Here is a 144,179-nt window from a genome sequence, read left to right on the forward strand (position 1 = left end):
GAAAAATATGGCTGCTGCGTCACAACCACCTTCCAGATCTTGCACAAACGTCTTTTGTGGCTAACCCTAACCCAGAACAATACAGAAAAGGAAACTCTGGGAAACATATGTCCAGCTAGTTAAGTTTGAGACAATATAAAGCTACTCCTTGTCAACTTGGCATTCATATATACCTCTTTTAACAACACTTAACTTTCAAAAAAGGCAATAGCAAAATTATGCTTTCTGTTATTATGATGCAATTATTCTTCATTCAACCAAAAACAAGATTGTCTTCCCTCATACTAAAGATACAGTTTATTTATCCGTTTTGGGGTGATGTTCTTCCTCTTGTAGCTGAGTCACACTGTCTTAATGATATCCTGTAGCTTAATTACTGAGATACAATGAGATATAAGTTTAATATATGTTAGCACATTTTATGCTAATATGCATAGGAAAATGGGAAAGAGGAGTAAAAAATGGTGAATATATAAATATATGCATATCAAAACAAAAAATAAATTTTCATAACTGCTATAGTCTTAGTTTATATTCCATTTGGTCACTTGATTGTAGCTGGTATTTGTCACCACTTTTTCCATCACCCATTCCATAATCTTTTTGCACATAGCAAGCACCTCCACTCACTGTTATACTTAGCTTTCTATAAAACAAGCTCCTTATTCAGTAGCAATGCTATGTAGAATTCCACAAAGTTTTATGAAGAATTCTGCAAGTCAGGGTACCTGGGTGGCTTAGTCGGTTAAGCATCTGACTCTTGATCTCAACTCAGGTCTTGATCTCAGGGTTGTGAATTCAAGCCCTGCATTGCACTCCAGGAGTAGAAGGAAATAATGTCTACCTCTAGGGAAACAGACAAGCAGATGAATTTCCTAGAAGCTTCCATCACTGAACCCATGTGTAGAGAAGAAAAAGCAGTAACAGGTCATAGACCTGTACATTAAAGGAAAGGCAGGCTTTACTAGGAAAAAAGAAAGTTGATATTTATTGAGCTTATTATATGTTAGGTGCTGCAGTATACATTTAGATTCATTATCTAATTTATACATTAGGAAACCCTTTGAGGTAGGTTTAATCATTCCCAATTTTTAATTTTTGTTAAAAATATTTACTTTTTAGGGATAATGGACATACATGTTCTCATTTTGTATATTTTAGAAATAAGAAATAACTTTCCTACCTTTAAAATCATCTCTAACTTTTATTGTCAGCCAGGGTGTAGCATCTTTCAGGGCTCCTACAGAGCAAGGGTTGGGTATATGGAGAAGCAATTGGTTCCAGAAGAGGGTGGCTGGATATCTCAGCAATGGTGAAATTACACTGGTTTCCACTGGAACCCAAAAGGAACTGGAAAGGAAGATGCCAAACTCAGGTACAAATTTGCCCCAGGATCAATAGATGAAATCATCCACTAATCAGTTAACAGTGCTGCATGCATTAGCAAATCTCTTATACAAGAGTGTTCTGGAAGGAATAAGGGGCTACAGGGAAAGATGAGATATTGTTCCTTAAATACTCAAAACATATTTCCATATCAAGATATTTGCTGTTTGCCTTTGTCCTCTCCACCTGCAGTACTGTCCCCTCCAAATATCTGCATGGTGTACCTCTGAACTTCCTCCACATCTTTATTCAAAAGTCACTACTTTGTGAATCTTTTATCTCTCTTTCTATTTTTCTACCTTGAGAATCAGGTTCTAGTGTACTCCATGTATCAGGAACAAAAGCAGTTCTTTGCTGAAGCACTGCCACCTGGTGTTTTGCTAAAATATTTTGTGACACTTGGCTTCTTCTCTCCAGTGATGACAGACAAGTTAAATTGTGGTGAAGACTAGTTCCAGTAGGAGCTACCTTTGCTAAACCAAAATCAGTAAACTTCCCATGACAGTAATCATGCAAGAGAAGATTGAGGAGAATGGACTGATTTTTAATCTTTTGCAAAACGATAAATATAATAGGTGGTTTGCTTTGGGCTGGAGAGTAATAGGAGATCATGGAAATAAAGCTTGGCACTGTTGCACAAGCTGGGAAATTTTTTTTCTGTTAAGTGAAATTGTGTTTACTGCTCTGTCCTTTACTGTAGTATAGAAATATCCTAAGAAGCAGGGGCAAGAGTCAATGATGGGAAAGAATAATAATTGTATTGTAGGGAGCAATGCTTGGTTTATTCTTTTCATGTTATAACATGCCACCCAATCTCCCAATATGATACCCTAATGCACTGACTTCCATTAATGGTAAGAAACATGATAGACCATGGATACTTAGGATAATACATGAAATATGCCATGTAAAGTACAAAACACATCTCAGAAAATATTGAGCTTTATCTTGTCAATAAACACCACTGCAATTTCAAATTGTGTCTCCCAAGCCCTCAATATTTTATACATTACATGCATCTGGCTGACTGCCTATGATAGGAAGGTTATTATACTAGGTGATTTGCATGTGTGCTCTCATTTAATTCTTATTGGAAACATGTCAGGGTTGGTTGCATAATCCTTTTGGGAGGCAGTATAGCAGCAGTCTTGAGACTGTAAACTTGGGTTAGATTTCTAAATCTACCATTCATTAGTTAAGATCTCAGGCAAATTACTTAATAATTTAATGCTTCAGTTTCCTCATGCCTACAGCATGGGTACTGATGAGAAGTAAATGAGATGATGCATGCCAAAGCTCAGCCCAGTGCCCAATAGAAAGACACTGTGTACTTACAGAAAAGAAAGTTGAGTATAAGAGAATTTAAATACCTTGCCTGGTGTACCCAGCTAAGTGACAGAGTGGAGCTTTCCCTCCATATTCTATTTAGAGTAGATGTGTTTCCTTATCCCAAAAGTAACTCTCTATTTCAATATGGTATTATATTGTCTTTATAGTGCTTATCACTATTTAAAACTATCTTATTTTTTAAAGCTTATTTATTTAGGCCTTTTCTATTCTCTTCACTACTGCATCTTCCCTGCCTGAAAAATGCTTAGCTCAGAGGAGGTACAATTGATATACATTTATTGAATGACTGTGCAAAAGATGAAATTACAGTTGAGCTTGAACAAGGTGAATGTTGGGGATGCGGAGTCCCACACAATTGAAAATCCATGATTTTAAATTTTGACTCATCAAATAACTGCTAACAACCTGTTGTTGACCAGAAGCCTTACTGATGGGGTGCCTAGGTGGCTCAATCAGTTAAGCATCTGCCTCCAGCTCAAGTCATGATCCTAAGATCCAGGGATCCAGCCCTGCATAGGGCTCCCTACTCAGCAGGAAAAGAAAAGAAAATGTTATCATGGAAAAAATACATTTACAATACTATACTGTATTTATCAAAACCATAGGTTTATGTTGCCTATTTACGAACTAAGCTGTCAGCACCTACATCAATATTGTCTTATATGATACAAAACACTGTAGATGCTATACATATTATGACATTAGATATCAAAAGTGAAATGATAATGTGAAAAAATCATATTTATTTATAGGTATAACAATTCATGCATTGATAATGAAGAAGCAGGAATACAATTGCTTTATGGTAGCCTATGATATGACTGCTTTGCAATCATAGTGTGTAGCCTTTGTGTATAGTCACAGTGTAGTGATTATGACTCAAAATCATTAGTGTATAGCTTAGCCTCTGCACTGATGAACTAATCATAAAATTTTGGCATACAGTATTACAGTCATATTGATAATACTGTATTGGAAATATGGTTACATTTTTAAAAAACCATTTACCTCACACACAGTTCCTTCAGTAAAGAGAGAGAGGTACACATTACAGTAAAGTAATTCTTTGAAAGAAAAGTGATAAAACAGTAAGAAAACTAGAGTATTATTAATTTTATATTAGATATCACATATACCTAAGGATTGGCTGTGAATGATTCCAAGTGCAGTAAATGATTATATGTGTAAGTTTTAGTCAATTTTAACTTTTATAATACATTGGTGTATATTTTATGGTAATGATAAAGTAGATGATAAATAAAATTAAAAAACAAATGGTTAAATAGACTACTAGTATCTATATATTTTATGTATTAATGACATATCTCAATTTTTCTTAATTTTTCTCATATTTTAGGCTATTCAGTTAATCTGCAAGTTTCCCAAATTGTCACAAATCCCCTCACAATTTTCCAATATATTTATTGAAAAATAAATATACACGAGTGGCCCTAGACCATTTGAACCTGTGTTATTCAAGGATCCACTGTATGTCTCAAGTCCTTGCAATTCCAAAACTAATGTAAAGGATTGAGCTGGACTAACCTCTGTGTTATTTATCTAGAATTGTCAAGATTTCTACCCTGCAAGTCATTTAAGGCATGATTTAATTTATGCAAGGTATCCAGTGGCCAATTGGCTTGGCCTCTGTTTCAGGCAAAGTCAGTAGCTATAGATTGCAGATTCCGCCCTCCTAGATATAGGAATACTTCTATCAGAGGTATGCCTTTCTTGTTAAGGACACTGTCTCTCCAACATGTGAGTGAACTTATCAGTGGATCAGTATTTTCATCAGACATAGATTTTATAGCAAGTGAGCTGAGTGGTGAGGCCAGATGCTGACTATCACTGAGACTTCTGAAAGCTATGATCCGAAGAAAAAAGAGCTTGACTTAGAATGGCTTTTGTTTGTTTCGCAGTCCACTCCTAGCCCCAGCCCTTACACTTCTGAATAAGGAGACGTTTTCAGGATTTCCTTCATTAACCACAACTGTATCTCTTTTCTTAGAAAGGAAATCTATAAGTTAGCCGTCGAGATGTCTTTGCAGCCTATTCCATTTTTCAGAATATGGTTTGAGTATGTAGAAGGCACTCTCCCTTTGTATTAGCCACTAACCCATGCTGTTTCCTTTTCTTATTCTAGCTGTTCATTGGAAAGGGTTTGAAGTCAACTTATATCACCAATTTCCCAGAAGTAGATGTATATTCTGTGTACATTCTGAATAATCTTAATTAATGCTATCTTGTACTATTGAACTTTTCCTGCACATACCATATTTCTCCAACTACTTTTTGGACTCACAAAGAACAGAGAATGTTGCTTTTGTAATTTTTGGAGCTTGGAGGGAAATTCTAGACACAAAAATCACCGGTTAAGCAATTATATGTATGTTACCTCAAACTAAAATTATACCTGGACAATGACATAGGCAAGATAAACCATAATTATTATTTACTCTTTAAAACAGCTTTATTGAAGTATAATTTACATTTCGTAAAATTCATCCATTTTGAAATAACAGTTCAATGACTTTTAGTAAATTGACTTATGAAACTATTACAATAGTCCATTTTTAAACATTTTATCACCCCAACAAGACCCTTCATGTCCTACATTGAATCCCTATTTCTGCCCCTGGACCCAGTCAACCACTGATCTACTTTATTTCTCTCTAGGTTCCTTTCTGAACATTAGATACAATTGGAGTGATTCAATATATTAGCTCTGGTGTCTGGTTTCTTTTCCTTAGCACATTTTTAAAGATTCATCTATGTTGAAGCATATAGTAGTAATTCCTTTTCAATGCTGAATAGCTTTCCAATGATGAATATGTCATATTTTATTTCTCCATTTACCAGTTGATGGACATTTGGATTGTTCCTGTGTTTTTGGCTATTAGGAAAAATAATCGCAACAGAGATTCCCATTATATTCTTAGAACATCCTCTAACATTTAAAACATTTACAGGGGAGGGTACCTGGGTGGCTCAGTAGATTAAGCATCCGCCTCTGGCTCAGGTCATGATCTCAGGATCCTGGGATCGAGCCCTGCGTGGGGCTCCTTGCTCAGTAGGGAGTCTGCTTCTCCCTCTCCCTCGCCCTTGCTCATGCTCTCTCTCTATCTCTATGTCTCTCTCTCAAGTGAATAAATGAAATCTTTGAAAAAAATAAAACACTTACAGGGCATCACAAATGTAGGTGGCATGACAGATTCCAAATATCATAGATTCCAGAGCCAGATGGATATATACGTTTATTCTTATTATACCACTTACTAGATGTTTGACCTTGAGTTAGTTATTTAATCTCTGAACTTTAGTTTCCTTGTTTGTACATTGGGAATAATAATATCTCTTGCATGACTTTTGTATTAGAATACTGTAATAAAGCAAAAAGGTGGTTTAGCACATAGTATGGATGCACATTCATAATTGGGGGTGATTGGCAAGTTCTAAACATTTTTTTAATTCATAGAAAGACTTCTAACCAAAGTGCTTTTCCTACCCCAGATTGCCATGCCACCTGCAACTCTGCAGCTGAATAATGGCAGTCCATGATGAAGTAGCTGGCTTCAGAAAGATCGTCAATTCTCTTTCTGTTACCAACACACGGGGAATTTCCTCAATGTTTGTGAAGCTGGCCTCAAGAAAACAGTGTTTGAACCACAGGAAACTGAATCTAGGGCAGAGTTGGTTGGTGTGTTTCAGGACATTTATGTGAACTTGTCTCTGATTGGTTGGCAACCAGATGCAGAATTCTGTTTTCTGAAGCAGAATATTTCACAGATCAATGCTGCAGAGCATTCCTAGGCTGAGATCCTTGGGCAGGATAAATGGAGAAAAGTTCCTTGGCAGCCTTACTGCTAATCCTGTGGCTTCACCTTGGCCGTAAGTCCTTGGGTGCCAAAGACATTCTGAACAGTCGTGGGTGGTAACGGAGAAGAGGGAAGATGCGGTCAGGCACCTCTGGGTTTTTTGGGGGAATGTATGAAGAAAATGGAGACTGTAGAGAGGCCAATTTCTATGTCTGACCCTATCTTTCTCAACAGGAGGGGGCAGCGTATTGAATGTGGAACAGAATCCTCCATGGCTTCATGTTCAGGAAGGAGAGAATACCAATTTCACCTGCCATTTTCCTTCCAGCAATTTCTATTCTTTACAGTGGTACAGACAGGAACCTGCAAAAAGTCTCAAATTCCTATTTACAATTGCTCTAAATGGGGATGAAAAGGAAGAAGGACGAGTAAGAGCCACTCTTAATACTCGGGAAGGCTATAGCTCCCTGTACATCAAAAGATCCCAGCCTGAAGATGCAGCTGTATACCTCTGTGCCTCCACACAGTGCTCTTCAGGCACCGGCAGCCCATAGCCAAACCCGTGGCTGGTGGTGCTCTGTTACCAGTGTTGACAGAAGCCATATGTGGGGCACCACGATGATGCAGTTGGTTAAGCGTTTGATTCTTGGTTTCAGCTCAAGTGGTGATCTCCTGGTCATGAGATCAAACCCCAGGTCTGGCTCTGTGAGCAGAGTCTGCTTGAGATTCTCTCTCCCTCTCTATTTGCTCTCTCAAATAAGTAACAGATCTTTTTTAAAAGAGCCCTATGTAGGTGGAAATGGCAAATTCACTGAATTACAGTGTTTTCAATAATCAGGGGAAAGTGCACATATAGATACACTTGATCTTAACCAAAAGGCCGAGAAGCGATGAAAGTACATATAAGATAAACAAGCCTTCTAGTCCCCGTAGCTCCCTCAACTAACTGAACTGATACTAAGAACCACCAACCTCAGCTCCCACTAATATATCAGCCATATCACTGAGTCAGAACCCTTGCCTCCTCTTTTGGCATAACCAATTCCAAATGAACTAGATGGTTATTCTATCTTACCAAAAATAATCTGGTTAACCTACGGTAATATTTACTCCTCAATGCTGCTACATCCTAAGAACTAGTCATTCTATCATATCTCTTCACATGCATGAATGGAGCATGTGAATATGCCCTCTCCTCACCCCTGGCATGGAGATCTGCTTGTTTGATACCAGAACAGTCAATGCTGCCTCCTTTAACCTACTGGGAATTTTGATTTTGGTTCAGTTCAACTTTGAACTTTGAACTTTTTGGTTCAGTTCATGTAGGGAGCTACATGAACATCTGGATTTCATTTCTTCTCATATGTGACTATTTGCAATTTTTTGGCCATTTGAATTTTTAAAAATTTATTTATTTCTAAGTTAAGCCCCAACTCAGGGCTTGAACTCATGGTCCTGAAATCAAGACCTGAGGTAAGATCAAGAGTTCATTGCTTAACCCACTGAGACACCCAGGCGCCTCTGGCCATTTGCATATTTAAAAATCACTTGTAAGGGGATCCCTGGGTGGCATAGTGGTTTGGCGCCTGCGTTTGGCCCAGGGCGCGATCCTGGAGACCCGGGATCGAATCCCACATCGGGCTCCCGGTGCATGGAGCCTGCTTCTCCCTCTGTCTGTGTCTCTGCCTCTCTCTCTCTCTCTGTGTGTGACTATCATAAATAAATAAAAATTAAAAAAATAAAATAAAAAAATAAAAATCACTTGTAAGATCTGAAAGGAGTACTGACAAGGGAAATTCACTAGGACACTTGGTCTATCCTCCAGCTTATATTGTGATTGTCATAAGTACCTGTGATTGTCATCATACGTACCTGAACTCTATGATGATCTAAGTTTCTTCAATTGTAATTTCTAGGCATATAAGGTGGGTAGAGTATCTGGTGCTGTGCTTATTTAATAGGTCTCCAAACAACCCACCAGTTTAATACTTCTTTGGTACTCTAGATGCCTCTAATTCTGGAACCTTTCTGGGTTTTGTTAACACAAATTAACTTGTTTCTGGGCCTCTTCATCTAATAGCTTGTCAGCTTTCTCCTGCCTATCCAGCCCCAGTCCAGCTTCTTAAATTATGCTGCTATTGCTCTCTCTTTCTTTTTGTAGCTTTTTTTTTGAAATCTCATTACAGTCATTACCACATATATAAAAAAAATACTACATATTTCAAAAACTATCTTGGAGTGCATACAAATCCCTCATATAGTACCCTTATTTAAGAGACATACATATGGAAAGATTGTTTTTCTAAATATCATTTACAAGGTAGCAATAAATAGCTGTATGTTTTATCTGGTGGCTTGTGGCTTTCAAAATTACCAATGTGGAACTTCCATGCCAGCTTAACATTTAGTCTCAGAACTGCCACAATGTCCCTTCTGCAGCTTTGTGTTTGCTAAAGTGAGTCATGGAGCTTCCCCAGATTCACTGTGAAAGAGGAGAATGAAATTCAGGAAGCACAGACATTGGGGGCATCTTGCTAAAGAGATAACAGAATAAAAACATTCTTTTCTCTTTTTGTATATATATTTTTTATCGGAGTTCGATATGTCAATATATAGTGTTATGTTCAGTGCTCATCCAATCAAGTGCCCCCCTCAGGGCCTGTCACCCAGTCACCCCAACCCCCCCGCCCACCTCCTTTGTTCTTGCCCAGAGTTAGGAGTCTCTCATGTTCTGTCATCCTCACTGATCTTTCCCACTCATTTTCTCTCCTTTACCCTTTATTCCCTTTAACTATTTTTTATATTCCCCTAATAAATGAGACCATATAATGTTTGTCCTTCTCCGATTGACTTTTTTCACTCAGCATAATACCCTCCAGTTCCATCCACGTCGAAGCAAATGGTGGGTATTTGTCGTTTCTAATGGCTGAGGAATATTCCATTGTATACATAAACCACATCTTCTTGATCCATTCATCTTTCGATGGACACCGAGGCTCCTTCCACAGTTTGGCTATTGTGGACATTGCTGCTATAAACATTGGGTCCCAGCGTTTCACTGCATCTGTATCTTTGGGGTAAGTCCCCAGCAGTGCAATTGCTGGGTCGTAGGGTAGCTCTATTTTTAACTCTTTGAGGAACCTCCACACAGTTTTCCAGAGTGGCTGCACCAGTTCACATTCCCACCAACAGTGCAAGAGGGTTCCCCTTTCTCCACATCCTCTCCAACATTTGTTCCTTGTCTTGTTAATTTTCCCTATTCTCACTGGTGTGAGGTGGTATCTCATTGTGGTTTTGATTTGTATTTCCCTGATGGCAAGTGATGCGGAGCATTTTCTCATGTGCATGTTGGCCATGTCTATGCCTTCCTCTGTGAGATTTCTGTTCATGTCTTTTGCCCATTTCATGATTGGATTGTTTGTTTCTTTGCTGTTGAGTTTAATAAGCTCTTTATGGATCTTGGATACTAGCCCTTTATCTGATATGGCATTTGCAAATATCCTCTCCCATTGGATAGGATAGGTTGTCTTTTAGTTTTGTTGACTGTTTCTTTTCCTGTGCAGAAGCTTTTTATCTTTATGAAGTCCCAATAATTCATTTTTGCTTTTTTTTTTTTTTTTGCCTTCATGGATGTATCTTGCAAGGAGTTGCTGTGGCCAAGTTCAAAAAAGGTGTTGCCTGTGTTCTCCTCTAGGATTTTGATGGACTCTTGGCTCACATTTAGATCTTTCATCCATTTTGAGTTTATCTTTGTGTATGATGTAAAAGAATGGTCCACTTTCATTCTTCTGCACGTGGCTGTCCAAGTTTCCCAGCACCATTGACTGAAGAGACTGTCCTTTTTCCAGTGGATAGTCTTTCCTGCTTTGTTGAATATTAGTTGACCATACAGTTGAGGGTCCATTTCTGGGTTCTCCATTCTGTTCCATTGATCTATGTGTCTGTTTTTGTGCCAGCACCACACTGTCTTGATGACCACAGCTTTGTAGTACAACCTGAATCCAGCATTGTGATGTCCCCGGCTCTGGTTTCCTTTTTCAATATTCTCCTGGCTATTTGGGGTCTTTTCTGATTCCACACAAATCTTAAGATGATTTGTTCCAACTCCGTGAAGAAAGTCCATGGTATTTTGATAGGGATTGCATCAAATGGGTAAATTGTCCTGTGTAGCATTGACATTTTTACAATATTAATTCTTCCAATCCATGAGCATGGAATATTTTTCCATCTCTTTGTGTCTTCCTCAATTGCTTTCAAAAATGTTCTGTATTTTTTAGGGTATATCAGATCCTTTACCTCTTTGGCTAAGTTTATTCCTAGGCATCTTATGCTTTTGGGTGCAATTGTAAATGGCATCCAATTGTAAACTCCTCAATTTCTCTTTCTTCAGTCTCACTGTTAGTGTATAGAAATGCCACTGACTTCTGGGCATTGATTGCCACATTGCCAAATTGCTGTATTAGTTCTAGCCATCTTGGGGTGGAGTCTTTTGGGTTTTCTCTGTACAGTATCATGTCATCTGGGAAGAGGGAGTGTTTGACTTCTTCTTTGCCAATTGGAATGCCTTTTATTTCTTTTTGTTGCCTGATTGCTGAGGCTAGGACTTCTAGTACTATGTTGAATAGCAGTGGTGAGAGTGGACATCCCTGTCTTGTTCCTGATCTTAGGGGAAAGGCTCCCAGTGCTTCCCCATTGAGAATGATATTTGCTGTGGGCTTTTTGTAGATGGCTTTTAAGATGCTGAGGAATGTTCCCTCTCTCCCTACAACCTGAAGAGTTTTGATCAGGAATGGATGCTGTATTTTGTCAAATGCTGTCTCTGCATCTATTGAGAGGATCCTATGGTTCTTGTTTTTTCTCTTGTTGATATAAGCTATCACGTTGATTGCTGTATGAGTGTGAACCAGCCTTGCATCCCAGGGATAAATCCCACTTGGTCCTGGTGAATAATCTTCTTAATGTATGTTGGATCCTATTGGCTAGTATCTTGTTGAGATTTTTGCATCTGTGTTGATCAGGGATTTTGGTCTATAATTCTCCTTTTTGTTGTGGTCTTTGTCTGGAATAAACATATTCCTTATGACAGATTGGTGCCAGAGTGCTAATGAGGCACAACAGATATCCAACAATTCTCAAGGTCATGTCAATTTGACCTCTCAAGTGGCACTCATAGCCATTTCTTAACGTCTGTACTCCTGCTACTGTCCTAACTCAAGCACTCAACACCTCTCATTTGTATGATTGCTACTGTCTCTTAATCATCTGCTGCCTCTAGTCTCAACTCCCTTGATTCTAACTTCTACACAGCCACTACCATTATTATAAAATATATATTTGATCAGATCACTTCTTGCTAATCTTTAGGTAATGAGGAACCATTAGAAGTTATAAAAATCAATTCTATATTAAAAGATATGGGAAATATCAGAAAGGGAGACAGAACGTAGTAAAGACTGCTAACTCTGGGAAACGAACTAGGGGTGGTAGAAGGGGAGGAGGGCGGGGGGTGGGAATGAATGGGTGACGGGCACTGGGGGTTATTCTGTATGTTAGTAAATTGAACACCAATAAAAAATAAATTTTAAAAAAAGAATAAGTTCAAGAAAATGAATAAAACATGAAGAATTTTCATAAACAAAAAAAAAATAAAAGATATGAGACCATTTACAGTTTTCACTTAAATTATCTTTTTTAAATTTATTTTTAAAAAGATTTTATTTATTTGAGAGAAAGAGAGGGAAAGGGAGAAAGGGAGAGAGCATGAGCCTGTGGTTGGGGAGCGTTCATGACCTGGGCTCATGACCTGAGGCAAAGGCAGACGCTTAATCATCTGAGCCACCCAGGCACCTCCCCTACCCCCCCGCTAGTTATCTTCTAATTTCACCTTCCATCCTTTTTAACTATGTACTCCAGTTGCATATCAGTCATTTAAAAATTCTAACCATTTATGCACACACTGAACTCTTTCTTAAATCTGTGTCTTGCAGATACTGTCCTCTTTGCCCAGAATATACTTTCCCCATTGTCAAATGCACAGAAGTCTACTCATCCAACATGTCCCAGTTCAGACAACATTATAGGTTTCTTATATGAAATCTCATAGGATAATACATAACATTTTAGTATAAATATTCTTAAATCTGTCCTCCTTTACAATTGTTTTTATGAGAATGTTTGTTACTTTGAGCTACATTATATTTATATTCACTGTGAGCATTTCCTACCAGCAATACAGAGATTCCTTCTATTCCTTAAGCCAATGCATGGTCAGGTCCTTCTGTCTTCACTTGGCAAATTTCTATATCATGCCATAGGACATAAATTACAGAGAGAGATATCTTAATTCATGGAAACTGTGAATGCGACCTTATCTGAGCCTTTGCAAAGAGCCTTTGCAAATATAATTAAGAATAGCAATATAAGATCATCCTGGATTATCCAGGTGGGTCATAAATCATAAACGACAAGTGTCCTTTTAAGAGACACACAGATAAGGCCTTGTGTTGCATTCTTGCTGGAAGTAGAGTTTGACATGATGCAACCACAAGCCAAGGAATACCTGGAGACACCAGAAGCTGGAAGAGGCAGGGAAGGATTCAGAGGGTGCACTGTCCTGCTGACACCTTGATTTCATACTTCTGGCTTCCAGCACTGTTAGAAAATAAGTTTTTGTTATTTTAAGCCACCACATTTGTGGTAGTTTGTTATGGGAGACCTAGGAAAGGAATACAGTTTCTCCCCAAAGTAACATTTCTACATAGCTACAACCAACCCTTGATTGTTTACCTTCGTGGCAGGGTACATTTAGATTGGTCTTTGGAATATTTTGAGTTCAAACTTTCACATGTTATATATGCAAGCACACACATTTATTACCATTTAACAAATATTTCAGTATCCACTCTTTGCCAGGTATTAGAATAGTTTATGGAAACATGATGATAAACAAAGACAAATATTGGTTAAGTGACTACTACGTGTCAGGGACTTTACTCCTGATACATCAGTGAACAAAACAGCAAAATTCCTTATTTTCATAGACCCCACCTTCTGGAGGAGCACTGTCCAACAGAACTTCTGACATGGTAGAAATCTTCTATACCTGTGCTGTCCACTAGCCATTTGCTCTATGTGGCTATTGAGCACTTGAAATGGGGCTCACATAACTAAGAAACTAAGTTTTAAATTTATTTAATTTTAATTACTTTAAGTGGGCTCCTGTGACTAGTATCTCCCATATAGGACAGCACAATTGTTGAGGACAGTACAGTACATACCCTCAATGTATACAAGGCAGGTCAGACAATGAACCCTCATTATAAGACAGGGCAGTAAGTGCTGTGGTAAGTGAGATTAAAAATCTGTGGAACCATATGGAGCTATTCCACCCAAGTGTTTTGTTTTAAGGTAGCCTTTTTAGAGAAATTCATGTCTGATGTATAACACCTTGTTTTAAAAATACATTGATTTTTTTTTTAAATCCCTGATATGTGGGAAAGTAACACAGTGGGAAATAGAGATGACCTCTAAATTGGATAAATAACAACCAGGGTAACCTGTATGATGGCAGAAAATTAGATACTTTTTATGTTCTACTTTGAGATCATGAGTGATCTAACAATAAATTATGAATCTTTTCCACATTTATTAAAATATCTGTGACCTTATGTGTTCCATTAGCACATACACAGACCCATGCTATGTAATTCTGGATGAAACTGGAAATGACAAAAGGACCTTTTGATTTCCTTTTGGAACCCTAGTTTTAAATCACAGAATCCATTTTTAAAAGATGAAGTATTCCTCCCTAAATAACATCAGCATCAGTAAACTCTTTTTTCCCCAAGCCTTGACAAATATATGTACCATTTGAGGGGTGATGGGCACTGAGGGGAGCACTTGATGGGATGAGCACTGAGTGTTATACTATATGGTGACAAATCAAACTCCAATAAAAATATACAAAAAATTTGAATAGAAATTTGAATTTGAATTAGAAAACAGTATATAAGGAATTGGTTATAAAATCAGCAAATTTTGAGTTCGGCCACAAAGAAGCAGCATCTGTAAACATAAACCCTCTTCCCACAGTGGCTGAGAAAAAGTGTGATTGGCTGTCTAAAATTGCAGTTACTTCTTTTCCCTTCCTTTCCAAGACATAGAGGTAGACTACATTTCTTCGGGTCTGGAATACATTTATACAAGGGGAACGCATTTAGGAGCACTGAGATTCAGCCACTCTTTCTGAAGAGGAAGAAGAAAGAGATGTTACTTACAGTACCACTGTTGATCTTGTGGATGCAAGTATCACGTGAGTTTGAGATTTCCCTCATTGCTTCCAGAGAATCCAACACAGTGGAATATTATCTGCAGGCATCTTCAAGAATGAGGTTTTCTGATTGAGAACAAAAAGGGGGGGGCGCTTAAAAGGAAGAAGGATAGAAGGACTTGGGGAGGGAGACATGGAGAGGAGAAAATTAGACAAGAATGAGAGGCCATTACAGGTCAGAGAATAGAGATCTAATCAGATTTTCTCTGGTGCTTCCCTTTTTTTTTTTAACAGAAATAAATGGACAAGAGATAAAGCAAAATCCTCAATTCCTGCTTTTACAAGAAGTAGAGGATTTCACCATTTATTGCAATTCCTCAAGTACTTTAAATGGCTTACAGTGGTATAAGCAGAGGCCTGGAGATGGTCCTGTTCTGATCAAATTATTTAAGGGTGGAGAAGTGAAGCAGAAAAGACGGACAGCTCAGCTTGGAGAGACTAGAAAGGACAGTTCCCTGCACAAGGCGGCCTCCCAGACTGCAGATGCAGGAACCTATTTCTGCGCAGGGAGCACAGTGCTCTCAGAGCACCTGTGACTTGTCCCCAAACTTTTGCTATAGAGTTCCAGGAGCAGCTCCTCTTTATCTCTCCTTACAGCAGGAGTCAGAGAAAGCTGAAGTCACAGTGTCTGTGAAAAATTAAGTGTTAAATAATAATAATAAAAATCTCCAGGCTCAAATGGCTTAATTGGAGAATTCTATTAAAAATTTGAAGAATTAGCATGAATTTTATAGGTTTTTTCCCAGAAAATAGAAAGTAATTCCTTACTCATTTTAAGAAGCTAGTGTTTCTCCAATACCAAAATCAGATAAAGACTTTATAGAAAAGAAAAGTGCAGAAAATTTCCCTCATGAATATAGGCACAACATTTCTTAACAAAATATTAGCAAGTAGAATTTATTAATATATAAAAAGAATAGTACCAAATGCAAATGGATTTTTTTCAGGGATGCAAGTCTGTTTCAGTGCTTGGAAATTAATTGATGGAATCCACCACATTAACCGGCTAAAAAAGAAAATCACATAATCTCTGCAGAAAATTTTTTTGTCATAATTCAACACTCATCCACTGTAAAAATTCTGAGAAACATAGGAGTAATGGGGAACTTCCACAACAGCTAATAGAATGCTTACCAGTAAAATACTATATATTTTCACCCTAAGATCAGGAAAAAGGCAAGGATTTTCACCCTTGTCAGTTTCATTCACTAATACTAGATGGTCCAGCCAGTGCAATAAAGCAAGTACAGGTAAAGACAATAATATAGATCAGAAAAGATAAAATTTCCACTCTTTGTAGGTAACATGATTGTCTATGTAGAAAATTCCAATGTATATACAAAAAAATCCTAAAACTATTCAGTAGGTTCAACAAATTAATGGGATACAGGATAAACATAAAGAAATCAAAGGAATTTCTATATACTAGCAGTAACATGTGGGCACATAATTAAAAATATAATAGCATTTACGATGTTTCAAAAGGACCCCAAACCCCTAGGTGTAAACCTAACAAAACAAATATCAAAATTTTGTACTGAAAACTCCAAAACACTGATGAAGGAAATCAAAGAAGACCAATTTAGACAGATCCTGTGTTTGTAAATTAGAAGACTCAACATGGTAGATAATGTCAATTCTCCCCAAAATGATATATACATTTTATATAGTTCCTGTTGAAATCCATGCAGGGTTTTTTATAAACATATGCAAGACTATTCTTATAAATGTATATGAGAAGGTAGGATACTAGAATAGCTAGAACAATCTTGAGAAAAGAAGAATAAAGTGGGAGCAATTAGTCTACGTGGCTTCAAGCTGTAGCTACAATAATCAAGATGTGTTATTGGTGCAAAGACAAATGTTAAAACTAGAGAACCCATAAACAGACCCACACAAATATACCCAACTGAATTTTTTTCTTTTACAAAAGTGCCAAAGAAAGTCAATGGAGGAAAGATAAACTTTTCAATCCACGAAGCAAGTGGATTGAAAGAAAAAAGCAATAAAAATGAAACTTGATTTAAGACTCACACTTCATAAAAACAAAGTTAATAAAATCAACTAAAGTGCATCACAAATTTAAAGAGTTGAATTTTAAAACTTAGAAAAAATATGACAAAATTTTCGATACGAAAGTGTGAGCCAAGAGTTCTTAGATTTTACACCAAAAACACAGTCCATACAAGTTTTAAAAGAGAGAGAGAGAGGAAGATTTTTTGCCCTGCAGAAGACCCTTTTAAAAGGATAAAAAGACAAGAAGCTCCAGACTGAGAAAAACGATTTGCAAATCATATATCCCTCAAAAGACTAGTATCTAGAATATATAGAATTCTCAAAGCTAAACAGTATATAAAGCTAATAATCCAATCAGAACGTGGACACAGAAATATTTTACTAAAAAAAATATACAGATGACAAAAAAGCACAAAAAAATATATTCAACATTTTTAGCCATTAAAGAAATGCAAAGTGAAGTCACAAGGAGATACCACTACATACCTATCAGAATGCCTAAAATAAAATTCGCAACAACTGTCTTTCCAGAAACAAAAGTTCTTGTCATTCTTTTAAATTATTTTGCCATATTCGTGGGTGTACAGTGATATGGCATTGTGGATTTAACTTATAGAATGTTGATGAGTAATGATGTTGAGCACATATTCCTCAGCTTGTTGGACATTTGGATTATTTCTTTTGATAAATGTCATTTTATATCATTTGCCATGTTTCTTGGGTTGTGGGTTATTTATTTTATTTCTACTATTTAAAAATTTGTAGGTAAAAAAAATAAAAAAATAAAAATTTGTAGGTGAGTTTATGTTTACTGTATTCAAGTTCTTTATCAGATAAATCTAGCACAAATATTTTAGCTTAGTCTGTAACTTGCTTTTTAATTCTCTTATTGGTGTATTTGGGGAACATAAAGCATAATTTTTAAGAAGTGGAATTTTATTATTTATTCTTTTACGCTTAGTTTTTTTTGTGTACTTTCAAAGAAATCTCTACCCACTCCCAACATTATAAAGGAATTCTGTTTTCTTTAAGAAACTTTATAGTTTCACCTAACACATTTAGATCTCTTATTCACTTAGAATTAACTTTCTTTTATTGGTGTAAGGGATAGGTCAGGAGACTTTTAAAAAACACAAGTAGGCAATTGTTTCAGCACTTATCCTACATAGACCATCCTTTCCTCCATTGAATTATATAGTACTAGCTTAAAAATAAAACTATCAGTTATTTTACCAGCAAAAAATGGGTTTATTCAGAAATAGCAGAGAATTACAATTTGGGACAATCAAACTATGGGAAAAACCATAGGCAAGTCTGCAAAACAAATGAAAGGAATTCTCTTTTATAGAGAAAAGTGGGAAGTTGGGACGGTTGTTATTTAAAAAAAAAAAAAGGCTTTTGAAGGAAATGGGAGTTTGAAGTATAACAGTTCTCATTGGCTGAGATATGACTATGTCCCATTGCCTAGGCTGTTCCTGGGCAAGGAGGAAAGTTTTTCTTCTGCCAGGATAGTAAATAGTATCTAGGTGAAACTGACTACAAGAAGTTGGGTATCTACTGCCAATCTTCCTAACTCTATTTTGGTGAGGTTACCTTAATTAATTTTCACAACAGGCATCCTTGGAGAAAATCAATTGACAGTGTATGTGTATGGGGCTATTTTTAGACATGATTCTGTTTTTTGGCCTCTTTATTTTATCCTCATACCAATTGACCTTTCTGTCTTAATTACTAAGGTTTCATATAAGTTTTGAAATCTTGGAAATGCAAGTCAAATTTCTCTCTCTCTTTTTTTTCAAAGCTTATTCTAGATCTTCTATGTAAGTTTTGGAATTAGCTTCTCAACTTTCACCACAAAAGATTGCGGGTTATTTGATTGGGACTGTGTTGAAATTATGAATAAATGTGGAGCATTTGACATCTTAAAATAGAGTCTTCAGATTTGTATGGTATCCTCTTCACTTAGGTAGTTTCTCTCTAATTCTCTTTATTATAATGGGTTGTAGTTTTAATTCAAGAGGATTTGCAAAACTTCATTAAATTCATTCCCAGGTAATTGATAAATACTATTTTAACTTTATTTTCTAACACTTGTAGCTGGAATCCAGAAATAAGGTTGACTTTTGTGTTTAGTGGCTTTCTTTAATTCAACTCCTAGTTCTAGTTCTTATGGTTTGTTGATAGATTCTTTTGTATATTCTACATACACAAATGTGTCATCTATGAGTAAAAGTGTTTTTTCTGCTCCCTTTCCAAACTTAGTATATTTTATCTCCTTCTCCTGACTTGATGCCAGGATCTCCAGCTTGATAGTAAATAGAAGTGTGATAGTGTACCTCTTTATCTTGTTCCTGATAAAAGGGAATAATATTGACTTTGGGCATTTTCATAGATACCCTTTATCAAAATCAGGAATGTCTCTTTTATTTTTTTAATTTATTTTTTATTGGTGTTCAATTTACCAACATACAGAATAACCCCCAGTGCCCGTCACCCAATCACTCCCACCCCCCGCCCTCCTCCCCTTCTACCACCCCTAGTTCGTTTCCCAGAGTTAGCAGTCTTTACGTTCTGTCTCCCTTTCTGATATTTCCCACACATTTCTTCTCCCTTCCCTTATATTCCCTTTCACTATTATTTATATTCCCCAAATGAATGAGAACATATAATGTTTGTCCTTCTCTGACTGACTTACTTCACTCAGCAAAATACCCTCCAGTTCCATCCACGTTGAAGCAAATGGTGGGTATTTGTCATTAGGAATGTCTCTTTTAATTCTGGACTGTTGAGGGTACTCGGTATGCAAAGTTGTTAGTTAGCATTTATCAAGCTCTACTGCTTTTCTGAAAGTAAATGAAGTACAGTATTTAACAAGCTGTACATTTATGATATAGTTACACTTTCTTGTGTGTTTTTTATACTCCAATAAGAACTTTAAAATGATACAAGGGCTTCACATTAAATATAAGGTGATATGCAAACTAAAATTAACATTTCAGGTGTTTTCATTCTAGTTTTCTTTTTTGTGCCTGAATATTTGAGTAAGAACACATTTGTTAACCAAACATAACTTCAACTACAGGTAAGCTGTGGCCTTCTATTAAAAGTCCAGAGATCAGAAATGTAACAATGGTCTCTTTCCTCTATCTGAAATGCAAGCATGGGACTTTTGATTCGTGATATGTAGTACCAAGGAACCTAGTTGTTGATATTTTGGATTAGTTAGAAAAAGTAGAAAAGCCTATTGAATAGGAAAGGACAATAAATCTCACAGAATACTTAGATCTTATTGATCAGAACAGAGTATGTGGCAACCTCAAGCTGCAAAGGTCTGGCAAAGATATGTTTTTATCTAAGAATATTGTTAACTCAAAGAACATCAAGGTTCTGTTAGTAAGGATGAAGAAGTAAATTTACTACTTGTGGAGGACAAGCAAAACCTGCCATAACCTTAAAGGACCTCCATGGCATTGTGGCATATTATGTGTGAATACAATTTATCAGCCAACATCTTTGCCATAATTAATGGTACCCTAGAATCTAGTACATGGCTCCAGTTTGTTATGATAGTGTGTAAGGGAGTTGAGCCAGTCTTTGGATTTGACGGGATATTGAAATGGAAGAGGGAGAAATGTGTTGATTGATGGTGTCTATAAGAGAGCTTTGGAATTATTGCCTTTAGACTTCACGTTAAATAGGAAGCAAGAGAAGATAAGAGAGGAATGGTGTTCAGAAAGGAGGAGAGTCAGACACTTAACAACAGGAATAGATAGGGAAAAAAAGATTCTTAGTTAACCAGAATAGACATCCCAAAGTCTCCTCACACATTACAGCTGCTATTGCAGAGATCTAAGCAATTATCTATAGGCAATGAGTGCAGTGATAGCAGAACCTCAGGGATTGTGCTCCAACTATGCCCTCTGCCACATGGGTTTTAAAGGTGAAATAGACATCCTTTCCTCTAGTACTTTTATCTAGAAGTAGAAGCAGATGCAGATTTTGGAATGGGATGAAACGCAATGTATGAGAGCTGATTCATCTAGATAGCCAGAATTTACTGATTTTTTGGTATCAGTCAAGAGACTTAAGTGCCAGCTAATCTTATTGTGGCCCCAATTCTCTGTATGAGGACCTTGCATGAGCATTTTCAGTCCTCCCTGTGACTGACTTCTTCCAGGGAGGAGTGACTCCCCAAAGAATTTGACACTGTTTTATTTTCTAAGCTGACCTAACTGCCTCTTACCTTCCCATAAAAATATTTCCACTGTGGCCGCTAAATCCCCATTCTGGCACCAACAGTCATCTAGTAGCCCCTGTAAAAAGTACTTCCACATGCCTTAACCAAACATGACTCTCTTGTGGTTGCTCCTTATTCTCTCTCATCTAAAATACCTCAGATTTAGAGAGAACCACATTCTCTTTACTACAATCCACAAAACCCAGACCATTGTCTCTGCACCTTTCACCCCTACATTTCCCACTTCTTTTTGCACTAGCATCTTTATCAGTGCTAGATACTCTTCCTTATATATTGAAGGCTAGAACACAGTTAGGAGGATTCCAGTGTATTCTAAAATAGCACATGACTTAAGTGTCCACACAGACCATTTGGAGAGAAACCCTGAACTCATTAATGGTAAAGACTGTTAATTAAAATTCCCTTTAGGGGGATCTCTGGGTGGCTCAGTGTTTTAGCACCTGCCTTCTGCCCAGGGCATGATCCTGGAGTCCTGGGATTGAGTTCTGGGATCGAGTCCCACATCCGGCTCCCTGCATGGAGCCTGCCTCTCCCTCTGCCTGTGTCTCTGTCTCTCTCTCTCTGTGTCTCTCATGAATGAGTAAATAAAATCTTTAAAAAAATAGAATCCTCTTTAGCTAGTAATTCCTTTGGCCACAATCCAGAAATAGCCCATGATAATTCTCCAGTTAGATACTGCTCCATTGGTGAAATCTTATATCCAATCTAAAACTTCACATGATTAGATTCAGCCACATACACTGGCTTGTTCTTTGACTATATATAACCATTTAGTTCTTGGATCCCTTTCATCTTATTTCTCAAAGTTTTTTTTTTTAGAAAGAAAGTGTGAGTGGGACAGTGATGTCCCACACTGATCTTATGACCCTGAGATCAGAAATCAAGAGTCATCCTGATTAAATCCTAATAGTTCATTTTTGCTTTTGTTTCCCTTGCCTTCATAGATGTATCTTGCAAGAAGTTGCTGTGGCCAAGTTCAAAAAGGGTGTTGCCTGTGTTCTCCTCTAGGATTTTGATGGATTCTTGTCTCACATTTAGATCTTTCATCCACTTTGAGTTTATCTTTGTGTATGGTGTAAGAGAATGGTCTAGCTTCATTCTTCTGCACATGGCTGTCTAATTTTCCCAGCACCATTTATTAAATAGACTGTCTTTTTTCCAGTGGATATTCTTTCCTGCTTTGTTGAATATTAGTTGATCATAGAGTTGAGGGTCCGTTTCTGGGTTCTCGATTCTGTTCCATTGATCTGTGAGTCTGTTTTTGTGTCAGTACCACACTGCCTTGATGACCACAGCTTTGTAGTACAACTTGAGATCCAGCATTGTGATGCCCCCGGCTCTGGTTTTCTTTTTCAATATTCCCCCTGGCTATTCAGGGTCCTTTCTGGTTCCACACAAATCCTAATATTATATGTTCCAACTCCGTGAAGAAAGTCCATGGTATTTTGATAGGTATTGCATTGAACGTGTAAATTGCCCTGGGTAACATAGACAGGATTATGAGGGAAAGGAGGGGAAATGAATGGGAGAAATTAGAGAGGGTGACAAAACATGAGAGACTCCTAACTCTGGGAAATGAACAAAGGGTAGTGGAAAGGGAGATGGGTGGGGGGATGGGGTAACTGGGTGACAGGCACTGAGGAAGGCACTTGATGGGATAAGCATTGGGTGCCATATTATGTATACAATGGAATATTACTCAGCTATTAGAAATGACAAATACCCACCATTTGCTTCAACGTGGATGGAACTGGAGGGTATTATGCTGAGTGAAGTAAGTCAGTCGGAGAAGGACAAACATTATATGTTCTCATTCATTTGGGGAATATAAATAATAGTGAAAGGGAAAATAAGGGAAGGGAGAAGAAATGTGTGGGAAATATCAGAAAGGGAGACAGAACGTAAAGACTGCTAACTCTGGGAAACGAACTAGGGGTGGTAGAAGGGGAGGAGGGCGGGGGGTGGGAGTGAATGGGTGACGGGCACTGGGTGTTATTCTGTATGTTAGTAAATTGAACACCAATAAAAAAAAAATAAAAAAAATTAAAAAAAAGCAAGGAAAAAAAATACTATATGTTGGCAAATCGAACTTCAATAAAAAATAAATAAAAATAAATAAATAAATAAATAAATAGAAATCAAGAGTCAGACACTTAACTGACTGAGCTCCTGAAGTATCCTCTATTTTTTATCTTCTTATCTATAACACCTGAATTCCATGGCCGTACTTCAATCAACCTTTAGTCATTAACCCAATTATTGCCTCAATTCTGTGTTCTATCAGTGCCCTTATTAATTTCTAATTAGAGATCAATATCTGCCCTCTTATAATATATACTTTGTCTGATAAGCAGAGTTCAAGACAACCACACAAGTGTACAGACTAGTGTCATCAAAACATGCTGTCATCTTTAATATTAACGAGGCCCCCAGTGTTGCCAGGAAAGTATTCTTTTTCTCTATAATCATCACCCACTGTTATTTCCTATAGTGACTATTTCAAAATTTCTCACAATCCCTAGACTTTTTAACCCAGAACTTCCTCCATTAACTTTCTTGGGAGGCACTTCATTCGGTGTATAAGACCGATCAAGATGCCATTAGAAGTTAATAGATGTTTCAACTTTCTACCTTCATACTCTAAAAAATTGCTGAAATCTAAACCAATCTTGTCCTCCTTTATTCCCATAAAACTAGAAATAACTCTTTCCCCTCTTACCAAAACTTGGTTCTTCTACCTATGGTCCATATTCCACCTTATCTGTCTCCTCAGATTTTTAACCCATTGCCTTTAGTTCCTTTCCAAAAGTATGTAAATATATCCTAATCTTTAAAAGCCCAGTTATCACTTCAACATCTTCCTCTGGTTAACGCCATGTCTCTTTTCTATCCATCAGAGTTCAGTCTCTGGCAAGACAGTCCTATATTCAAATCTCCTATGTCCTTGTCTTATCTCCATGCCTCATCCCACTGCAGTTTAGCTTCTGCTGAAAAGGGTCAAAATATGATCATTGCGCTGTTAAAAATCAGTGGACACTTTTCATTCATCACCTTATTCATAGACATTTCTTCAGCATTGCTCTGTTGGACATTCCTTTGTTCTTGAAACTCCTTTTCCCTTCTCTTTCTAGACACCAGTCATTTCTGATTTTCCACTTATCTCTCTGGGCTACCCTTTAATGTTTCCTTGGTACTATTTCCCATTGCTCATCTCTTCAGTGTTTGGGTTCCTTGGGAGATTTCCCTTAGTTTCTATTCTTCTCTGGGTTTTTCTCTGAGTGCTTGTCTTGGTGAAATTATATCTACCCTTAAAGAGTAATTCCATATCACAGGTAATATGGTGGATGAGTAGCTGGGCTTGGAGTATAATGGATTAGATTCAAATTCTTATGTTGTCCTTGGACAAATTATTTAACTTCATAAGGATTTGATTTCCCTTCACTAAATGAGATAATGTCTGCTCTTCAGTACTATAGTAGTAAACTGTCAGTGTTTAATAACATGGATTCCCGAATCCTGCTAATGGGACAAATTCCCATTGTCACTAACTAACTTCCTTCCACATTTCAGTTTCCTCATTTATAAAATGAGGATGGCAATACTATTTACTTCATATGATTAAATAATAGTGCTTAACTCATAAGATTAAAACAACCTCTTGATAATCAGAATCTTGAAAACACTCTCATCAGATTATAATGCTAAGAAATTCAAGCCTAGATAGGAGCAGGAAAAAGAAGAGGCACCAAAACTTTGACTCCATTTGTTTCTATATTTGACCCACAGAGGGCAATGTTATGTAAGCTGGAAAAGCCTCTTCTATTAAAATTTCTACCTCACTCCTGTGAGCTCCTAACGTACAGCTCACTGAGGTGCACATTCAGAGTAGGCTCAACACCAGGAGCAGTCATTATCAAGGAAGCATCTTTTACTAATGGCCTCTAGAACTTGCCTTTATTTTTTTAAGATTTTAATTTTTATTTGAGAGAGAATGTGCAAAAAAGCATAAGCAAGAAAGAGGGACAGAGGGAGAGGGAAAAGCAGCCCCCCCTCCACTGATCAAGTCCCAAAAATGGGGCTCAATCCTAGGACCCTGAGATCATGACCTGAGGCAAAAGTAGACACCTAACCAACTGACCCACCCAGATGCTCCAGCTAGAACTTGCCTTTAAATGGGGGGATTTGCGGAATCTCAGATTTTTCCAGTTTACAAGGACTCAGCGCAGTCTAGCACACTCTTTCTTAGTCCTCAGGGGAGATTTTCCAGAGCATAGCTGTCAGCTTCCTCACTGCCTAGCTATGTTCTCAATGACAATTCTGCTATTAGGAATGCTCTTCACAATGAGCAGTAAGTAACAAGTATTTTATGTTCCTGCCTCCATATCAGAAATGTTGTTCTGATTGTAATCTGAATGGAGACACTGTCTCATTTTAAGTAGGTCTGTCCTGTTCTCACTGACTCAGCTTCAATGTTTCAGGAGGAAGCAGAGCCCAGCCAGTGATTCAACTTGATTCCCCATATGTTGGTCTCTGAAGAAGCCCTTCTGGAGCTGAGATGCAACTGTTCCTTTAGGGCAACTCCTCCTCTTATCTGGTACATGCAGTACTCCAACCAAGGCCTCCAGCTCTGCTGAAGTACATATCAGGGGGACACCCTGTTAAAGGAATCAAAGATTTTGAGGCTGAATTTACAAAGAATGAAACCTCCTTCCACCCGAGGAAATCCCCAAACCTTTGGAGCAACGTCTTGACCCTCTAGAAGTCAGTAACCCCGAGTAGAAGGAGAGTATCCATACAAGTCTCTCTGTTTCTAGGACTTGTCTATGTGACCCAGTTGTTAAAGAAGAAACACATTGAAATTGCTACTCATCTTCAGGAGCCTAGCACTCTCTGGAGCTCTCTTCCTCCATCCCACTCATTCCTATCAAATTAGAGAGGTTTCTAAACACAAATTGGACTGTGTCCTTGAGTCTCTGAAAACTGCAGTGTCTCAGGAAATTTGTGTGCAGCTCTCCCCACAGTCCTGGGCACTGTGTCACTCACAGCACAGAAGTATTTGGGTACATTGCTCCAAAGGGCTGGGGAAGAAAAAGAAACTGGCCAAGAGAGAAGAGCAGGTCTCCAGGTCCCAGAATAGTGGGGGTCAGGTCATTGCTTCTTGATAATTCTCTTAGAATTGCTAAACCCAGAATGGGAAGGTTATTTGGTGATTTTAGGAAGAGTTCTCAGCCTTATAAGAGATTTTTGGGTCTCCATAAACCTGAAAGCAGAAGCCATCTATTTGGAATACCCCACTTAACAGAAACAGCTTACTGTACATTGGGTAATATTTTTAATATTTATGAATCCTCCCAAGAGGGTCATGTTTGTGTTTCTACTCAGAGAGCTTACTGACACCATTTATAGTTTGGGTGAATAATTATTGGCAAAGAGTGGAGCTTGTCTCTGATTATCTTCATAACCACACACACAATTCTATTTCTTGAAGTGTAAGATCTCAACAGCTCTACACCTAAAGCATCTTAGGTTTGAATACTTGGCCATCATTAGAAATGATGAATACCCACCATTTGCTTCAACGTGATAGAACTGGAGAGTATTATGCTGAGTGAGGTAAGTCAATGAGAGAAGGACAAACATTATATAGTCTCATTCATTTGGGGAATATAAAAAATAGTGAAAGGGAATAAAGGGGAAAGGAGAGAAAATGAGTGGGGAATATCAGAGAGGGTGACAGAACATGAGAGACTCCTAACTCTGGGAAACAAACAAGGGGTAGTGGAAGGGGAGGTGGGTGGGGGGATGGGGTGACTGGGTGATGGACACTTGACGGGATGAGCACTGGGTGTTATACTATATGTTGGCAAATTGAACTCCAATAAAAAAAATACCAAAAAAAATATGAATACTTGGCCAGGACAAATGGAGAAGACCCTGAGGTCTGCAGCTAGGATCTTGTGGCTTTGCCTTAGATGTGGGTACTGAAGCTGTCACTTTCCCAACAGCCAAAGGGATGCAACATTGTCATGCTCACTTGGGATTACCCAGGGTTCCCTGCAAGAAAGGTATTAAAAAAGATGTAAATTCTATAGTGAGATTAAACATACACATCTTCTGCTGCCTTGCCAAGCAACAGGGAGCCAAGTTCTTGAACTCTGCATGTCAAAGCTGGGAGAAAGGTTGAAGGTGGCTATTTCTGTTTCTTTGTATACTTTCACAGGTATAAACAGAATCCCAGGAAGGACTGCCATCCCCCAGGAAGGAATGAAGAAGAAACTATGAGCTACCCTTACTAATCAGGAGATTCAGAGCTTCCTGAACATTTCAGTCTCCCAGACTCTGTTTTGTGTTCTCTGGCCACCTGCAGCCTGTCCCCAATCCTGCTGATGGAGTTATGACACCCAGTGTGGAGGCAGCAAACTTGTCTTCAACAAGTGTTTTTGAAAAAGCAACTCCAATAAATCAAATATTATGAATAGTCTGAAAAACTGTGTCAAAATGCAAATATATAGATTTGATAATACAGCTATGCCTTAATATTGGATTTGTCAACTTCTCTTCCTCTGCATTAGCCATGTCAGTAACTTGGTCTATTCTCTCATGTATTTTTTTTTTCTTGAATCCACCACGTTACTTCAATGCACATTTATTCTCCACAATGTACACAATGATTTAGGGCGGTTACTCTACCACTTTTTCATCAGAGTTGTTCAAAAGTTGATCATGTATGGCCCTTGTTAAACCGCAGACTACAATTCAGTAGGACCTGTGAATCTGCATTTCTAACAAGCTCCCAGGTAATGCTGCTGGTCTGCCGACCCCTCATGGCAAGATTTACACTATCTGAGAGGTAGTATTCTAAGATAGTCAGGTTTGTGCATTCTTCAGCTGCACTGCCTAGATTTGAAGCCTGATTGCTATATGATCTTATGGAGCTTAACCTTTTCTACCTCAATATGCTCCTCAGTAAAAATAAGAATATTAGCTACCTCCCAGTGTTGTCAGTGGGATTAAATCAGTTGATTTGTATGAAGTGTTTAGAGGAGTTGATGGCACTACTAGTTTTATATATGGTTTATCAAGCTTACCAAATCAAAAGCACTTATGTTTTGACCCACCTGGATACTTTGTATACCAGTTGACTAAAAATGGAAAAGATTGGGGCATCGAGGTGGCTCAGTCGGTTAAGTGTCTGCCTTCGGCTTGGGTCATGATTTCAGCATCCTGGGATTGAGCCCTCTTCGGGCTCCTTACTCAGCAGAGAGCTTGCTTCTCTTGCTCCCTCTGCCCCTTTGCACTGTGTATGCTTTCTCTCTCTTTCAAATAAATAAATAAAGTCTTATTTTTTAAGGGAAAAGGTAACTAATTGAGTCTTATGTACCTGTCTTATCTCTTCACATAACCCTTGTCACAGGCAAGACACAAAGTCTGGACGTTTTCACTTAAGATTGTGGTTAATGATGGTAACATGGGTAAGGACTCAGCTGGACGTTTTGTTACATCCTGTTGAGAAGAAATATGAGGAGTGGAAATGAGCTTCAGGGAATCATCTAAATAGGTTGATTGAAACACAGTCTGATTCATGTACATAATCTCAGCATATCCTCAAGACATACACATGGCATTAGTAATGTAAGCCTTATTCTACTGAATAGGAAACAATTACATGACTGGGTGAGGTAAATTGTTGTTATCTCACTGGTAAATGGCAGTGGTGCAGTATACATCTAAATGCCTGACTCCAACATCAAATCATTTAGTTAGAATTTATCCCTATTCCACCAAAAGATTTTGTATTAAATGTTTTTATATTCAATGTTCTATTTGTTCTGATGAGTTCTAAGATCCCTTGAGGAATTTTGTGGCACTGAAAAGACCACAGAATTGGCACCATGAATTCTGTTTCCCTCTAGCATCCCTCACTGGCACTAGTGGCTATCCAGGGGAGGACCATCCCTAGGTGCCAAAGGCTGTCACTTCTACACGCCTTTAGGGACTCAGCGTTGTGTAACTCAGTGTTGGTAGTTCTTTTTCAGTTCTGAGAAATGGGGGAAATACCCGGGGGTCAACAGTTGACTCTGTTCCTCTCCGGCTCCAGAGGGCTATTCTATTTCTCTTGCTTCTTGCTTAGCACCCTGTCTGAGTGTAAAGGTAAGTGGGCAAGCTCCCCACAAGTGAATCTTTGTTTGGCTGCCTCTTTAAACCTTGAATAAAATCTCTCTCAATGGCCCAATTTTTTGGCATAGTTATTACATCTCCTATGTTTGCCTGTCATGCTATGATAGATCTTTTCTTATATATTACTTTTAAAAATTGTTTTTGACAAGAATGCCTTTGGATATGAGAACTTGGAAGGCAGAGACTGTTTTATTACATTTTATATCCCCAAACCTAGTACAGTGCCAAAAACTCTTTGTATTGCATGAATAATGAGTTGGAAACCAAGATCCTGGAGAAATGTCTTGCTCATTTAACTGGGAATGAAGTAGTGTTTTGTTTTGTTTTTTTCAAATCTGTATTCTTTCTTGCTTACTGGCCTACATCCCTTGATCCATAACAGAACCAATTTACTTGCTTTGAGATTCGCAGACCACTGGCCCTGAGGAATGAAGGACCAGAACTTTCCCAGGCCACAGAGGGCAGCAAGTCTGTTTATTTTTTTGGGGGGGGGGGGTATTTTTATTTTTTATTTTTTTTAGATTTATTTTTTATTGGTGTTCAATCTACTAACATACAGACTAACCCCCAGTGCCCATCACCCATTCACTCCCACCCCCCGCCCTCCTCCCCTTCTACCACCCCTAGTTCCTTTCCCAGAGTTAGTAGTCTTCACGTTCTGTCTCCCTTTCTGATATTTCCCACACATTTCTTCTCCCTTCCCTTATATTCCCTTTCACTATTATTTATATTCCCCAAATGAATGAGAACATATAATGTTTGTCCTTCTCCGACTGACTTACTTCACTCAGCATAATACCCTCCAGTTCCATCCACGTTGAAGCAAATGGTGGGTATTTGTCATTTCTAATAGCTGAGTAATATTCCATTGTATACATAAACCACATCTTCTTTATCCATTCATCTTTCGTTGGACACCGAGGCTCCTTCCACAGTTTGGCTATCGTGGCCATTGCTGCTATACACATCGGGGTGCAGGTGTCCCGGCGTTTCATTGCATTTGTATCTTTGGGGTAAATCCCCAACAGTGCAATTGCTGGGTCGTAGGGCAGGTATATTTTTAACTCTTTGAGGAACCTCCACAGAGTTGTCCAAAGTGGCTGCACCAATTCACATTCCCACCAACAGTGCAAGAGGGTTCCCCTTTCTCCACATCCTCTCCAACATTTGTTGTTTCCTGCCTTGTTAATTTGCCCCATTCTCACTGGTGTGAGGTGGTATCTCATTGTGGTTTTGATTTGTATTTCCCTGATGGCAAGTGATGCAGAGCATTTTCTCATATGCATGTTGCCCATGTCTATGTCTTCCTCTGTGAGATTTCTGTTTAAAGCTGGCTCTGCTTTCTGATTAGCCTGGCAATTTTTTTAGCAAAATGTTTTTCCTTTTTTTAGATTACACAAATGATTTTTCTGACCTCCCTTTGTGTATCTGTGGAACTTGCCCTCCTTTGCAGAAAGAACAGAGTACTCCTGCACATCACAAAATAAGAACCTGATACCCTTGCACAACCCTCAGCACCAAGATAACCTTTACTGCTGCATCAAGTCTGCAGGTGATCAAGAAATGTAGCATACCACTGCACTCCCTTTACTGAGTAACCTAAACCCTTTCCTTTAGGCCAGGTAGAAATCTCAGAGTTGGCTTTTGGACAAATGTCAGCCTTCTCCCCAGGTCGTGGGCCTCCTGAATAAAGTTCATATTCCTTTCCAATCAAAACACATCTCTTGAGTATTGGCTTTTTGAATAATGGGCAGCAGAACTTGAGGTTTGGTAACTACACTGAGAAAGATCATTGTGTTGTTTGAACATAACTAGCTTTTTCTTTTTAATGGATGATTACAAGCAGATCTCTATAATGGGCACACAAACAAAAGAAACATTTCTTCAACAACTGACTAAAGTTGATAGTGATTCCATTTTACTTCAGAATATGAATAGTTAAATGGTGTGACTTAATTGTCAGATAGGGTGAATAATATAGCTCATGACAAAAGGGTGATAGAGTACTTAAAACTCAATAGTACTTAGTGGAGCATAAAATGGCAGAGAAGGAGCAAAAGCATTCCAGGATAGCCTTCACGCCAAAAAAAATCTCATTATATTTGGATGCAAATAGTCACATGGCCAACACTGAAATCTTTACTAATGAGTATGAGAGTAGCTAAAACAACCATGATGCTATTTACCCGAGATTTCATGAGACTTGAACACATACTACATCCACATCACAATATCAACATACTTGAATCACTGTACTAATGTGCGCAAACACTCTTACACATTCATTCAACAATTTGTTAACTATGTATTGACATTTTTCTCCCTAGTAATTGCTGGGGCCATAAAAATGAAAATGACATAATTCCTTTGTCAAGGAACTTATTGGGGAATCCAACAAATGCAAACACAATACAATGTGTTGAAGACTATGCTGATCATAAACCAAGGACTTAATGGCAGAGTAATGCAGTAGGATATCAGAAAAGTGTTCTTAATTAAATAATATACAGCAGAGTTATTCATCTTTAATTTGGTAAAAACAGGTTTATGACTGGGTGCTTACCCATACCATATGACCCAGAAAATGTACTTTGAGTTTCATACACAACACAACACACACGCATATACCTACAAATACAGTTCATAGACACAGTACTGCTCAACATGCTTGTTGAGGATACCAGAAATTATAAGATGATATTTCCTTTATCTTTTGTTAGTCTGTTGAAAGTGATCAATTCTTAAAAGGATGTATTTTCCATTTTTGAAAAAGGTCATTAGACTCTACTTAAATCTGGATTTTTGTGCATACCAAATGAAATTGGGAGAAATGGAAGCATTACTGAAAGTAAATGACTTTCCTGTCTCTCCACAGGAGGGTACTATTTCAAAAGGCAAAATCCTTCTCAGACTCAAAGCAGGGTTTCAGGTTAGAGGAAGAAGAGGGTGGAGGCTAAATGATTGATTCAGTTGGCTGCTACACAGAGATCTCTGCCTCTTTATCCAGATCAAAGTGAGTGGCAAGCTAGGCACTCTAGCTCAGAAAAGCCTCCTTCAGGAGGGAATCTTTCACAGGCAGCTGAAGACTGTGACCACGGCCATCCTGTGACAGACAAGAAGAGATGCTCCTGAAATTCTCAGTGCTGATCCTTTGGACTCAATTGGCATTTGAGTTTGAGAAGTTCCCAATGATATCAACTGAAAATCCAATGGGAAAATTAAAGGAAGAAAGGGAAAGAGTGAAGGAAGGAGGAGGGGGATAGGAGCAAGGAAAAATCATATCGGGCTGAGAAAGAGGACCTGTTCCCTTCCCCAGTGCCCACTGCTTTGGTTTTAAACAGGGAAGAGCACCCAGCTGCTGCAGCAGAGTCCTCGCTCTCTAAGCATCCAGGAGGGAGAAAATTTTACTACGTACTGCAACTTCACGAGCACTTTCCCCAGCTTTCAGTGGTACAGACAGAAGCCTGGGGCAGGTCCAGTCCACTTGATGACATTATCTAAGCGAGGAGAAGTGAAGAAGCAGAAGAGTCTAACAGCTCTGTTTGGTGAGGCAAGAAAAGACAGCTCCCTGCTTATCATTGCAGCCCAGCCTGGAGATGCTGCCATCTACTTCTGCGCAGGGTCATAGTGCTATTAGGGCACCTGTGGCCTACACCTGAACCCTGCCACAGGCTCTGTCAAACTGCTGCGGTGTTCCCTGGCTCCTCCTCACTCATCTCTTGGCATGAACAGTGGTAACAATCTCAGCCTCTCATGGAACCATCTCTGCTGCCTTTCCAGATATTTCCCACATACACTGGAGAACAAGATTCCTCTGTTGTAAGATGAACTTCTGGAATTGTAGCACACCATTTGAACCAGTAAAAATATGGGTCTACAATTCCTGAGGTAGGCAGTGGGGAAGAAAGAAGGGAATCGATATAGAGGGACAAATGGAAGATACCAGCCAGAGTGCATCCTAATTCCAATGAGTCATTCCATTTTCCTAAAGACCAAGCCAGGACTGGTTGGTACAAGGGAACAGAAGTGAATGATTTTATAGCTTTATTCTAGTAGAGTTGATGAAATTACAACCTACCCAGTCTATTAAACTGGAATAAAAGGCAGAGGTATAAGTACTTTTTTGGGCAGAAAAATGCCTACTGTGTACTCTGGTAACACCTAACTGTATTCCAAAGTAATATCTCCATTTGGTGGTTCTGAACGTTTCAACACTAACTACAATTGCCTGTATTTACACAGGATTTGCTTGGCGATTATCAGACTTTGAATGGCAGATATCAATAATTTCAAGTTTCCAAGGCTGAGGAAGATAGAATTTTTTTGTTTTTAAAAAAATATTTTATTTGACATACATTATACTACTTTCCAGCATACAACATAGTGATTCCACAAGTCTATTATACAGTATGCTATGATCACCACTAGTGTAACTACCATCTGCCACCATACAATGCTATTGAGATATCATTGACCATATTCTCTACTCTATGCCTTTTATTCCCATGCTGTATTTATTCCATAATTGATAGTCTGTATCTCCTGCTCCCCTTCCCCTTTTTTGCCCATCCCCCACTATCTCCCCTCTGGAAACCATCAGTTTGTTCTGAAGAAGATAGAAGTTGACAGTTCCCTCCACCTATCAAGCCTTCCACTGGCCCACTTTTATACTTGAAAAACTCCTATTTGTCTCCAAAGCGAGATGATATTATGCAAAGTACATGGCTTTCGGAGTCACAAAAACCAGGTTCAACTCCTGTGTCCAATTTTCTAGCTCTATATCCTTAGGCAATTTTTCATCTTCATCCAAGCTTCCTATTAACACATGAACTACCTGTCTTTTGACTTGCTGTGAATTAAATGAGATAAAATAAGAAAGTTATATGAAGTCCCAAGTGCAACATATGTACTCAACAAAATTCCCTATAAATAATATGGCTATCAATGCCTCCAAGGAAATGTTATCCCTACTGTGAAATTTTTACTGACTTCTCAAGGAGGAAAGGCTTCACCTCCACCTAATATTCTGAATCCCCACCTTAATGGTCAGGAGGCAGACACTGCAAGTTGCCAACCTAATCACCATTCTCTTCTGCCTCCTTATTAGCAGAACTTTCAGTGTTGGTTTGGTTGACTATCTCCCCATCTTAAAAGAAAAACAACAAAGGGTGCCTGGGTGGCTGCGTTTATTAAGCGTCACTCTTGCTTTCTGCTCAGGACATGATCTCAGGTTTGGACCTGACCCACCCTCAGTAGGGAATCTGCTTTGCTCCCTCTCCCTCTGCCCCTCACTCTGCTTTCACACACTCTCTCTCTGTCTCACTCACTTTCTCAAATAAATAAATAAAAATCTTTAAAAACAAACAAACCCACACTATGTTTCACATCCTTTTTTACAACTAAAAGTTGTACACAGCATACTTCTGACCAATGAGATAAAATCAGAAACCTGCCAGTAGTTTCCTATAATGTTTTTGGGCTCCTGGTACAGGACCACATTTTCCTGTCCCTCCCAACTATTTTCTTCCTGCAACACCGAAGTGCTAACTTGACCATAAAGGCATCAGTCCCTTCCCCAATTCCACATTCGGCCTTTTGACCCCCAAGCAAATCCCTCCCCTAGATTTCTTTGTGCATGAAAATTGAAAATGCTTAATAAACCATTGTTTGGTTGAATTTTTTTTTTACTTGTAGCTAAACTGTAGCAGGATTGACATAAAATTGTTCTGTGATTTTTCTGAGTTCATGTGAAAGAAAAAAGATTCAAAAAAAGTGCTATGTTTATACAAAGAAGGCACCTGCATTTATATTGATTATATGTACTTCTTGAAGTATTAATGTTCCTATAATTTTTATTAAGAAAAAAACCTTCATCTTCCAGGCTAAGAGACCTCATTTAAAAATTTCCATCAGGGACACCTGGGTGGCTCAATGGTTGAGTGTCTGCCTTTGACTCAGGGTGGGATCCCAGGGTCCGGGATCAAGTACCACATCAGGCTTCTGCAGAGAGCTGCTTCTCCTCTGCCTAAGTCTCCACTTCTCTCTCTCTGTGTCTCTCATGAATAAATAAATATAATCTTTAAAAAAATTTCCATCAATTTCTTATACTCATGGGAAACTATGGAATTCAGTTTCTCATTTGGCCTTTAAACCAGAGACAGTATTGATTTCCATGCAACTAATTAATAACCATAGTCTTACATTTTTCTCATTTTTAAATTCCAAAGGTTATTATTTTTTGTTTTTAATTCCATATTACTCCCATAACCTATTCCAAAGGCATTCCCTGAAAGTTTTATCATATTGAACTTCATTTTGAAGATTGTAAGGGCAAGTATAAATTAAAGTTAAAAAAAATAAATTTGAATTCTTCCTGGTATGAAAAGGGAAAGGCACTCTCCCCCTCCCTTTTCTTGAAGCATTTACTTTAGAAAGCTTGCAATTTTGAGTTCTTTCTCTGTCCCACTGAGATGTATAAATCTTATAAAAAGCTGAATAAGTCTCTTGCCAGTTTTACAGTTCAGGAATGTTTTTCTCAAGCACCTGGAATCATCTCTTTGAAATGGAATCATCAAGAAGAACGGCGCTCCTATCTCCCAGTTTCTGTGGGAGAGTAGGAGCCTGAACTCTAGCAGCAGCTTGCTCTACATTGCAAACTTGCCTTCTGTCAAAAAAGATATGAGCAGCTTTTCTTTCAGATAAAGCAAACACAGAAGACCACCTCAATTACCAGGTAAACTAAGGGGGAACTATGACAAATGGCCCTGTCAAGTCTCTTACCTGAGGACTAGTTAGTGTTTATGCTGAGAAAATGCTTGTAATGGGTTGAATCTGCTGGGCAATATAAAGGGGCAAAATTTTCTCTCTGTTTTTGGCAAGCTCTTTAACGGATTGCCTGTGGTAAGCATTACCTTCTGGCTTAATGATTCTTCAATAATAAAACTGCTTTCTTTCCTTTCTCCCTTTGTGGAGAGCTGTTGTGGACTGGCAGGAGATTTTGTTTTTATTGCCCCAGATGGCCTTGTGCCTTTCCATAGTCATGTTCTGAGACTGCTCTCTCCCTGAAAAGTGACCCAACATGGTGAAAAGAACATGGTGATAGAGCTTCTCATCTGGCTCTATCACATAGTGGCTGTGTAATTTCAGGCATTTTATGTCAGCTTTGTGAGGATCAATTTCTTCACAAGTACCTTGGAAGTAAGCACAATACTTAACAGTGTCATCATTAGTATTAACAATGTTTTGTGAATTGTCTAGCACAAAGGATTAAAAACAAAAAAGCTTGAAAGTAGGAACCACAGCTTGGATCAGGTACACTCAAAACTTCATTTGTATTTCAGGATGTGTTTGGTACAGGGAATACGAAAAAGGCCTGTTCCTGCTTTCAAGGAACCCCTCTCATGGAGATGGAAGGCCATTTGCCTCTTACCACAGCTGTCATGCTTCCAGGGCCTGTAAACTGAGGAATCCTCTGCCCTGCCACCTCCATTCAGAGCAATCATTTCTAAGAGCACTTTGGCCATGCACTGTGCTCCAAGAGCATTCCAAAACATGCCCTAGATGCCAATGGCCACACTCAAAATCTCTGGGTTGGGGCCTCATCTCTGCTCCTAACCTGGTGTCAGCACTAGGTCAGTCCACACTTAAACCTGAGAAAAGTGTATTTTGATGTATTGCTGAATAAAGAATGAAAATCCCTCAAACAAAAAGAGGGCTATTAATGTAGCCAAGGGCAGATGAGGAAGAAAAGGGAATATGTGGGAATTGTTAATAACACATGCAATCCTGCTTTCTTCTCATCCATTTTCTTTTTTTTTTTTTAATCTCCAAATGCCTTGAGCACTGGGTGCTATGCTATTTGTTGGTAAATTGAACTCCAATAAAAAAAAAATCTCCAAATGCCAAAATGAAGCTGGAGATCAAAAACAAGATGATTAGTTTCATATTTCTGTAAATTTGGAGTTCCATAAATCCATATATTTTAGTATCAGGGACCAATATGAGTCTCCATTTATTCATCTAGAAATTACCATGCCTATATCTCGTGTAGGATCAGAAACTCAAGGATCAGAAAAATAAAAGCAAAGAAAGAGGCAAAGAAAGAAGAAATGAAATACCTAATGGCAGAAGTAGGCAGAGAAATAAAGGCTAAAAGAAAATGGCAGAGGATTGTTTGAAAGGAAAATCATTGTCTACACGAATTTCTCAACAGCAGCATCAGTAACATTTGGGGCCAGGCAATTTGGGGCGAGGGGCTTTTCTGTGCATCATAGATGTTTAATAGCATCCTTGGCTTCTACTCAATAGCTTCCAGTGGCATCCCCTCCCTTTCCCAGTTGTGACAATCAGAAATGTCTCCAGGCATTGCCAGATATCCCCTGGGGAGCAATAGTCCTGATTAAAAACTAATGATTTGTATGTTAAATTGATAAAGTAGAAACTTTCAGAAGATAGATGATAGAGAGAGAGAGAGATGATAGATACTTCAGGTATTATATATACATGTCCTAAAAGTTTTTGCTCTACCAATTTAATTTATAGACTATTTGACATTTACTTCCTCAGTCCTTTTCATGTATATATGAAGTGGATATACATATATATATGAAAAAGACTGAGGAAGTTAATATTTTTCTTTCTACTATTATGATATGCTTTTTATTTGTATACTGTGTTCATATCCTGGACTATTATTATATCATTTGACTTTAATAAATTCAACAAAACATTCCAGTATAATCCAGATATCTACCTTCCCAGGTGACTCTTCTATCAGAGAATACCCCAATTGATACTCACTCCTGTGCTCTGGGACTTAAAGTTTTGATAACATACATGCACAGATACGTTTATAAATATATCTATGATGATCACATTTGTTTAGTAAAATCTTAGACATAATCTTAATGCATATATGTAAATGGGTAGGAGAGTGGGTGAGTGTATAGATAAAACAAAATTGCCATAAGTTGTTAATTGCTAAAATTGAATGATGGGTTCATTATATAACCCTCTCTGGTTTTTTTTCGCATGTTTAAAATATTTTCCATAAATTAAAAAAATTAAGTTACATATCTGTTGTGAATATGACGTAACAATAGAAACAATTAACACTGATCAATCTGTACTCACAGAAATAGAGCTATGATATGTGCTAAGTGAAAAAGAGCCAGTTAATAAACAATAAGTATGATATGGCTCCAAAAAAAAGAAACAAATAAAATATATGGAATGTAAAAAATGGAAATTGGTTATGTATATTTTTATTATGTATGTATATTTATGTGTTTGTATATATAATTTATCTGTGAATATATATATAGCAAGTCATTCACAACTGAGAAAATGTTTCTCAGCATAATCACATCTCAGGTTTTGGGTTGGTCAGTATCTCTTACTTATACTATAGAAACTATTTCTCTATTTCCCCTCTAAGGTACCATCTCTCCAATTTTCATACAAACTATTCTACATATCCTCAGAGTTTAAAGAAAAAAACTAGTCTTAAATGCTAAAAAGACAACTCCTCCATTATCCCTAACACACACGTGCATGCACACAGGCGCGCACACATGCAAACACCCTATAGTGTGTGGAAGGTGCACTAAGCCACAAGTAGGCGGGGCTTCCCACTACAAAGCTGAGTGACAGTGCTTAGGAGTGGCTGCTGCCAAATCTATGTCATGAAACTGGTGGATTACAGAAACAAGTTAGCTCCAAATTCAAGATATCATGAATACCAATATTTAAAGGGACTTGACATCAAGGAGTGTCCATACACAACAAGAGTAAAGAACCATGCAGACACAAATAAGAGTCTTGCTGCACCTCCTCTGGATACAGATTTGCTGTGAGTTAAGGGCATCCCAGAGGGAACCTGAAGAAATTTCACAACTGAATTTGGGAAGAAGCAAGGCAAGGAAGGGGAGGTGGCGGAAGAAAGAGGACACAAGTCTCTCGGGCTGTGACCTCTAACCATGAGGATGGAAGCTAGGGAAAAAAATTCTGCACTTGGAAACAGCTCGTCATTTTGCAGTGACCCTCACCTGTGCCTATTTTTTTTCTTTCTCAACAGGGATAAGAGTACAGATGAAGGTGGAACAGAGTCCTGGTGTCCTGATCCTCCAAGAGGGGAGAAATGCCTCTATGATGTGTAATTACTCTATTGCCGTTACCAGTGTGCAGTGGTTCCAACAAAACCATGAAGGACACCTCACGTCCTTGTTGTACATCGTTTCTGGAATGAAGCAAAAAGGAAGACTAAAATTCACAGTTGATACCAAGGAGCGTAACAGCCATCTGTATATCACAGACTCCCAGCCTGGGGACTCAGTCACTTATTTCTGTGCTGTGGAGGCACAATGCTCTCCAGACACCTGCAGCCTGTACATGAAACCATAGCTGAAGACCTAACCCAACCCACAGAGTGAGAATAGGGGCCCAATATGATCAGAATTGCATGTCCATTGTCTTTCATGTCTCTGCATGAATCATCATGAAATGATTCATGCAGAAAGCATTTCTAAATGCACTACAGCTCAACACTAAAGTGCAAACACATGCGTGGTTCATCCTGAGATCTCTGTGTCACTGGTGTTTCTAGGTAAATACTACAGATTGATCAACTCTCTCATATCTGATTCTCTTTAATGAACAGGAATGAGATGTCAACTTCAAGGTGGAGCAGAGCCTCCCTGCTTCATCTCTATGAGCAAGAAAGCACTAATCTCACTTATATCTCTTCTGCATCTTTCTAGCTTACATTGGTACAGACAGAACCCTTTTTCTAATATATTTAAATGGGGAACAGAAAGAGAAGAAAAAAAACAAAGGACCATGATTAGTATGAAGGATATGAAGAGTTTTCTACATCCCAGACCAGAGACTCAGCCACCTACCTCCATGCTGTGGAGGCACAGAGCCTCCCACCTGAAGCCAAAAGTGTGGCTGAAGTCCCCACACCCAGCAACATGAGAGAGATGTTCATATGCTTTCATTTGCTTCTAATGTGATGTGGAGAAGTGCACACTTAGTCAAAGTGATTCCACTTTCAAAAAACTTGGAAATGCTGATGAATATAATCTAGTGGCCATCTCTGTCCTAAACTAAACTGTGCCTAACATCCTAATCCCTAAATCAGGGAATAGTGAATTAGCAAATCCAGTCAGAAGATCCCTCAACCCTGTTTTAATGCTTCTATTAAATGGGTATTTTCATCCCAAAAGCTGTTTTCTTCCCACCCTATATTATGCTCATCTATTAAAGGAAATCATAAGAAGGTCAAACCTAAGACATAAGAAAGTGTCAAAGAAAGAGCAATACTATGCTCTGTAATCCCTCTTTTTTGTTCCAACTTCTTATAGTCATTTAATTGTTTGTTCTGTTCTATCTGTATAAGTAAATACTGTTATCAATAGTATCTTGACTTCCTTCTCTGTTATTATTTGGAAAGCCATTGGGAAAAAGCTAATTTCCAATGACAAGAGAATTCTATGTCATCTTGGGCGAGTGAGTCACCCTTTTTGTACCTCAGAATCCTCATCGAGGTGAGGACAGTGTTTCCCACTGCCATTACTCATACTTTCATACATTCAATCATTGAGTAAGCATTTATTGAATTCCTATGAGATCCTGGATAGGGAGCTTTTGAATAGATGAGAGTTCCTTCCCTCCGTTGAACATACAGTTTAGTGAGGAGCACATTTTTGTGTTCATAAAGTTCCTGTAAACTAAGAGAAGAACTGAATTGGAAAAGAAAAGGATATCATGAAAACAAATAGAAGTCAGTCAGAGAAAGCTTTCTGGAGTACATGATGCACCAGCCTGAAACCTAAAAGTTTAATAGGAGATCATCAGGCTGGAGGACAGAAGAGGGTGGGAGAAAAGCGCTTCAGGTCAAGGAAAAGTGTGGGCAGGGTGTGTGCATGTGTGAAGCAAGGCAGATCATGGCAAATTTAATATAATTTAATATATATTATATGTAATATAATATATAATATAATTTGCAAAGGATAAGACACTGCGCATGGGTGACTTTCATTCTATGAAGGACTTAAAATAAACCAGATCCTTGAAATGAGTTATCTATATATTATAAGACAGTAAGGTGAAGGATATAGGGAGTACTCAGCATGCCTACATACTCACAGAGCATGGACAGGGATAACTGCATTGAGGACTAATAAAAAGAATTTAGAAACTAATTAATGATTTAGATCCATTTCTTTCTGAAGCACCTGAGTGGCTCAGTAGTTGAGTATCTGCCTTTGGCTCAGAGCATGATTCTGGGGTCCTGGGATCAAGTCCTGTATCAGGCTCCCTGCATGGAGCCTGCTTGTCCCTCTGCCTGTGTCTCTGCCTTTCTCTGTGTGTCTCTCATGAATAAATAAATAAAATCTTAAAAAGAAACATTAATTTCCTAGGGACCCTGATTCCTTTTTAAGTGCAGAAAGTATTTCTAAATAAGCTGCATAGGATATGATAAATATGATACATAAACATGATACATTTTGACCTTTGAATAAACTGGAAATTGTCTTTTAAAGAAGATAAATAAAAAAATAAAAGAAGAGAAATATATGAGAGTGTTATCTTAAGAGAAAAAGATTTTCTGGTTCTTGCAGTATACCTGTAGTGGAATTATCTTCCAACTGTAAACTACTATAAAATTGGAAAACGTATGAAAGAAATGTTTTTGAGAAGTGCAGATAGTGAATGCTTGCAATCCTTGGGAGAAAGCAAGCTTGCAAGGGGACTCCCACGTGTACTCAGCATCTCTCTCCTGGGGGTGCTTTCTATACTTCAGCAAAATGACTTGGAGCCCCAGCAGACAGCAGGAGCCTTACTGAAAGGCAAAAACTGAGATCAGAATCAAGACTGTTAATATAACTGGGATCTGTGAGAAACCAGTATTGGAGAGAAATAAGCCTCATGTAATAGGACTGTGAAATCAGTAGAGGGGCTTTTCCGAGCCTACACATAAACTGTGCATGCACATAGAGAGACATTGGAAAGCCTGGCAGAAAACAGCGCTTGAGAGTCTAAAAGCTCCAACGAGATTTCAGAGGTTGTTCTATGCTGTGAAGACATTGGAGCTCTTGCCTTTGCAGAGTGAAGAGATCTTACTAAACATCTTAGACTTTTCATTGAGTGACCAGAACAAGGACTGAATGCTAGCAGTAAGGGCTGTGACCTAAAAAAAAAAATCTCCGAAGACATTTAAGTCAACCTCAACAGAATCTAAGTGATCTACTTGTAATTAAGTAAGTCAACATTTTTTTGAGGACACAAAATAATCCAGAGTTTCTGCACATTATTACACACATTATGTAACATACAATAAAAAAAAAACTACTAAAAATGTCATGAAGCCAGAACCAGGATCACATAATGAATATATGCAGACCCAGATTGATTCACAATTGGAGTCATGTATAAAGATTTCAAAATTAATGTGACTTCATCGTCCAGCACTTTCTCCAGTTGATGACTCTGTTGACCAAACATCACCGTCTATCTGACAATGGACCAATGAAGATAGCCACATGGGAAAGTAGTTTTCCTAGATTTCTCCATAAACCTCACCTTCAAGTCACACTTCTGCAGCTAGACATGTTTGGTTCTCGGATTGGCTGGTTAGAGATTCCTTCCCTGGCTATCCAAATACCCTTAGACCCTCACTTCCCCAGCTCACTTTACAACTGTGTAAAATCAATTCCTGTAGCTAGCACCTATCCCATAGCACTTATGGTAACTCTGCTTCACTGACTGTACCCTAACTGATATCCTAATTTAAATGAATAGAATGAGAATCTTTTTTGTTTTAGGAAATGTTTGTCCACATACCTTTGGAAGAAATGATAATCAGAAACCTAGTAAGTGTATGGTGAAAGAGAGTGGTCTAGTTTCATTCTTCTGCATGTGGATGTCCAATTTTCCCAGCACCATTTATTGAAGAGACTGTCTTTCTTCCAATGGATAGTCTTTCCTCCTTTATCGAATATTAGTTGACCATAAAGTTCAGGGTCCACTTCTGGATTCTCTATTCTGTTCCATTGATCTATGTGTCTGTTTTTGTGCCAGTACCACACTGTCTTGATGACCACAGCTTTGTAGTACAACCTGAAATCTGGCATTGTGATGCCCCCAGATATGGTTTTCTTTTTTAAAATTCCCCTGGCTAGGGATCCCTGGGTGGCGCAGCGGTTTGGCGCCTGCCTTTGGCCCAGGGCGCGATCCTGGAGACCCGGGATCAAATCCCACGTCGGGCTCCCGGCGCATGGAGCCTGCTTCTCCCTCTGCCTGTGTCTCTGCCTCTCTCTCTCTCTCTGTGACTATCATAAATAAATAAAAATTAAAAAATAATTAAAAAAATATTAAAAAAAATAAAGCTTAAAAAAATAAAATAAAATAAAATAAAATTCCCCTGGCTATTCGGGGTCTTTTCTGATTCCACACAAATCTTAAAATAATTTGTTCTAACTCTCTGAAGAAAGTCCATGGTATTTTGATAGGGATTGCATTAAACGTGTATATTGCCCTGGGTAACATTGACATTTTCACAATATTAATTCTGCCAATCCATGAGCATGGAATATTTTTCCATCTCTTTGTGTCTTCCTCAATTTCTTTCAGAAGTGTTCTATAGTTTTGAGGGTATGATCCTTTACATCTTTGGTTAGGTTTATTCCTAGGTATCTTCTGCTTTTGGGTGAAATTGTAAATGGGATTGACTCCTTAATTTCTCTTTTTTCAGTCTCATTGTTAGTGTATAGAAATGCCACTGACTTCTGGGCATTGATTTTGTATCCTGCCACACTGAGAAATCTCACAGAGGAAGACATAGACATGGCCAACATGCATATGAGAAAATGCTCTGCATCACTTGCCATCAGGGAAATACAAATCAAAACCACAATGAGATACCACCTCACACCAGCGAGAATGGGGCAAATTAACAAGGCAGGAAACAACAAATGTTGGAGAGGATGCGGAGAAAAGGGAACTCTCTTACACTGTTGGTGGGAATGTGAACTGGTGCAACCACTCTGGAAAACTGCGTGGAGGGTCCTCAAACAGTTAAAAATAGACCTGCCCTACGACCCAGCAATTGCACTGTTGGGGATTTACCCAAAGATACAAATGCAATGAAACACCTGGACACCTGCACCCCGATGTTTATAGCAGCAATGGCCACGATAGCCAAACTGTGGAAGGAGCCTCGGTGTCCAACAAAAGATGAATGGATAAAGAAGATGTGGTTTATGTATACAATGGAATATTACTCAGCTATTAGAAATGACAAATACCCACCATTTGCTTCAACGTGGATGGAACTGGAGGGTATTATGCTGAGTGAAGTAAGTCAGTCGGAGAAGGACAAACATTATGTTCTCATTCATTTGGGGAATATAAATAATAGTGAAAGGGAATATAAGGGAAGGGAGAAGAAATGTGTGGGAAATATCAGAAAGGGAGACAGAACGTAAAGACTGCTAACTCTGGGAAAGGAACTAGGGGTGGTAGAAGGGGAGGAGGGCGGGGGGTGGGAGTGAATGGGTGATGGGCACTGGGGGTTATTCTGTATGCTAGTAAATTGAACACCAATAAAAAATAAATTAAAAAAAAAGATTATATCCAGGGTTGCCTGAAAGTAATGCTCTAAATAAAAAAAAAAAAAAGAAAAGAAACCTAGTAAGTGTGTTTGCTAGAGCTACCATAACAAAATACCACAGACTAGGTGACTTAAACAAGGGAAATATATTTTCTCATAGATGTAGAGTCTAGAAATACAAAATTAAGGTGTTGATTAGTTTCTCCTGATGATTTGCCTTCTTACTGCACATGAATTACAAAGTAATTTGCCACAGATGTAAGACTGTCAGCTGTCAATAAGCCACTTTCACCCACATAAAAAAAATTGCTCCAAAAACAAAAAATCAACTTGTTTCACCCCTTCTCCCAAGCAAACCAATTTCCTACAAAGAGACATTATGATCCAACTCCAGTGATTCTGCATGGGGCTTGTGATTTGCAGTTCAATTTGTGCATTGTGTACTGTATGTTTTTGTTTATCAAAGTTGTGTGTGGGTGTGTGCATGCATGTGTGTGTGTGTGTGTGTGTGTGTGTGTGTGTAAGGGGAAGAGTATGTGCATTACAGTCCAGCAGTTCCCCTGGACCTGGAAAATCAGCCTTCATTGTCTGTCGTATGTGATTCCTCATTTGTATGTTACTGTCCTTTCTGACATCAACTCATAAACTTTTTATCATAAACATTTAACTCCAGCTCTAATGAACTGAATTTCCCAAGAACTCTTGGCTATAATTTCCCCATTTGCTTCTGAAATCTTATACCTTTCCCACATGGTCAATTTGTCAATCTTCCCTAATGTCTCAAAATCAAGCTAAATTTATTCTACCTTTCGCAATAGAACTAACTGATAACCATTGTGTTTTCCTCAGTAAGAACGCTTATGTATTGTGTCATGTTGTAAGAATGTAGCTACACATTAGTCTTTCAGTTTAGATCACCAGGTATTTAAGATTGAAGATCGTTCAGTAATCATGTTTGAAACCTTAAACCAAACACAATAGCAGGTACCTCATAGAATGAAATAAATGTTGATAAAATATATAAATATAGGAATGAATCAGAGAACATTCCTTCACTAGAAAGTTTGAATTAAACTTAAACGATATAATGTGAAACGTGGACAATTTATCAGATTATCCTAAATTGGAGAGTTAGTGTGACTTCCTGGAATGTTAGTTTCATTATTATTTAAATAAAAATTTTAAATGTTTCCTCCCATATAAAATATGCATTAGAAATTATTTTATGGGATGCCTGGGTGGCTCAGCAGTGGAGCATCTACTTTTGGCTCAGGGGTCCTGGGATCAAGTCCTGCATCGGGCTCCTCGCAGGGAGCCCGCTTCCCCTCTGCCTATGTCTCTGCCTCTCTCTCTCTGTGTCTCTCATGAATAAATAAATAAAATCTTTTAAAAATTATTTTATTTGGTGTTCTGTTTCCTCGCTCAAATTAATTCCAAAAAAATTATCTTGAGATTTATCCTTAGCTGGAATCATTAGTTGCCTACTGATTTAGCACTGAAAGCACAATGGATGCTTCTGGCCTCTTCCACTGTATTAAACTGGGGAGACATATACTAGAGATAGACCAAGAGTGAAGGCAAACAAACATGTTGCCTTTTGGCATCTTCCAGTGCCTTTCAAGTTTATGGCTTCATGCTATCTATAAACTTTATAGGATTATGTAATGTTTTCTCATTTGAGAGTACAGAATACACTAAACAATCACATCCAAGTTCTAAGAGAGACAATCCAATTTAGAGGGTGATGTAATGCATACAATAAGTTTTGTGATGTTGATTTGTGTTTTTTAAGGAAGTGTCCAGAATTTATATCAGATTTAACTGCCTTGTGGAATTTATTTATTCAGAGCAAATAGGGACACCTCTGAAGACCAGGTTAGAATGTAATTATATTAAAGACTAAGCTATCAAACTCCCTGTGTTCTAAATTTGTAACTATAGTAAAGACAACCTCATACCCTGTGTTCTCCCAAAACACCACCAGTCTCTTATTTTAACTTTTTATGGAGGAGGGATCAGAAATTTATTTTTAGGAAAGAGCAATGCATTTTCAGATTTCTACATGGACGAAAGGGGGCAGTGCTTCCTTTTATAAAGATAAATAGCTAAAAACAGGGCTGCTTATATGTGATATAGAAGGCTCTATGAAAGGAAATGATGACGTGCAGGAAGTTGAAGTTTGCTGTATGGTTGCTTGGGCAGAAGAGAAGACAACCTGAGTCCACAGGAAAAATGGACAAGCTCCTGGGGGCATCGCTGTTGATTCTATGGCTTCAGCCAGACTGTGAGTCCTGAGCAGGATGCCTGAAGATAGTAGAAAACCTCCAAGAGGAGAGGCCCACAGGGCTGGGAGATGGGATAATTGAGAAGTTTTGTGGGGGTTTTTTGTCTTGCGTTCTGGCTCATGGTGTTTTTCTGTGGGGACTTTAAAAATAACATTTAAAATCTGTTATTCTCTTTCCAAACAGGGGTCAATAGTCAACAGAAGAATGGTGACCAGCAGCAGATCAAACAAACTCCATCCTTGAATGTGCAAGAAGGAAAGATTTCTATTCTGAACTGTGACTACAATAGTAATATATTTGATTACTTCCCATGGTACAAAAAATATCCTGCTAAAAGTCCCAAATTCCTAATATCAATACGTTCAGTTGTGGATAAAAATGAAGATGGAAGATTCACAGTCTTCCTCAACAAAAGTGTCAAACGCCTTTCTCTGCACATCAAAGATTCACAGCCCAGAGACTCAGCCCTGTACCTCTGCGGAGCAAGTGCACAGTGCTCTCCAGGCACCTGCTGCCAATGCCTCAACCTGCAGCTGAGTCCTTGCCTCTTTGGGGTCTCTACTGGGAGGCACATACTTGCTTCCATTTATGCACAGTAGTAAGAGACAGTGTGCTTTTAATAGATGAGTAGGATGAGCTTTCGGGAAGACTAATTACATAGCAAGTCCTACAAATTAGTTAAGGATGTTCCTTGGGCTTTACGGTGTCAAAAAGTCTAATCATTCTCTTTTTTTCACTTTCAGAAAGAGGGTACTGGTTTAGCTAAAGCACCAATTTCTGGGTGATGCTTTGATCCCACTAGACCCTGGAATGAGGATAACCTGTGAAATACAGGTTAGAACTAGATGATACTACTTCCTTCTAGCCCAATGAGTATATGATTCCATGCACCTCAAACATTTACTGACTGCTGGTTTTATGCTTTTCCTTTATGTGATGGATAGAAGTAAATTAGTCAAGTTGAATTTCTATGAAACATTTCTTCCTCACACCTTGAATTCTCAGTCCCTTAAATGTAGAATTTCAAACTGAAAAGACAAAAGAGAAGCCAACTATCAGAAAGAAAAGAGAAATAGAATGACAGATAGATGCCATGGTTCTCTTGAGAAAACAGGAGACTACTTGTGTACATAATGTATGTGTAGTGTAGTGTGTGTGTGTGTGTGTGTGTGTGTAATATTTGCAAAGGAACATTCTCCTGATTTTTCTTTACCAAAAAAAACTAAAGGTATTTCCTGAAATGTCTTTCTAAGAATAAAACCCAAAGTGGTCCCTGAGTTAGGAAGCTATATTACACATGAGACAATTTTCATAATCATTCCATTTTGGATGGGCTCAGAGATTCCAGATCTCTGGAACCATAAGACATCTAACCATGGAGTCAATACAGAGCTCACCGGAGAACCTACCTACTCTTTTGTAATGCAGCATATCCTTATCTTCTCAAAGCCACCCGACAGGCTGTTCAGTTACATACCCATATGTCCTGCTATATCTGTAAGTGACTGTTACAATAATGGTACATAATTCTAAAACTCAGAGCCTTAAAATAGCAAATTTATTTTTAATAGATTTTTTCCTAATCTCTCCCTATTTCTCTTACTGCTCAGCTCCTCAAACGACTTTTCTACTCCTTTCTATGAGTTCAACTTTTTTAAGATTTCACATATAAATAATACTATGTGGTTCATTTAAATTTCAAAAAATATGGAAATAGGGATCATCAGTCTAGTTATTGTACATTCTTGTTCTTAAAACTACTTCTAACATCTTAAGTCAAAAGATCAAATACCTTTAATTATCTTCAGAAAGATTTAACATGATTTATAAAATTTTCAAACTTAGTTATAAAGTTCTGTTTCAATGGACATTTTTCACTCTGCTTGCCATTTATATTTACCCTATTTCACATCTATGTGTGATGGAGGCTATAATGTGGTAATATATTGATGTCTTCCCTACAGTCCTAAGACTACACAAAACATCATACCAAAAAGGGAATGCTATATACAATATCATTCTTATTATTTTTGTTCAAGATCTTTATACTACAACATTCATGTTTTTTCATTCCCACACTCATCCATCTATATGCTTTTCTTAGTTGATATACTTGAGAAATGACATTGATAAAGAGTTACTTTCTACCATTGACCTAGCCAGGAGAGTGTTACAATCATCTTGAACAAGTGATCAAATTCTTAGCATCTTATATCAGGACTTCATGTGTAATGCCAGGACAATAATTTCCAGCTACCATTGCTCTCAGATTTTATTTATTCAACATACATTTACTAAAAATAAATCATAAAGATTGAATTAAAATATAGCATATAGTTAATATTAAAATACATATATAGATAAATAATATGTGTTATAGAAAATAATATGTAATATTCCATCATGTTATATATATTTTCCCAGCCAGGCCCTACTGTTGTGGAATATACATATGTGATATGTGGAATATATATATGTGTATATGTATACATATATATGTGTGTACATATACACACAATATATTGTGATATAGTATGGTGGGAATCTGAGACTTGCTTTGGCCAATTTGGTATAGCAACTTGTGATGAAAGTAAAGGTTTAAAAGATGCTTTCATGTTTCATGTCTTCCTCCCCCGTGACTGCCATGGAAGTATGCCTGACCGAGGCTGCTGCTGAAGGATAAGGCAGGTGGAGAAGAGTTGAATAGTTTTAGTTATCGTAGACAAAGCCATTCGAGACCAGGTAATAGCCAGTTGATATTCAGACATAACAGTGAGCTCAGCCAAGCCCAGAAGTGTTCATCTGTGCCCAGTCTAAATTGTCAAATCATAAATCTATGAGTGAAATAATTTACTGCTACATTCTACATATATGTTACATGCTGGGGGAAAAAAACTAAGAGAAAGATACATATTATCTTCTCGTACTGAATTTATACTCTAAAATGAGTCAAGGACTAAGCTTAGGAAAGCAAAGGGTGATCTGAAGGCATATAAGAGTCCCACCTCTATCCAGCCTTAGTAGTGAGTCAAAGACAGTGTAGAGTCTGTGATGTGATGCCTAAGCTGAAACCTGAAGTTTAGGAAGAGTTAGGTTGAAGGACATAAGAGGTGGGGGAAGTGATCTTAAAAGTAGGAATAGCACACTAAGCACTACACAGCAAAGTAGCCATACTCTCAATTTTACAAATGAGAAATCATTATCTTTGTGAAGTTGCCAAATGTGTTCTCTATTTACCCAAGATTCTTCTAATAGTTTATTTATTTATTGGACACCTGATGTGTACCTCAGACTTGAATGCAGGAAATGCAACGAAAAAGCAATAGGCATTGTGTCTACTTTCAGGAAGCATGTAATATTGTCAAATGTATTACAAAAATAGTGTGACTATCACAGGAGGCAAGTAAAATAAAACCACCTAATGGAGGCATCTACATTAGGAACAGAATATAATGGAAAGCTACCTGGGAGACGTGATGTCTAAGTTAAGACTTATAAATGTATTTGTCAAAGAGGGAGTCAGACAAGAGTACTACAGAAAAAGAAAAATAGAATGTACAAAAGTACAAAGACAAAATTAGTTTAGAAGAATAGTGTTGAAGGAATTCAGACTGGCTGGAGCATACAACTCAAAACGGGCAACAGTAAATATAAAACTAAAGCGAGGGATCCCTGGGTGGCGCAGTGGTTTGGCGCCTGCCTTTGGCCCAGGGCGCGATCCTGGAGACCCGGGATCGAATCCCACGTCAGGCTCCCGGTGCATGGAGCCTGCTTCTCCCTCTGCTTATGTCTCTGCCCCTCTCTCTCTCTCTCTGTGACTATCATAAATAAATAAAAATTTAAAAAAAAATAAAATAAAATAAAACTAAAGCGATTAGCAGAAATCACTTTGTGAAAATAATTATAAGCCATTATAAGATGTCTGTATATTATCTTGAATGCATTAATGAGCACTAAAAGTGATCTGAATAAATGGTAAAATGAAATATTATACTGTTTAAAATATTTTGTTTTCATATATGCATATATATGTCCATATATAATTGTATATATATTTTCCATTGATTTTTCTTTTTCCTCTTAATGTTGGAGTAACTCTCTCTGTAACACGGTACATTGCTAGGCTCTTCTCTCTAGCAAGAAGAAAATGGATCTTAGATGTAAACTTAATAAAGAAAAAAATAATAATAAACTTAATAAAGAAAAGCCAAAATCCACATTTTAATCAACACTTCTCAGCCTGGCCACAGGGGAGCATTGCTTTAAAAGTATTCTAGCTATATAATTCTGTGGGAAGAGTAAAAGTGTTGTGATGTCTCTCTGATTGATTGTCCTCCAAAGTTGCAGTGTTCTGGAAACAGTTGCAATGGACCTCACTCTGAGCTCAAAGGTAATTGCTGCTGAGGAAGCCCATTGAGAAGCTGACCTGGCCCACTGGTTGTGCTGGGGGACCAAGGGATGGAGACCCTCCTGAAAATGCCTTTGTGCACTCTGTTGTGGTAGTTGGCCTATGAGTGCATGATTCAGTCTGAGAGAGGATTATAATGGTGACAGCACCCTGAGGGCAGGAACTGGGTCATCTTTCTGTCCTGGGAAGGATCTTTTTGAGAAGCAGACACAAGAGGAAGTGTGGGCCATGCTCTGTAATTATGTGGTGATGTTTATTTGAGTAAAGAAGGTGGGGAGAAAATCACCCTTCCTTTTGTGAGACTGAGATATCATGACGGTTTTCTGTGTTCTGATCAGGCATGAGAAGTGAAGAAGTGGAGCAGAGTCCCAAGTCCTTGGTCATCTGAGGGACAAGACTCAAATACTTACAATTCCTCGAAGACTTTATATTCCTTACACTGGTACAGGCAGAAGCATGGTGATGGTCCCATTTTCTTGATGATGTTACTGAAAAGTGGTGAAGAAAAGAATCCTAACAAAATAGGTGCCACATTGCATGGAAAAAAGCAGCAAAGCTCCCTGTACATCACAGCCTCCCCACCCAGCCATGCATATGATATGACTCACAGTCAAGAAAAAAGCAAATAGAGCATAACTCTGAGTCGGCTCAAGTTATTGAAATTAGCAGACAAATATTATAAAGTGGTAAATAAAAACATACAAGGAACTAAAAGAACATATATTCCAAAAATTGAATCAAAATATGTTCTTAATAAGTGAATGGAAATAAAATCTCAGCAGAGAAATGCAAACCACAAAAAAGGAAACAAATGGAAATCTTAGAATGGGGGAGTATAACAACTCAAAAATTCTTGGGATGAGCTCAACAGCAGATTAGAGGTGGCAAATGAAAGAACACCTGCATGAATAAAGAAATGAATATATTCACAAAATTGAATACTACTCAGCAACAAAAATAAATGACTGATTCATATTAATGCGAATGAATGTTTCAAACATTATCCTCTGTTACTTCATGTAAACAAAATTCCAGAAAAAAGCAAATGTAATTTATAGAGACAAAAATCAGTCGTTGCCAGGGAGTGAGGATGGAGGTAAGGCACTGAGTATAGTGGATCAGAAGGAAACTGATAGGATGATGAAAATAATCAATGCATTAATTGGAGTTGTGGTCAGATGAGTGTATACGTTTGCTGAAACACTCTAAATGTTACACTTGAAATGTGACATCTTACTTCATGTAACTTATATCCAACAATAAGGAAATTAAAATAAGGTGGATAAAAGCTGCTTAGGTTCTAGATCTCTCAACAACAGTAACAGTTCTTTCAACTCAGTAGTTAAGTAATTTTTCTGTTTTAATTTGTAATAAAACATGAAAGAAAGAGAAGCAGGGGACATCTGGGTGGTTCAGTGGTTGATCGTCTGCCTTTGGCTCGGGTCATGATCCTGGGGTCCTGGGATCGGGTCCCACTTCGGGCTCCCTGTAGGGAACCTGATTCTCCCTCTACCTCTTTCTGTGTCTCTCTCATGAACAAGATCCTTTTTTAAAAAAAATAATATTTGAAAGAAGAAAAGAAAGAAAGAAAGAAAGAAAGAAAGAAAGAAAGAAAGAAAGAAAGAAAGAAAGAAAGAAAAAAGAAAGAAAGAAAGAAAGAAAGAAGAAAGAAAGAGAAAGAAAGAAAGAAGAAAGAAAGAAGAAAGAAAAGAAAGAAAGAAAGAAAGAAAGAAAGAAAGAAAGAAAGAAAGAAAGAAGAAAGAAAGAAAGAAAGAAAGAAAGAAAAGCAGAAAGTGAAGGAAGATCACAAGTCTACCATTTACTAGCTCTGTGATCTTGAACGAGTTTCTGGGTCTGGGTCTGGGTCTCCCCTCTACAAAATAGGAGGGGCAGTGGGGGAGTAATAACCTTTCACAATGTTCACCCCTTCCACAAGGGAAGGATGAAGTAAGATTATGAGCTTGAAGTTCCTAGAACATGGTGTTCAGTAAATTTTACCTATTGTTTTTATGGGGCTTTTTATTTACTATTTTTATTGTTAACCAGAAGTGATCATTTCAAGTGAGTCTAGGTTCTTCAAATAAAATTGTGAGAGATTATCAACATGGCATGGTGGCTCCAAGATTTCTTGGTTTTAGTTGGCTGTGTGAGGGGCTAGGGGTGAGAATACAGAAAAAAAAAAAGATAACTTTTGCCTGATCCCACAGACTGGCTAGTGACATGGAATCATGGAAATAACATAGAAGTGATCTTCTGTTAGAGCTAGGCCCAGGGCAACTAACATTGAATGGAATGGAAATTTTCTTTTGTCTAATGAAATGTCATTACTTAGATCACAACCAGAAGCCCGAGATAATCATAAAAGAGAATGGACTTCAAAGCAAAGTGTTGAGAGATGTGAGGGAAACAAAACAGAAAAGAATGCACAGCTACCAGTATCCCATGAAATCCTGTGTGTAAAAGCATCTATCTATCCCTATACGAGGATATAGAGCCTTAGCTGCATTTCAATTTAAAATATCTTTTCTTTAGTTGGGAAAGAAAACACAGGGATTGTATTTTTTTTTTTGATGGAAGACTAAATCTGAGAATAAATTTGCATAGCCTCAAATTTCTGGAGAATAATGGAACAACATTTTCAGGAGGAAAGCAGCTATCCTAAACACATCAAAGGTCAACTTTGTCTATGCAAGTGTGAGCAGGATGTGTTCAGCAGGATGCTGACAACATTTCCCTACCAACTTGTTTTGCGACAGCTGCAGTGTCCATCTCCACCAATTCTAGGTGGAGCTTTACACAGAACTAAGTAAGACTGAATCCCAGGCTCAGGGCAGGAGATTATTTTCCTAGATAGAGATGCCAACATGACTCTTCTCAGCATATTACAGACTGGTGGCCCCTGTCTTCCTTGGCAGAGACAGCCACGGGTAGTGAAGCTGAGGAAAGTGTAGGATTGAGGGGAGATTATGGGAAAGGGGCAGAAGGGATGAATGATGGCTAATTATGACAAACACTCTTAGGAAAGAAAAAAAAAAGGAGAAAGGAATTAGATTTTTTACTCCTTTTGCCTTGACTGAAGATTTATCTCATGCCCTAGGAACTAACAGATCAGTTAGCAGATCAGACTTGTTATTTCTTCCATCTGCAGGATCTAGGATGTCCATAAAAGGCCATTCAATCTCAACCAACAGCATCTAGGCAGGAGGGCAAGATTGTGAAAGTGGACTGTTCATACGATGCCAGGGTTGTATATTAGGTTTTGTATTGGTACGAAAGGCCTCCCAGAGGGGAGATGATTTTCCTCATTTCCCAACACACACATACAGAAACCAGTGCAGCACAGGGTCAATAACTGTGAATTTCCAGATAGCAGTTAAAACCATCAGGCTCATCATATCACCATCACAGTTGGAAAACTGCAACATATTTCTCTTGTCTCAGAGAGGATCTTACAAAGAGCCTAGAACTCAACCCGAGGCAATTGTCTCTTCCCATATTCTCAGGGAAGCCTCAAACCTTACCCAGTCATTTGTTAGCAGCTGGTGGTTAAGGTGTGTAAAATAAGATCTAGATAAGATCTAGAAAGGAAGTTTTTGAATTATTCCAAGAAGCACTCCTTCACAGCTGGCTCAGGGACCACTCAGGACCATTTGCAAAAGTCATACTCTTCAGATACCATCATATTTCAATTTCTTCCCATAGATGTGTCATTTTATTAAAAGCAGCATGTGAAGGACAGTATTTTAAAATTGTACCCGATGTTTATAGCAGCAATGTCCACAATAGCCAAACTGTGGAAGGAGCCTCGGTGTCCATCGAAAGATGAATGGATAAAGAAGATGTGGTTTATGTATACAATGGAATATCCCTCAGCCATTAGAAACGACAAATACCCACCATTTGCTTCAAGGTGGATGGAACTGGAAGGTATTATGCTGAGTGAAATAAGTCAATCAGAGAAGGACAAACATTATATGGTCTCATTCATTTGGGGAATATAAAAAATAGTGAAAGGGAATAGAGGGGAAGGGAGAAGAAATGGGTAGGAAATATCAGAAAGGGAGACAGAACATGAAGACTCCTAACTCTGGGAAACGAACTAGGGGTGGTGAAAGGGGAGGTGGGCGGGGGGTGGGGGTGACTGGATGGCGGGCACTGAAGTGGGCACTTGACGGGATGAGCACTGGGTGTTATTCTGTATGTTGGCAAATAGAACACCAATAAAAAATAAATTTATTATTAAAAAAGAAATAAAATTATACTTGATTATTTTTACCTGCTCAACTCAATATTTTAAGGACAGATAATTCTTTTCGGGTTCCTGGACCCAATTTGAATGTGGGGGTGGGAGAGTCTTCCCACAACACCAAGCAATTCTCCCGGTACAAGCTGGGTGTCCTCCAATTCAACTCAGTTCTGACACTGCCTGTCTGGAGATAGATCCCACTGGTTGAGGGCTCAGTGTCACAAGACTGCTCCTCCTGCCCCACTTCAGATGCCAGTTGAAAACCCAAGTTGTTACTTGTACTTCTGACATACTGGCTACATATTGAAGGTTCCAACAACCCTCTCCAACTCAGGATGCCAATGACAAGCCTAGGCTATTAACTGTACTTCTGAACACCTTGCTATAAATAAGAGGCTCCCACAACACCTTCCTTAGACTTCTGATGCCAGTTGCAAGTCCAGTTGCTATCTGTACTTCTGATGAACTGGCTATAAATCAGAGGTTCTCCTGCTCCCTAGTCAGGTCCAATTAATTTACTAGAGTGGTTGGCAGAACTTAGAGAGATGTTTTATTTACTAGATTATTGGTTTATTATAAAAAGATGTAAGGAATTCAGGAACAGCCAGATGGGAGAGTTGCACTAGACAGGTTTATAGGGAAAGAGTGTAGAGCCATTCCATGTTCTCTGAGAGCACCACTCTCCCAGCACCTACCTGTGTTCACCAACCCAGAAAATTTCTGAACCTTGTCCTTTTGGGTTTTTAATGGAGGCTTCATTACTTAGTCATGATTGATTGAATCACTGGTCATTGGCAATTGATTCACCCTTCAGTGCTTCTCTTCTCCCTGGAAGGTGGGGAGTGGGTACTGGAAGTTACAATAGAATCACATGGTTGGTTCCCCAGCAAAAGCCCCCAACCTTAGGTTGCCTAAGGACTTTCCAAAAATCACATCATTAACATGAAAGACATCTTCACTGCTCTTATCACAGAAACTCCAAAGATTTTAGGAGCTCTGTGCCACAAATGGGGTTAATGACCTAACACATATTTCTTATTATAAATCATGGAAAACACTAGGCAAAAGTAAGTACACAAAATAGAAATTTATGTGCTGAGATGCCTAAATACTAACCAGAGAAAGGGAACCTCAGCTGAGATTATAGACAGAAGTATACCATACCATGTAGAAGATAACCTATTCTGGACCATATTTTCCTAACTCCTTGACCACAGTTCGCTCTAACCCTTGCCAACTGCAGCTTGGTTTACTATGGCCTTAGATTCTCATGCTCTGTGTAGCTGGGTTTGTTGATTGGAGTCCTTATAGTCACATGCCCATCACAGCTTTAATTAATCATGACAGAGAAAGGATGAATGTGATGAGGCACCACTGTAGATGCTGGAGTCTGAAGTTGATCTTGTAACCACCTGACTTGTTCATGGGAAACAAGAAATGAAACCGAGGTTTCTAAACCACAGTGTTTTTTTTTTTTTTTTAATTTAGATACCTACTTCCCAACTGTTTTGGTCAAGTCCACAGGATTAGTCATTCAATTCCAATGAGTCATTTTCCTTGCCTTGGGAATTCCCTAAAATTCCTCCTAGGAATCCTCTGCTGAGGATAATGAATGGACCCTACTTACTTTTTTGCAGGTCGGACACAGTGCCAAATCCTTAACCTCCTTTCTTCTTCTTTCTTCTTCTTCTCCTTCTTTCTTCTTCTTCTTCTTCTTCTTCTTCTTCTTCTTCTTCTTCTTCTTCTTCTTCTTCTTCTTCTTCTTCTTCTTTTAAGATTTTATTTATTTATTAGTGAGAGACACAGAGAGAGGCAGAGACACAGGCAGAGGGAGAAGCAGGCTCCATGCAGGAAGCCCAATGTGGGACCCTATCCCTGGACTCTGGGATCACATCCTGAGCCAAAGGCAAGCATTAAACCACTGAGCCACCCAGGCATCCCATTCTCCTTTCTTCTTAAACATGTGCCCCGAACTAAGGCTTTGACAAATTTTCAAAACCAAAAATTAAATACATAAAGTGTCAATTCTTCTGTGTTTGTCACCGATCGCTGGACAATTTGGACATTCCTCCCTTGAAATTGGATCTCTGTGTACTTAAAGTAAGATCACTGTGCTTGATCAATACTTACTCCCATTAGTTTAATCAGTCACTTGTTCACTCAGGGGGGAAAATTTAGATCCTATGTAAAACCCTTCAGTTGCTTCTAATTGCTTTAAGGGAAATGTCTATGTCCAAATTCCCTTGTTCCCTTGTAAAATTTTCCTCTCATAATCTTTGGATCAAGACCAAGGTGAATAATAATACAGATGATGTTCTTTGGATATTTATACTATCCATAAGCTCATCCTCAAGACCTATTTTTAAGATCCCAGAAAGAACCCATCTTTGCCAAAATAAACTACCATCACTTGATTCCTCAGCCTTGCAATGTTCCTTGGGATTTATTCTTGTTGGGTCCTGATTTACTTCCATTATTGTCAACCTAGCTGAAGTCACAGAATCAGCAACAATGCATTCTGGAACTTGCCTGTTCCCCTCTCAGGAAGATCCGATAAAGATTCCTGTTTCTATGAGATTGTTAAAAATAAAATAATTTCAAATAGGCTCAAAATACAACCAGCAGAAGGCAAAACAGTGCCATCTTTTTCTGACTGAATAGATGGGAGATATTTCAATTATGAACTGTGATTTACAATATAATATGTTTTGCAGTGCTGCATTCCTGATACCAATATTTCAATTTTAGGTACACTGAGAGATAGACAGAGTTTCGATTTGTCTTAGGATATGTAAAGCATGAAACAGTGTCATTTTACCCTACTTTGTAAAACTAGATAAGCAGCAAAATCATAACTTCGCTTTTACTATCAGAGACCTGAAGTCACAGGGAGACCAACTAAGTTGGATTCCAATGAAGAACAGATTTTTCCAAGAACAAGTAGGCACATGGTCTGATACCATGTTAGCAAGGCATAAGTAAAACAGGTGCTGGCTGCCATACAAGCCAGAAGATATCAGCCAAAAGACTGAATGAGGGCTCTCATGACAATATAGAACTTCAGGGAGTCACAGACTCAAGAGGAGTCTGCATTCTCTGGTGGGACCATTTTCATAGACCTCCATCATGTGCTCACAAAAATGTCTAGGAATGGAGACAGTGACAGAAGGAGCCTCATCAGAGATGCTGGTCTGCACAATGTGATTGGCTCTGATTGCAGGAGGCACAAGTCTCTTGCTTAGGGACCTTGCCTAGGTCAGTGTCTCACATGAAGGAAAAGTCTGGGGCTGTTGGGCATAGGAATAAAGAGCAAATTCTTTGTAGGCATGCATGCATGCATGTGAGTGCATGCACACACACACACACATGCACACACACACGCACACACACCTAGGGCACAGTTAAGATCCACTGCAGCAGAAAGAATAGTAAAGGAAAAAGCCCTTTACCCTTGGCGAAGGTAGAGGAACAGGAAAACCTGAGCTGAAAATCCTATTACAATATGGTTAATCATTCTACTAGGATTTGTAACTGAACTAGCAAGACTTCCCTTCCTGGTGAGTTACAGATAGAGACTATAGAGGGGAAAGTTGTCACAAAAGTAATTTTTATTTGCAGAAAATAAGGAAATCATGGGGAATCATTTCCAAAGCCATGAAATCCCAAACAACAAAATTGGGGAAGCTTTAAGCTAAGGGCACATGCAAATTCATGAAGAGAATTGACAAAGAGCTCAGAATAGAATTGTGGCAGAAGCCATCCTCAAATTGACAGAGTCCAAGTCCTGGTTGATTGAAATCACAAGGGCCAGCAAGGGTCAGTATCTTCAATTCTTTGCTCCTGTCAGTCTGGTGTTTGAGGCTCGAAGGGGTTTAAATCCTGCAGAAACAGAAGAACCTGTGTTAAGTCAATCCTTGCTTTTGAAAAAGCACTGGGAGTTTTACCATAGATTTACCATTTAGGATATGTTAGGGTCTCTTCTGGCCTGGTAGAGACTGCTCATTTTTGCATTCCCTTTGTTTCCTTAAGATCCTTAACTACTGAGGTTTTTTGCCTTTCTTTGTAATTCCAACACCTCTTAGGAAGGTCTGCAGGCAGTGTGTTAGGCCAAGCAGTCCCCGTGAGCATATATCACAAAAATAGATGGGGGCCTAAAATGATTTCTCCTGTGTCCTGAAAGCTATGCCTTATTTTTCTTTTTCTAAAAACTCCTAACTCTTTCTGCTTACACAACGAGGAAGAGGCAGAAAATTTTCTTGCACAAGATACATAGAGAAACACGGCAGTATTTGGCTGCCATAGGGAGGAGCAGCATGAACGCCAAGAAAATCTTAAATCCAACATCCAGGTACATGGACCAGCCTAAACTGATGCGGGATCAAAACAACAGAGTCTATCTACCCACACAGTAAGCCTAGCAAGCCTGAATAACCAACACAGAGATCTCACTGCTGCAGGAATTCAGCAACAGCTTCAGGTTGAGGGTGGAGCTAAGTTACAAGTGGAATACTCTAAAAGAAAGAGATTCCTTTTTTTGACATAACCACAACCATGTTACTACATTTATGTATATTAACAATAATTCGAGAAGCCAGATTTTCAATTGCTCATGAAGCAATAAGATTGTTTCAGGAAAACCTTAATACTTAAGTCAGTGTAGCCTATTGTAGAACTCTGTATTTTTAGGGCTTCTACTTTCTGTTTTCTAGAGATGACATGACTGGACACTCCTGTCAGAGATGTTAATTCACACACTTTTATTCATAGGTATCATCCTGATGAAGCTGGCAAAAAGAAAAAAAAGATGTTTCTTATTAATATATTTTGTATGTTCAAGATTTGTCATAGATGCTGACAGTGGAAGTCTAGGTGCTTTTGGAAAGAGTCATCACAAGTCTGGGGAAGAAAAGGGTCATTCTGATTCTCAAGTTTCCCAGAGACCCTGGAAATAAAATTTAAATTTGAAAATTATCCAGTAACTACTCAAGAATTTTAAGATTTTGCCCAAACATAAATCTCTTCATACCTTGTAAGCCTGTATATACTTCAGCAACAGTGTGAATAAATAGTATGGTTTTTTTCCAATGTTCCTTCATTAAAGGAAAATAATAACTATTTTAAACTAATCATACAAACGAGAGAGGAAGAAATTTCCTTTATAAGGACAAAAATGTAATTAGTATTTACAAAGGAAAGCTAAGAGTAGTGCAAATAATTCTTATACAAATTATTCTTGGATTTTAGAATAGGTAATAAAAACACAAGTAGAAAATAAAAATTACATAAAAGAAATATAATGAAAGGTACCTACCTGGCTCAGTCAGTTAAGTGTCCAGCTTGTGATTTCAGTTCAGGTCATGATCACATGGGTCCTGAAATTGAGCCCATTGTTGTCTCTGCTCAGCGGAAAGTCTGCTTGGGATTCTTTCTCCCTCCCTCTGCCCTTCTCCTCACTCAGGCTCATGCTCTTTCTCTCAAATAAATAAAAAATAATAATAAAATAAATTTTAAAATAAATAAATAAATAAAAATCTTTTAATAACATTTTTTAAAAAGGAAATATAATATATCTAGGAAAGTAACATTCCCTGTCATCTTTATCTCCTCTATCCCAGCAGCCTAGGAAAATCATTGTTAAAATTAACCTTTTCCTTAGATTATTTGCCTCTTTATCCTTAAGTTTTATGAGTTCTTTATATATTTTGGATACTCAACCCTTAACAGGTATATGATTTACAAATAGTTTCTCCCATTCTGGGGGTTGTATTTTTCACTTTTCTGAAAGTATCATTTGAAGCAGAAGAACTTTTAATTTCTATGAAATCTAATACAGCTATTTTTTTTCCTTTGGTTACTTGTGCTTTGAAGTCATATTTTAAAACCATTGCCCAATTCAAGGTCACAAAGATTGAGATAAATGTTTTCTTCTAAGAGTTTTAGAGTCTGGGTTTGTATGTTGACATCATGGATCTATTTTGAGTTAATGGATCTATTTTGAGTTAATTTTCTAATACAATGGGAGGTAGAAATACAATTTCATTCTGTTGCATATGGATAATAAGACTGTTGGGGTCCATAACCAAAAGAAAGCTGAGTAGCCATACTAATATCAGATAAACTATACATTAAACCGGGAATTATTATTAGAGATACAGAGTAACACTTCAAAATGATTAAGTGCACAATCTACTGGGAAGATAGAACAATTCTATTTTTTATATGCACCTAAAAACATGGTTTTAAAATATCTCAAACATAAATCAGTAGAATTAAACTAGTAGAATTTGTTCATTTAAAAAATCAATAGACAGAGCAGCCCAGTGGCGCAGCGGTTTAGTGCCGCCTGCAGCTCAAGGTGTGATCCTGGAGACCTGGGATCGAGTCCCACATCAGGTTCCCTGCATGGAGCCTGCTTCTCCCTCTGCCTGTGTCTCTGCCTCTCTCTGTGTGTGTGTGTGTGTGTCTTTCATGAATAAATAAATAAAATCTTTAAAAATAAAAAAATAAAAAATCAATAGACAAATATACAACTGCAGTGGCAGGCATTAACACAGAAACATACAGAAAATATGACCAACATAATTAATATTCTTTACTTAATTTACATATATAGAAGACCTTAACCCCCAACAACAGAAAATATATTATTTTCAAAGTATACAGAATATTTATCAAAGTTGATTGTATTTTGGACCTTAAAACAAGACCTAACTGCAAAGGATTTGAACCATTCAGAATACAGTCTCTGATCACAATGGTATTAAGTGACAATTCAATAACAAAAAGATAACTAAACTTCATTTTTGTACCTTGTTGGATATAACAGCCATTTTCATATGTATTGCTACAGAAGAACATCAAGACAAAACAGAGGTTCATAGGGGGATAATTTTTGGTCTCTGAATAGAGGAGTCTAACACTGTATTTGTGAACCTTACTTCCTGTTTGGGGGCAGAAACATCTAATAGTCCCAGGGACTCTACACTCAGACACTCAGATAAGGGCAGGTCTCTGGACTGGAGTGAGGACAAGAGAAATTTCAGCCAGAAGAAGAATTTCTATCATGCTCTGTCCTGGCCTGCTGTGGGCATTCATGGCCTCCTTAGGCTTCAGTAAGTGTGGTCCTAAATGTGGGGTCTCATCTTCCTCTTGGTGTTGGAGAATGGGACTGTGCAAGTTGTCCCTGACAGGGGTGTTAAGAGGAAAGAGAGAAGGGGACATGAAATGCTATGTGATTCTTTCCTCTGCCCTGTGTCATAAATTAATCTAATCCCCATGACCCATCTGAGACATTTCAGAGAACCAACCTTGTCTTCTTTTTCCACAGGAGCCAGCCTGGCTGAGAAAGTCATCCAAACTCAAAATACAGTAACAAAGCAGGAAGGAGAAGCTGCCACCTTTAACTGCAATTATGAAACCACCTGGAGTGATTACTATACTTCGTATCGGTATAAACAGCCTCCTGGCGGAGAGATGATTTTCCTCATATACCAGGATGAAAACAAGCCAAAGGAAAAACAGGGTCGCCTCTCTATAAATTTTCAAAAGGCAGCAAAATCCATCATCCTCACCATCTCTTCCTTACAACTGACAGACTCTGCAACGTATTTCTGTGCTCTTGGTAAGCCCACAGTAATAAAAATAATAGTGGGAGATGAACAAAAACCTTAGTTCCATAAAGGCAGCCACCTGCTCAGAGACTTAGGAAAAAACACAGAACCACTGACAGGAAGAAGGCAGGCACTGCGGTAGCCCCGTTGAGACCTCCTAATACAAATTTCCCTTCTCTAAAAAAAAAAAAATGTTCTCATAATTTAGCTCAGTGTATAAAATAACACTGCGTCCTGAGATTCCCAGATATTATCTTTTTTTTAATTTATTTTTTATTGGTGTTCAATTTAGTAACACACAGAATAACCCCCAGTGCCTGTCACCCATTCACTCCCACCCCCCGCCCTCCTCCCCTTCTACCACCCCTAGTTCCTTTCCCAGAGTTAGCAGTCTTTACGTTCTGTCTCCCTTTCTGATATTTCCCACACATTTCTTCTCCCTTCCCTTATATTCCTTTTCACTATTATTTATATTCCCCAAATGAATGAGAACATATAATGTTTGTCCTTCTCCGACTGACTTACTTCACTCAGCATAATACCCTCCAGTTCCATCCACGTTGAAGCAAATGGTAGGTATTTGTCATTTCTAATAGCTGAGTAATATTCCATTGTATACATAAACCACATCTTCTTTATCCATTCATCTTGTGATGGACACCGAGGCTCCTTCCACAGTTTGGCTATCGTGGCCATTGCTGCTATAAACATCGGGGTGCAGGTGTCCCGGCGTTTCATTGCATTTGTATCTTTGGGGTAAATCCCCAACAGTGCAATTGCTGGGTCATAGCGCAGGTATATTTTTAACTGTTTGAGGAACCTCCACACAGTTTTCCAGAGTGGCTGCACCAGTTCACATTCCCACCAACAGTGTATGAGGGTTCCCTTTTCTCCGCATCCTCTCCAACATTTGTGGTTTCCTGCCTTGTTAATTTGCCCCATTCTCACTGGTGTGAGGTGGTATCTCATTGTGGTTTTGATTTGTATTTCCCTGACGGCAAGTGATGCAGAGCATTTTCTCATATGCATGTTGGCCATGTCTATGTCTTCCTCTGTGAGATTTCTCTTCATGTCTTTTGCCCATTTCATGATTGGATTGTTTGTTTCTTTGGTGTTGAGTTTAATAAGTTCTTTATAGATCTTGGAAACTAGCCCTTTATCTGATATGTCATTTGCAAATATCTTCTCCCATTCTGTAGGTTGTCTTTGAGTTTTGTTGACTGTATCCTTTGCTGTGCAAAAGCTTCTTATCTTGATGAAGTCCCAATAGTTCATTTTTGCTTTTGCTTCTTTTGCCTTCGTGGATGTATCTTGCAAGAAGTTACTATGGCCGGGTTCAAAAAGGGTGTTGCCTGTGTTCTTCTCTAGGATTTTGATGGAATCTTGTCTCACATTTAGATCTTTCATCCATTTTGAGTTTATCTTTGTGTATGGTGCAAGAGAGTGGTCTAGTTTCATTCTTCTGCATGTGGATGTCCAATTTTCCCAGCACCATTTATTGAAGAGACTGTCTTTCTTCCAGTGGATAGTCTTTCCTCCTTTATCGAATATTAGTTGCCCATAAAGTTCAGGGTCCACTTCTGGATTCTCTATTCTGTTCCATTGATCTATGTGTCTGTTTTTGTGCCAGGACCACACTGTCTTGATGACCACAGCTTTGTAGTACAACCTGAAATCTGGCATTGTGATGCCCCCAGATATGGTTTTCTTTTTTAAAATTCCCCTGGCTATTCGGGGTCTTTTCTGATTCCACACAAATCTTAAAATAATTTGTTCTAACTCTCTGAAGAAAGTCCATGGTATTTTGATAGGGATTGCATTAAACGTGCATATTGCCCTGGGTAACATTGACATTTTCACAATATTAATTCTGCCAATCCATGAGCATGGAATATTTTTCCATCTCTTTGTGTCTTCCTCAATTTCTTTCAGAAGTGTTCTATAGTTTTGAGGGTATAGATCCTTTACATCTTTGGTGAGGTTTATTCCTAGGTATCTTCTGCTTTTGGGTGCAATTGTAAATGAGATTGACTCCTTAATTTCTCTTTCTTCAGTCTCATTGTTACTGTATAGAAATGCCACTGACTTCTGGGCATTGATTTTGTATCCTGCCACGCTACCGAATTGCTGTATGAGTTCTAGCAATCTTGGGGTGGAGACTTTTGGGTTTTCTATGTAGAGTATCATGTCATCGGCGAAGAGGGAGAGTTTGACTTCTTCTTTGCCAATTTGAATGCCTTTAATGTCTTTTTGTTGTCTGATTGCTGAGGCTACGACTTCCAGTACTATGTTGAACAGCAGTGGTGAGAGTGGACATCCCTGTCTTGTTCCTGATCTTAGGGGAAAGGCTCCCAGTGCTTCCCCATTGAGAATGATATTTGCTGTGGGCTTTTCGTAGATGGCTTTTAAGATGTTGAGGAATGTTCCCTCTATCCCTACACTCTGAAGAGTTTTGATCAGGAATGGATGCTGTATTTTGTCAAATGCTTTCTCTGCATCCAATGAGAGGATCATATGGTTCTTGGTTTTTCTCTTGCTGATATGATGAATCACATTGATTGTTTTACGGGTGTTGAACCAGCCTTGTGTCCCAGGGATAAATCCTACTTGGTCATGGTGAATAATTTTCTTAATGTACTGTTGGATCCTATTGGCTAGTATCTTGTTGAGAATTTTTGCATCCGTGTTCATCAGGGATATTGGTCTGTAATTCTCCTTTTTGGCGGGGTCTTTGTCTGGCTTTGGAATTAAGGTGATGCTGGCTTCATAGAACGAATTTGGAAGTACTCCATCTCTTTCTATCTTTCCAAACAGCTTTAGGAGAATAGGTATGGTTTCTTCTTTAAACTTTTGATAAAATTCCCCTGGGAAGCCATCTGGCCCTGGACTCTTGTGTCTTGGGAGGTTTTTGATGACTGCTTCAATTTCCTCCCTGGTTATTGGTCTGTTCAGGTTTTCTATTTCTTCCTGTTCCAGTTTTGGTAGTTTGTGGCTTTCCAGGAATGCGTCCTTTTCTTCTAGATTGCCTAATTTATTGGCATATAGCTGTTCATAATATGTTTTTAAAATCGTTTGTATTTCCTTGGTGTTGGTAGTGATCTCTCCTTTCTCATTCATGATTTTATTAATTTGAGTCTTCTCTCTCTTCTTTTTAATAAGGCTGGCTAATGGTTTATCTATCTTATTAATTCTTTCAAAGAACCAACTCCTGGTTCTGTTGATCTGTTCCACAGTTCTTCTGGTCTCGATTTCGTTGAGTTCTGCTCGAATCTTTATTAACTCCCTTCTTCTCTTGGGTGTAGGATCTATTTGCTGTTTTTTCTCTACCTCCTTTATGTGTAAGGTTAGCTTTTGTATTTGAGTTCTTTCCAGTTTTTGAATGGATGCTTGTATTGCGATGTATTTCCCCCTTTGGACTGCTTTTGCTGCATCCCAAAGATTTTGAATGGTTGTATCTTCATTCTCATTAGTTTCCATGAATCTTTTTAATTCTTCCTTAATTTCCTGGTTGACCCTTTTATCTTTTAGCAGGATGGTCCTTAACCTCCACGTGTTTGAGGTCCTTCCAAACTTCTTGTTGTGATTTAGTTCTAATTTCAAGGCATTATGGTCTGAGAATATGCAGGGGACAATCCCAATCTTTTGGTATCGGTTCAGACCCGATTTGTGACCCAATATGTGGTCTATTCTGGAGAAAGTTCCATGTGCGCTTGAGAAGAATGTGTATTCAGTTGAGTTTGGATGTAAAGTTCTGTAGATATCTGTGAAATCCATCTGGTCCAGTGTATCATTTAAAGCTCTCGTTTCTTTGGAGATGTTGTGCTTAGAAGACCTATCGAGTATAGAAAGAGCTAGATTGAAGTCACCAACTATAAGTGTATTATTATCTAAGTATTTCTTCACTTTGGTTAATAATTGATTTATATATTTGGCAGCTCCCACATTCGGGGCATATATATTGAGGATTGTTAAGTCCTCTTGTTGAATAGATCCTTTAAGTATGATATAGTGTCCCTCTTCATCTCTCACTACAGTCTTCGGGGTAAATTTTAGTTTATCTGATATAAGGATGGCTACTCCTGCTTTCTTTTGAGGACCATTCGAATGGTAAATGGTTCTCCAACCTTTTATTTTCAGGCTGTAGGTGTCCTTCTGTCTAAAATGAGTCTCTTGTAGACAGCAAATAGATGGGTCCTGCTTTTTTATCCAGTCTGAAACCCTGCGCCTTTTGATGGGGTCATTAAGCCCGTTCATGTTCAGAGTTACTATTGAGAGATATGAGTTTAGTGTCATCATGATATCTATTCAGTCCTTGTTTTTGTGGATTATTCCCCTGAACTTCTTCTTAAAGGGGAATTTTAAGAGTCCCCCTTAAAATTTCTTGCAGAGCTGGTTTGGAGGTCACATATTCTTTTAGTTGCTGCCTGTCTTGGAAGCTCTTTATCTCTCCTTCCATTTTGAATGAGAGCCTTGCTGGATAAAATATTCTTGGTTGCATGTTCTTCTCATTTAGGACCCTGAATATATCCTGCCAGCCCTTTCTGGCCTGCCAGGTCTCTGTGGAGAGGTCTGCTGTTACCCTAATACTCCTCCCCATAAAAGTCAGGGATTTCTTGTCTCTTGCTGCTTTAAGGATCTTCTCTTTATCTTTGGAATTTGCAAGCTTCACTATTAAATGTCGAGGTGTTGAACGGTTTTTATTGATTTTAGGGGGGGATCTCTCTATTTCCTGGATCTGAATGCCTGTTTCCCTTCCCAGATTAGGAAAGTTTTCAGCTAGAATTTGTTCAAATACATATTCTGGCCCTCTGGCCCTTTCGGCGCCCTCGGGAACCCCAATTAAACGTAGGTTTTTCTTTCTCAGGCTGTCGTTTATTTCCCTTAATCTATCCTCATGGTCTTTTAATTGTCTGTCTCTTTTTTCCTCAGTTTCCCTCTTTGCTATCAACTTGTCTTCTATGTCACTCACTCGTTCTTCCACCTCGTTAACCCTCGTCGTTAAGACTTCTAGTTTGGATTGCATCTCATTCAATTGATTTTTAATTTCTGCCTGATTAGCTCTAAATTCTGCAGTCATGAAGTCTCTTGAGTCCTTTATGGTTTTTCTAGAGCCACCAGTAGCTGTATAATAGTGCTTCTGAATTGGCTTTCTGACATTGAATTGTAATCCAGATTTTGTAACTCTGTGGGAGAGAGGACTGTTTCTGATTCTTTCTTTTGAGGTGAGGTTTTCCTTCTAGTCATTTTGCTCAGTGCAGAGTGGCCAAAAGCAAGTTGTATTGGGAAAAAGAGAAAAAGAGAGGAGAGAAAGAAGGAAAGAAAAGAGAAAGAGAAAAAAAAGGAAGAAAAGAAAAAAGAAAAAAAAGAAGAAAAAGAGAAAAAAAGGAGAAAAAAAGAGGGTGGGGGAAGGAAACAAATCAAAAAGCAAAAAAAGAAAAAAAGAAAAAAAAAGAAGAAAAAGAGAAAGAAAAAGAAAGGAGAAAAAAAAGGGGTGGGGGAAGGAAACAAATCAAAAAGCAAAAAAGAAAAAAAAAAAAAAAAGAACCACGGGGGAGTATCTTCTGATTCTGTGTACTTTAAGTCCCCTGACTTCCCCTGGAAGTTGTCCGTCTAGCTGGTCTTCTGGGGGAGGGGCCTGTTGTGCTGATTTTCAGGTGTTAGCAGTTGGGGGAGCTGCTGTGCCCCTGCCTGGTGCAGGGCTCAGTGGGGGCTGTTTACCCCGTGAGGCCGCAGGAGGAACAGCCCTAGTGGCGGGGCCAGGTCTGGAAACCTGGATTCAGCTCCGGCAGGAACTCCGTCTGCAGGGCCTGGAGGCTCCGGGCGGGGCCGCTGATCTGCTCAGCTGGGGCAGGAGCGTCCTTGCTGTCCTGGGCCCTCCTGGCCTCTGCCTGTCCCGGGGGGGAGGCCGGATCCTGGGCTGTGTCCCGGCGCCCTGTGCTCCGGAGCCTGCGCTGGTGGATTCGCGCTCCCGCCCCGCAGCCCCCTCCGCGGAGCCGCCCCGGAGCCCCCCGAGCTGCTCCCGCCCCGCAGCCCCCTCCGCGGAGCTGCCGCCTGAGCTCCTCCGAGCTGCTCCTGGAACCGCGCAGCCCCCTCTGCACGGAGCCTCTTCCTCTGCCCGAGCCCCTCCGAGCTGCTCCGGGTCCCGCCGGGTCCCGCCGTGCGCGCTGCAGCCCTTAGGGAGCTCGGCGCACTCTCCTGGGCGCGCAGTTGCTGTTACTGTCCCGGGGAGCCCGAGGGCATCCCCGCCCTCCTGGGTCCTGCTCCACCTCCCTGGAGCCAGATATTATCTTTGTCTCGGGTTAAAACAAACCACAAAGTGGTTTCTCAAATGGTCCCTAAACCATTAGATTTGTTAACAAGGAAACAGGAGCCTCAAAATGGAGTCCTCTGGAGAACACAGGCAACACCCTTTTTGAACCCGGCCACAGCAACCTCTTGCAAGATACATCTATGAAGGGAAGGGAAACAAAAGCAAAAATGAATTATTGGGACTTCATCAAGACAAAAAGCTTCTGCACAGCAAAAGAAACAGTCAACAAAACTCAAAGACAACCTACAGAATGGGAGAAGGTATTTGCAAATGACCTATCAGATAGAGGGCTAGTATCCAATATCTATAAAGAACTTATTAAACTCAACAGCAAAGAAACAAGGAATCCAACCATGAAATGAGCAAAAGACATGAACAGAAATTTCACCAGCACATGAGAAAATGCTCCGCATCACTGGCCATCAGGGAAATACAAATCAAAACCACAATGAGATACCACCTCACACCAGTGAGAATGGGGGAAATTAACAAGGCAGGAAACCACAAATGTTGGAGAGGATGTGGAGAAAGGGGAACCCTCCTGCACTGTTGGTGGGAATGTGAACTGGTGCAGCCACTCTGGAAAACTGTGTGGAGGTTCCTCAAAGAGTTAATAATAGATCTGCCCTATGACCCAGCAATGGCACTGCTGGAGATTTACCCCAAAGATACAGATGCAGTGAAACACCGGGACACCTGCACCCCAATGTTTCTAGCAGCAATGTCCACAATAGCCAAACTGAGGAAGGAGCCTCAGAGTCCATCGAAAGATGAATGGATAAAGAAGTTGTGGTTTATGTATACAATGGAATATTACTCAGCCCTCAGAAAGGACGAATACCCACCATTTGCTTTGATGTGGATGGAACTGGAGGGTGTTATGCTGAGTGAAATAAGTCAATCGGAGAAGGACAAACATTATATGGTCTCATTCATTTGGGGAATATAAAAAAATAGTGAAAGGTATCATAGGGGAAAGGAGAGAAAATGAGTGGGAAATATCAGAGAGGGTGACAAACCACGAGAGACTCTTAACTCTGGTAAACAAACAAGAGGCAGGGGAATGGGGTAACTGGATGACAGGCACAGAGGGGGGCACTTGGCAGGATGAGCACTGGGTGTCATACTACATGTTGGCAAATCGAACTCCAATAAAAAATATGTTAAAAAATACAAGAATCACAAAATAAATAAATAAATTGGAGTCCTTTGTGCTAAATCCCATATCAGTAAACCAAGACTTAATCCCTAACCTAACTCTAGTTCTAACCTCCTAGGAACGTAACCCATCAACACGGAATTACCTGGCCAGCACAAGTGAGATAATCTGTCAGATAGATCCCTTCTGTTCATCTTAGGAAAAAGGTGACTTTGCCTAAAACGATGCATTCTTTGCTGATCATTTCCTTCTTCTGACTCCTTCTCACCAAATCCTATGCTAAACAACAAACAATGTGGGCTTTGGCAATTGCCTTGAAACACAGGAAAAATAAAGTACTAAGAAAAGTAAAAGGAATCCAGTTGAGAGGGATTGTTAGAACTACAGGGAGAAAAAATATCACAGCAATAGTTCTAAAATCCCCAAATGACTAAAAATAATTCAGTCTTTACTCTCAGAGCATGGCTGTAGGAAGCTCTTCACTGAGCCTTGCCATTAGGAGGAGTAGCACATACAAAACACTTTAGACCTAAAGTTTAGGTTTAGACCTAAAACACAAGCCTTGCGGGAAAAAAAAGAAAGAAAAGAAAAAAAGAAAAGAAAGGAGAAGAGAAGAGAAGAGAAGAGAAGAGAAGAGAAGAAGAGAGAAGAGAAGAGAAGAGAAGAGAAGAAGAAAGGAAAGGAAAAGAGAAAAAGAAAGGGAAAAGAAAGAAGGAAGGAAGGAAGGAAGGAAGGAAGGAAGGAAGGAAGGAAGGAAGGAAGGAAGGAAGAAAGACTGTGAAGAAGACTGTGGACTGGCTTGGTTCCTAGTTCTAAGTAAAGGAGTTCACATGTACAGTCACAAGAGGGAAGTGTTACACCTGCAAACCAATGTTCCTTCCAGAGTGAGGGGGAGTTATCACTGAGTTCTGCAAGTTTTCTTTTCCTCTCCTTTGTCACCTTGTACTTCATAATCTCGCATGGAGTGTGTGCACAGCTTCAAGGACGTAGGTAAACTTCTTCCCCAATGCAAAGAGCTCACCACTCGTGGGAAGAAAAGAGATGATTAATAGCTTAATTTTTAATGTCCAAACATTCATTCCTATAGTAGAGTGAGAAGCTTAGCTATTAGAGCAGAGAAGGATGAGTAACTTTAATTTTGTTCTACTCCATTCCTTTAATAACAACCATTTTTTAGAATAAACGGAGAATTTTTTTTTGCAGGTTTATACCTTTGTTTGATAATCAGCGATTAGCTCTCATCCACATTAACAGTCTGTAGATTTTTGACAGTGGTGACGGTACGTAGGTAACCAGCGTGTAGAGCTTGTGTGGTGAATCTTCATCCTTGTTACGTTTTTTGGACAACCGCACACAGATACGGTATGGAACATTCCTTATTCCTTTGGCCCAGACAGCTTTGTTGAGCCTGGTGTCAATGCGCACCTCTGGAGTTCCCATCTCCTTCGTGGCAAATTTCCAGATCTCTTTGAGTACCCGAGTGGCACGCTTTTGAAACCCACTTCATGGATACTTTTGTGAATGTTGATGGTATATTCTCTGGTCACTACCTCATTGATGGCAGAACGGCCCTTCTTCTTCTCACCACCCTTCTTTGCGGGAGCCATTCTGCCAGGCCCTAGTTAGAAAGGAAGCCCCTAGTTAGAAAGGAAGCGAGAAATTCTTTAATGTTTATTTTCACCTCTCTTGGAAAATGTCTTCATTCTAAATCATGTCTTCTCATTCCTTCTTTCTTTTTAGTGGCCTCAGTGCATGCCATCACCAGGCATGGGCATGGAGATGACAAAGTATGTGTTAAAGAGGGTCTCAAGTGGCATAGGAATAAGAACCTTTCAAATCATTGGCTCCTGTATCAAGATCAAAGGCATACATCAAAGCGCATCTGGAAATGCTTAACACATTGTTCAAAGAGCCAGCATGGGAGATCTGAATACCAGGTACCTTGGCTTTTATTAATTAATTAACTTATTTTTTATTGGAGTTCAATTTGCCAACATATAGCATAACGCCCAGTGCTCATCCCATCAAGTGCCCTCCTCAGTGCCCATCACCCAGTCACCCCCACCCCCCGCCCACCTCACCTTCCACCACCCCTTGTTCGTTTCCCAGAGTTAGGAGTCTCTCATGTTCTATCTCCCTCTCTGATATTCCCCACTCATTTTCTCTCCTTTCCCCTTTATTCACTTTCACTATTTTTTATATCCCCCAAATGAATGAGACCATATAATGTTTGTCCTTCTCTGATTGACTTACTTCACTCAGCATAATACCCTCCAGTTCCATCCACTTCGAAGCAAATGGGGGGTATTGGTCCTTTCTAATGGCAGAGTAATATTCTATTGTACATAGACCACATCTTCTTTATCCATTCATCTTTCGATGGACACAGAGGCTCCTTCCACAGTGTGGCTATTGTGGACATTGCTGCTAGAAACATCGGGTGCAGGTGTCCCAGCATTTCATTGCATCTGTATCTTTGGGGTAAATCCCCAACAGTGTAATTGCTGGGTCGTAGGGCAGGTCTATTTTTAACTCTTTGAGGAACCTCCACACAGTTTTCCAGAGTGGCTGCACCAGTTCACATTCCCACCAACAGTGTAAGAGGGTTCCCTTTTATAGATAGGAATTCTCTTCTTCCCTTTATAGTCCAGGGTTCAAATAGGTTTTTTGGATTAAAGGACATTTCATACCAACTCAATGAAACATCACACCACCAATTAGTGGTGGGTTTTGCCTTGTACCACAAATGAGAGATGGATAATCTCCTTGGAGATGATTTTGCTCATTCAGATTCACTCTAACATAGCCTATTTGAGTTTGAACCTTGAAAAGGATCTCACTGTAAATAAACCCTCTGAATTAGGGCTAGACATTGGGAAAACATTCTTGCTCTTTTTAAAATTTTTTGTTTAATCGTAAGGGTGGGAGTAGACCTAACCAAAAGACTGCTCTGTCTTTAGCTGATTCATGGGCGGGGAACACCCAAATTGAAAGCTCCCTGACATAGGACTGTGCTAGTGGCTGCTATACTGCTGTTGGGACCTCCCCCAACCTAGGTTAAGATATAGATCCTGAGCTCTGACAGTTGGGACCCCAGTTTGCCCTGGAACTATGAGATCACTAACAGGAATAACTGTTCTCCTAACTTTAGGTAAGTGTTCTGGGTCTAATAAGGATGACTTTTGTAGCTAAAGACAAAAAGCAGGTATCTGCTATTTTTCCTTCTCCCATTGTACTTATCAAACTGCTGGGGAAAATTTTGCATCTATACTTTTCTGTGTGTCAATGTGTTTCTCTAGAAAGTCTGAGTATCATTGTGAGGGGCTGATCATATCCACTATTCACAGAATATCTCCTGAGTCTCACAGCTCTCAGGCTTGTGAGTAGGTTTGAGTTCACTAAGCTCAATGGTCATGGAACACAGAAACTTATCTTTGGCCTTGTGGCTCCAGATGGCTTAATAATAAATACCAGTAATATTTCTTCTTCCCTGGATAACACACAAAAAAATGCTCAAGTTTTGAAGTAAGACCAGAGAGGAGAGTTTTGGGGGTGCTTGTGAACGTGAGCTTAGAGGTACCCACATTTGAAAAAGCAGAGCTAATCTATTGGTTTTTCAACCTCCTAGGTATTATGAGTGAAACTAAGACCACACAGCCAAATGTAATGGAGAGTACTGAAGAAGAACCTGTACACCTGCCCTGTAACCACTCCACAATCAGTGGAAATGAGTACATATATTGGTATCGACAGATTCCCCAACAGAGTCCAGAGTACATGATTCATGGTCTAAAGGACAATGTGACTAATGGAATGGCCACTCTGATCATCGCAGTAGATAGAAAGTCCAGTACCTTGATTCTGCCCTGGATTACCCTCAGAGATGCTGCTGTGTACTATTGCATCGTGAAAGAGGCACACTGGGACACATGGGGCTGCACCTGTACACTATCTGCCTGGTGGGGGAAGGGAGTCAGGCCCTGCACAAGAATGAGTGAAACCCAACAGAAGAGAAGTAAAGAAGAAAAAGGGAAAGAAGTAACGAGAAAACAGTGAGAGAGTCAAAGAGGAAAGGATAAAAAGAACAAAGATAATAAGGAAGAAGAGCTTATGTTATTAAAGGATCACTAAAAAGCTTGCAAGGAAAACTGAGAGACACAATTGTCAACCTGCAACAGAGGGAAAAGGAAATGAGAATTTGCCATAGCTCTTTGTCTTTATCAAATGTTGCTTTCTATAAAGGTCTCCCTAAAGTAGGTGAGATCAACCATGGGTTGTCCCAAAGACTTTCTTCATTCAGACCCAGGGAGGTTCCCAGGCTGTGGATATTGTATCATATTAGTCTTTCCAACTCCTTAAGAATTATGGGTATGAATTTCAGGAACTAATTTTACTTTGCCCTGAAAAAGATTTGATATTTTCTTTGTTGCTTACCTGGAGCACACACACACCATTGGGATACAGACAATTTGAGGGTAAGGGGTAAATAGGGACAAATATGTAGATGTTAATTTTGTTTTTAGGATTTATGCTGAAATATTATTATTACACTAAAAAACACAAATCTTTCTCATTGTAAAAGACTCGAGATATGACGTAAAGATATAAAGGAAAGCCTCTCCCCACCTCCTCTCCATTTCCTTTTCAATTCCTATGATAACCCATTTTGACAGTTTGGACTGTGTCTTGACAATCACAATCTTTTTCATTTATAAGAGTGACCCAATTTTCTTACATGAAATGGATCATATCATATCATGTGTATTTTTCTGAAGCTTGTTTTTATTTTTTATTTAAAAATTTTATTTTTAAGATATTTTATTTATTTAGAAAGAGAGAGAGCATACAAGTGGAGAGAGGAGCAGAAGAAGAGGGAAAGAGAGCATCTCAAGCAGGCTCCCCACTGAGCAAGGAACCCGACATGGGGCTCGATCTGACAGCCCTGAGATTATGAACTGAGCCAAAATCAAAAGTCAGGTGCTCAACCAATTGAGCCACCCTAGCACCCCTGAAAATGTATCTTTGAGAGGTATTCATACACACATACACATGCATACACACACATATGGACTTTATAGTATGCTTGTATAAAAATTTAATTAACTTGTACGCTTCCTAATATTTAAATTTTTTACTTCTCTTAGTTCTCATAATCAGGATCATAAATCAAATATATACATACATATGATTTATATACATATATTTATATATGGATGAATTCTTAGAAGTGAAATTGCTGGGCAAAAAGATATGCCTAATCTTATATTTTTACAAGTGTTGAAAAGTTACCTTCCAAAATGGCTCTAACAATCTACAATGCAAAACACAGTGTATGGGAAACCTATTTTGCATCTTGGTTAATACTACTATCAATCTTTTTTAGATTTTAGACAACTTGAAAGTATTTTTGCTGGCTTAATTTGCATTTTCCTGATTACTAGAGCAGTTGAACAACTTACCCCTGTGTGTTCTCACTTTATAGATTACTTTTTTCTTGTTTATTTGTAAAAATTCTTTTAATAATATGAACATTACTTTGTTATATATATTGCACATACTTTCTCCAAATATACTATGTCTTTTAAGTTTGTTTATTCAATGATTATCAGGGATATTTTTATTTTTATATTGTCAAATCTAAGCCTTCTAGGAAGACTTTACCTATTCCAAGTTGATAAATTGAAATTCTTAAAAAAAAAAAAAGAAAAGAAAAAGAAATTCTTACATTTTCTCCTAATCAAGGACATTCTTTTAATTAACCTGAGGGAGAGACATGGGAACTCTGCTAGGTTTATATATTTGACAAGGGAAACAGGACTCTTGATCAAAATGATAGACTTCATAATTCTTCACTTTACCTGTAGAAGGGGCGCTATACAAGTTGAATTAAAAAAAAATAGAGTAACAGACTTACTGATTTAAAAAAGCTTACTGTTTGTTATGGGTTGAATTGTACCCCCCAACACATGCAACACACACACACACACACACACACACACGCTGCAGGTACTTTGCAATTGCAATCATAATCTCCAGTGCTTCAGAATATGACCTTATTTGGAAATAGGGTCTTGACAGAGATAATCAAGTTAAAATCAAATCATTATGGTGGGCCCCAATCCATATGATTTCTATGAGTATAAGAGAGAAACATTTGGAGACATCCTCACCCTTGTTAACATGAAGGTAGAGATCAGAGTTAATGAGTCAAGAAGCCTGGGAGAGAGACTCGTAACAGATCCCTCCTCCACAGGGCTCCGAAGGAAATAATCTGCTGACATCTTGACTTTGGACTTCTTGGCTCCAGGATTGGGAGACAATTTATTTATCCACACTCCTTCCCTCTGTTCAAAGTATTTCCTAACTGGGATACTCTGGACTCCCCATCACTCAGCCATGGTGCCCATGCCTGTGATATTATTTGCCCAAAGTGACGCATCTATTTTGTTCTTTTGCCTAAACTAGAAGATGCTTAGGAAAAAGTTCCCCTAAGAAGGTAAAATAAAATCATTCCCATATAAACACAGAGTGAGAAAATTAAAAATTTCAAATAAAAATAAAATTTCAAATTTTCAAAAAAAATTAAAATTTCAAATAACAATTTCATAGCAAAATCCATTGCTAACATGGATCTGCCTAACAAGAAATACTAAAGGAACTTTTTCTAAATGAAAGGAAATGATATCAGTACATTTGAAACTAATATAATACTGTATGTTAATTATACTTCAGTTAAAAAAAAGAAAAGAAATTATGTCAGATGGCAATTTTTAAAAAAATCTCTATGCCCAATATTGGGCTCAAACTCACAACTCTGAGATCAAGAGTCACATGTGCTATAGACTGAGCCAGCCAGATGCCCCTCAGATGGTAACTTGAATGCATATAAAGAAATAAAAAGCACAAGTAAAAGTAATTTTAGAGGTAAATATTTATAAAAGGAAGTATATATATTTTTTCTTTCATTTTCTTAATTGATTTGAAAGAAAATTACATAAAACAGTAAGTTTCAAATTGTATAGTAAGGCTTATAGTTGATAAATTTTTATGTAATAGTAAGAACAAAAGAAGGGGCAGAAAATGGAACCATTTGGGAGAAAGGAAATGACATCAGACAATAACAAATCCACAGGAACAGCACTAGAAGTGGTAGACTTGGATTAATACAAAAAGACTCTATAAATATATTTTCTCCTTTCTTGTCTTAATTTTTTAAAAAAGAAGATAGTATAAAGTAAAAATTATAACATATATAGACATGATATATATGACACTGTTAGCGTGTGATAAATTGTGATAAATTAAGATGTACATTGTAGAGACTTCTAGTTTCAGGTTCTACATGTAAGGAGCTTGGAAGTCATCACCCCATTCTAGTAAACAAGTAAAAAGCTGAACAAACTGAAAAACCAGCAACTCTTCTTGGATCCATAAGAAAGAGACAGGAGGATACAGGTCAAACTGCTACACCCAAGACTGGAAAGACTACAGGGATTCACTGTTTACTGGAGCAGATATTCAGAATCAGAAACTGCCTCAGGAGCCAAAACCAGAGAGGAAAACCTGAACTGTAATTGATGAATTGCTGGAGGCTCAGTGTGGATAAGTCTGAGGATTAAAAACTGCAAGGGTCCTAGTAATAGAGTATCCCCACAATTTTGTGAAATACATCTCTAGGAGCTCAACTGGTTTCCCAAAGTAAATTTCAGAGGAAAATCCCTTTCTGCTTCTGGCAGGGAGAGGGAAAAAGAAACCAGCAAGAGCACTCCTTCTTAACAAGGCCTGTCCCCAGAGTACACTAGTTAACCAAGGCCTAACTTCCTGGGGTATTATCAGAGACTGATGACCTGAGAAAGGAAAATAACCAACTCAAGCCCACTCTAGCCATCTTCTCCTGCCTAAAGGAGAAGAAAAAAAATTTTTAAACACTTGGGAAGGTCATGGTCCAGGGGCACAGGTTCACTAAAAGACTAAAATGTGATCGCAGAACCATAGACACTTTTGTTCACAGGAGTTCTCTTTACCAAGTGCATCAGGTCCAGCTATCAAGAAAAAATTGCAAGGGATACCAAAAGACAAAAAATATAATTTGAAGAAACAAAGCAAGCATCAAATCAGATGTGGCAGGTATATTGGAAGTAACAGGCCAAGAATTTAAAACAAATATCTTTAATGGATAAACTAATAGCATGGAAGAACAGATAGGTGATGTAAGTAGAGAGATGGAAATCGTCAGATAGAAAGGAAAAAGATTGCCAGAGAAGAAAAACACTGTATCAGAAATGAAAAATGCCTTTGATGGGCTCATTAGTAGTTTGGATGCAGCTGAGGAAACAATCTCTGAACTAGATGGCATATTAATAGAATCCTTGAAAATTGTAAAACAAAGAGAAAAAGACCAAAAAAGAGAAACAGAATATCCAATAACTGTGTGGCACCTACAAAAGTGTAACATACACATAGTGGGAATACCAGAAGTAGAAGAAAGACAGGAAAAGAAAGAGCTATGCAATGAGTGAGGCAAAAAGAAAAAGCAACCAAATTGCAAAGAAAAAGAAACTCCTAGTTTGCAAGCAACACAATTGTCTATATAGTGAATCCTACAGAGTCTATATTTTAAAAAGCTACTACAGCAATCAGTGAGTTTGTTAAAGTTTCAAGATATAGTCTCAAAATACAAAATTGTACTGTTTCCTGGGATTCCTGGATGGCTCAGTGGTTGAGCATCTGCCTTTGGCTCAGGGCATGATCCCGGAGTCCTGGGATGGAGTCCCACATCCGCCTCCCTGCAAGGAGCCTGCTTCTCCCTCTGCCTGTGTCACTGCCTCTCTCTTTCTGTGTCTCTCATGAATAAATAAAATCTTTAAAAACCAAAATAAAATTTTGTACTGTTTCCATATATTAGTAAACAATCAAAATTGAAATTAAAAATAATATATCATACAGTTTACAATGATATCACCAAATACGATATTTAAGGGTAAATCTGACAAAATGTGCAAGACCTGTACACTAAAAGTTATAAAAAATTGGGCAGCCCAGGTGGCTCAGCGGTTTAGTGCTGCCGTCAGACCAGGGCCTGATCCGGGGGATCCAAGATCGAGTCCCACGTCAGGCTTCCTGCATGGAGCCTGCTTTTCCTTCTGCCTGTGTCTTTGTCTCTCTCTTCTCTCTTTCTCAGAGTGTCTCTCATGAATAAATAAATAAAAATCTAAAAAAAAAGGGAGCGGCAAGATGGCAGAAGAGTAGGGTCCCCAAGTCACCTGTCCCCACCAAATTACCTAGATAACCTTCAAATCATCCTGAAAATCTACGAATTCGGCCTGAGATTTAAAGAGAGACCAGCTGGAATGCTACAGGGAGAAGAGTTCGCGCTTCTATCAAGGTAGGAAGACGGGGAAAAAGAAATAAAGAAACAAAGGCCTCCAAGGGGGAGGGGCCCGCGAGGAGCCGGGCTGAGGCCGGGGCGAGTGTCCCCAGGACAGGAGAGCCCCGTCCCGGAGACGCAGGAGCTGCACCGACCTTCCCGGGAGGAAAGGGGCTCGCGGGGACTTGGAGCAGGACCCAGGAGGGCGGGGATGCCCTCGGGCTCCCGGGGACACTAACAGACACCTGCGCCCCGGGAGAGTGCGCCGAGCTCCCTAAGGGCTGCAGCGCGGGCGGCGGGACCCGGAGCAGCTCGGGGGGCTCGGGGGCGGCTCCGCGGAGGGGGCTGCGGGGCGGGAGCAGCTCGGGGGGGCTCAGGGGCGGCTCTCCGCGGGAGCGGGCTGTGGGGCGGGAGCAGCTCGGGGGTCTCGGGGACGGCTCCGCAGAGGGGGTTGCGGGGCGGGAGCAGCTCCGGGGGCTCGGGCGGAGTAAGAGGCTCCACGGAGGGGGCTGTGGGGTGGGAGCGCGAATCCAACAGCGCAGGCCCCGGAGCACAGGGCGCCAGGACACAGCCCAGGATCTGGCCTCCCCCGGGACAGGCAGAGGCCGGGAGGGCCCAGGACAGCAAGGACGCTCCTGCCCCAGCTGAGCAGATCAGCGGCCCCGCCCCGGAGCCTCCAGGCCCTGCAGACCGAGAGCTCCGGAGCTACTGCGGGGGCTGACTCCAGGGCTCCAGAGCTGGCCCCGCCACTGGGATTGTTCCTCCTGGGGCCTCATGGGGTAAACAACCCCACTGAGCCCTGCACCAGGCAGGGGGCTGAGCAGCTCCCCCAACTGCTAACACCTGAAAATCAGCACAACAGGCCCCTCCCCCAGAAGACCAGCTAGACGGACAAGTTCCAGAGGAAGTCAAGGGACTTAAAGTACACAGAATCAGAAGATACTCCCCCGTGTTTTGTTTTGTTTTGTTTTGTTTGCTTTTTGATTTCTGTTTGCTTCCCCCACCCTTTTTTTTCCTTTCTTTCTTTTTCTTTCTCTTTTTCTTCTCTTTTTTCTTTTTTTCTTCCTTTTTTCTTTTTTCTTTCTCTCTTTTCTTTACTTCTTTCTGTCCTCTCTTTTTCTCCTTTTCCCAATACAACTTGTTTTTGGCCACTCTGCACTTAGCAAAATGACTAGAAGGACAACCTCACCTCAAAAGAAAGAATCAGAAACAGTCCTCTCTCCCACAGAGTTACAAAATCTGGATTACAATTCAATGTCAGAAAGCCAATTCAGAAGCACTATTATACAGCTACTGGTGGCTCTAGAAAAAAGCATAAAAGATTCAAGAGACTTCATGACTGCAGAATTTAGAGCTAATCAGGCCGAAATTAAAAATCAATTGAATGAGATGCAATCCAAACTAGAAGACCTAATGACGAGGGTTAACGAGGTGGAAGAACGAGTGAGTGACATAGAAGACAAGTTGATGGCAAAGAGGGAAACTGAGGAAAAAAGAGACAATTAAAAGACCATGAGGATAGATTAAGGGAAATAAACGACAGCCTGAGAAAGAAAAACCTACTTTTAATTGGGGTTCCCGAGGGCGCCGAAAGGGACAAAGGGCCAGAATATGTATTTGAACAAATCCTAGCTGAAAACTTTCCTAATCTGGGAAGTAAAACAGACATTCAGATCCAGGAAATAGAGAGATCCCCCCCCACTAAAATCAATAAAAACCGTTCAACACCTCGACATTTAATAGTGAAGCCTGCAAATTCCAAAGATAAAGAGAAGATCCTTAAAGCAGCAAGACACAAGAAATCCCTGACTTTTATGGGTAGGAGCATTAGGGTAACAGCAGACCTCTCCACAGAGACCTGGCAGGCCAGAAAGGGCTGGCAGGATATATTCAGGGTCCTAAATGAGAAGAACATGCAACCAAGAATACTTAATCCAGCAAGGCTCTCATTCAAAATGGAAGGAGAGATAAAGAGCTTCAAGACAGGCAGGAATTGAAAGAATATGTGACCTCCAAACCAGCTCTGCAAGAAATTTTAAGGGGGACTCTTAAAATTCCCCTTTAAGAAGAAGTTCAGGGGAACAATCCACAAAAACAAGGACTGAATAGATATCATGATGACACTAAACTCATATCTCTCAATAGTAACTCTGAACGTGAACGGGCTTAATGACCCCATCAAAAGGCGCAGGGTTTCAGACTGGATAAAAAAGCAGGACCCATCTATTTGCTGTCTACAAGAGACTCATATTAGACAGAAGGACACCTACAACCTGAAAATAAAAGGTTGGATAACCATTTACCATTCGAATGGTCCTCAAAAGAAAGCAGGGGTAGCCATCCTTATATCAGATAAACTAAAATTTACCCCGAAGACTGTAGTGAGAGATGAAGAGGGACACTATATCATACTTAAAGGATCTATTCAACAAGAGGACTTAACAATCCTCAATATATATGCCCCAAATGTGGGAGCTGCCAAATATTTATTTCAATTAATAACCAAAGTGAAGAAATACTTAGATAATAATACACTTATACTGGTGACTTCAACCTAGCTCTTTCCACCCTCGATAGGTCTTCTAAGCACAACATCTTCAAAGAAACGAGAGCTTTAAATGATACACTGGACCAGATGGATTTCACAGATATCTACAGAACTTTACATCCAAACTCAACTGAATACACATTCTTCTCACATGGAACTTCTCTCAAAGTGCACATGGAACTTTCTCCAGAATAGACGACATACTGGGTCACAAATCGGGTCTGAACCGATACTAAAAGATTGGGATCGTCCCCTGCATATTCTCAGACCATAATGCCTTGAAATTAGAACTAAATCACAACAAGAAGTTTGGAAGGACATCAAACACGTGGAGGTTAAGGACCATCCTGCTAAAAGATGAAAGGGTCAACCAGGAAATTAAGGAAGAATTAAAAAGATTCATGGAAACTAATGAGAATGAAGATACAACCATTCAAAATCTTTGGGATGCAGCAAACGCAGTCCTAAGGGGGAAATACATCACAATACAAGCATCCATTCAAAAACTGGAAAGAACTCAAATACAAAATCTAACCTTACACATAAAGGAGCTAGAGAAAAAACAGCAAATAGATCCTATACCCAGCAGAAGAGCAGAGTTAATACAGATTCGAGCAGAACTCAACGAAATCGAGACCAGAAGAACTGTGGAAGAGAGCAACAAAACAAGGAGTTGGTTCTTTGAAAGAATTAATAAGATAGATAAACCATTAGCCAGCCTTATTAAAAAGAAGAGAGAGAAGACTCAAATTAATAAAATCATGAATGAGAAAGGAGAGATCACTACCAACACCAAGGAAATACAAACGATTTTAAAAACATATTATGAACAGCTATACGCCAATAAATTAGGCAATCTAGAAGAAATGGACGCATTCCTGGAAAGCCACAAACTACCAAAACTGGAACAGGAAGAAATAGAAAACCTTAACAGGCCAGTAACCAGGAAGGAAATTGAAGCAGTCATCAAAAACCTCCCAAGACATCAAAGTCCAGGGCCAGACAGCTTCCCAGGGGAATTCTATCAAATGTTTAAAGAAGAAACCATACCTATTCTCCTAAAGCTGTTTGGAAAGATAGAAAGAGATGGAGTACTTCCAAATTAATTCTATGAGGCCAGCATCACCTTAATTCCAAAACCAGACAAAGACCCCACCAAAAAGGAGAATTACAGACCAATATCCCTGATGAACATGGATGCAAAAATTCTCAACAAGATACTAGCCAATCTCACAGAGGAAGACATAGACATGGCCAACATGCATATGAGAAAATGTTCTGCATCACTTGCCATCAGGGAAATACAAATCAAAACTACAATGAGATACCACCTCACACCAGTGAGAATGGGGAAAATTAACAAGGCAGGAAACAACAAATGTTGGAGAGGATGCGGAGAAAAGGGAACCCTCTTACACTGTTGGTGGGAATGTGAACTGGTGCAGCCACTCTGGAAAACTGTGTGGAGGTTCCTCAAACAGTTAAAAATATACCTGCCCTACGACCCAGCAATTGCACTGTTGGGGATTTACCCCAAAGATACAAATGCAATGAAACGCCGGGACACCTGCACCCCGATGTTTATAGCAGCAATGGCCACGATAGCCAAACTGTGGAAGGAGCCTCGGTGTCCAACAAAAGATGAATAGATAAAGAAGATGTGGTTTATGTATACAATGGAATATTACTCAGCTATTAGAAATGACAAATACCCACCATTTGCTTCAACGTGGATGGAACTGGAGGGTATTATGCTGAGTGAAGTAAGTCAGTCGGAGAAGGACAAACATTATATGTTCTCATTCATTTGGGGAATATAAATAATAGTGAAAGGGAATATAAGGGAAGGGAGAAGAAATGTGTGGGAAATATCAGAAAGGGAGACAGAACGTAAAGACTGCTAACTCTGGGAAACGAACTAGGGGTGGTAGAATGGGAGGAGGGCGGGGGGTGGGAGTGAATGGGTGACGGGCACTGGGTGTTATTCTGTATGTTAGTAAATTGAACACCAATAAAAAATAAATTAAAAAAAAAAGATACTAGCCAATAGGATCCAACAGTACATTAAGAAAATTATTCACCATGACCAAGTAGGATTTATCCCCGGGACACAAGGCTGGTTCAACACTCGTAAAACAATCAGTGTGATTCATCATATCAGCAAGAGAAAAACCAAGAACCATATGATCCTCTCATTAGATGCAGAGAAAGCATTTGACAAAATACAGCATCCATTCCTGATCAAAACTCTTCAGAGTGTAGGGATAGAGGAAACATTCCTCGACATCTTAAAAGCCATCTACGAAAAGTCCACAGCAAATATCATTCTCATGGTGAAGGACTGGGAGCCTTTCCCCTAAGATCAGGAACAAGACAGGGATGTCCACTCTCACCACTGCTATTCAACATAGTACTGGAAGTCCTAGCCTCAGCAATCAGACAACAAAAAGACATTAAAGGCATTCGAATTGGCAAAGAAGAAGTCAAACTCTCCCTTTTCTCCGATGACATGATACTGTACATAGAAAACCCAAAAGCCTCCACCCCAAGATTGCTAGAACTCATACAGCAATTTGGTAGCGTGGCAGGATACAAAATCAATACCCAGAAATCAATGGCATTTCTATACAGTAACAATGAGACTGAAGAAAGAGAAATTAAGGAGTCAATCCCATTTACAATTGCACCCAAAAGCAGAAGATACCTAGGAATAAACCTAACCAAAGAGGTTATATTGGTTATATATATAACCAATGATCTATACCCTAAAAACTATAGAACACTTCTGAAAGAAATTGAGGAAGACACAAAGAGATGGAAAAATATTCCATGCTCATGGATTGGCTGAATTAATATTGTGAAAATGTCAATGTTACCCAGGGCAATGTACACGTTTAATGCAATCCCTATCAAAATACCATGGACTTTCTTCAGAGAGTTAGAACAAATTATTTTAAGATTTGTGTGGAATCAGAAAAGACCCCGAATAGCCAGGGGAATTTTAAAAAATAAAACCATAGCTGGGAGCATCACAATGCCAGATTTCAGGTTGTACTACAAAGCTGTGGTCATCAAGACAGTGTGGTACTGGCACAAAACAGACACATAGATCAATAGAACAGAATAGAGAATTCAGAATTGGACCCTCAACTTTATGGTCAACTAATATTCGACAAAAGAAAAAAAGTCTATCCACTGGAAAAAAGACAGTCTCTTCAATCAATGGTGTTGGGAAAATTGGACATCCACATGCAGAAGAATGGAACTAGACCACTCTCTTGCACCATACACAAAGATAAACTCAAAATGGATGAAAGATCTAAATGTGAGACAAGATTCCATCAAAATCCTAGAGGACAACACAGGCAACACCCTTTTTGAACTCGGCCACAGTAACTTCTTGCAAGATACATCCACGAAGACAAAAGAAACAAAAGCAAAAATGAACTATTGAGACTTCATCAAGATAGGAAGCTTTTGCACAGCAAAGGATACAGTCAACAAAACTCAAAGACAACCTACAGAATGGGAGAAGATATTTGCAAATGAAATATCAGATAAAGGGCTAGTTTCCAAGATCTATAAAGAACTTATTAAACTCAACACCAAAGAAACAAACAATCCAATCATGAAATGGCAAAGACATGAAGAGAAATCTCACAGAGGAAGACAAAGACATGGCCAACATGCATATGAGAAAATGCTCTGCATCACTTGCCATCAGGGAAATACAAATCAAAACCACAATGAGATACCACCTCACACCAGTGAGAATGGGGCAAATTAACAAGGCAGGAAACCACAAATGTTGGAGAGGATGCGGAGAAAAGGGAACCCTCTTGCACTGTTGGTGGGAATGTGAACCGGTGCAGCCACTCTGGAAAACTGCGTGGAGATTCCTCAAAGAGTTAAAAAAAAGACCTGCCCTACGACCCAGCAATTGCACTGTTGGGGATTTACCCCAAAGATACAGATGCAATGAAACGCCGGGACACCTGCACCCCGATGCTTATAGCAGCAGTGTCCACAATAGCCAAACTGAAAGGAGCCTTGGTGTCCACCGAAAGATGAATGGATCAAGAAGATGTGGTTTATGTATACAATGGAATATTCCTCAGCCATTAGAAACGACAAATACCCACCATTTGCTTCAACGTGGATGGAACTGGAGGGTATTATGCTGAAAGAAGTAAGTCAATCGGAGAAGGACAAACAGTGTATGTTCTCATTCATTTGGGGAATATAAATAATAGTGAAAAGGAATAGAAGGGAAGGGAGAAGAAATGTGTGGGAAATATCAGAAAGGGAGACAGTACATAAAGACTCCTAACTCTGGGAAATGATCTAGGGGTGGTGGAAGGGGAGGAGGGCGGGGGGTGGGGGTGACTGGGTGACGGGCACCGAGTGGGGCACTTGACGGGATGAGCACTGCGTGTTATTCTGTATTTTGGTAAATTGAACACCAATAAAAAATAGAGTTATTTTAAAAAATCTAAAAAATAAAAGATATAAAAAATTTCCAAGAGAAAATTCATAGCTAAATTAGTATCGAATTATTATGCTCGTGGATTAGAAGACTCGTGTCAAAATGTTAATTCTAGGGTGCCTGGCTGATGCAGTCAGTTGGGCAGCTGACCCTTGGCTTCAGTTCAGATCATGATCTCAGGGTTGTGAGATCAAGCCCCACTTTAGGCCTATACACAGTGCAGAGTCAGTTTGGTGTTCTCTTTCCCTCTCCTTTGGTCTCTCTCTCTCTCTCAAATAAATAAATAAATCTTTTAAAAAAATAAAATTTTAATTCTCTCCAAATTGATTTACAGATTCGGTATAAAGCCAATAAAAATCCCAGCAGAAAGTTTTGTAGAAACTGACAGAATCATCATGAAATATGCATGAAAATTAAAGGGGACTATGTTAGTGAAAACATTTTGAAAGGAATAACAAATTGGAGGAACCAACAGTACTGATGTTGTTTTTATGAAAATATAATATTTGAGAAACTATGGGATTGATATAAAGATAGACAAATATAACCTTGGAACACAATAAAATGTCCAGAAATAGACTCCTATATATGATTATTTGATTTTCTTTTTTTTTTTGATTAGTTGATTTTCAATAAAAGTACCATAACAATTCAATGAGGAAAAAATAACCTTCTCAACAAATCATGCTTGAATAGTTGATAGCCATATTCAAAAATATAAACCTTAACCCTTAGCTCACACCGATAAAAAAATTGATTCCAGATAGATCATAGATCTAGATGTGAGCACATAATTCTAAAACTGTGAGTAGGCCACAAAGGGGCCTAAGATAGTGCATATGCTCATTATCTAGATTTTGATCATGATTTCACATTTGTATGTCCATGTCAAAAATTATCAAATTGTTCATCATAAATATATGCAGTTTATTATACATCATATTGAGTATGCCTCAATAAAGCAGTGTTTTATAAGACTCAAATCAAAAGTAGGCAGAACTAAATGTTGAAAAACAATTACCCAGTATTTTAGAGAGCAGGATTTTTCACTTTATTTTAATTACAAAGAGGAAACTGTTTCAAGCATGCAATAGTAGGGTATTTTCAATATCCGATAATAAATACCATACTTGTTGCAATAAATAAATGTACCTCATTTATATAAACTAATTCTAGAAGCCTTCCATTATTCAGTATTTCTCAGTCTAGCCAAAAGGTGGCAGTGTTCAAAAAGTATTTGAGTTTAGGTCTGCAGCACTGGAGGAACAGGAAACCAGGTGTGATCTCTCAGATTGGTGCAGTGCCCTGCACCAGTGAGACCCCGCTGAGCTCAAGTAACCTGTGCTGGGGAAGCTCATTCGAGAACTCCTGATCCAGCTGCCTTCTGAGGAACCAGAAGATGGAGACTCTCCTGCAAGTTCTCATAGGGATATTAGAGTTGCAGGCAGCCTGTAAGTATGGGATTAGTGTAGAGAGTCAGGGGATGATGACAGCTTCCTGAGGGCAGGGATTCAGTCTTCTTCTGTCCCATGGAGGCCCATTTGAGAGCCAGATACATGTTGAAAAGATAGACAATACAATATTCTGTGTTGAAGGGATAATGTTGCTGCCTCAGGGGGAAGTGAAGAGGCAGGTGAGAAAAACCATACCTACCATGAGCATGAAGATCTTAGGCTTGGCGTTTTCTTTACATTGTCTTTTTGAACAGGGGTCAGTAGCCAAGAACTGGAGCAGAGTCCACAGTCTCTGATCATCCAAGAAGGAGAAAATTTCACCATAAACTGCCATTCATCAAAGCCTGTGTATGCCCTACACTGGTACAGGCAAAAAAATAGTGAAGGTCTAATATCCTTGATGATATTATGGGAGAATGGGGAAAAGAGTCATGAAAAAACCACTGCCACGTTAAATGAGAAGAAGCAGCAAAGTTCCCTGCATATCACAGCCTCCCAGTCCAGCGACTCAGGCATCTACTTCTGTGCAGCAGACACACTGTGATCTCCAGGCCTAGGCAGGCTGTCCTCAAACATGCAGCTGCAGATGCTCTGCTGACACAGGGCTCCTGAGCGGTGGATGGGCCACTTGCCAGAAGATGCAGAAGAGTTTCTTTTCTTTCAAGAGAAGCTTGAGGAACATACAGTAGTCTCACTGAAAAAAAAAAAAAAAAAAAGATTGGTGGTGGGGGGCAGGGCAAGATGGCGGAGGAGTAGGGTCCCCAAGTCACCTGTCCCCACCAACTTACCTAGATAACTTTCAAATCATCCTGAAAATCTATGAATTCAACCTGATATTTAAAGAGAGAACAGCTGGAATGCTACAGTGAGAAGAGTTTGCGCTTCTAACAAGTACAACTCGTTTTTAGCCACTGTACACTGAGCAAAATGACTAGAAAGAAGAACTCACCACAAAAGAAAGAATCAGGGATCCCTGGGTGGCACAGCAGTTTAGCGCCTGCCTTTGGCCCAGGGCGCGATCCTGGAGACCGGGATCGAATCCCACGTCGGGCTCCCAGTGCATGGAGCCTGCTTCTCCCTCTGCCTATGTCTCTGCCTCTCTCTCTCTCTCTCTCTCTGTGTGTTATTATCATAAATAAATTTTAAAAAATTAAAAAAATAAAGAATCAGAAACAGTACTCTCTCCCACAGACTTACAAAATTTGGATTACAATTCGATGTCAGAAAGCCAATTCAGAAGCACAATTATAAAGCTACTGGTGGCTCTGGAAAAAAAATATAATGGATTCAAGAGATTTCATGACTGCAGAATTTAGATCTAATCAGGCTGAAATTAAAAATCAATTAAATGAGATGCAATCCAAACTGGAGGTCCTAACGAAAAGGGTTAATGAACTAGAAGAACGAGTGAGTGACCTGGAAGACAAGTTGATGGCAAGGAAGGAAGCTGAGGGAAAAAGAGAAAAACATCTAAAAGACCGTTAGGAAAGGCTAAGGGAAATAAATGACAGCCTCAGAAGGAAAAATCTTTCCTTTTAATTAACGTTTAATTGGGGTTCCAGAGGGTGCCGAAAGGGACAGAGGACCAGAAAGCATATTTGAACAAATCATAGCTGAGAATTTCCCTAATATGGGGAGGGAAACAGGTATTCAGATCCAGAAGATAGAAAGATTTCCCCCCCCTAAAATCAATAAAAAACATTCAACACCCCAACATTTAATAGTGAAACTTGCAAATTCCAAAGATAAAGAAGATCCTTAAAGCAGCAAGAGATGAGATCCCTAACCTATATGGGGAGAAGTATTAGGTTAATAGCAGACCTCACCACAGAGACCTGGCAGGCCAGTAAGGGCTGGCAGGATATATTCAGGGTCCTAAATGAGAAGAACATGCAGCCAAGAATACTCTATCCAGCAAGGCTCTCGTTCAGAATAGGAGAGATAAAGAGTTTCCAAGACAGGCAGAAACTGAAAGAATATGTGACCACCAAACCAGCTCTGCAAGAAATATTAAGGGGGGCTCTGTAAAAGAGAGGAAGCCCAAAGAAATAATCCACAAAACAGGGACTGAATAGGTACTATGATGACACTAAACTCATATATTTCAATAATTACTCTGGAGATTCTCTTACATCGACTGCCTAAGAGTCACGCTGTAAGAAGCAACAACCTCTCCTCTTCTTCGCCATCCGCCCAGCAGCTGCCAAGCAACAACCATGCGTGAGTGTATCTCGACCCACGTTGGCCAGGCAGGTGTACAGATCGGCAATGCCTTCTGGGAGCTCTATTGCCTGGAACACGGCATTCAGCCCGATGGCCAGATGCCAAGTGACAAGACCATTAGGGGAGGAGATGACTCCTTCAACACCTTCTTCAGTGAGACGGGCACTGGCAAGCATGTGCCCAGGGCGTGTTTGTAGACCTGGAGCCCACAGTCATTGATGAAGTTTGCAATGGCACCTACCGCCAGCTCCTCCACCCTGAGCAGCTCATCACAGGCAAGATGCTGCCAATAACTATGCCCAAGGGCACTACACCATTGGCAAGGAGATCATTGACCTTGTCTTGGACCAAATTCAGGAACTGGCTGGCCAGTGCACAGGTCTTCAGGGCTTCTTGGTTTTCCACAGCTTTGGAGGGGGAACCGGTTCTGGGTTAATATCCCTGCTGATGGAACATCTCTCTGTCGATTATGGCAAGAAGTCCAAGCTAGAGCTCTCCATCTACCCTCCCCCCCCAGGTGTCCACAGCTGTTTAGAGCCCTACAACTCCATCCTCACCACCCACACCACCCTGGAGCACTCTGATTGTGCCTTCATGGTAGACGACGAGGCCATCTATGACATCTGTCATAGAAACCTCGATATTGAGCACCCAACCTACACTAATCTAAACAGGCTGATAGGTCAGATTGTGTCCTCCATCACTGCTTCCCTCAGATTTGATGGAGCCCTGAATGTGGATCTGATGGAGTTCCAGACCAACCTGGTGCCCTATCCCTGCATCCACTTCCCTCTGGCCACATATGCCCCTGTCATCTCTGCTGAGAAAGCCTACCATGAACAGCTTTCTGTAGCAGAGATCACCAATGCATGCTTTGAGCCAGCCAACCAGATGGTGAAACGTGACCCTCGCCATGGTAAATACATGGCTTGCTGCCTGTTGTACCATGGTGATGTGGTTCCCAAAGATGTCAATGCTTCCATTGCCACCATCAAGACCAAGTGTACCATCCAGTTTGTGGACTGGTGCCCCACTGGCTTCAAAGTAGGCATTAATTACCAGCCTCACACTGTGGTACCTGGTGGAGACCTGGCCAAACTACAGCAAGCTGTGTGCATGCTGAGCAACACCACAGCCATTGCTGAGGCCTGGACTCACCTGGACCACAAGTTTGACCTGATGTATGCCAAGCATGCCTTTGTTCACTGGTATGTGGGTGAAGGCATGGAGGAAGGAGAGTTTTCTGAGGCCCGTGAGGACATGGCTGCCCTGGAGAAGGATTATGAGGAGGTTGGTGTGGATTCTGTTGAAGGAGAGGGTGAAGATGAAGGAGAAGAATACTAAAGTTAAAAATGTCACAAAGGTGCTGCTTTTGCAGGGAAGCTTATTCTGTTTTGAACATTGAAAAGTTGTGCTCTGATCAGTTAATTTGTAGTAGCAGTTTATACTCTCATATACAATTACTGACCTATGCTTTAAAACACAATGCTTTGTTACAGACCCAAGCTGTCCATTTCTCTGATGGGTTTGAATAAAGTATTCCCTGTCTTAAATGAAAAAAAAAGAAAGCTACTCTGAACGTGAATAGGCTAAATAATCCCATCAAAAGATGCAGGGTTTCAGAATGGATAAAAAAACAAGATCCATCTATTTGCTGTCTACAAGAGACTCAATTTAGACCTAAGACACCTATAGCCTGAAAATGAAAGGTTGGAGGACCATTTACCATTCAAATGGTCCTCAAAAGAAAACTGGGGTAGCAATCCTCATATAGGATAAATTAAAGTTTACCTCAAAGACTTTAGAAGAGATGAAGAGGGACACTATATCATAAAGGGTCTATCCAACAAGAGGACCTACCTATCATGAATATTTATGCCCCTAAAGTGGGAGCTGCCAAGTATATCAATAAATTAATAACCAAAGTAAAGACATACTTAGATAATAATACTAATACTGGGAGACTTCAACACAGTGCTTTCTGCAAGTGACAGATTTTCTAAGCACATCTCCAAAGAAACAAGAGCTTTAAATGACACACTGGACCAGATGGATTTCACACATGTTTACAGAACTTTACATCCAAATGAACTGAATGCACATTCTTTTCAAGTGCACATGGAACTTTTTCCAGAATAGACCACATACTGGGTCACAAATCAGGTCTTAACCAAACCAAAACATTGGGATTGTCCCCTGAATATTTTCAGACCATAATGCTTTGAAACTTGAACTCAATCACAAGAAGAAATTTGGAAGAAATTCAAACACGTGGAGGTTAAAGACAATTCTGCTAAAAGATGAAAGGGTCAACCAGGAAATTAGAGAAGAACTAAAAAGATTCATGGAAACTAATGAAAATGAAGATACAACCTTTCAAAATCTTTGGGATACAGCAAAAGCAGTCCTAAGAGAGAAATACATCGCAATACAAACATCCCTCAAAAAATTGGAAAAACTCAAATTCACAAGCTAACCTTGCACCTGAAGGAACTGGAGAAAGAAGCAAATGAAACCTACATGAAGCAGAAGAAGAGAGTTAATAAAGATTCAAGCAGAACTCAATGAAATAGAGACCAGAAGAACTGTAGAACAGATCAACAAAATCAGGAGCTGGTTCTTTGAAAGAATTAATAAGATAGATAAACCATTAGCCAGCCTTATTAAAAACAAAAAAGACTCTAATTGATAAAATCACAAATGAAAAATGAGAAATCACAACCAATACCAAGGAAATACAAACCATTTTAAAAACATATTATGAGCAGCTATACGCCAATAAATTAGGCAATTACAAGAAATGGACGCATTTCTGGAAAACCACAAACTACCAAAAATGGAACAGGAAAAAATAGAAAACCTGAACCAGCCAATAACCAGGGAGGAAATTGAAGCAGTCATCAAAAACCTCCCAAGACACAAGTGTCCAGGGCCAGATGGCTTCCCAGGGGAATTCTATCAAATGTTTAAAGAAGAAGCAACACCTATTCTATTAAAGCTGATCAGAAAGATAGAAAGGGATGGAGTACTTCCAAACTCGTTCTATGAGGCCAGCATCACCTTAATTCCAAAACCAGACAAAGACCCCACCAAAAAGGAGAATTGTAGAGCAATATTCCTGATGAACACAAATGCAAAAATTCTCAACAAGATACTACCAATAGGATACAACAGTAGATTAAGAAGATTAGTCACCAGGACCAAGTGGGATTTATTCCCAGGATGCAAGGCTGGTTCAACACTCGTAAAACAATCAATGTGATAGATCATATCAACAAGAGAAAAAACAAGAACCATAGGATCCTCTCAATAGATGCAGAGAAAGCATTTGACAAAATACAGCATCCATTCCTGATCCAAACTCTTCAGAGTGTAGAGATAGAGGGAACATTCCTCGACACCTTAAAAGCCATCTACGAAAAGCCCACAGCAAATATCATTCTCAACGGGGAAACAGTGGGAGGCTTTCTCCTAAGATCAGGAACAAAACAGGGATGTCCACTCTCACCACTGCTATTCAACATAGTACTAGAAGTCCTAGCCTCAGCAATCAGACAACAAAAAGAAATAAAAGGCATTCCAATTGGCAAAGAAGAAGTCAAACTCTCCCTCTTCGCAGATGACATGATACTGTACATAGAAAACCCAAAAGCCTCCACCCCAAGATTGCTAGAACTCATACAGCAATTTGGCAGTGTGGCAGGATACAAAATCAATGCCCAGAAGTCAGTGGCATTTCTATACACTAACAATAAGACTGAAAAAAGAGAAATCAAGGAGTCAATCCCATTTACAATTGCACCCAAAAGCGGAAGATACCTAGGAATAAACCTAACCAAAGAGGTAAAGGATCTATACCCTAAAAACTACAGAACACTTCTGAAAACAATTGAGGAAGACACAAAGAGATGGAAAAATATTCCATGCTCCTGGATTGGAAGAATTAATGTTGTGAAAATGTCAATGTTACCCAGGGCAATTTACACATTCAATGCAATCCCTATCAAAATACCATGGACTTTCTTCAGAGAGTTGGAACAAATCATCTTAAGATTTGTGTGGGGGATCCCTGGGTGGTGCAGCGGTTTGGCTCCTGCCTTTGGCCCAGGGCGTGATTCTGGAGACCCGGGATCGAATCCCACATCGGGCTCCCGGTACATGGAGCCTGCTTCTCCCTCTCCCTGTGTCTCTGCCTCTCTCTCTCTCTCTCTCTGTGTGTGTGTGTGTGTGTGTGACTATCATAAATAAATAAAAATAAAAAGAATTTTAAAAAAAAGATTTGTGTGGGATCAGAAAAGACCCTGAATAGCCAGGGGAATATTAAAAAAGAAAACCAGAGCTGGGGGCATCACAATGCCAGATTTCAGGTTGTACTACAAAGCTGTGGTCATCAAGACAGTGTGGTACTGGCACAAAAACAGACACATAGATCAATGGAATAGAATGGAGAACCCAGAAATTGGCCCTCAACTCTATGGTCAACTAATATTGGACAAAGCAGGAAAGACTCTCCACTGGAATAGACAGTCTCTTCAATAAATGGTGCTGGGAAATTGGACAGCCACGAGCAGAAGAATGAAACTAGACCACTCTCTTACACCATACACAAAGATAAACTCAAAATGGATGAAAGATCTAAATATGAAACAAGAATCCATCAAAATCCTAGAGGAAAACACAGGCAACACCCTTTTTTTTAAATTTTTTTTATGTATTTATGATAGTCACAGAGAGAGAGAGAGAGAGAGAGAGAGCCAGAGACATAGGCAGAGGGAGAAGCAGGCTCCATGCACCGGGAGCCCGACGTGGGATTCGATCCCGGGTCTCCAGGATCGCGCCCTGGGCCAAAGGCAGGTGCCAAACCGCTGTGCCACCCAGGGATCCCGCAACACCCTTTTTGAACTTGGCCACAGCAACTTCTTGCAAGATACATATATGAAGGCAAGGGAGACAAAAGAAAAAATGAATTATTGGGACTTCATCAAGACAAAAAGTGTCTGCACAGCAAAAGAAACAGTCAACATAACTAAAAGACAACCTACAGAATGGGAGAAGATATTTGCAAATGACCTATCAGATAAAGGGCTAGTATTCAGATCTATAAAGAACTTATTAAACTCAGCAGCAAAGAAACAAACAATCAAATCCTGAAATGGGCAAAAGACATAAACAGAAATTTCACAGAGGAAGACATAGACATGGCCAACAAGCACACGAGAAAATGCTCCGCATCACTGGCCATCAGGGAAATACAAATAAAAACCACAATGAGGGGATCCCTGTGTGGCTCAGTGGTTTAGCGCCTACCTTCAGCCCAGGGTGTGATCCTGGAGTCCCGGGATCGAGTCCCATGTCAGGCTCCTTGCATGGAGCCTGCCTCTCCCTCTGCTTGTGTCTCTCCCTCTCCCCCTCTGTCTCTCATGAATAAATAAATAAAAATATTTTTTAAAAAACCACAGTGTAATACCACCTCACACCAGAGAAAATGATGAAAATTAACAAGACAGGAAACAACTAATGTTGGAAAGGATTCGGAGAAAGGGAAACCCTCTTGCACTGTTGGTGGGAATGTGAACTGGTGCAGCCACTCTGGAAAACTGTCTGGAGGTTCCTCAAAGAGTTAAAAATAGAACTGCCCTACGACCCAGCAATTGCACTGCTGGGGATTTACCCCAAAGATACAGATGCAGTGAAACGCCGGGACACCTGCACCCCGATGTTTATAGCAGCAATGGCCACAATAGCCAAACTGTGGAAGGAGCCTCGGTGTCCATCGACAGATGAATGGATAAAGAAGCTGTGGTCATTGTATACAATGGAATATTCCTCAGCCATTAGAAATGACAAATACCCACCATTTGCTTTGATGTGGATGGAACTGGAGGGTATTACGCTGAGTGAAGTAAGTCAATCAGAGAAGGACAAACATTGTATGGTCTTATTCATTTGGGGAATATAAAAAATAGTGAAAGGGAAAAAAGGGGAAAGGAGAGAAAATAAGTGGGAAATATCAGTTAGGGTGACAGAACATGAGAGACTCCTAAGTCTGGTAAACGAACAAGGGGTAGTGGAAGGGGAGGTGGGCGGGTTTGGGGTGACTAGGTGACAGGCACTTAGGGGGGCACTTGAAGGGATGAGCACTGGCTGTTATGCTATATGTTGGCAAATCGAGCTCCAATAAAAATATATATACAAAAAAACAAACAAACAAACAAAACCAACAAACCAAAAAAAAAAAAAAAAAAAAACAGAACACAAAGAAGGAGGGTCTGGAGTGAGAGTAAGGAAAGCTCTTACGTTTATTTCCAAATTTCATTTGACTTTTTGTCTGGGTAATTATTACTTTCTAGTAGGTGGAACCTCAAGCCAGGACAAGAATATCATGAATTTCAATGATTTTTGCATTCACTGTGCACAGATCTTGTGCCTTTATTGTTCCAAGGGAACTCTTTCCCTTCTGCTACTCACTCAGCTTGTTAATAGAAAGAAAATCTGAGTCACATAGTAGATTCCTTGTGGCATTTTAGGATTGAATCATAAGTACTGGGACAGCAGTATTGTCACACTAGGAAGAGTCGGGGCAATGCTTTTTCCTAAGTTTATATCATAAACATAGAGATAGACAAATGGATGGATAGGTGGAAGAGAGAGAGAGAGAAAGTGAGAGAGGGACAAGCCCATCTCAGACTGCCTGTTACTTTAGCAACATGGCCTCATCGGTTCACACTGCCCATTGGCTGCAGCCACACCCAGTTGGCTCCTCACCTCTCATGTTGCTTCAGAAAGAAACAAATTCTATACAGTTCTGTGGCAGAGCTCGTCTTGCAGACTTTTTTTTCATTTGTCTTGTCCACTATCCTTGATAAGAGATATGCTCTTAGAGCCACGTGGAGCATACAAGGATTTTGTCCTTAATTCTTCCCCATCCTGGCATCTTTATTTGATTCCCAATCCTGTCGGCCGCCCCTGCTTTTTTCCCCCACTCCTAGTGGTACTCTGTGACCTTTTAATACCCTTTTGCCCACCCAAAGCCTAATGTTTCTGGTCACCAAATTGCTTTCCAAAATCTTCTCCCACTTCATTGATTCCATATCCATTTCCCAGCTCAATCTCCAAAATGGAGTGGTTCCTACCCTAACTCACATCTCGATGCGACATTCTTGATTGGCTCCCCCTGGATTGCTTATATTTGAAAAAGGAATGTTGGAGGACATTCAATGGAAATCATCTCAACTAGTGTGCTTTCACTTACAGTGACAGTTGGAGAGGAAGGATGTTTGAAGGCAAATGCTGCTTCCAATACCACTAAACCATAATGTAGGCCATCTGCAAGGGTGTAAGGCAGTTCCCGTGGGCAGGGTGCTGGCACCACACTGCAAGCATTTATTTAAAAATAAATCATTACTCAATTTGTTTACAAGGATAATGCGATCCAGAAAAGAACAAGGACAGAGATTCTATTGCTTGACACTGCACACAATAAGTTGTAGCGTCTGTTATCTCAGACACCATCTCCATACAATCATTGTGATGGGTGTTTGGGATGCATAGAATTAAGGGCATCATATCCACTTAGAGTTAATACAATAGAAGGTATAGAATGGCCATAGAATTATATGATTATCTGCATTTTACTTATGAAAAAAACTGAGAGTGAGAAGAAATTCCCATCAAGGAATGCTTTTAAGAATTTGAATCCTGGGACAGCACATTGGAGGCCACAGCCATCCCAGAGACATAGAGGCCACTTGCCTATCACATGGTGCATCTGCACCTTGCCTGCTTCCTTTCAGTAGGTGACTCTGAACACAGTTTCTCATGGTCACTGCCCACCAACCTGAAGTCAGGAGGCAGGTTGTGCTTTGCACTCATTTCTGCAAAATGCCTAACAGAAAATGATGGAAAAAGGTAACTATACCCCTGACTACCGGGGAACTGAACTAGACCTTTGTGACTGAGTTGAAAATCTCTTCCCTGGGACAATGGATGCAGCCCTAGAGCTGTGCCAGTTTCCTGCACTTAAAAGTGGTGGCCCCTCATATTTACCTCATTTTGTTTTGTTGGGGTTCCTGATTGGCATCTTCCTTCTTCCCTAACTCTAAATAGTAATAATCCATCCTTTTATGGCAGAGCTTTCTTTCCATACAAGCTCACTAAAGCCATTTGCTACCCTTGGTTTTCCGGCATAGTAATTCTACTTAGAAGATCATCCAAACAATTAAGTTAGAATACATAGCAACTGTATTTCTTAGGTTGTTGTAGTTTGCACACTTAAGACAGATATGAGTCTTCTCATTAAACTCAGTGTTTTAAAAAATTTCCCTACAAATTCCTGCTAACAGCCAGGAGAGTGAGGCTGTATTCTTGCAGGCCTGTGAGATGTGGTCTCCCATATATATGATATCTCTTTGAAGTTTCATGTTCTATCTTTAAAATTCATGTGTTACATTCTATTCTGTATGCCCTCATTTGTTTCAATATACAAAGAAAAGAAAGAAAGAAAGAAAGAAAGAAAGAAAGAAAGAAAGAAAGAAAGAAAGAAAGAAAGAAAGAAAGAAAGAAAGAAAGAAAGAAAGAAAGAAAGAAAGAAAGAAAGAAAGAAAAGCTTTTAATTCATGATCCAGAAATGTATGCCATGTTTATCCCAATGCGTAGTGGCATCCTTTATACACTACTGCCTGGCCTATACTCTGTTATGGGACAGAAATAGACTGCCAGAATTCTCAAGAAAATGGGGACACTCTCAAGGCTGAGACAGCAGGACCTCATGGAGACTGCAACAGCTGCTCATCATCAGGGAGACTGCAGCAGCAACCATGATGATCACAAGGGGGGAGTAGATCCAATGATACGTCATTTCTGTGCCTCCCACATTCCACGAAGAGAGCACCACGAATGGCTTTTTGTTTATTGTTTGCTTTTTAAAAATGTATTACTTCAATAAAATATTGCAGAGTCATTAAAAAAGAAAGAAGGCACCTGGCTGGCTCAGTTGGTAGACCGTATGACTTCTGATCTCAGGGTTCTGAGTTCAAGCTGCATGTTAGATATAGAGCTTGCTAGAAAGAAAGAAAGAAAGAAAGAAAGAAAGAAAGAAAGAAAGAAAGAAAGAAAGAGAGAATGTCGGGTTATTAGTATTTTTGTCTCCATCAGGGTCCTTTTCTTTTTTTTTTTCCTGTCTCTGCCTGTCATGTTAAGGTAATCTTCTCAAATGCCTAGTGATCCCAGATGCTCATTCTTACTTAGTGGGATATAAATCTGGGATCTGAGCAAAGGAGGACAGCTCTAGTTTTTAAGTACTCACTCTCAGCTGAGCCTGGTATCCCAGACTCTTATATGTGTCTTTATTCCATATCTTCAGAAAAAAAGGGCTTTCGCCCCTCCCCCCCACAAAATCTAATGGAAAGGCATGGACACCTGATTTTTTCAGGTCAGGATGTGAAATCTGAGAGTATAACTGTACTTTATACTATTTTCCTTTAGACCTGATATATTCTGTTTGAAATCCCCTTACCCTGAACCCCTTACCCTGATCTGCTGTGGTACAAGTTCTTGAGACTTTCAGAGCACCTGGATTTTTGTTGGCATTTTCCTCTGCGAGTCCTTAGGACTTACTTTTCTTCAGGCTGCTAAACCAGTTACCAGTTGTCCATTCACTTTCAGTTCCCAAAACATCTTATGGGATAATAAACATAAACATAACATCTTTATATTCTTTGGGGGTTCATAATTTTTTTTAAAAATTTACTTTTATTTCAGTGGATTCTGAAAAAGGCACAGAGAAAAAATATGTCTTCAATTCACCATGCTTAATCCTGTCTGGCTCTCACTGATTTTCCAGGGAGATATTATAAGGTGCCCAGGTGAAGAGTTCCTGTCTGTCTTGTTCATGTCTTTATATTTCCCTAGCAGACAATGGGTACTCAATAAGGGTTCATCAAATGAATGGGAGAAATTGGATTATTTTTACAACTCTCCAAGAGTGGCATGAAGGAACAGCAATCTAGTGACTAGTCATAAGGGGGCAGTGTCTCCATTCAAAGTTAACCTTCAAGATTGGCTCAAAACTCAGAGAAACCTCCAGTTAGAGATCAGATTGGCTGATACACAGAACAGATATTTTCACATCACGGTGGTATTTATAGTGTTACTCTAAGCTAAGAGGAGTTTCTTGAAGCAAAAATCCTTTTAGGAAATAATTTTTTTGCTGAAGGACTTGTGATGACCATGCTCCTTGAAGGTTTATTAATATTCCTGTGCATGCAGCTGACATGTGAGTCTTAGGGGTTTCTGAGTCTCAGAGAATTCTAAAGGGGTGGAAATTCTGTGAGGGCAAGATGTGAGGTCTTATCTAGGTCCATGAAAAGAAAGAAACAGAAGGAGAAAAGCTAGTGAGAGAGAGAGAGGAAAAGAAAAAGCACAGCAGTAGGTCTGGGGAGTTAGTGTCTATCATGGTTCTGACAAAGGTGATCTAAAAATGATTTTGAATACCTTCTTTTGTCTTTCTAAACAGGGGTGAGTGGCCAGCAGCTGAATCAGAATCCTAGGTCTGTGTCCATTCAGGAAGGAGAGGATGTCTCCATGAGCTGCAATTCCTCGAGTACACTCAACACTTTTCAATGGTTCAAGCAGGATCCTGTGGAGGGCCTTGTCCTCGTGATAGCCTTATATAAGGCTGGGGAATTGACCCGAGATGGAAAACTGACTGCTCAGTTCAGTGGAACAAGAACGGACAGCTTCTTGACCATTTCAGCCTCTGAGACTGAACATTCAGGCACCTACTTCTGCAGTGGCAACACAGTGTTCCCTGAGCACCTGCAGCCTGCACTCAACTTACAGCTGGGACCCCAGTCACTATGCTGCCTCCAGCTGCTGCTCCTCTTGGCAATAAATATGATCATGCACACCACCTATGTCCCCTCTTTCCCACTGCTGCAAATTCTCATGCATTCAAGGCTTTATCAGCCACAGGTTGTACTCTTTGATTAATGAACACAATCCCATTTTAATATATATTATTTTGTCAGTATATAAAGAGAAATGATCAGTACAAAATCACATTAGAAGATTTAACACAGATTTCTTTAAAAATGGATGGATATCAATGAAATAGAACTGAGAGTTCAGGCAAAAAAACCCAGACATCCATGGGCAATTGATTTTCAACAATAATACTAAGACCATCCAATGGCAACATAGTGCTAGGACCACTGGATAGCCACATGCAAAAGAATATGCACATATTAAAATACTAACTCAAATGGATCAAAGACCTAAGTGTAAAAGCTAAAACTATAAACTCTTAGAAAATATGAGCAAAATTTTGGTGATCTTGGACTATGCAACTGTTTCTTCGAGATCATACCAAAAGCACAGCAATCAAAGAAAAAAATAAATTGGACTTTATCAATACCAAAACCTTTTTCAAAGACCACAAAGTTTTCCACAAATGAAATGGAAAAGACAACCACAGAATGGAATATATATATGTGATGTATATTATGTATATTATCATATTATGATATATTATGATATTATGATATAATATCATATATTATGTAATATTATGTATAATATTATCTTATTATATTATGATATATATACCATAAATATATAATTTATCCAAAAAAAAGATAGCATTGAGAATATATTAAAAATAAGTTACAACTCAACAATAAAAAGAGTAATACTAATTTAAAAATGGTGAAGGGATTTGCACATAACGGAGCATTTTTCAGCCATAAAAAAGAATAAAATATTGCCATTTGCAACAACATGGATGGAGCTAGAGGGTATAATGCTAAGTGAAATAAGTCAGAGAAAGACAAATACCCTATGATTTCTCTCATATGTGGAATTTAAGAGAAACAAAACAAACAAAAAACAAGAGACAAACCAAAAAGCAAACTCTTACCTTAGAGAACAAACTGATGGTCACCTGAGAGGAGGTGGATGGGTGAAATAAGTGAAGATTAAGAGTACACTTATCATGATGAGCACTGAGTAATACATAGACTTATTGAATCACTATATTGTACACCTGAAACTAATATAACATTGTGTGTTAATTACAATGGAATTAAAATTTTAAAAACATAAAATAAAATTAAAAATAATAATTAACCAGTTAAGAAAGGGAAATTAAAGAGAAATTTCATTCATGAAAATAACTGGAAAAAAATACAAATTAAAAGTATTGACAAATATAAACAGATAATAAATATGTAACGTATGATAATATGAGTCATTAGAATTTATCTTAGAAATGTGTGGAAAGCTTAATATTAGAAAAATCTATTCCTGTAATTCCAACATTAGCAGATTAAAGGTGAAAAATGGCAAGACTATCTCAGTAGATAGTATTTTTAAATTAATGTTTTAGGCACACCTGGATGGCTCAGTAGTTGAGTGTCTGCCTTCAGCTCAGGGCATGATCCTGGGATCTGGGATCGAGTCTCACATCAGGCTCCCTCCGCCTATGTCTCTGCCTGTCTCTGTGAGTCTCTCATTAATAAATAAATAAAATCTTTTTAAAAAATTTAAAAAATAAATTAATGTTTTATAATGGATATTTTCAAGTGTGCACAAAAGAAGGAATAATATCAAAAATATGTACTCATCACCTGAATTCAAACAATGACAAATTACCACTATGTAACCAAAGTTTTTCATCCATATTCCTCCTCTCTCACACTTAAAGCAAATTCTAAACATTAGTCATTCCATCCATAAATAATTCAAAATACATCTCTAGGATAGGTATATTTTTAACATAGCCAGAAGTACATGATCATAGCTAAAATATGTAAGACTACTATTTGTTTGTTTCTCCAAGAATAACACCTTGATTATACTAATTCCTTGGGATTTGTGCAAATATGTGTTAGGCCTAATATTTGGTTAATTTTTTTAAAGATTTTATTTATGTATCTGAGAGACAAACAAGCAGTGAGGAGGGGCAAAGGGAGAGGAAGAAACAGGCTCCCTGCTCAATCCCAGGATCCCCAGATCATGGCCTGAGCCAAAGGCAGATACTCTAACCAACTGAGCCACCCAGGCACCTCAATATTTGATTAATTTTTTATTATCTATGTGGGCTTGCAAAGAAATATTCTCTTGTTTTTTGGTACAGATTTCTATATATGTCAATTAAATCAACTTTGTTTGCGTCTTCTATATATTAAGTAATATTTTGTCTCCTTGACCTGTCAATAATTGATAAAGATATATTGAAATATCACTACAGGAGTGAATTGTTCAATTTCTATCATTTTATCAATCCTTGCTTTATGCATTTAATGTTAAATGCATGGAAGTTCAGAATCATTTTATCATACTGGAATTAATTAAAACTTTTATTATGGTTTAAAGCCTTTTTGATTATTTTTTAAAGATTTTATTTATTTATTTGACAGAGGAAGAGAGCATAAGTAAAGGGAGCAGCAGAGGGAGAAGGAAGTTGAGCAGAAAGCCTGATACAGGGCTCAATCCCAGGACCCCAGGGTCATGATCTGAGCTGAAGGCAAAAATTTAATTGACTGAGTCACCCAGGTGTCCCTAAGGTGTCCCTTCTTTATCCCTAAAAGCTTCTTGCCTTAAAGTCTCTTTTTTTCAGTTATTAACATAGATTCATACAGTATCTTTGGTTAGGATTTTCCTCCACATATTTTTCCATCCTTAACTTTTAAACTTCTTTGACTCTCATGTTTAAATTGGTCTCTTCAAAAAAAACATGTGACTGGATTCTGGCTTTGTATCATCTTACAATCTCTGCTTTTTAATCAGTGAGTTAGTTCCATTTACATTTTTTATAATATTTTAGAATTAGGACTTGACTCTGCCATCTCAATGTGTACTTTATATTTGTTTTCTCCTTTTTCCCCACTTTCGTATGTGGGGAAAGGTGATTCAATTTGTGTCTTCTTTTTTGTTGTTTTGTTTTTTTCTTATTCTATATTCCCTTCCATTGGTTTGGAAGTTACATGCTCCTTTTAAAAATAATTCTGTAGTATTTACCTTTGAAATTTTACCATGCATACTTTAAATCTGAGGTTAATCTATGGCTTAACCATCTTTCTGAAAAATTTAAAAACATTACAATATTGTAACTTAGATCAAACTTTACTGGCTTACATGCTATCATTAGCCAATGTTTTAGATACTGACTTTAAAAGGAAAGGACATTATTAATACTCTTGCTATTATTGGCTGTTTACTGCCAAGATTTATTTATATTTTTTTATATTTATTTATTTATATTTTTTAAAAAATATATTTTTTAATTTATTTGACAGAGAGAGAGCACAAGTAGGCAGAGTGGCAGGCATAGGGAGAGGGAAAAGCAGGATCCCCACTGAGCAGAGAGCCCCATGCAAGGCTTGATCCTAGGACCCTGGGATCATGACCTCAGCCAAAGGCAGACACTTAACCAACTTAGCCACCCAGGGCACCCCTGGATTGCCCATGTGTTACCAATCCCTTTGCTTACTATCTCTTCTTGCCTCTTGACCTTCCTTCTGAGATTGTTTTGCTCCTTCCTGGGGTACATCCTTTAGAATTGAAGGTCTGTTGGGGATAAACTTCTATAGCATTAGTTTCAACTTCATCCTTGAAAGGTAGTTTCCTTACAATTCTAGTTTAATAGCCATCTTCTGTCAGCATTTTGAAGGTATTTTCCAGTGTATCATGCTTCTGATTTTGAGAGATCTGCTCTTGGAGTTATTGCCATTCCTTTGTCATTAACCTGTTTTATTTTCTGACTGCTTTGAAAATCTTCTCTTTAACTTGGCAGTATTTCTAAAACTTGGCTGTTTATACAAATAACCTGTGTAGTCATCCATTCAGAAATAAAAGATTAAGAACAGGTGAATACAGTTCATTCCTTCTCTCTTTTTTTGTGATATTTAAACTAGTGTTGATTGCAAACATACTCCTGGTAAACATCCCAATGCAATTTACTAGAATATAAATGAGAGTCTTTTAGGAGCTACTATGAACTTACTCTGCCATGTTATGTTAGAATTGGTTGTGGTCTTTTTTTTAACAAAGCCCAAAATTTAAGAATTTATAGATGCAACTGGCTGAAGAATGGAAATTAGTCACGCAGCCCATCTAGCTAAGTATCCAGAGAGATGTGAGAATTGAAGGGATCTCAAACTAAATTGTAATGTTGTGCTAAGAATCCTGCCCTCACAGTCACAATGCATTACAAAAAAAAAAAAAAAATTAGAAGAGCCCTAAATCTAATAAAATTATCAGCTGAAAACATACAACAAACATAATAGCAGAGAAACTAGGGGTTATGTGTTTAGCACTCAGTAAATGACTAAATAATTATATCTCTATACTACAGAACACTATCCAGTCATTAAAGAAAAAAAAATGAAGTAGACCTTCATTTAATAAAATGGAAATACATTTAAGATAAACTGTTCAAATGAAAAATAAGTTATCAAATAATATAAATTTATTTTCTTTAAAATGCATGTTCCCTTGATCTAAAAAATTAGCCATTTTATCTTCTTTTACTCTCATTTAGCCCATTATGGGTTGCATCATGACAAGCCACCTTGCCTGATAACGATTGTTAAGTATCTCATCTTCCTCAGAACTAAAGAAAACAGACTCCATATTTTCTGTTCTTACAGCATAAAGTTCTGGTTGAATGAAGTGCAGAGACTCTTCTAAGGAGAAACAAATCAATAAAAAAGAAGGTAATTAGACTATTGATGTGAAAGGATAAGGAGGATTTTTAAGGAAAGTCAGGAGGTGCTGGAGAATTGGGAGGAGGGGCACAGGCAACATCAAGGCCCTTGATGCAAGAAAGGAATGAAGAATGGGCAAGAGGCAAGAAGCAGCAGCTGCTAAGGACTGCCCAAGAGCCACACTAGTTCATGGCCTTCACTGCCCTTTAGCCCTATTTCCAGGAGTCTCCAGAAGGCTGGTGGCCTAGAAAGCCCATTCCAGGTAAATTTCCAGACTTCATGCAAGTGACCACTTGTCTCTCTCTGCAGCAAGAACCCTTTTGGCCCTCAGCCAAGCTTGAATACATCACCTTGCAGTGCCTTTAGAACAACTCAAGGCCAAATCGTGTCGTAGACACTTAGCAGGATGGTTAGGAGGTTCTCTAGCAACCATGCACCTGGGTGGGAAGGCAGGGAGAACATTAGATCTTCCTGAGCTGGGACAGTGAGGGGAAGGGCCACTGTATTTCTAAATGTCCAGCACACATTCTGTCTTGCTAACCCCCTCACCACTGCCCAAAGTCTACGATGCTTTAGAAAATTCTAAAAAATGAGAAAAGAAACTTTATTTTGAACAATTTTTCAAAATTGTTAATTTTTTATTAACATATTTTATAAACAAAAAAGAAAAAGGTTCTGGATGGTGACATGCTGAAGGAAGGGGTTAGAATGACAGGGATCTTTCTTCTTGGCATTTCCCTGTAGCTCCCAAATGTTCTATCATGTTTCTTCAATAATCATAAATAATATATTTGCAAAGAATAAGTAGAAATTGATCTTTTTTTTTTTTAAGCTTAAAAAGAGGAGATAGTGGCCCCTAGGTGCCTCAGTTGCTTAAATGTCTGACTCTTGATTTTGGCTCAGGTCATGATCTCAGGGTTATGAGAGATCAAGCCTGCTCTAGGCATGAGCCTGCTTAAGATTCTCTCCCTCTGCACCCCTCCCTCCCGCCAAAAAAATGAGGAGAGACTCACATCACAATTTTAGGTAGGAAGACTTAGCCAAAAATACATGGACGATACACCCGGTACAAAATGTGTTCCCAGTGTTGTGTTGTCATGGTCTGGAAAGAAAGTGTATTTAGTGTAGGAATTTAGAGAAAATAAATAGAAGTCTATTGAATGGGTGAATGGAATGAACAATGGATTTCTGGGTGGAAAACGTATTTGTAGGAGGGAAGAGTTTCAGTGGATTTAGAAGTGAGATTATCGGGGTGATGTCTTGGTAGTTGTTTAGACCAAATCATGATGAAACAGGAAAGAGCACTTTGACATCTGCATTTCACCCAAATATACCTATGAATTATCCGAGATTCCGCTGTTTATCAGAAATACTGCTTTCTAAATATGTGTTCCAGGGTGAGATCAATAGTGAACCTTGAAAGAGATTTTGGAAGGATCTTTGCCTCTTTCTCCACGCTTTCCACCACCTCCCAGAGTGCCATGTCCTTCACCTCACAGGGTAGGTCCCCACCTGAATGTTAGTTCTGCACTTTCCTTCTTCCCGGGGTACCGTTCCTCTCTGCCTTCACTGAGCTGTAGAACCCCAGACTATCAGAGCTGTGGGTAGCTTCGGATAGTCTGTCCTTCATCTGTGAGACAATTTTGGAAGAATCTATTATCATTGGTAAAACACGTGGATACAAGTTTTCAGCTATTCTGTGCCAGCTAAGAAGTGCTCTGTTTGAATGACTCCCTGAGTGTCTGAGTGGGAAGGATTTGAATTTTAATTAGGGCCAAATGATAGTTTTCTGGTTGGCTGAAGAGCCAAATTGCTATTTCCCTTTCATGTTGTGTGTGTCCGTGTGTGTGCGTCTGTCCTGAGGGTAAAGGGTGTTGGTTCAAAAAAATCGAAAAAGAAACCCTCAGGGCACTAAATCATATCTTGCCCAAGAAAACAAACCCAAGAGTTAAAGGATGGAGAAGTGGCCACCAGCTTCACTAGCCATCTTCTGGCTTCAACTGAGCTCTGAGTAGCATTATTACGAAGGGTTGGGGACCCTTTTCTCAGAAAACTAAGGTGGGGAGGGAGTGGAATGGATTCTGACTTATCTGGGAGCACCTACGGTTCCAATGGAGAATAATTATGATAATTATGATCTCTGAGAAGACTTGATCTGAGATCACTCTTTCTCTGACTGATTTGCTTGTTACTGTTTTCTGAACAGGGGTGAGTAGCGAAGACAAGGTGATACAGAGACCCCATCTCTAGTTGTCCACGAGGGAGACAGTACAGCTCTCTACTGCAGCGACAAAGTAACCAACTTTCAAGCCCTACTTTGGTTTGAGCAAGAAGACAATAACCCTGCCTTTCTGCTTAGACTAATTGCAAGTGGGACTGAGAAGTCAGGAAGGTTAAAAGCCACATTAGATAAGAAAGAACCTCTTGGCACCCTGAACATCACAGCCACCCAGTCTGGAGACTCAGCCACCTACTTGTGTACAGTAGGGGCACAGTGTCATCTTGTCAGCTGCAGCCTGTACCCAAATGCTCCAGCTGAGGCTCCCGCCACGGTTAGATGGGGAACTTGCTAACTCAGGCACGACCTTGAAAATAAGCCATAAGTAAAAGCAACTATTAGCCAAGATCCTCATGCCCGTTTTGACAATTCCTGGTATGGTTTTCACTGAGTCCTGTCACTGCATTCACCCCCTTCTCTGTGCTTTTCTGTGGGCGTCAGCACAGCTTATTTTTAGAGGGTCACTCATATGATACCAACTCCATGACCATACCGTTATGCCCTGTGGGGAGAAAGAGAACCTTTTTACCGGATTGCACCAACAACTGGTATGTGATGGGTAACCAGCCATCATGGACTCTGTCTGACAGCATGATGGATAGAAAGTCCAGTTTATTTTTCTTCTCCTCTTCCCACCTGGAAGAGACACATTTATTTATTTATTTATTTATTTATTTATTTATTTATTTATTATTTTATTATTTTTTATTTTTTATTTATTTATTTTTTTTTTTTAAGAGACACATTTATAGGTAGAGTTCTGCCTGTGACTTTTCTTGCTGGACCTATTAACAAAGAACAAAGAGCAGGAACCAGAAAGCAGTTTGAAAAATAAAGAATATTATAAAGTGGAAAATAAAAAGCGTTACTTTATTCAAACAAAAGCGTTTCTGCGCCACTTGCAGTATTCTTACTTACTCCTCTCAGCTTTGCTGCTTTCCTGGGTGCTTCATGAAAGTAGTGGTCGGGCTTTCTCAAGATGTTACACGTTAATTTGAACAGTTGGAACTTGAAGCAGTCTCCCAAAAGAAAGGGACTTGCTAAACTATGCATAGCTAACATAAACTTAGCCTAGTTCTGTTACGGGATAATTTTTCGATGAAATGCTATGTACTCATACATAGTGTATTTACAGAGTTTGCAATGGAAACTACTGTTTTTTGAGAGTAAATACTATAGGCCTTGAACTTTGCAAACATCGCATCATTAAACTTTCAAAACAACTCTGATGGGTCATTGTTCTTATTCCTCCATTAATGGATTAGGAAATGCAAATTCAGAAAGATTAAAAAGTTGCCTCCTCCCTTTCTATAACTGATAGAATTTGAAATCAAATATGACTCCAAAGGCTATGCTTTCTCCATTACATGCCCTATGTTAAATATTACAGGAGAAAAAAAAATTACCCACGGTATGACCACAGTCACATACCAAAAACGTATATGAAACACTGGAATAAGATGTGTTTGCCATGTGAATAAAATAACATGTTTACAATAACACCAAAATGTCTGAAACCGTGTCAGTGCTTTTTGAGTACTGGGCTTAATGCTTTTTATTTCCCGTTTATAATATTCTTTATTTTTCAAACTGCCTAGTAAGAGCTCGATACTTTATTTCACAAACAGAAAAAAAAATCCAATATGCTTTATTTTATTTTAATTTTTTGTACATAGTAAATATATAAAGTGTTTGTTTTGGTTTTTTTTTTTTTTAGAGAGATAGAGATAGAGAGAGTGCACAAGAGAAGGGGGGAGAAAGAGAGTCCCCAACTTGGGGCTGGGGACCCCGAGATCGTGACTTAAGCTGAAATCAAGAGTAGGACACTTTAACCAACTGAGCCACCAGGCACCTCTATACTGTTTTTATTTGTCCATAACACCTAAATAAATCTGGGGATTAAAAGGAAATAGTAGGACGGATTAACCAAAAAGCTACTTTATGCAAAACATTCAAAAACGAATAACAATAAAAATGTTCTTAAGGCAAACCTTGCTTCAAAGAAAAAATTAGGTAAAATTTTTAAATTTCTTAAATATAATGGTAATATAAAAGTAACAAGGGACATGCTAAGTAATTCAGAGAAATCAGTACCAGAGGAATATTTATAGCATAAGACATTTGTATCAACATACTTATCAGTGTACCTGGGTGGCTTAGTTGTTTAAGCATCTGACTCTCAGTTTCAGCTCAGGTCAGGATCTCAGGGTCCTGGGATCAAGCCCTGTGTTAATAGGGCTCTGTGTTTGGCTTGGAGTCTGCTTGTCCCTCTATCTCTGCTCCTCCTCTGGCTCACACCCTCTTTTTCTCTCTCTCTCTTCCTCTCTCTCAAATAAATAAATAAAATCTCAAAAAAAAATTCATATATATAATTATCAAATGACAATAAATGCTAGTGAAAGAAAAATACAACAAATCAAAATTAAGCAGGATCAGATTAATAAATAAAAGTGAATGATTTGAAGTGCAAAGTAAGTAAAATATCAAATCTAAACAGCTTTTGTCTTTTCTGCATCTGTGTAAACGATCAATAATTTTTCTTCTTAGCTCTATTACTATTACGTGATATATTATGATTTCTAAAATTTAACTCTCTTGAATTTCTGGAATACAATTCAAGTGATTATAACAGTATTTCTCAATATTCTCTTGTAATTATTTTTGCTAATATCTTAGTAAATGTTTTGCATTGATTATTTTAATAAGATTGTTCCCTGATTTTCTTTTTTTGTTGTAGGTTTTTCAGATTTTGGGTCAATATTATATTTGTTAAATAAATTAATTTATAATTTTCTGTTTTATTTTGCCCTTGAATAATCTTTTTTCTTTTTAAAGTTTTAAATTCTAGTTAATATAGAAAGTAATATTGGTTTCAGGAGTAGAATTTAGTAATTTATCACTGACATACAACACCCAGTGCTCACCACAACAGGTGCCCTCCTTAATACCCATCACTTGTCTAGCTCATCAGTGCCCCCCCAGTCAACCCTCAGCTTGTTCTCTATTGTTAAGAGTCTCTTATGGTTTGTTTCCCTCTCTTTTTTTTTCCTCCCTTCCCTATGTTAATCTGTTTTACAGTTGCTTAAATTCTACATATGAGTAAAATCACTTGGTATGTGTTTTTCTCTGACTGACCCTATCACCGTAGGTGAGGGAAGGCAGTAAAGGCATCTGGGATTCACAAGTTTGTTAAGAAATGCATTGCAGGGGATCCCTGGGTGGCGCAGCTGTTTGGCGCCTGCCTTTGGCCCAGGGCGCGATCCTGGAGACCCGGGATCGAATCCCACATCGGGCTCTCGGTGCATGGAGCCTGCTTCTCCCTCTGCCTATGTCTCTGCCTCTCCCTCTTTCTCTCTCTGTGACTATCATAAATAAATTTAAAAAATTAAAAAAAAAAAAAGAAATGCATTGCAGTTGAGTGCAGATTAGGGTTCACTGTCCAGGAAATGAGGAGATAGTACAGGGAAAGGGCAGATAGTTATTCAGGGAGGAGAAGAAGAAATCGGGTACAGATTCCTACAACGTACCTGTCAATTTTCAGTCTGAAACTGCCTCTGCTCATTTTCTTTCCTTCCCTCCTTTTCGGTCTACACCAAGAGCCAGAAATCAGGAAGTAGAGATGGGGGGAGAATCCAGCTTTCCTTTATGTGAGGTTACAGGATAAAAGTGGAAATCCTGTGTAAGTCTCCCCAGCTTTTCTGAGGCAAATATCAGAGAGTGAAACACAACAACAAGAAGAATATTTTGTTGGTTTTTTTCTTCATTTGAAGACCCAGAAAGAAAAGATTTAGAAGAAAAGATTTAGATTTACCAGTAATTTTTTTAAATTTTTTTTTAAATTTTTATTTATTTATGATAGTCACAGAGAGAGAAAGAGAGAGAGGCAGAGACACAGGCAGAGGGAGAAGCAGGCTCCATGCACCGGGAGCCCGACGTGGGATTCGATCCCGGGTCTCCAGGATCGCGCCCTGGGCCAAAGGCAGGCGCCCAACCGCTGCGCCACCCAGGGATCCCAGATTTACCAGTAATTAATAATCACTACATAGGGGGCCATCCTTAATGCACTAGGTGTGTTCCTCAAAAGGGGTGTATAAACTGGATTTTAAAAAAAAAATAAAAATAAAAATAAACTGGATTTTTTATCTTATCATCCCCCTTTACCCTGAGATTTATACAGAGCCAGAATTGAAAAATAAAAAGAATCACAGTATCAACTCTAATTATTCACTGCAAAAATCAACCTTCCCTTAGCAGTTAATAGTGTGACTGCCCTCAAGTTCTCCTGTACATGGTACTGTTAGAGATTCAGTGTCCAGTGTGTTTAAGACAGATATAAGTGTATCCCTTATGGCTTGTTATAAATTATAACAAAATTTTAACATTTAATAAATTCATATAGCATGTAAAGGAAGTCTATTAAATTATTTTATCCGATTTTCATTCTATTTAAAATATTTCATAATGTTTCATAATGTTTGTTTCATGTATGGTACGGGTCTTACGAGACTTCTCACGTAAGGTTGAATGCATGACACACTGTGAGTGAGCTTTTTACCCAGCTAAGTTCACTAGCATTCTTGGCTACAACTCCCAAGGGTAAAAGTGGGTCCTTTTCTCCCTTAGCAGATGGCTGTGTAAATGCCCATGAGTGTTGACCCATGAATCCCACTGCATTTTTCCTAACGAGGAAATCTGCTAAGATAACAACCACCACCACAACAAGAAACATAAAATTCAAGATATTGTCTCCCAAATTTTACAATGATGTAAATATTCAGCCATAAGACTGAGCCATCAACTTGTTGGAGTGTATTTTAAAAAAAGAAAACTTCTAAAATATAAAAATCATAAAGTGAAATAGGAAGTGTTTATAGAACAATACTAACAATTCCATTACCCCATTCCTCAAGCGTTCTTACTCTCACACCCACTAAATCCACTTGTTGTTTCTTTAAGCTTCTGCCTTAATAATTATGTTTCTTATTCAACAAGGTTTTTAAGGTTCTTTTCACTACCTTCTTCTTTTTGTACTTGCTTAGGACACCCGTATGTCTTCACAATATCACCTGAAAGTCCTTTAGGAGATATACTCAAAAAATAAATAAAAGTGCATATTTTTATAAGCTTCCAAGGCCTTGAACTTATACCTCAAAACCCATGTGTCTGGGGGTGCCTGGGTGACCCAGTGAAGCGTCTGCCTTCAGCTCAGGTCATGATTTTGGGATTGGTTCTTGGGATCGAGCTCCCTGCTCAGCAGTGAGTCTACTTCTCCTTCTGCCCCTCCCCCAGACTCACTCTCACTCTCTCTCTCTCTCTGTCTCAAAAACAAAACAAAACAAAACCAAAAACACCTTGATAGAACGGCATCACTCACGACCAAAACCTCCTTTGGAGGATGTGAACACTCTGCCCTGCACTGGTTTAGAGCTGCACAAGGGGGGCACTTACAAATCCGGATATTGCCTAATTCAGGAAGATGAGAAGCCAATTCCTGAGATGCCAGAGTGGGATCTGGGTCAAGACTCCCAAGTGATGACACTGAAAGGAAAGCCTTCTGAGACCCATTCCTAGCCATCCTGCACATAGTAGGTGTTCAATGAGTCTACTTAGGATCACTTTATTTTATTACAGTAACTATGTTGTACCTAATGGGATCTTTCCAGAAATGCTATTCCAGGCATTGACATCATTTAAACAAGTCTCCGTGAGCAACAGATCCACTTAAAGCCAGTCAGACCAAGTCAAACCAAAAAAGTGGCCCGCTCCCCCTTCTGGACTCGAGGAAGCTGTGATCCAAATTATGATCTCCTGTCCTTTTTTTCTTTTTCTTTTTTTCTTTTTCCACTTTGATGTGTCTGTTTTTACTTTCAAAAAAAAAGAAAAAAACACTGGTGGCAGACTTTTCTGTTTGCTAGCTTGTCTGTTTTTTTATAAGAGGACCCCTGAGATACAAAGAAGCTGTTAGTCCTCCTGCAGCTGGTCCAATCTGGCTCAGGTATGTGAAGCATTTACAAGTCAGACCAGAGACTTAGCTGTCCTGGAGGGGGCCAATGCAGCTGGAAGGGGGGGCAGTTTCTTTTTCACTCTTTCCTGTTGCCTGCTATAACAAGAACCAAACAGAATTTACATGTCAAATGAGTAAACTTCCACAAAATAACACTCTAAGTTCAAGACAAAAATGTATTCCTTGCAAAAGAAAAGCCAACAAATTAAGGGAACATTTATAACTCCAACCTACAGAAATTACCACTGTTAACTATTTAGCATTGATACTTTCCTTCTCACCTGTGTTCACTGACACAAAAAAATTAATCTAGAGAGTTGTGGGGAATTCACATTTTTTCAAAGAACAGGTATTTCTCAAAGTCACTGCAAGGAGTTTCTGCTTCTTAGCAAAAAAAAAAAAAAAAGTCTTGATATAGTTAAGTTGAGCGTCTCCCATTTCTGACCTGAGTCATGGTGAGAATGCTCCAGAAATCCCTTCCCAGTGCATTGATTATGAGACATCATCAGTTTGAAGCATCCCCTGGAAAATGGAGCTTCATGAATGGCCAATCCAGGAGGAAGAGCAGATACCAAGTTTACTTCACCTCACTGCCAGCACTGGCCTTCCTAGGTAACTGAGTGCCATCCCCCACCTGAGCCTCACTCATGGATAAGACAGCTAGAATGGCCCTTGGCTGATGTGTGTTTTATGTTGCAGGGCCTGAGATAACAGGCTGGCTCAGATCCCAAGAGGCAGAAGTGGCTGTAACAGAGGGGGAAGACTATAGACTTCTTTTGTATTTAGGGTGCTTCATCTTCACACCTTGTTGATCTCTACTGACTTCGACAGTATCCAAATCAAGCACCAAAATATCTTCTCTACAGAGGGTGGGGGTATTCTGGAAGAGGAGACACCAGTTTTGCTATAAGAAGGTTTTATTCAAAGAATACAGCAAGTGCAACACATTTGTACATCAGAAATCTGGTGCCTGCAGACACTGCCCTGTCTTACCATGCTCTGAGAGAATCGCACAAAAAGAACATCACATAGGGCAGCTGTACAAGAACATCGGTGCACAGGAGGAGGGAGGTCATAGCACACCTAAGCATACCAATAGTTTTTATAAGATGGGAATTAGGAGATACCAGCTCGGGAGAAGTCTGTTCTAACTATATAATAGCTATTTAATTGTAGGCAAATAGCTTAAGCCTTTGGAATTTCTGTTTCCTGAAATCAGAAATAATTATTTTATAAGCTGTTATAAGATGTGGCCTTAACAACGTGGGTCAAGTGCCTGGCATGTCTTGGATGCACAACAAATGATAGATACCTTTTTTCTCTTTCTCAATAATGACTTTGGCCTCCAAGGCCTTTCAATATCTGACAATCTCTCTTATGCTGCACTGACAATACTAACCCTAAAAGCACACATCCAGGACCCATCCCATCCCTGGTCATTGTGGCACGCTCAGCAAATGCAACCGTTAGACGACAAAAGGACCCAGAGACATTCATTCCTGAGCTCATGGCCAAGGGCAGACCTGCCTGCCATAAGCACTTGTGGCTCCATCCTCCCTCTTCGGCCAGGACTGAGCCACCCTCAGGGCTTCAGGTCAGAGGATGGACACCCGGGAACAGTGCAAGATGCCTTAGGGCCAGGGAGAGAAAGGAGTGACCAAAGCCAGCCTGTGCTTTCTGCTACTGTCATGGCAATCTTCTTCAGAGGAGGGTGTTCTAAATGTTCTGTTCAGGACCATCTCACTGTGGCTCACAGATCCAACCTGCCCTGTTCTTGGTCATTGTCACTTCCTCTACAAAACGCAGTAGCACCCAGAGAGTTATCAAGTCTCAACCCCAGATATTTACACAAGAAGGGGAGTTTGTGGCTCTGAACTGCAAATATGTTGCAAGAAATCCCACTTAGGTTCTTTCTTAGTTTGGACACCATCCCTGTGGGGAGATATTTCAAGTGATTTTTTTTTTTTTCAAAGTTCAGGTACCTCCAGGAATGGATGATTTTCTGTGAGCTGGCTGAAAGCAGCAAAGACCAGCATTCTCACCATCCTGGCTGTGAGGCCAGGAGACTTGGGGAGTATTTCTGTGTACTTAGGATGCCCGGGGCAGGAAGAACAATAAAAACTGTAAGGCCAAAACCTCAGAGCTTGTAGCCTGCACTCACCTGCTCCTGAGACCTGGACACCCACAGACCCTAAGCTGAAAAGATCAGAAACTGGGCAGCATAACTGAGGCATGGAAAGGAAACAGGTAGCCGGGTTGCAGGAAAAACTGTCACTATGTTCAGTCCACAGTCTTAATTCTGCAGGCCTAGAATGGACTCTGATCTTCAAATCCTAGCAGATTAAAAAAACAAACAATATTTTCCTTTAATGTAATCATTTTCTTTTTTCTGTAAGCTTTTGATATATTTCAAATTATAAAAGCAGTACCGCTTATTGTAATAAATGAAAAAAGGCAAATATAAAGAAAAAGTTAATCCTCACTTACTCCTTCTCTCTCATTCCTATGAGGTAAATAATTTTAACAACCTGGTGAGTATCCTCCCCACCATTCTCCATGTTTATGTAAATATAAATACATAAAAACACGTATCTCCCTGTTTATATAAATATATGCATATATATGTATATAATGTTGGTTGTTTGGTTTTTATGCTTATTGCCTTGTTGATTTGTTTTTATTGATAAGTGTGTATGTGTGTATTATATATATAATATCCTATATGTTACATACATTATGTATAATAAACTTGTTTTAGTCTTCACATAGTATAATCATAGGCATCCTTACAGGTCAGTAGATATTATTCTAACTCATTCATTTTTTAAAATTTACTTTTGTTTTTTACTGAAGTATTTTTTAATGTGCAGTATTAGTTTCAGGTGTACAATATGATTTGACAATTCCTCACATTATTCAGCGCTCATCATTTTAACAAATGTCTAATTGTCCACAGCATAGATGTGCCATAGTCTTCTCAAGCATTTCTTTATTGATAGATGTCCAATTTTGTCTGTTTAGGGCTCCTGCCATGATAAATAACTATATCTATATTTTCAGTTTATATCTTTGAGATAGATGTCTAAAAATTAGAATACTGAATCAAAGAATATCTTTATTTTTAACAGGCTTTTTGGACTACTTTCAAATAAAGTTGAAGCATGTCACACTCTAGCAATTTGTGTCAATTTTCCCTTTGTTCTTGCTAGTTTTAGAGAATATGAAGTGCTTCAATTTTACGAATATTATAGGCCAAAACTTAACGCATTGTTGTTCTAATTTGCAATTCTCTGATTACCGGTGAAATCAAAAGTTTACAGCCAATTGGTTTTCTCTTCTGTGAATAGCCTTTTGTGTCTTTGTCCATTCTTCTTTTAGGTTATTTACTTCTCATTAATAAAATATATGCTAGGAATGTAAAAATTTTCTGTCATTTCCTCAGTGTATTTGTTTTCTAACTTTGTTTATAGTACATGGCATGTATATTTGCCTTTGAATATACTCTAAATTTCATATGGTCAAATGTTTGTTTTCTTTTTTTTAATAAATTAAATTTTTATTGGTGTTCAATTTACCAACATACAGAATAACACCCAGTGCTCATCCCGTCAAGTGCCCCCCTCAGTGCCCGTCACCCATTCACCCCCACCCCCCGCCCTCCTCCCCTTCCACCACCCCTAGTTCGTTTCCCAGAGTTAGGAGTCTTTATGTTCTGTCTCCCTTTCTGATATTTCCCACACATTTCTTCTCCCTTCCCTTCTATTCCCTTTCACTATTATTTATATTCCCCAAATGAATGAGAACATACACTGTTTGTCCTTCTCTGATTGACTTACTTCACTCAGCATAATACCCTCCAGTTCCATCCACGAAATGTTTGTTTTCTTTATAGCTTCTGATTTCCAGCTGTTGGAGGAGGTCATCAAGCAATATGAATGCTGGTTGACCTTCAAGTTGGACTCCAATTGTAGGCTTTTCACTCCCTTCCTTATCCTTGGAATGTACATCCTATGCACCATTCCCACACTAGCAGCCACATCAAGGATGCAGCCGTAAGATAGCAGTGTGTTGTTGGGCAGCCCCAGTGTGTTGTTGGCGCCACCTTCAGCCCCGGGGTATGATCCTGGAGACCCGGAATCGAGTCCCACGTCGGGCTCCCTGCATGGAGCCAGCTTCTCCCTCTGCCTGTGTCTCTGCCTCTCTCTCTCTCTCTCTCTGTGTGTGTGTCTGTCATGAATAAATAAATAAAATCTTAAAAAACAAAAAGATAAAAAAAAACAAAAAAAAAAACAAAAAGATAGCAGTGTGTTGTTGAGACCATCTGTACTGAATACATGACTGAACCCAGCTAAGTCCTCTATTAAACTTAAGACTAAAAAAACCTTATGACTCAGGGGAGCAAGGCAGAGATCTACTCACCCTGAGGTCACTCAAGACAAACCCTGGATGTAAGTCCCTTTGCTTATTAAAACTACCACCTACTAATCTGGAGGGTTCTGCCTCTTTCTTCCGTCTTTCCTCACCCCTATGTATCAGGGCCAGTTTTAGATTTCACTTGGGAAACTCCAAGGTTTTGAGCCAACATCACCCTAACTTACAATACCTCCCATAATCCATATGTACAAATATGCTTAGATTGTTAGCCAATAGTCTTATTTTGATTTATATAATAAAATCTTTCAGCCATATGGAAGTTATCCTTATTTATACAGTCTTATTTTCCACAATTGCAATGTCTTTGTCATATCTTACTTTACTATATACATATGCATGTGTAACCAAATGGTATATGTCCTCATTGAAAACTTTACTCACTTCCAAACATTACAGAAAAGTCTAAGAATCACAGCAGAATTTGGTGCTGGAAGAGCTTCCTGGGTGGAGAGGAAGGCACAGTTTTGACTCTAAAATGGTAATTAAGGTTCAAAATGAACACATGAATAGTTGGAGTAAAACTAGCATGCTAAGAGAGAGAAAAAAGGAAGGATAACCAGTTTCCTAGTGGAAAAAAAAAGATTGATAAAGCAAAGTATTAGCAAATGCCAAGAAAAATTAAAACCATTTCCTGTTTTAATCCCATGACTTGAAAAGCTCTCATCAAACCAGCAATATTTGAATCTCTTCTGGATTTTACCATATTCTGCTTACTGGCTTAATCCTGTGCTATATCATATCATATCATATCGTTTAGAGTAAGTTTTGATGTAATAAATAAGAAAATTCAGTTTTAATATTCCTTTTCAAAGTGTAGTTCACAATCCCAGGATATTTGTTCTATTCTATTCATTTTGTTTGTTCTAACAATGGGATTCTGATTGGAATCTCATTGGAAACTATGACATTTTAGGACATTACGTCTTCCCATACAGAAATGTTATATGCCTATTTATTTAGATCTTATTTTAGCCCTCCCTTTAAAAGTCAAACAAATTCTGCTTGTTTGTTTCTGGCAAAGTTGGGAAAATGAAATAAATCACTAAAAAAGTGGAGAGCTGATGTCTAGGTTTCTGTGTCTGTTTCTTTCTCTGAGGAGGGCAGACAGCCAACAGAAAGTAGAGCAGAATGTCCAGCCCACAAGTACCTTGGAGAGAGAGGATCCCGTTTTTAATGGCAGTTATACAAGACTATTGGTCTTTATGTTCCAGAAACAATACTAGGAAAGACTTTGTCCTTACAGCTTTCATTATTTCAAGAGTTCGAGCAGAAAGCAAGGGTAAGAGCCCCAACCAGTAAGAAGCACATGGCTCTCTGCAAGTCATAGACACAGCCACGTAGTTCTGCCCTATGATCATGAGGAGCCCAGCACCTTCAGTGTGCACACAACCCCACAAGAAGGCCACTGATTGGGACGCCTGGGTGGCTCAGTGGTTGAGCATCTGCCTTCAGCTCAGGGTGTGATCCTGGAGTCCCGGGATCGAGTCCCACATCAGGCTCCTGGCAGGAAGCCTGCATCTCCCTCTGCCTATGTCTCTGCCTCTCTCTCTGTGTCTCTCATGAATAAATAAAATCTTAAAAAAAAAAAAGAAGGCCACTGACTTCCACTACTAATCAGCACAAAATGATGTTTCTCATAATTCATATCTAATGCTTTTCTGTTTCCTCCTTTCTATACACTTTGTTAGACAATATAAAATATTTTAGGCATAATACCTATACACAAAGAGCTTACCATCTAATAGACATGAAACTATCTCACTAGATTTAAGCTTTGTGAAGACATCAATTTTTTTCTTACCCATAAGCATTCACTTGATGACAGTTGATTGAATGAATGACCCATGTGTAAAGGCATATTTATAGCCTTTATACATGGTTAGAATTTATATGGTGACAAATTTCAACCAGCGTTTTTTCAAAACAAAACAAAAATATTGGATATACAAAATATTCCTCGTTACTGAAAATATTCAAAGAGAAATGGAATGCTCATTTTCCAGTGATGTTACAGAAAGAACTATAATATGATATGAGTTTGTGCAAAATTAAGAATTTTAAGTTCTGAATGGAGAAAATACCATAGGAGAACAGAACAACTAAAATGCTTATAAAATTCACCACCACCAAAAAAAAAAAAAAAAATCACTTCCAGATTCATGGAAACCGAATTTGGAATTTGTACTTGAAGTATATATAGGAATTTATAAGGAATTTATAGGAATTTTTAAATTCTGAGGGGCATTCTAGGTAGGGTAAACTTATTCAGGACAGAGGTCAAGAAATAATAAGCAAGAAGAGTTTAGTTTTAATATTACTAAAAGGGATCATTTTTATTGGTTAATACTGTGAGATAATATGAAATGTTAGCTTGAGGCAGCTGTAAATCCAAGAGACTACATGCCACCCAGAACTGGGGTTCCTTTCAGACAAAGAGAAATCATGAGATTATCTGTCTTTATGATAAACAAAATAAAGAATAACTTGAAATTGTTTTTCAGAATGAGCAGCTCATCTACATTTAAATTGTTAAATAGCATCAAAGATTTATCTTTTTGGCACATTTCTAAGTGTGTGGAAATACTAGACTTCCATAATAATCAATTCAAGGAACAGATAAACTTCCTTTTCCCTGGGCAATTAACCACCAACTAATAGCCTATATTGGAGAAAAGGAAAAACCTAAATGCTTCCCAAATGTGTTTTAGTTTTATGAGTTTTATAATCACTTTCCAACCTGAGTTTTATTTATGGGAAGGGAGGAGATTAACCCTTCTCTCTATCATTAACCTCATAAAGAACAAACTTTTAAATCAAATAATACAGACCAAACACAGAAAACATAGCTACATTCTGCTTCTCTTTATATTTTGCTTTCTTCCTTGTCTGGCTGCAAAAATCCTTGTGTGATTTTCGTTGAAAGTAACTCCTGAATTCACATGAGATTTTACCTGTGCCGACGTGGTTCAGCTAATGTTCCTGTCTACTTTCTTGCTGTTCAGGGGATTGAATTGCCATAAAGATAAACCAGGCAGAAAGTCCTCAGACGTTAAGGCTAAACTCTAATTTCACCCCCCTGTGTCTTTCTTTTATCATCACAAACATGTTTGGTGTCTAATTTGGTTTACTCTTAGAAAAATATGTTTTGGTGTACATAAAACATAATGGTTCTTCAGGCAGCAATATGCTACATTTTTAGGGATGTTGTAGCTCTGTTTTTCCACTACTTGTGCAGATTTTGAGAAACAAGTAAACACTTTAAAAAGTAGACATCAACACTATAGTGAAATGGTGGTTCTGCCTTTTGGTTATTCCATCTTATTTCCACATCATTCAGAGAAGAAGGGCATTCTTTAAAATTAGAAACTGTCAACAGTGAGAAAGAGAAATCTATGTTATCAAATAGAAGGCTTTCTATATATACACTTCAGTCAAAGTTTGCACAAATCATTTATCTTCAACAAATATCTACAATCCATCCTGGGAAAGCAATCAATAGTATCAGAAAAATCCCTCTCACTTGGGAACCTCTGTTCCTGTCAAGGGAAGATTTTCTTGGTGCAGATTGTCAGGCGATGCTAAAATAGACTCATGTAGGATCTTGAACACTGGAAAAGACCAAGAACAATTCAGAAGAAAGAGAGGAGAAACAGGATGGGCCATGGAAAGACATTTGTCCAAAAGGGCACACTCAAGATTCATTATTAGAATAGGCTTACAGCATCTCAAAACTGGAAACCAGAATGGAAAAGAGAGTAAACACAAAGATGCAAGAAATAAATTAGTATAACTGCTTTGCAGACAGATTTCTTGAAGTGGACATCTGTGGCTTTCATGTTTTTTCTTTCCAGTAGAGTCTCCATATTTTTGTGAGTTGTACAAGTTATTCAAAGTACATTTGGGAGCATCATTCACATCTTAGTCTAAGAGACAGAGAATGACAGTGCTGAGATATGGACAAAGATTTCTGAGAGCAGCATCTGAGCCCATAGATCCAGCTCCGCCTAGAGCTACTAGGGGAGAATGGGCCTCTGGAGAATAAGCCAGCAAGGGTCGAGAGCCTACCATTTACAACCAAAAGATCCATAATTAATACAGCCAAAGGTGGGGAGAAACTTTGCACTATTTTATGAACTGAATTTATGGTGCTTAGAAGCATTTTCTAGTCAAAATAATTAGAATTATATAAAGGCAGATAATTACCAGATTACCTTCATTATAGTAAATATGAGTCATGTTAATCCTGACTATGTTTACAAATTTCTGATTGGAAAAATTTGGAAAAATACTAAAAGCATTCACAGCTCTGCCACACAGATAAGCACCCATTTTTACTTGTTTCTCTTTCACTCTTTTGCACATCATTACATCATATTTATAGGAACAATTTCATGATTTTTTATTAACAGTCACACACTTTTGCCATTTAAAACCTCACATTCATAGAGGAAGCTGATGGATGATCTCCTACTCTACGTCATAGGTATACCACACTTAACTTTATAATTTTCCTGTTTGAGGATATTTTTATTCTTTATTTCCAATTTTAAATAATTTTAAATAGCATTGTGGTAACCATCTTAAACCTAAATTTTATTTATTTATTTATTTATTTATTTATTTATTTACTTCCTTATTTACTTATTCATTCATTCATTTACTTATTAAGCAATCTCTACACTCAATGTGGGGATCAACTCACAACCCGGAGATCAAGAGTCACATGCTTCACCAACCAAGACAGCTAGGTGCCCCTTAAATCTAAATATTAATTTACATTTTTCATCATTTCATTAGGACAGCATCCTAGAACTGGAATTAGTGGCTCCATGGGTAAAAATAGTTTACACCCTTTTTGTTCCTTGTCTTTCTTTTTTTAAAATATTTATTTATTTATTATTTATGATAGACATAGAGAGAGAGAGAGGCAGAGACACAAGAGGAGGGAGAAGCAGGCTCCATGCCAGGAGCCCGACCCGGGACTCGATCCCAGGACTCCAGGATCGCGCCTTGGGCCAAAGGCAGGTGCTAAACCCCTGAGCCACCCAGGGATTCCCTGTTCCTTGTCTTTCTTAATAACAAAATTACTTTAAAAAGTTTTCTAGGGATCCCTGGGTGGCGCAGCGGTTTGGCGCCTGCCTTTGGCCCAGGACGTGATCCTGGAGAGCCGGGATCGAATCCCACATCGGGCTCCCGGTGCGTGGAGCCTGCTTCTCCCTCTGCCTATGTCTCTGCCTCGTTCTCTCTCTCTGTGTGACTATCATTAAAAAAAAAAAAAAGTTTTCTAAATTTATGATCTCTACACCCTACCCCCTTTATACTTGAACCCCTTCCAGTCAGATTTTTATTCCTACCATTCCACTGAAATTATTCTTGCTAAGGTCCCAAATGAGTTTCTGATCAATAACTCCAATGATCCATTACAATTCCTTATGTTACTGAATCTCAGAAGAATGGGACATTACAGCTACTCTCTTTCTCTCTTCGAAACCTATCTTGCCCAAATTCTGGGACTCCATGTTCTCCTGGTTCATTTTCCACCTCCCAAACCAATCCTGCCCAGTCTCCTTTTCTAGACCTCTCCTCTTGGACTGGCCTCTACATGTTGCATTGTCTCAGGGTTCAGTTCTCAAACATATTCTCTATCTACGCTTATCCTCTTTTTAAATAATTTTAAGGGGTTCAGGACATGCCCCTCCAATATGCCACTTTGACATATTGGTTATTTTGAACTGAAGGCACTTGGAAAACAGCAGGAGCAGGAAGAGCTCTCCGGCAACCCCATGACACCTCTTTTTCTTCCCGATAGCAGGAGGTGAAACTCCTGTATGAAAGACATCCTTCCTATCCCGGAAAAGAAGTATTCATAACACAAGAGATGGGAAATCTGTGCAAGCAGACCTTGTTGAAATCACTCTTCTCTTCCCCTTTACTCTACCCATGTGCTCTAGCTCCTCATCCATAGTTGCCATTCTGTTCAACTCAGCATATAAGCATTCAGGCCTGTCTATTTCGTGGAGTCCCTATTTTTCCATGAAGGCTTCCCTGTACACGTACACATTATTAAACCTGCTTTTCCCCCTATTAATCTGTTTATGTCAACTTAATTTTCAGGTCCAGCTGGAGACCCTAAGAGTAGAGCTCTACCTCCCCTACCATCTCATTTAGGAATATGGCTTTAATTACCACAGACTTAGCTGTTGATGACTCACAAATTTACATGTCCAACCCAGCCCTCTCCATTGAAAGCCAGGTTCATACATACTGTAATATTTATAACATCTATACTGAATGTCTAACTGGCATCTAATATTTAACATATCCGAAACATAATACCTCATTCCCTCCCAAGGGCTCTTCCTTTGCTCTTCTCCATCTAAAAAAAAAAAAAAAAAAAAAAAAAAAGGCAGTATAATATACCTACTTATTTAGAGCCAAATACATACCTTGGAGTCTTCTATAATTCTCTTCATACCCCACACTATCACACAAACCAGCCACACAAGATTTATTTCCTGTTAGAAAAAGTCCGATTTCATTTTTCAGTTCAAATAATGATGTAACATGCTGGCATTCCTGTGGCAATAATGGGCTCAGGGCAGGCCACCCCAAATTATGCCACCATGGCATATTGATTATTTTGAATTAAAGAGACTTAAGAGACAGCCAGGGCAAGGAGGATACTCTGACCCTCTCTGTCCCCCTGAAAGCAGGAAATAAACTCTCCATGTGAAGGGGTATCCTTCCTGCACCTGGACAGTAAAAACTATCCTGACTGCTGGAGAGAGGGAATTTAAGGCCTGGAGGGCTTTCTAAACAAAACTTACTACTTCTTTATTAATGTACTACTTCCATCCCAAACCCCTTTGTTTTGTCAATTCTTGACAAATGTATTGTTTCTTTGGATAAAAGATGGAAAAGCCACCTACTTTGTTCACTTCTTTGAAACCCATATATCTTTGAGCTCCTATGTGTACAAATAAATGCTTTTCTTCTGTTAATCTGTCTTATGTCAATTTAATTATTAGACAAGTGAAAAAACCTAGAAGGGAAGAAAGGAAAGGTTTCCCTTTCCCCTGCCATGACCATTTCATTTCTAAATGCTAATTCTAAGACGACTGAGAGACAATAGATAGATAAATAGATGATAGATAGATAGATAGACAGATAAACAGATAGATACAAGGAATCTTGTCGAGGTTGCTGCCTATTTGAAATATATCCATGTCTTGTTATTGTTCTTACTTAGCTGTTAAGAACTCTTTCTCTGAAAAGCCAATGAATTATCTCCTTGTGTGGTACCTTAGAGATTTTGGCACTCTAGAGGAATAATACACCATAGTAAAGTTCAGGATGGTTGAGATATATACGTTTGTTTTTTTTTAACTGAAGGGTAGAGTAGAAAGGGAAATGGGAATACACACAACAGCATGACATCTGGATCTCAAGCATGTTCTACGGCAGACCAGTTTTAAGAAAGTCATATATACAGTTGGATTCCTTTAGAATTATCTATGTCTGTATAACCCATGGGAAGTCTTCACACAACTCTGAAAGTACACAAACCCCAGTTTGAAGACTACTGGCCTAAAATAGGACACTGTCACAATCTAATAGAAGTATCTAGAAGAGATACAAGTTATTACAACATATGGAGGAGTCTTTCCCCCCTCCCACAACCACACACACTGATTTGAGATGCTGTCTATCATACACTAAGTATCCATATACAATGGGCCTATTTATTTACCTGCCATTCCATTTAATTGATCCATCTACTTCCTCTTAGTTTGCACTTAAGAATTTTCCTTCCTTTCTCTTTCTTTTTACTTTTATGCAATAGAATACGTGCTCTTTTTCTTCCACATGTTCCTTTAACTGTTTTTTTTTTTTTAGTTTTGTGTGTGAAGGCTGTATTTAAGTTGTTGTTTATATTATAACCTGTCTTTTGGTAGTGGTTTTTTTCTTCTAAGTGTTCTGGCATACACTCATTTCATCTGCAGATATTCAGATTACATTTTACCTCTTTCTTTCCAATTCTTATGCTTCTAATACTTTTTCTCTGAGATGGCCACATTATCTAGTAGCTCCAACACAATGTTAAATAGTGGTTAAGATAGCAGATTTTGTCCTTCTCCTAACTTTCATAAGAAGTTTCTAGCATTTCCCCATAAGTAAGTGCTGGTTTGGGCATACGTATATATTTTTTTATATTAAGAGACTCGTTAGTAATTCCTTTTTCAGTGTTTTTAACATGAATGTGTGTTGTATTTTGTCACATGCCTTTTCTGCATCAATGAAGATATTCATATGATTTTTCTTCCTAGATCTTATGCCAGTTACTAAGCTACTCATTTGTAACTGCAAATACTTTGCTCCTGTACTTTGCTTATAGTGTTAAGTGCTGATGCCTATATCACACTGCCCTCTAGAGTTAGTTAACTTTATATGTGTTTTTCCAGTCTCCTTAACTGTGTAATTCAAATATTCTATTTTATAACATTTTATTAAACATCCCCACCAGGTTAAGTCAAATGAACTTCTGGTAGCAGGTGCTCAACAGTTGACCTACTACAATCTATGCCTATCATTGCTTGGGAAAATTGTCAATCCACCTTTAACTAGACACATTCCCATTAGTACCTACCTGCAATGTTGAAATCATCATACTTGAGACAGGAAAGAAAAAAAAATTCCAAGAGAAACTCTCATATCATTGTTACTTCTTCCAAACAACTGAAATGATTCCTTCTATTCTTCCCAGACTAAATTCCCACCTTTGAGAATGTTCCTGGTAAGTATCCTTATCAGTAGAGAGAAAATCTTAAGGAAGACACCTAGAAATTTTGCTAGCATTTCTGTGGTTCCAGGTTGAATGAGATTTGACAGTGTTCTGATTGGGAAAAAGAACCACCATGTACTCAGGAAGTTGTACCAACTTACAAATAACCAGATCATCCAGTGACCACCCCCACGTGTCTGTTTTTTGTTTCATAAGCAGAAACCAGAGGACAGGGGAAGGTAGAGCACAGCTTAGCTCTGACTGCATCTCTGAGAAGGAGCTAACTTCAGCCTGAGTTACAATTACACTACATTTCAGGAAAAATACTGGAAGAAGTGGTATGTAATTTCATATATGAAGAATAGAAAACTAATATCCACAATTAACATCAAAGAAGATCACAGCTCTGTACTCATTACCAACTCCCAGCCACTTACCTCAGGCCAGAGTAAGAAGTGAAAGAAGGAAGTTGGGAAGGATGGAGGTTGATGTACTAGGGCCAGGGCTTTGTCCAGGGAATGTAGCTGAGGAGGTACCTAGAATCACCAGAATGAGGATTGGATGCAAAGAATAGAAGAAAACTTTCTTCCTTAATCTCTTTTCTTCTAGTCCCTAATCCTTTCTTCAAATATGGGAAACCATAAAACAGGGTTTCATAACTAATATGCAAAAACTAATATAAGAAATTACTGGAATTTGCATGGGTGCCCAAATTGAGATATAAGAAACACTCAGATTTTTGCAAAAGCACATTTTTTTTAAAAGATTTCCTTATTGGGCACTTGGGTGGTTCAGTTGGTTAAGTGTCTGCCTTTGGCTCAGGTCATGATTCTGGGAGCCTTAGACCAAGGAGCCAAGACTCCTGCTCAGCAAGGAGTCTACTTCTCCCTCTGCCTCTGCCCCTCCCTCCTGCTTATGCTCTTTCTCTCTCTCAAATGAATGCATAAAATCTTTGGGGGAAAAAAAGAATTTTCCGTATATACTTTATATTCCTTGCAATAAAACCCTGAGGGACCCCTAGGATCCCTGTAGATTTCATTTCCAAAGCTGCACATATACCTGCCTTGGCCCTTCCCCTCCCTCTCACTGACAGGTTAGCGGGACACACAGGAGCATTTTCAGTGTTAGCCAAATACCAGGTTGCTTTCTCACATCTGAGAATATATTAAAAGAAAAGATATTATATTTCCCTCCTTTATATTTTCATAATATATTCAGAATATATTTCCAAGAATTTGGAAAAGGTCTAACTGTTTCAGCTGATTTAAACCTGTTCAGATTGAAAGATATAATGAAGCCATGGCAGACCCTAACCAACTGAGGGAAAAGGATCAGGCCTTTTCTCCACCCTTGATTTAAATCCCTCAGAATGTTGTCAGGAGTCATCCAGGCAAAGAATTTTGTAGATTTCCGTTAAAGATAAGGAGCGGGAGGAAAAGTTCCAGGTGCTAAGAATATTCAGACAGTCACTGGAGAATATTTTAACACTATGTTTTGTTTTCTTTCTTTTTTGTTTGCTTTTGCCTCTTTGTATGTTGTTTTCCTTTGATCTACCATAATGAGTCACATTGTATTGAGGAAAAAATGAAAAAAAAATTGTTTTGATAAGGAAGTTCAGACCACATTGGTGCAGTGCTTCCATCAGCAGAAGTGATTGGCTGGCAACTAGAACTGTGTGATGGGAGAAGCAGGAAAGAGGATATTCAGTGATGAGTCTGACGTGACAATTCAGATTTTGATTAGTTGTGAAAACAGAATGAAGATCACTCAAGCTTGCAAACCAAAAGAAGTGGAAGAATCTAAAACAGTGAACCACTCCCACTGGACATGGTCAGTTCCAGGCTTCCAACTGAATCCTCAGAGCCTCCAGGAAAAAGCAGGAATTGCGATTCTCCAGAGGGCATTACTGATGCTCCTGTGAGCTAAACTGTGAGTGAAGGGGAGGGGAAGGGCCAAGCAAAGGATATGGTACAACTCTGGAAATGAAGTCAACAAGGATCCCAGGGGTCCCTCTGTGGTTTATTCTAAGGAATGGAAAATAATTAAAAGAAAACATAAACATTTTCTCATACATGAAAGTCTTCTCATTCCTCCTGAACAGGGTCAAATGGACAACCACTAATGGAATAGAGCCCTACCTGAAAGTCCAAGAAGGCAAGAGCTTCACAATGAACTGCAGTTACAGAGGCAACACTTCAGCTTTCTTCCAATGGTTTAGGCAGGGTCCTGGGGAAAGCCTCCACGTTCTGATACAAATGCAATCAAACAAGAAAGAGAAGATCAGTGGAAGATTCACAGCCAGTCTTAACAGGGAGGATCAGTACTTTTCCCTGCACATGGAAGATTCTCACCTCCATGACTCAACCACATTCCTGTGTGCAGCGAACAGCACAGTGCTGCTCAGGCACCCAGGCCCAGCACCCAAACCCTCCTCAGCCCTGCATCTTTTTCTACAAGGGCTCAGGGCACTGACTTTAACTTTGAGCAAAGGGAGGTGTGAGGGACTTTTTATGATCTGATGTCAAATATTTCACTTGAAGACCATGGGCAGAGGGATAATGTTTTCAAATACCATCTAATGTATTTTGTTTCTCAATGTGAAGCCTTTACTCTGTTAAAACTAGTCCAAACTCCTGAGGCTCAATGTAAGAAAGGAGAAAACACTAAAGAACAAAAGAACAGAATAAAATTTTTGCCCTTGAGCTCCTTTGTACACTTTTACAAATATAATGAAAATACAAAATCTTAAAAGCCGTGACCATCAAATTCCAGTAATAAAAGAAAATATATTTTGACACTCTGAAAAGACTGACTTAGAAGATCAAGTACCAAAAGCTGAGGGGAAATGGTATAAAGTTTATAGAGGACAGAGAGTAAACATAACATACAGCATGACTGAAAATCTGGCTCCTCCCAAAAAGAGGGTAAATTTCAACTGGCTGGCTAGGGAAGAGTCAAAGAGGGAATAACCAGAAGTTGTAAGCTGGAGGTCTTTGAAAAGGGTCCAGCATCTGCTCTTCTCTAGGGTCAGAACCCTGAGCAGGTGAATGGGAGGAGGGTAAGTCACATTTGGTATGACTGCGAACTGAGGGGCAATGAGTGTAGGCAGCATTGGCATCATTATGCCTCACATCAATATCCACCACAGAGCATCCACTACAAGAAAGTGCTCAATGAGCACATAGGCAAGATGATCCATCCACACCAGCCTGTAAGCTTGTGAACAAATTAGCAAAGGTGACAGAAGTTCTCCATGAACCCAGAAGCGTGGGTATTCTCTCACTACATTGGATTTAGCTATTTTCCGGCCAAATATCCAACCTGTCAGCAGCAGACACAACACTGAACTTGCAATATGCAATCACCTCTCAAGCAGACCAAGTAGCCACTGGTTGCCATGTTGATTGCACTGGATCACTTCCACTCTGGAGGTAGCAGAAATCTTTTCTTATTGGGTTAATACATACTCTGGGCATGACCTGCCTTCCCTCCAAACTGCCATGCACAGCAGCATGAACTGAGAGCTCAGAGTGGCTGGTTGATTGATTATCAGGATGATTATCAGATTTCACATCCCTTTGCATCAACAAATCTACTTAATAGCAAAGAGGTATGACAATGGACATGTGACCATTGGGTATACTGATGCCACTGATCCACAAACCACATTGGAATGATCACTTAAAGGTCAGGTAAAGCCCCAGTTAGGGATAGTGCTCTGAGAGCTTGGAGAGCTATTCTTTATGATGCTATGTTTCTATTAGATAAACATACATGGACCTGGGAGCCAAGAAGTAGAAGTGGGACTATCTCCCCATCAACTCATTTGGATGTTGATGCTTCCTGTTCTCACACTGTTCTGGACGAGAGGTCCTGTTTCCCTTTGAATGAAAAGGAAAGGAGGATACTACTATCAGGGAAATACAGAAGTTTTCACCTAATCTAAAGTTATATATACCACTTGATCATTTGGAGGTCCTCACACCAGAAGACCAGAAGGACAAGAAAGGAGTTACTACACTGGCAATGGTAATCAATTTTGATTATCACGAAGATATAGGATGGTTGCTATCTAGTGGGAGCTGGAGAAATATGGCTAAATCTCAGGGGACTCCCTGGGATGACTTTTAGTGCTTTTGTGGCAGTGATTACTATAAAAATGCAATTGTAGCAACTATTATCTGACAAGGGAAGAATAATAAGGGACTTGGACCCCTTGGGGATAAATATCTTGATTATCTATCTGAGATAGAAACTTAGACCAATCGATGTATTAGCCAAAGGTTGGGAGGATCAAGAATGGTATAAAAGGCAGATAGATAATAAATATGAATTACAATCATGAAATCAACCATTGCAATTACAATTTGCCTCACTAATCCTTTTGTTAATCTGTTTTTAAAGAACTGGTGATCTGAGTGGATTTGACATAGAGCATAAGTGGATCTCAACAGTGCAAGGGATGGGCTGTACAGATCTGTTGGTGTTCTACTCATATCCCCTTGACTGTCACCTCTACACACTGAAAAACCCAGCAACTCTCAGGAGCTATTTTCTGGCCATGGGAATACATGTGGCCAGTGTGCAGGGCTAGCCAGATGTGCTGGACAGTTAATGCCCCCAAAGCATCCCTCACTCAGTGATGGACAATGAGTTTATGGATGAATTCTCCAGTTCCTTCATTCCTCACTTGGAATAACTCCAAAGGGTGTGCTATGCCGTCTTCCAGAGTTTCCAGCTAGATTAAGCTCCAACTGCCGATAGCAATAATTGGCTTGTTGACAACATCCTGTATTGGCTTCCTTCCCTTCCCTGATTTGCTTCCTACCAACATTTCCTGGAATGACCAGCAAATAATCTGCTTATACACAAATCCTTGTATTGGAGCTGACTTTCGGGGATCCAAAAACCAAAATACAGGAATTCAAATCAGGGTACAAGGATAGAGATGATATAGTAGAAATACTTCTACTGTTATCAAACTGGGTTTGGGGGCACAAGAGATTTTCGCAGCCTCATTCAGGGCTGATTCCAATTGTCACAACCCCTACACATTTAAGTGAAGAGACTCAGCCACCTACCTCTGTGTCATAAAGAACCTGTGCTCCTCGGACACTGCCTCCTCTGTGACAGGATCCTGTGACAGGATCCCATCCACATTCCCACCTTGAGGACTCCAACACTGGCATTACATGAGAATCTCTGTCACTCCCTCTGTAAAAGCAAAATTCTAAGGAATCACAGTATAGCTTTTTAATGAGAATGGAATAAGAGTGAGGAGAACAATTCTTCATATGAGTTGTGTGAGGCAACTCAGTGCCATAAGAACTCCTACAGTCGTTGTTGTAGAGTTTCCTGGTGCACCACAAACAAGGGCTTATTTTTTTAAGAATCCATAGAAAATATGAGCACAGCTAGACACAACATGTTCCACTTCCACGTCTAGTCAGTGCTTTTTTTCTGTTACAAACATCAATCTTTTTCTCATTCTTTAGGTGAAGAAGTTGTAGAAATATGTAATATTTCTGAATATTACATTCTGAATGTAATGAATACATTACTATAACAGGTATCTTCTTATCACTCATAACTAATTGTTCATATTTATCATACTTGTTCTGCCATTTTTGTTTTTTAAGAAAAGAAAGAAAAATTACAGAGTTTGCCATGGTTGCAAAGGAAACCCTGCCACATCTGCCCACCACCCCAGGTCCCACTCTCCTCTCCAATTTTGGAACATATCAGAAATAAATTTGACAGCTCCCCTCTCCCAGAATACAAGAACTCAGGAAATGTTTTACATTTTCCTTTGGAACGATAGAACCAAAGGCCTATTTTCTGAAAAGGAAACCAAAAAGTATGGAAAACTTTCCGCAGTGAGATAAAATCAACCACCCACCTGTCATATCACTTCCTGCTCTGAAGTCTGCGGAGCACAGAAGAGAGCCCAGATCAGAGCAAGAGATTCTTCTTCACCCTACAGGGCAGAGCTGTCAGCATGCCGCTTGTCAGCCTGCTGTGGGCAGTCGTCGTGTCCACCTGTCATGGTAAGGGAGGCATAGGTCTTCGCATGTATTGTTATCTAACGGGGCTGAGAAGGAGAGAGTCGTAGTGCAGGAACTGCATCACCACAGACCCCAGCTATGGAGAGGCTGATATGTGGTGCCTGGGGTTTGGATAAGGTGAAGGATAGTTGGGGATGCGATCAGCTTGTGAGTCTGCCTGTCTTATCTGTCGGGTGTCATGCCCTCTCCTCTTTCCCACAGGATCCAGCATGGCCCAGAAAGTCACTCAGACTCAACCAGACATATCTGTGCGGGACACAGAGACTGTGACCCTGAACTGCATGTATGACACTAGTGACAGTAATTATTTGTTCTGGTACAAACAGCCTCCCAGCAGGGAGATGATTCTCATTATTCGCCAAGAAGCTTATAGACAAGAGAATGCAACAAATAATCGCTTCTCTGTGAACTTCCAAAAAGGAAATAAATCCTTCAGTCTCAGGATCTCAGACTCTCGGCTGGAGGATGCTGCAACGTATTTCTGTGCTCTCATGGAGGCACAATGACAAGAGCAGCAGGGAGAGACTTACAGAAACCTCAGACCTCAGTGTCCATGCAGAGGTTGGTTGGGGGGCGACTAGGATACCAGAAACATAGAAATCATTTACTTCTCTTGGAATAAAACCTCCTTATATCTGAATAAAAGAAACACACAGATATGGATGTCTGCAAACTATAATCCTTAAGATAAGAGTAAAAATAATATGTACAGTGCTTTCCAGTTTTATGAAGTATCTTCATGCATTCTGTCACATGTAACCCTCATCACTTTGTATAGTATACATGACAGATCAGACAAGTTCTTTGTCCAGTAAACATTTATAATTTGCCTAGGAGCACATACCTCTAAAATTCTTAACCTTTTCCATTTTGCTGGTTGTTGCTTGTTCTTTTAATTGTCCATCCATGTCCAAAACCGAATCTCTCTGAATAAGGTATCCATTTTTTTAAAGATTTTATTTATTCATTTGAGAGAGAGACTGCAAGCAAGAGGAGACGGATAGAGAGAGAAGCAAACTCCCCGATGAGTAGGGAGCCTAATCTTGGACTCAGTCCCAGACTCCTGGGATCATGACCTGAGCCAAAGGCAGATGCTTAACCGACTGAGCCACCTAGGCATGCAAGGTACCCATTTTAGAACACAAAGGGTGTGACAGTTGAAGGCATAACCAGGAAAGGGATCCACTGGTCTTACCACAGACCAAAAAGATGACCTAGACTCATGGTACCTAGATCAGATGACCTTAGAGCCATGATAGAATGGTCTATTAAAGGGTCAGTTAAGAAGCCAGTTCAATGGCATCACCCTTAATGGTTGGAATGTATATTCCGGAAGTGATAATATTCATTAAACCAATGGCTGATATATGGTGCTGTGACACCCTAGCTAAAATATACAAATTTAGAAATGAAGAGATGGAAGTAGACTAGACTCTTCTGCTATCATTCCCTGTAACTCATTTCCAGAATTTTTGAGTCCCTTTCCCACAGCCCTAGGCCCTGCTGGATTAGAAGTCCCAGGACTCCGGGAAAGAATGCTTCCACCAGAGGATTCAGTAAGTGTTGCACTAAACCTGTAGCTGTGACTACTGGCTAGGCCATTTTTAATTCCTTGGTCAATGGGCCAGCAGGCAAAGAAAGGAGGGCCAATTGACCCTGATTATCATGAAGCATCTGGTTGTTATTACCCAATGAGGGCAAGGAGGGATATGTCTGGAATCAGGGTTTCTCAGGGGGTATTTCATATTCAATAACAGCAGGTGGTGGTTGTGGCCTGAAAAGGACAAAGTGATCAAGAACTGAGACCCCTCAACAATGAAGGTCTGGGTCACCCTATCAGGCAGAAATCTAAGTCCACTAAAGTACTGTCCAATGGCAGGGAAATCTAGAGAAATTAGTGGAGAAGGGAGAAGACTTTCAATTATAGCCTTGGTATCAGTTAAAGAAGTAGGGCCTGAAAGTCATGTCATGCAAGTGTTTTATATAGATTTCAGCCAGCCACAACCTTGAAGACTCAGTGACATAGTGAAAATAATACAGGGCAAGCACCCATCTGAGTAGTGCAAAGAAAGCATTGTAACAAAGATCTCATGTGCTTTGTGGTCATGTTCAAATGCCCAGCTCTGATTTTATCAGTAGGTATGTAGATAATTCTCTGGACACTTGGACTCATCTTAAGTTGATAGCACCCAACATCACACATGCACTGTGTATTTCTTTTTTTACTTCCTACCCCAGAGCCTTCTCTGACTCCTCAGGAGCTCACTTGGGCTATCCACAAGCACAGCCTGAAAGTATAGGAGAACTACCGCCCCTGCTGGCAAGGCCCAACCAGTATGGAGAGAAGCCCTAGGCATGCTCTAGCTTCTTGCTTTCCAGGTCCCCAAGAGGCATCCTGTATGCTTCCCAGAAGAACTTGGCAGAATCAAGCCCCAATCTTATGCTACCAATTTTCTCACTCCTGCTGCCTCAGATCTCTTTCTAAATAAATTACCTTCCTTCACCCAAGTCCTTGCTTCAGGCTCTATTTTGGGGAAAGACAAAATTAACATACACTTTGAAAATTTAATAGAGAAAGAACAGAAGAGAGTTCAAAGCAAATTTTACTGGGCTGATTGCTAATAACAGCAGGTGGGTACTTGAGTGATTAATTGGAAACACAGAAGATGTCAACCTTATTTTTTCAAAAAATGGTGAAACAGATCACATTCATGAAACTACAATCACTGCAGATGTGTTATCATGTCTTTTCGTTGCACAAAACCTTTATGCACCGAATCTAAATTCTCATATTATTATCACCTTCCCTGTGTCTGCTTACCCTATACTATTTAAACCTCATTCTTACTTCCCCAAATGTAGCTTTATTCCAGTCTGTCTATCCTCCTTACTGAACCATAAACACTTAAAAGCTCTTGAATTTCTTTTCTGCTTGTTTCACCCACCCTAATTTCCCTTTTATGTATATCTCAAGCTGGCCAAATCATAGTATTCCTATATAAGCACACATTAGGACTCTATCTCCTCCAAGGGTCATCTCTAACAGAGAATCCTCGAATTCCTTCTAATATCATACAATTCGACCTTGAATCTGAAGCAAACAATTTGACTCTTAGTGACTCACCTTCTTAAAGTGTTTGCTATTGTTTCAAGGTACCAATCTTTCTTCTCCCAAATATGTCATAGTCTCTATGAGGACAGAATTTTGCCCTGTATACTTCAGCATTCCTCGGTGCTCTTGGCACAATGCCAGGCACATGGTAAGAGTTAAGTAAAGCCAAGTATCATTCTTAGAATGTATTTCATAATTATCATATAATCATGACAAAATATTAAAGGGAAAAACCAGTACGTTCTAACCTAGTCACAGAAGGCTTATTTGAAAAGGCAAGACAAGATAAAAGGTATGATTTTTAAAGGCAGTGATAAAGGAAAAATAAAGTACATTCTAAATATAAAGTTCCGTTCACTGAGTGTAAACAGAATTCTGAAATTTATATAAACAGATTAGGTCCAGAGCAGATTTCTTGACTAAACCAAATTCTTTCTGTGTAGAGGAATAAATCGTAGGCATTGCCTCTGTTATTATTTCTTTGGCCTGGAGAGGGCACTACTTGCATTCGTTGACAGCAGTTATTTGCAAAAACCTGTGTCATGTTCCAGCATCTAAGTTCCTCACGCATACAAAAGAAAAACAAAAACAAAACTGAGAACAAACCTTTCTTTTTTTTTTTTTTCAAACCTTTTTTTATCTGAAGAGTCTAGGTCAGATTTCCACATTCTGCAATCAAGTCCTCCATGGTTTTATGAAGGCCAAAGCATAAAAAAGCTTCTAGAAGCCACTGTCATGATCTGATGGCTTCAGATGGGACCTGAGCTGCGAGAATTTATCAGGAACCCAAAGGATCCAGAGGTTTCCAAGAACTAGTCTCTATCTTTTTAGAAGGGACTCAAAGAACAAATGAATGTTTAAATCCACTCTTGAATGTTTACTTTTAAGAAAATTAACCGTCAAATGAAAAAAAGAAAAAAGTTCTTCCTAAAAGGGACCATCAAAGGAGAAAAGAATTTTAATATTTACCATAATTATTTGCACAGTATCTCAGAACCACAGATGTAAGTATGGAAAGCATCTATAATAATCTGGTGCCTTGGTTTTTGTTCTGGTTAAATAGGACTTGGGTGCACAGAGGATGAGTAGCAGCCTCCTCCTATGCTAGTCCCAGCTCCACTGCTCCCTGCATATCCAGACGGTCCACTCGAGAGGCTCAGTCACCCTCCTCTGTACCAAAGGAAGCCCACGGTCCCCAGAGAGCACTCAAGTGCACTGGGCCTTATCCTTGCGTTGGGACCACAACTCAGGACCTAGTAAATAGTCCCATTATCATCTCTGACAAGAGAAAATTATAAATGAATATAATAAATAGATAAAAAACTTTTAAAAAAATTTTTAGAAGTTTTTTGCTCACAGTATTTTCAAATAAGGAAGAGAGGTCATGAGAACACTAAACATGAGATGTCGGAGGTGACTGGGGCTGAGACCCTCAGTGTTCTTCAGCCAAGAGCCACCCAACCAAGAGGGAGTGTCTTGATGTCTGGAGCAGCTTCTCCCACTTGGGCCATTAACTGTTGATATGCCTTAGTTTCTGCCTCCAGAAGTTACCCTATGACAACATGGGAGTAGGCATGTGTTGTCCACATGTTTTTCCTCCTAGTTCTTACTTTTTATTGTCTAATTAGCTGACTCTTGTGAGATATCCGTGACAGTAATTGCCAAATACTGTTGGTATCCTGAGGAAGCACAGTAGACCTTCTCAGACTGCCTGGATGGGGCACTGCTTCTTATTTTTTAACCTCTTCTTCTGTTCTCTTCACCCTTCCTTTCTGTTTAATATTCTATAATCTGGCTTTGCTCACCACCTTCTTTAGGTTTCTTAAATGACCCAGCCAAATAATTGTTCTTACCTAAAACAAACAAAAATCCCCAAAACAAAAACAAGGATCATCTGAACATAATATCAAAAGAAAAGAAAGAAAGAAAGAAAAAAGAAAGAAAGAAAGAAGAAAGAAAGAAAGAAAAGAAAGAAAGAAAGAAAGAAAGAAGAAAGAAAGAAAGAAAGAAAGAAAGAAAGAAAGAAAGAAAGAAAGAAAGAAAGAAAGAAAGAAAAGTGGCTTTCTGCCCAAGCTCATATTTGCCCACTTGAAAATTCTTGCTTATACATTATCTTATTGAATCCTCAGAATTCAACAACCAGATCAGTTGTGGCAGTTAGGGACTCACCAGATGATGGATAGAAGATACTAAAATTCTGATTGGCAAGACCAGAGGAGCAGGAAAATATCAAAACACAGCAAGATAGGCCCTCTGGTTTGGGATCGCCAAACATCATATGTGCACAGTGAATGCAGGCAAGAGGCAGAAAACATTCCTTCCTGAGAGCCTCATTTGTGAATTCATAGCTTCAATGGGACTGACATGGAGAGATAAAACAGTCTACCATCTAGACTTTTCTAAAAAGACTGAAGAGAAGAAGGGAGAAACTGTAATATATTCACATTTTTTCCAATGTTGTGTGATCCTAGAAAATGGTGGGCATGCCAGAAATTTATTTTTTTTTCAGATTTTATTTATTCATGAGAGACAGACAGAGAGAGAGAGAGAGCCAGAGACACAGGCAGAGGGAGAAGCAGGCTCCATTCTATGCAGGGAGCCCGATGTGGGACTCGATCCTGGGTCTCCAGGACCACACCCTGGGCCGAATGTGGCACTAAACCGCTGAGCCACCCGGGCTGCCCCATGCCAGAAATTTAATCACCAGGGGGAAGAACTGGGCATCTACAGCAATTCACCAGACTGTACTTTAAGAAGTTTTCTGGGGGCACTTGGGTGGCTCAGTCAGTTAAGCATCTGCCTTCAACTTAGGTCATGATCCCAGGGGCCTGCAGTCTGACCCCCACATCAGGCTCTCTGCTCAGCAGAGAGAGTCTGCTTCTCCCTTTTTTTCTCCCTCTGCCTCTCCTCCCTGCTCATGCTCACTTTATCTCCCTCTCAAATAAATAAATAAAATCTTAAAAAAAAAAAGAGGTTTTTCTGAAGTTAAGAGTGGTGTCTGTGGCCAAATGCCTAATGTTCACTACATTTCCCAGGTGGAAAAAATAAATAGATTGAGGGAGTTAAGGCCACCATTCCCTATACAGCAAGATAGCTTTTACCTTATATTTTTCTCCTCTCCTTTTATGCAGAGGAAAAGTTTACATAAAGCTGGACCATGGAGATGGCCTTTTCTAAGATTGGTTGAAAAAAACTCAAAAGGAAGTAAAAACTAATGCTAATGAGTGGCTCCTTGCATCATGACTTTTCATTTTTGGTCAGTTGCCTCCTCAGAGAAGAATGCATGCATGAGGAAAAATGACATGACTGTCAAGTGTGTAACACAGAGTGTTCCCAAATAAGTTGTATACCAACTGTTCTGATTCTTTATTCACACAAGCCATGTATACAAAAATCCTTTGGGAACATTTGCCACCGGTATTGTAGAGTTGTACAGCTCCTTAACACCACCTAAGCCCAGGTATTCTTTTTTTTTTTAAGATTTATTTATTTATTTTACAGAGAGAGAAAGAGAGAGCCCACACGTGCATGGGGGGTGAGGAGGGCAGGAAGGGACAGAGGGAGAGGGAAAGAGAGAATCCCAAACAGATTCCCCTCTGAGCATGGAGCCCAATGTGGGGCTCAATCCCAGGACCCTGAGATCATGACCTGAGCCGAAACCAAGAGTCAGCCACTCAACCAAGTAACCACTCAGGGCCCCCCTAAGTCAGGTATTCTTAATAAAATAAAAATTAAAAAATAAATTTTAAAAAATTCTTCAAGCAAATAACAGTGCAGTTAGGTATCAAAATCCTAGTTGCAATTTTTTCTAAACATTCTGAATGTTGCTGTTGTCTTTTTTTAAAGATTTTATTTATTTATTCATGAGAGACACACACAGAGAGAGAGAGACAAAGACATAGGCAGAGGGAGAAGCAGGCTGTATGTAAGGAGCCCAACAAGGGACTCGATCCCAGGACTCCAGGATCACGCCCTGGGCCGAAGGCAGGCACTAAACCGCTGAGCCACCCAGGGATCCCCTGTTGTCTTTATCACTACTTGGAAGTTTGGAGGAATAATTAAAATACAGAATTGGTCAAAGAATAATATAACCAAAATCTGAGTTATGGCAACCTAGATACCATTATGATAATGGCTTCAAGACTTGAAAAAAGAAAAAAGAGAGAGAAAGAAAGCTGATAGGGAAAGCTAAAGTCATTACATTAGCTTTGCCTTTCTTTTCCCCCATCCACCCCATTCTTCTCTCCTGGATTACATCTTCACAAAAACAATTTACCAGCTCCTTCTCTTCTTGATTTTTATCTCAGAACTAGTTATAGTTCTGATATCTCTTTTTAGGTGGCACTATAACCAAACTTTTATTCTCTGAAGCAAAAGACAAAAAGCATTGATAAAATTTGAGCGAGACACAAGCAACGGCCCACCTGACATACCATTTCCTGTTGTGGAGCAGTGATGTCACCGAGCACCAAATCCAAGATTCAAATCAGAACAAAAGAATGTTTCACCTTGCAGGAGAGAGCTGCCAGCATGGCTTGCCCTGGTTTGCTGTGGGCACTTGTGGTTTCCACCTATCTTGGTAAGGAAGGCACATATTTTTGCTTTTACCACTATCCAACAGGACTGGGAATTGGAAAGATTAGTAACTCAGGCATCTTAGCTCCTCTTTGGTTCTGGCTATGGGGGCCAAAGAAGCAGATGGATATTGCCTGAAGTTTGATAAGAAAAGAAAGATGATTGGGGAATGGGATCAGCTTGTGAGTCTGCCTGCCTTATCTGTCTGGTGTCATGCCCTCTCCTCTTTCCCACAGGATCCAGTATGGCCCAGAAGGTCACTCAGACTCAACCAGAAATGTTTGTTCAGGAGACAGAGACTGTGATCCTGCACTGCACGTATGACACTAGCAACAGTGATTATTATTTGTTCTGGTACAAACAGCCTCCCAGCAGGGAGATGATTCTCATTATTCGCCAAGAAGTTTATAGACAAGATAATGCAACAAATAATCGCTTCTCTGTGAACTTCCAGAAAGGAAATAAATCCTTCAGTCTCAAGATCTCAGACTCTCGGCTGGAGGATGCTGCAATGTATTTCTGTGTTCTTGCAGGAGCACAATGACAAGAGCAGCAGGGAGAGACTTACAGAAACCTCAGACCTCAGTGTCAGTGGTGGGTGGGGGTGGGAGTGTCAGGCAAGGGAAGGAGGTATGGTTGGGGTACCAGGAACAAAGAGAGGAAACCATTGACTTCTCTGGAGAAAAAAAATACTACTCTATAGGACTGAAGGAAACACAGAAAGGATGTCAATAAGCTGTAGTTCTCAAAATAATAATAGAAATAATGAACATACACAATGTGTTACAGTCTCTCAGAGTATCTTCACATGTATTTGCTCCATTTAACCTTGAGGGTCTCGTGTGTTTACAGGACAAGGCAGATATTCTATCCAGTAACTCCCAATGTTAGAACCAAAGCTACATTCTAGAATTGTGCCTTAACCTTTTCACAGTGTATGTCACTCGGATTGCTATCCATCTGCACATCCCATCATATCCAATATTAAATTTCCTATTTTCCCCACAAATCTTATTGGGGTTTTTATTATTATTTTTCCTCCTTTGCTTCTCTCAAGATTCAGGCACACGATAAAAACCTGCTGCTGCTGAGTTTGAAGAGTTTCTCTACCCTCCACATTCCAGACTAGGCTATCTGATTCTTTTTGCATGTGCAACACCTTATTTCTTTCTAAGTATAAAACTGCGAAAAACTGCATCACGTCTATTGCATTGTTTCCCATTTGATCTATCAGCCATCCTCCCTGACTAGAACCTAATTTCATCTTGTATGTCTTAAATGTCCTTAATGCACCACTGGTCCAACCTAAGAAGATGAGGAAAGAGAACAAACATGTGTCAAATAGAATTTCACATGCTGCTAACACTAAACAGCAGATGCTTAAGAAAATGAGAAAAAAAGACTAACTTTTGGTAATGCTATCACCACTTCTGATGAGGCAACATGGGAGGAAGTGGACCATTCAGAAGACCCAGTCTAAAATCACCAGAGTCACCAATCCATGTGCTCTGAGATGTGGGGGTGTCTGGACCTGGAGAAGAGTCCATCTTGCTTATGCTAAAGAAAAAAAAAGCAGTGTGATGGAAATAGTAATGCCAACTTTTCTTTTTATGTCCATGATTCCAACTCAATATATAATGTTTACTGTTAAAACCCCTTGCAGAGTATTTAATTCCATCTGCCCACCTCAAGTGAGTGGAAGAGAGTTGGATAAGATACTCCATGGCTGAAATCATTCAGTCCACTAAGTGGGTTCCGAAGCTAAGGGCAAAGGTGCGTTTAGTTTAGAAGGAGTAGCAGAAGTTACTGGAGCTGGGAGAGGCCAAGGGGAGCCAAAATCAGATTGTTGAATAACAACCAACACCAAACGTTCACAGGAACACCTTGTCACCCCTTAGTTATCAGTCCTTGCATGAGGGACTCAGTACCCAGACTGAAACTGGAGCCAGAGCTGGTGATATGTTCTGGGATTTCTTGTGCCTTCTCTATAGTCTTTTTTTTTCTTTTTTTTTAATAAATTTATTTTTATTGGTGTTCCATTTGTCAACATACAGAATAACACCCAGTGCTCATCCCATCAAGTGCCCACCTCAGTGCCCGCCACCCAGTCACCCCCACCCCCCCACCCACCTCCCCTTCCACCACCCCTAGTTCATTTCCCAGAGTTAGGAGTCTTTCATGTTC

The 144,179-nt window shown here is 39.2% G+C and overlaps 1 long non-coding RNA gene, 1 pseudogene and 8 gene segments (V, D, J or C); all 10 read left to right on the top strand.

Moving 5' to 3' along the window:
• The first annotated feature begins 6,480 nt into the window (after positions 1 to 6,480).
• Positions 6,481 to 7,105, top strand: LOC125755636 (T cell receptor alpha variable 24-like). The segment is given in 2 exon segments: positions 6,481 to 6,624; positions 6,786 to 7,105. Coding segments are annotated over 2 exon segments (375 nt in total).
• A 19,059-nt stretch (positions 7,106 to 26,164) lies between these two features.
• On the top strand, positions 26,165 to 27,679 carry LOC125755654 (uncharacterized). Its single transcript, XR_007412653.1, has 2 exons — positions 26,165 to 26,767; positions 27,375 to 27,679. It is a non-coding gene; the product is annotated as an uncharacterized LOC125755654 (long non-coding RNA).
• Positions 27,680 to 39,020: 11,341 nt separating this feature from the next.
• Positions 39,021 to 39,767, top strand: LOC125755650 (T cell receptor alpha variable 22-like). The segment is given in 2 exon segments: positions 39,021 to 39,182; positions 39,408 to 39,767. Coding segments are annotated over 2 exon segments (378 nt in total).
• A 7,365-nt stretch (positions 39,768 to 47,132) lies between these two features.
• Positions 47,133 to 47,829, top strand: LOC125755637 (T cell receptor alpha variable 29/delta variable 5-like). The segment is given in 2 exon segments: positions 47,133 to 47,229; positions 47,414 to 47,829. Coding segments are annotated over 2 exon segments (468 nt in total).
• Positions 47,830 to 62,803: 14,974 nt separating this feature from the next.
• Positions 62,804 to 63,555, top strand: LOC125755638 (T cell receptor delta variable 1-like). The segment is given in 2 exon segments: positions 62,804 to 62,996; positions 63,212 to 63,555. Coding segments are annotated over 2 exon segments (393 nt in total).
• A 10,429-nt stretch (positions 63,556 to 73,984) lies between these two features.
• Positions 73,985 to 76,372, top strand: LOC112657844 (T cell receptor alpha variable 26-2-like). The segment is given in 2 exon segments: positions 73,985 to 74,114; positions 74,592 to 76,372. Coding segments are annotated over 2 exon segments (468 nt in total).
• Positions 76,373 to 88,652: 12,280 nt separating this feature from the next.
• Positions 88,653 to 89,362, top strand: LOC125755639 (T cell receptor alpha variable 34-like). The segment is given in 2 exon segments: positions 88,653 to 88,815; positions 89,073 to 89,362. Coding segments are annotated over 2 exon segments (342 nt in total).
• A 1,614-nt stretch (positions 89,363 to 90,976) lies between these two features.
• On the top strand, positions 90,977 to 92,468 carry LOC112657838 (tubulin alpha-1A chain-like; annotated as a pseudogene).
• Positions 92,469 to 134,176: 41,708 nt separating this feature from the next.
• On the top strand, positions 134,177 to 134,814 carry LOC125755640 (T cell receptor alpha variable 38-1-like). The segment is given in 2 exon segments: positions 134,177 to 134,290; positions 134,510 to 134,814. Coding segments are annotated over 2 exon segments (354 nt in total).
• Positions 134,815 to 141,920: 7,106 nt separating this feature from the next.
• On the top strand, positions 141,921 to 142,539 carry LOC125755641 (T cell receptor alpha variable 38-2/delta variable 8-like). The segment is given in 2 exon segments: positions 141,921 to 141,999; positions 142,232 to 142,539. Coding segments are annotated over 2 exon segments (357 nt in total).
• The last annotated feature ends 1,640 nt before the right edge of the window (positions 142,540 to 144,179 follow it).

Source organism: Canis lupus, chromosome 8 (assembly GCF_003254725.2).
Source record: "Canis lupus dingo isolate Sandy chromosome 8, ASM325472v2, whole genome shotgun sequence".
Classification (NCBI taxonomy): Eukaryota; Metazoa; Chordata; class Mammalia; order Carnivora; family Canidae; genus Canis; species Canis lupus.